Here is a 144,179-nt window from a genome sequence, read left to right on the forward strand (position 1 = left end):
TTTTATAAGTGTCAGCCTGTCAGCATTTTCAGTTGACAGGCGGATGCGCTTATCAGTTATAATTCCACCACCGGCAATAAAAACCCACTCTGATAAAACACTGGCGGCAGGGCAGGCCAGGACCTCCAAGGCATAGATAGCCAGTTCATTCCACGTATCCAGCTTGGATACCCAATAATTCTAAGGCACAGAGGAATCACGGAGGATGTTGGTGCGGTCGGCAAGGTACTCCCTCAGCATCTTCCCAAACTTTGCACTTCTTGTGAGAGTACCCCGCGCCTCAGGGCCTGTGCGATGGTAGGGGCTGAGAAAACTCTCCCAGAACTTTGACAGTGTTCCCCTACCTTTGCTGGATTGAAGTTGTGTCTCTCTCGCCTGTACTCATTGGTTGTCCAACGAAGTGTGCCCTCTGCCGCCAGCATTTTCAGATGGAAATTTATTTTACTAGTTCCGCAACAAGGTCCTTCTGGTGCAGCCCCATTTTTGTAGACCTGTCCGCCTCAGGAATAAGAGATATAAAGTTCTCCTTGTAGCATGGGTATAGAAGTGTCACCAACCAGTAATGACTGTCACCCAAAATTTTGAGAACGCGAGGGTCATGGGAAAGGCAGCGTAACATAAACTCAGCAATGCGTGCCAGACTACTAACAGACAAGACTTCTGTGTCCTCACCAAGAGGATGACTGACCATGCTCTCCTCCTCCTCCTCCTACTCCTCTCTGTCCTCTGGCCATCCACACTGAACAGACGGTATGACAGCTGTGCAGGTAGTACCGTCTATAGTGTATGAAACTAGCTCCTGTCCTTCCCCCTCCTACTCTTCCTCATTGTCACCCAATATACTTTGGGATGAGATGAGGCTTGGCTGTGTGTAATCACTCTGTATGGTTCCTTGCTCCATCTCATCGTGCTCCGCCTGCAATGCATTCTCTTTCATTGTGAGCAGAGAGCGTTTCAGAAGACAGAGAAGCGGGATGTTGATGCTAAATATGGCGTCATCACCGCTCACCATCTTGGTGGAGTCCTCAAAGTTTTGGAGGATGATACATATGTTTGACATCCATGTCCACTCCTGAGGTCTTATGTGTGGAGTCTGAACTGAATACCGACGGCCTTGTTGATGCTGGTAGTCAAAAAATGCCCTCTTCTGCTCACAAATCCTTCCCAACATCTGCAGTGTAGAGTTCCAACGTGTGGGGACATCACACACCAGTCTGTGAGCCGGAAGCTGCAAACGCTGCTGAAACACGGCGGAAGCTGTAGCTAACTTTCTAAAATGGGCACACAGGCGGCGCACTTTAACAAGCAGATCTGGCAGCTCCGGGTAGGATTTGAGAAACCACTGAACCATGAGGTTAAGCACATGGGCCAGGCATGGTACGTGTGTGAGCTCGCCTCGCCTTAGAGCCACCACCAGGTTCCGGCCATTATCACACACGACCATGCCTGGCTGTAAGTTCAGCAGTGTGAGCCACAGATAGGCCTGCTCTTTCAGAGCTGTCCACAACTCTTCAGCATTGTGCGGTTTGTCACTTAAGCATATTAGCTTCAGCACAGCCTGTTGCCGTTTGGCCGAGGCAGTGCTGCAGTACTTCCAGCTTCTGACTGATGTGGTCGTTTCGGAGATGGAGGCTGAAGAGGAGGAGGAGGCTGAGGAGGCTGAGGTGCAGGAGCTGTAGACCGTGGGGGCAACCCTGATTGACCTACTGCCCGCAATCCTTGGCATCGGGAAGACGTGTTCCATCCCAAGGTCAGACTGGGTCCCGGCTTCCACTATGTTAACCCAGTGTGTTGTCAGCAAGATGTACTGTCCCTGCCCACAAGCACTTGTCCACGTGTCCGTGGTTAGGTGGACTTTCCCGGTAACTGAGTTGTTGAGGGCACAGCTAATGTTTTGGGAGACGTGCTTGTGTAATGCGGGGACGGCACACCAGGAGAAATAGTGGCGGCTGGGGACCAAGTACCGAGGGACGGCCGGCGCCATCAGGTTGCGGAATGCTTCCGTCTCCACGAGCCTAAAAGGCAACATTTCGAGCGCAAGCAGTAGTGAAATGTGAGAATTTAGTAGTGTGCCTATGGGGGGTTGGCTGCATATTTGCGCTTGCGTTCCAAGGACTGGGGCATGGACAATTGAATGCTGCGCTGTGACAAGGACATGGATGTGCTTCCTGATGCTGCTACTTGAGAGTGCGCAACGACAGGTTCAGGGCAGGAGGCATCTTCGCATGCACCATGGACAGGGGATTGGCTTGCATGCACAACAGCGGAAGAAACAATGGTGCCACCTGTAGTTACTGTTCCTGGTCGTTTTGCCCCCCCCTGCTGATGCCAGCCTGGCAGGTGGTGCAAATGGCCTTTTTGGGGTTATCGGCAGAGTCTTTAAAAAACAACCAGACTCGGGAAGATGTAACAGTTGTACTGGCAACTTCCTTCATGCTGGTGTTACGGGGAACGATTGCCTGCCTTCTGTCTGCGGCCACAACACTGCTTCTTCCCGCCTGTTGGGGTGCTCTGCCTCCCTCCCCCTGTGTGCTGCTCTCCTCGCTCTGCGTGTCCTCCTGCCAGGTTGGGTCAGTTACTATATCATCCACCACCTCGTCTTCCACTTCCACACCCTGGTCCTCCTCCTGACTTTCTGGCAATTGTGTCTCATCATCGTCAACCTCTTGTGACACTATTCCACCGTTGCCTTCGTGTGACCGTGGCTGCTCAAGTATTTGGGCATTACTACACGTGATCTCCTCTTGCCCCGCTTCAAGTGGACCTGAATCAATAAATGGAAAAGTGAACAGCTCTTCAGAGTGTCCAAGTGTGGGATCAGTTGTCTCAGTGCACTCGGCATGGTGGGAGGAAGGAGGATCAGGGTGAGGAATATGCGGTCCAGACTCACGGCTACTGAGACTTGACCATGTGGAAGACAGGGTGGTGGTGGTGGCTAAGTGACTGGAAGCATTATCCGCTATCCAAGCAACAACCTTTTGACACTGCTCTGGGTTCAATAGTGGTGTGCTGTGGTCCCCTAGGAATTGAGACAGGAAGGTCAGGCGAGAAGATGTGGGTGTTTGTTGTGGCACAATTTCAGCTTGCCCACGGCCTTGTCCTCGGCCTCTGCATGAACCATCACCATCACATCCAGTTCCCCATCCCTTGCCACTTGCCTTGCCCATTTTAAATGGAGGACAGTATCTTCCACGCTCACTACAAATGACTGAGTTTGGAGCGAACTTATATGTAGTGTTGAGCGAGCATGCTCATCACTGCTCGGTACTCGCCCGAGCATCACGCTACTTGGGATGTTCGGCGAGCACCGAGCATTTCCAGGTTAATCGGGCGGGAGCTCGGGTCTCCGCCCTGCATATTTGGCGGTCTTTACAGAGCCAATGAACATGCAGCGATTGCCAGCCAGTCACTGTAATGCCGCAGCCATGTTGTTTGTGGGCATTACAGTGATTGGCTGGCCGCACAGCGTCACTTCGAGTATTTAAAACCGGGCGCCGCCATTTTGGACACAGTCACTCCGGATCAGACAGTGTAGGGACAGCGCTGCTGATTTAGGGAGAGATATATCCTGCGAAATAGTTAGTGTAGGGTCTGTGAAGGCTGCCAGATCAAACAAACAGTCCTTCTCAGGACTAATGTCCATCCCAGATATCAGGCAGGCAGGCTGTATAGGAGACGCAGTGGTTATACCAGCAAACGCTGCATTACAGTCCTGTGTGCTCCTGTTGCTGAAATTGCTGGACTTAGCTCCAGGTCTCGGGGGCCAGGAAAAATCCTTTTTTTTCATCTAAATCCTCTTTTTTTTTTCCTCCTCCACACTGTACAAATACCCGTCTTATTAACCTTTTGGTGTCCCTTCCCCCCACCCCAAAAAAAAAGTGTGTCTCTGATTTTTCAGACACAAATATATCTGTTGAAAATAGTCGGGTGTAGGCCAGAGAAATAGAAGTGTGGTTTTGCAGTTCCATGGGCCATTTGTATCTAAAAAAAACAGTTTGAGTGTGTCGCTCACTGTTCAGCCGCAAATATATATAATTAGAAAAGTCTGGTATACACCAGTAAATTAAAACTGTGGTTTTGCTGTTCCACGGTAAAAAATCTCTATTATCCTGTTTTTGGCATTTTTTGCCGTAAAAAAAAATAATAGTGTCTCCCGGATTTTTCAGACAGAAATATATCTGTTGAAAGTAGTCTGGTGTAGGCCAGACAGACAGAGGTGTGCTTTTGCTGTTCTACGGTAAAAAAATCTCTATTATCCTGCTCTTGGCATTTTTTGCCAAAAAAAAAAAATTATAGTGTCTCCCTGATTGTTCAGACACAAATATATCTGTTGAAAATAGTCTGGTGTAGGCCAGAGAAATAGAAGTGTGGTTTTGCAGTTTCATGGGCCATTTGTATCTAAAAAAAACCAGTTTGAGTGTGTCGCTCACTGTTCAGCCGCAAATATATTTATTTAAAATAGTCTGGTATACACCAGTAAATTATAACTGTGGTTTTGCTGTTCCACTGTAAAAAATCTCTATTATCCTGTTTTTGGCATTTTTTGCTGTAAAAAAAATAATAGTGTCTCCCTGATTTTTCAGACACAAATATATCTGTTGAAAATAGTCTGGTGTAGGCCAGAGACACAAAAGTGTTATTTTGCTGTTCCACGGTAAAAAATCTCTATTATCCTGCTCTTGGCATTTTTTGACGTAAAAAAATAAATAATAGTGTCTCCCTGATTTTTCAGACACAAATATATCTGTTGAAAATAGTCTGGTGTAGACCCGAGAAATACAAGTGTGGTTTTGCAGTTCCACGGGTCAAATCTCTGTATATTCTTGTTTTTTTGCATTTTTTGCCGTAAAGAAAAGCAGTAGTGTCTCCTGATTGTTCAGACACAAATAAATCTGTTGAAAATAGTCTGGTGTAGGCCCGAGAAATACAAGTGTGGTTTTGCAGTTCCACGGTTCAAACCTCTGTATTATCCACTTTTGGGCCATTTGTATCTAAAAAAAACAGTTTGAGTGTGTCGCTCACTGTTCAGTCGCAAATATATATATATATTTAAAAAAGTCTGGTATACACCAGTAAATTATAACTATGGTTTTGCTGTTCCACGGTAAAAAATCTCTATTATCCTGCTTTTGGCATTTTTGCCGTAAAAAATAAATAGTGTCTCCTGATTGTTCAGACACAAATATATCTGTTGAAAATAATCTGGTGTAGGCCAGAGAAATACAAGTGTGGTTTTGCAGTTCCACGGGTCAAATCTCTGTATTATTCTGCTTTTCGCAATTTTTGGTCGTAAAAAATAAATAATAGTGTCTCCTGATTGTTCAGACACAAATATATCTGTTGAAAATAGTCTGGTGTAGGCCCGAGAAATACAAGTGTGGTTTTGCAGTTCCACAGTTCAAACCTCTGTATTATCCACTTTTGGGCCATTTGTATCTAAAAAAAAACAGTTTGAGTGTGTCGCTCACTGTTCAGCTGCAAATATGTATTTTGTATGCATACACCAGTAAATTATAACTGTGGTTTTGCTGTTTCACGGAGAGAAATCTCTATTATTCAGCTTTTGGTATTTTTTCCGTAAAGAAAAACAGTAATATTTTCTCCCTGATTGTTCAGATTGTTTAAAAGAGTCGGGTGTAGGCCAGAGAAATAGAACTGTGGTTTTCCTCTTCCACGATTCTAATCTACTTTCTATTACCCTTTTTCCATTGATAGTGCGAGTGTAAGCTATTTAACTTACTTTACAATGGGCAAGGCGCGTGGCAAGGGACGTGGAAGTGGACGTTCTGGTGATGGTGCGTGCAGAGGACGGGGCCATGGCCAAGGTGAAAATGTGCCACAACCAACAGCCACATCTTCTCGCTCCCACTTCTTGACCGAATTACTAGGGAAGCACAGAACAACACCAGTATTGCGAACTGATCAGTGTGAACAAGTTATTAATTGGATAGCAGATAATACTTCCAGTTACCTGGGCACCACCACCTCCGGCCTGTCTTCCACACGGTCGACTCTTAGTAGCCGTGAGTCTCGACCGCATACTCCTCCTCACCCTGATGCTCCTTCCTCCCACCATGCCGAGTGTCGTCAGACAGCAACTGATCCCACACTTGGACACTCTGAAGAGCTGTTCACTGGTCCAATTCCAGATTTGTGCCCCTCGCCTGCTCCGCTTGAAGTGGTGGAAGAGGAGATCCCATGTAGCGATGCCCAAATATTTGAACAGCCACGGCCACAGGAAGTCGACGCTGGCAATTTGTCACAAGAGGTGGACGATGACGAGACATAATAGCCAGGAAGTGAGGAGGAGGATCGTGGTGCGCAAGTGGAAGAGGAGGAGGTGGTGGATGATCTAGTAACTGACCCAACGTGGCAGGAGGACATGCAGAGTGAGGCCAGCAGCACACAGGGGGAGGGAGGCAGAGTACCCCAACAGGCAGGAAGAAGCAGTGTGGTGGCCGCAGACAGAAGGCTTTCCCCGTAACACCAACACGAGGGACGTTGGCAGTACAACCGGTAGGTCTTCCAGAGTCTGGAATTTTTTTAAAGGCTCTGCTGATAACCCCAAAAAGGACATTTGTACCACCTGCCATGCCAGCATCAGCAGGGGTGACAAAACTACCAGCCTGACCACCACCAGCATGATCAGGCACATGGCAGCAAAGCACCCGACTTTGTAGGCCGAAACCCAGGGTCCACGACCAGTGTCAGCGGGTGTCACCACTGCTTCTTCCACTGCTGTGCATGCAATAGAACCCCCTGTTGTGTGTGCAAGGAAATCCCCTGTCCATACTGCATTCAAAGATGCCCCCTCCTCTCAGCCTTCACTTGCTATGGCATTTTCTCAAGAAACAGCATCAACGTCCACATCCCACCGCAGCGTTCAATTGTCCATATCCCAGACCTTTGAATGAAAGCGGAAATTCGCAGCTAACGCCCCACAGGCCACAGTCCTAAATTCACACATTTCACGACTGCTTGCGTTGGAAATGCTGCCTTTTAGGCTGGTGGAGACGGAATCCTTCCGCAACCTTATGGCAATGGCCGTCCCTCGGTACTCGGTCCCCAGCCGACACTATTTTGCCCGGTGTGCCATCCCCGCACTACACAAGCACGTGTCCCAAAACATCTGCCGTGCCCTCAACAACGCAGTTACTGGGAGAGTCCACCTGACAACGGACACGTGGACAAGTGCTTGTAGCCAGGGACGGTACATCTCCCTAACGGCACACTGGGTAAACATAGTGGAAGCCAGGACCCAGTCGGACCTTGGGACGGAACACATCCTCCCCACACCGAGGATTGCGGGCCCTATGTCAGTCAGAGTTTCCCCCACAGTGTACAGCTCCTGCGCATCATCCTCCTCCTCCTCCTCATGTTCAGCCTCCATCTCAGATATCACCACATCAGTTATAAGCTGGAAGCACTGCAGTACTGCCTCCGCCAAGCGGCAACAGGCTGTGCTGAAACTCCTAAGCTTAGGTGAGAAACCTCACACTGCTTGTGAGTTGTGGACAGCTGTGAAAGAGCAGGCAGATCTGTGGCTGAGACCGCTGAACCTACATCCAGGCATGGTGGTGTGTGACAATGGCCGTAACCTGGTGGCGGCTCTGAGGCGAGGCGAGATCACACACGTACCATGCCTGCCTCATGTGCTTAACCTCGTGGTTCAGTGGTTTCTTAAATCGTACTCCAAGTTGCCAGATCTGCTCATCAAAGTACGCCGCCTGTCAGCTCATTTTCGCAAGTCGGCTACAGCTTCCGCCGCCCTTGCTGTGTTGCAGCAGCGTTTGCAGCTTCCGTCACACCGACTGGTGACTCGCCCCCTGGGCCGCGTGGGGCACCCGGAACCGGGCCTCTTGTGGGATGCTGGGGGTTGTAGTCTCCGTGGCGGCGACCCGGTTCGTGGCTCAGGGTGGTCAAACCAGTGGCAGTCTTAGTGTAATAACAAATGTCCGACTACACCACCCGTGGATTGCGGTCAGTGGGGACCGCTGCTGCGTGCAGACCGCTGAGGCTGATGTTGTATGCGCAGCCAAGAATGGGATAACTCCCCACGGGAGAAGTATTGCCTCAGGGCAGCTAGTGTGGATGATGGGAGTGATGGTGTGAGCGTCCCAGTACTAATGGTGCTGGTGCGGCGATGAAACACAGAGACGTGTGGTTGCAGTTTCCAATGCTTAACTCACAGTTGTTTACTGGTCCTAGTCACCTCGGTACCGGCGGTGTCTGCCCAAGCCGTGCTGCGTCCACCAGGCAAGGGACTCGACCAACTCCCAGGCAATTCCAGAGTGTGGCACAGGGCTCCCTTCTCTTCCCTTCTCTGGCCGTCCCCACCAGTGACCCACCTTTGTCCAGCTTCCTCGGGCCTTCTCTTGGCGAAACCTATCTCTGGTTTCCCTGACCCTATGTGGTATGCTTTCCTGGTGGATGTAGTGAGGGGTCGCACCAAGATGTGGTCACAACCTCCAGTCTTTGGCTGAGGAATTTGTTGCCTCCACCAATTTGGGTTCCGGTACCCTGCTCTGCCAACCCGTCACCCGCAATCTCCTGGGCCTACGGGGTTCCTTTTTCTCTCGTGTCTCTGGGCCTCTCTTAATGTGCTGTTCCTTGTTTCCTTTCTGTTCCAGTTCCTTGCTGTTTCTGTTCCTCTCCTCTGGCTCTGGCCTCCTCTCCAGGCCTGCCTCGTGGAGCTGGGCCCAGACTGAGCCACAACTCCCTGTAAACCCTCTCTGGCTGAACTCCTTCTCTCAACTCACTCCCCGGACTGAAATGAACACTGTTCTAAGATGGTGCCCACCTTATATACCTCCCTCTATGTGTGAGCCCAGGTGACTAGCAACCAATGGGCTCCTACCTATGCCCAGAGACCCATCCCTATCTGCTCCTACACCACTGGGTTTTCCTCCCCCTCCCCACTCCAGCCAGGGACAGATGCTGTCGTGCCTGCACTTCTGTGGGAGCACCGTTAAGCTGTCCCTTGGAAATGGGGTGTGTGTGGTGCATGCAGATAAACGAGCCCTAGTCCACACTCCATCCTTACCCGGAAGTGGAATATCACACCTCTGGTTTGAGGTGCAGTACCCCTGTAGCAGCCGATCCCTCGGGTTGCTACACTGGTGTGTGATGTCCCCACACGTTAGAACTCTACCCTCCACATGTTGCAAAGGATTTGTGAGCAGAAGAGAGCAGTTGTGGAGTACCAGCTGCAACAAAGCCGTCAATATTCAGGTCAGACTCCACACATAAGACCTCAGGAGTGGACCTGGATGTCTGACATCTGTACCATCTTGACAAACTTTGAGGAGTCCACCCAGATGGTGAATGGTGATGACGCCATCATTAGTGTCAGCATTCCACTTATCTGTCTTTTGCAACGCTCTCTGCAGAGAATTAAAGAGGAGGCATTGCAGCCAGAGTATGATGAGATGGATCAAGAAGCCGTAGCGGTCGATTACACACAGCCCAGCCTCATCTCATCCCAACGTGCATTGGGGGACAATGAGGGAGAGGAGGAGGAGGAGGAGGAAGAACAGGAGCTTGTATCATGCGCTGTAAACGGTAGTACCTGTACAACTGTCATACCGTCGGTTCAGCGTGGGTGGCCTGAGGACAGGGGGGAGGAGGAGGAGAGCATGGTCAGTCGTCATTAGTGTTGAGCCACCCCCGTAGTGTTCGAGTTCGGTTCGGTTCGTCGAACACCCGTGTGTTCGCCGAACTGTTCGTCGAACTGTTCGTCGAACACCTTCGAACACCGTTAAAACCAATGGCAGGCAAACAAAAACACATAGAAACACATAGAAAACACCTTCAAAGGTGTCCAAAAGCTGACAAACTGCTCAGAAGACACAACTAACACATGGAAAAGTGACAAGTACATATAGTCATGCGAAAAGAAAAGAGGTGGAGGAGTAAAAGGAGGGGGAGACACAGATATAGGCATGTCATGCCCTTCTAAAATCCAAAAAGTGAGAAGCCGACACGTTCAGTCCGCTCCTGCCCGTGCCACCTCCACGTCGCCGGGTTTGTGCCAGAGCCGCGGTGAACCCTGACGGCCAGCCCCCCTCTCCCAATACTGGTGCCTGTCCGCTGGTGGGTCGAGCGAGCCCCCCCTGTGGTGGAGGCAGCTCTAAGCTTTTTAATTTAAATTGTCTCTCTAATTTGAATGAATACACTTTAAATCCATTTACAAGGATCTATTGGAGGGCAAGTCTCATGCCAGCAGCCGCGTAATTCCAGCTCCAGTAGCGTCCACTAAAGCTGCTGCAGTTAAAAAGCTTTTATAAGGATCGAGCTCGGCTGTCCACCGCAAGGCATCCTAGTGCCAGTCCCAGCCCCTATGCCTTGGGGTGCCTCCTGATGCTCTTCACTAAGTATCCCGTGGTCCCGAAGCATTTCCTTTGAAAAAATTAAGTGTCCAAACTACAGGTGGTGTAGCTTGCTTAACAGCCGGGATAATCCGCTGACTAGCAGACACTGCTACTAGGCACAAAGTATTTCCTGGGCTAGATGCAGTTAAAAATTTGTAATTAGATACTCTCGTTGGATGCTGAGAAAGCATTCCATAGATTCTCCTGGCATGCCATATATGATTCTCTTAAAAAGCTTGGGGTAGGGGTCTAGGGGACCCTTTTATAGCCAAAATCACGGCCCTGTATCGCAATACGTCACCTAGGCTGAAGATAAATGGAACTGTAGCACCCTGAGGGCTCGGTTGCTACAGAGGTATTGCACCTCACCCAGAGGTGTGATATCTCACTCTCAGGTAAGGATGTAGTGTGGATCAGGACCCGACACCTGCATGCATTACACCACATTGCCGTGGGGCAGGGCAACCAATATGCCCCTGAGATGGGCACGACAGTCCCTGTCCCTGGCTGGAGTGGGGGGAGGGAACACTGAGGAAGGGGAACCCTGTAGTGCAGGAGCAGGGAGGAAGCAGTTCCTGGGTGCATTGAGAAGGGAGTATAAAAGGTGGGCACCATCTTAGTTCATTGCAGAGAAGTCTGAGCAGAAGTGGCAGGGAGCAGGGGCTCTGCATGAGCTCTGCTCCGGAGGCGGGCCTAGTAACAGAGGCCCAGGCCTGGAAGAGGGAGAAGGAAGGAAGAGGTGCGGAGAAGGCTCCAGGAACGAGGAACAAAGGGATCCCAGGGGTGCGGACGGGCGAGTCGCCACCGCACGCCCGAATCCACCTGCGTGGAGGGGTCAGGCCAAAGGGGGAGACCGGTCCCCGAAACTAGTGGAGGCAGGAAACGACCCTCAGCTAGAAACAGGAGGCTGTGACATTTTATGTGGCGCAGCCCCTCGCTACACCCGCTAGGAAGGCACCACATAGGGTCAGGGAAACTGGCGCCAAGTTTACCAAGAGGAGGCCCGAGGCAGCCGGACAGAAGGGTTGGTAAGAAAGGCCAGACAAAGGACACACAAAGGGGGTCCTGTGAAGCGCTCCAAAGTTATCTGGGAGTTGTCTGAGCCCCTCACCTGGTGAGCACAGTACGACGTGGGCAGCCGTTACCTGCAGACGTGGTCTGGATAATAAGAACTGTGAGTAAAGGCCCTGGACTGCATCACTGACTCCGTGTCGTTACTGCTGCTGCCCTGCACCATCACCCCCATCCTCCGCATACACTGCCTTGAGGCTATACTCCTCCCGTGGGGAGTTATGCTACGCTCTGCTGCACCCACAACACCAGCCTCAGCGGTCTGCCCTGGAGCGGCGGTTCACTCTGACCGCAATCCACGGGTGGCGTAGTCGGACATTTAAACATCAAAACCACATAAATAGTTCCGCCACTGGTTTGACCGCCCTGAGCCACGGAACCGGGTCGCCGCCACGGAGACTACAACCACCAGCATCCACCAAAAAGGGTCCGGCTCCGGGTTTCCCAAGGCCCAGGGGGCGCATCAGAACATTTTCATCACCTTTCACAATCACCAATGGGACAAGGCAGGGATGTTCTCTGTCCCCTCTCTTATACATCCTAGTGACGGAGCACCTGCTCTCATCAATTCGCCATAACCCCAATATTAGGTGGATTGAGGTGGGAGGCACCGAGTACAAGTGCTCTCTATTTGCTGATGATGTCCTAGTATATATCACTCAATCACATATATCCATCCATGCTGTTATGGCTGAAATAGATCACTTTGTTTGGTCAAATTTTAAAATCAATGCAGCGAAGTCTGAGGCCCTCGATGTCTCCCTCCCCAAATCCATATAGGATTCCATCCAGTCCAACTTTCACTTTGCCTGGCCCTCACAGGGTATCAAATACTTAGGAATTCCTATTCATAGAGACCTCTCCCATCTATGTTATCTTAATTTTGGGCCCTTTATTGAACAACTCCATACAGACCACGGTTGGCAAGTTAGAACTGTAAGATTCACTACGTGAACCACTGGTGTTTTGTGGAAAAGCACATGTACACTGTGTTCCAAATTGTAGCGCCGGCGTCCCTGCCCTCTGCCAGGCAGGGACGCTGTTCCCCTCACCTCCCTGCTCCGTGCCCGGCGTCCTCCTCCCGCTCTGCTGGCAGCGCGCGCTCCTTCCCGGCCACTGTGCTTAGGGCGCGCGCGCTCTCCCTCCCTCTTAAAGGGGCCGCGCGCGCCGTCCTAAGGAGTCCCCGGCCAATGGCCGGAGGACTTCACCATATATAAGGCACCTCCTCCAAAATGGAGGTGCCCGAGCAATGTTGTTGCACTGTTCTACTCTGCTTCAGCCCTCAGGTCCCGTTGCCAGTTACCTGCCAGTTACCTGCCAGATTCCTGCCTGATTATCTGCTACCTGCCTGCTAGTCTGAGGTCCGACGGTCTGCCTTACTACTCCTGTCAGTCTGTCTAAGGACCAGCCCGCCCGCTCACCTGGGAGCGCACATCAGCCACCTGCCTGCTTGCCTGAGGTCCGACGGTCTGCCTTCCAACTCCTGTCAGTCTGTCTATGGACCAGCTTGCCCGCTCACCTGGGAGCACACACCAGCTACCTGCCTGCTAGTCTACCTGGAGTCTCCGCCGTCACGTGCTGTGACCACCTGCCTGTCCAGTGACTCTTGCTCGCTCACCTGGGAGCGCTCATCTGCTGCCTGTCTGCTAGCCTACCTGGAGGCTCTGCCGTCACGTGCTGTGACCACCCGCCTGTCCAGAGACTTCTGCCCGCTCACCTGGGAGCGCTCATCTGCCGCCTGTCTGTTGGTCTTCCTGGAGGCTCCGCCGTCACATGCTGTGACCAACCGTTCATCCAGAGACTCTCGCCTGCTCACCTGGGAGCTCACGTCTATCATCAGCCGCCACAGGTCGTACCAACCCTTTACCTAGAGACTGCCCCGGTCACTTGCCGTGACCATCTGCCCGTTCATCCAGAGACTGCCCCGGTCACTTGCCGTGACCATCTGCCCGCTCATCCAGAGACTGCCCCGGTCACTTGCCGTGACCATCTGCCCGTTTATCCAGAGACTGCCCCGGTCACTTGCCGTGACCATCTGCCCGTTCATTCAGAGACTGCCCCGGTCACTTGCCGTGACCATCAGCCCGTTCATCCAGAGACTGCCCCGGTCACTTGCCTTGACCTCCAGCCCGTTCACTCAGAGACTGTCCCGGTCACCTGCTGTGACCTCCTGCCCGTCTTCCCTGGTCGCCACCCGCTCCCTTACAAGGACTGCCCCCTTGTATAGTAGCTCAGAGGTTCCACCTCCCAGACCCGTTACACAAATTATTATGCAAAAAGTGTTTAGGAGTGATAAGGGAAGAATTTGTTTGTTTGTCAGTTAAACTCATTGATGGTGATGTGTGTCAGGGCTCTTTATATCACTGTAAGCAATTGCAGACACCTGTGCTAATTAGTTTGGCAGGTGTGTCCAATGAAAGGCAAGACTACTTAAGAAGGCTGTCTCACATTATTAAGCAGCCTACATTTTCTGCCAAAATGGGAAAGAAAAAGGATGTGTCGGCTGCTGAGAAGCAACAAATTGTGGAGTGTTTAGGTCAAGGCATGACTACAATCAACATTGTGCGATGATCAGGATGAAGTGTCTTGGCAATCAAGAAGTATGTAGCTGATTCACAGTACACACGTGTGCGTGCTGATAAGGGCAAATTGAGGACTCTTTCCTACAGGCAATTACGTCAGGTTGAAAGAGCAGCGGCAAAAAAGCCTTGTCATAGCAGCAGACAAGTTTTTGAAGCTGCTGGTGCCTCCAACGTCCCCCGAACAACAAGATGCAGGGTCCTTCAGAGGTTTGCAGCTGTGCATACGCCATCCTGTCGACCTCCTCTATCCACTTCACACAAGCAGAAACGGCTCCAGTGGGCCAAACATTACATGAAGACTGATTTCAAAACTGTTTTGTTCACGGATGAGTGCCGTGCAGCGCTCGATGGTCCAGATGGATGGAGTGGAGGATGGCTGGTTGATGGACACCCCACGCAAACACGGCTACAGCGCCAACAAGGAGGAGGTGGAGTAATGTTTTGGGCTGGAATCATGGGGAGAGAGATTGTCGGCCCCTTTATTATCCCTGAAGGCGCTAAAGATGAACTCCATAATGTATGTGGATTTTCTCAAACAGCACTTCCTGCCATGGTTCAAGAAGAAGAACCGTGTATTTCACAGCAAGATCTTTTTTTTGCATGATAATGCACCATCTCATGCTGCACATAAAACATCTGCATCTCTGGCTGATATGGGCATAAAAGGGAACAAACTTATGGTGTGACCCCCATGCTCCCCTGACCTCTACCCCATTCAGAACCTTTGGAGCATCATTAAAAGGAGTGTCTATGATGGCGGGAGGCAGTTCACATCTAAGCAACAGCTCTGGGAGGGTATTCTGTCCTCATGCAAAACAATTGAAGCAGAAACCATCCAAAATCTGACAAATTCAATGGACGAGAGAGTTCAGAAGCTCCTTTCGAACAAGGGGTCCTATGTGAAAATGTAACATCACCTAGAATAAAGTTTTGAGTTGAAAACTGTTTGATTTCAGTTTCTAATAACCTGCTAATGCTTATAATTTCAAAAATGACCATTTTTTTGGTCTTTATTAAAATGAAAAGGTTGATCGAAAAGTTTGGGGGATCTAAGAGTGTGGCAACCCAGTAGTCATGATTACTTCGAATTCTGACAATATGAGGATCATGCTGCAGGTAGTGCAGCAAGAAGGCACTTATGTGTCTTGCGCATCTCGGAGCCCCAAAATTATTTTCCGAGCTAGATGCAGCTAAAAAATATTATTAATTTTAAATCTGGTTAAGCTTTAGTATAGATGGCCTAATAGGATCAGTGCTGCACATTGCTACAAAGCCCAAATTATTTTCCAGTCAAGATACAGATAAACATGATTAGTAATTTTAAATCTGGTGGAGCTTATTATAGATGGCCTAATAGAATCAGTGCTGCACACTGCTACAAAGCCCAAATTATTTTCCAGCCAAGATACAGATAAACATGATTAGTAATTTGAAAGCTTAAAACGGTTGGTAGGGTGATTTTAACCAATCATCAACTTTTACTCTCCCCAGGATGACACAGGGGTAGAAAAGTCGTTTCGGATCCATGATTTGTTCATCTTTATGAACGTGAGTCTGTCTACATTATCAGTGGAGAGCCGCGTGCGCATATCTGTCAGCACACCACCAGCAGCGCTGAACACACGTTCAGACAGAACGCTGGCTGCCGGGCATGACAAGATCTCCAAGGCGTAAGTGGCTAGCTCCGGCCATTTATCCAGATTGGAAGCCCAAAAAGAGCAAGGGTCCAGTGACACAGTCATGGCTTCATTGTTTACTTGGAGATACTCCTGTACCATCGTCTCTAGGCGTTGACTATGTGTCAGACTTCTTGTCTCCTGTGGCCTTGCAAAGGATGGGCTAAAAAAGTGGTGAAATGATTCCGCAAAATTGATGTTACCAGCAGATACTGTGGTTCTGTTACGGTTTGAGTGCTGAACACTTGACGGTCCCACGGTTGGCAAGTTGGAACTGTGAGATTCACTACGTGCACCACTGGTATTTTGTGGAAAAGCACATGTAAGATTCTGCAACAGTCTCTGCTGATACTCCTGCATGCGTGCATCCCTTTCTATGGCAGGAATAATTTCTGCAAATTTACTTTTGTACCGGGGATCTAACAGTGTGGCAACCCAGTAGTCAGGATTATTTCTAATTCTCACAATTCGAGGGTCATGTTGCAGGTAGTGCAGCAAGAAGGCACTCATGTGTGTTGCGCATCCAGGAGCACCAAGTCCCTGTTGTGTTGGTGGCGAGGTAACAATCATGCTTCCTTCCTCTGTCCTCTCCCCCCAACCTCGCACAACAGAAATGTGATCAAGGTCTCCCTCATCTGATGAGTCTTCCATCAGTTCGTCCTCCACTTCTTCCTGGGCTCCTGCACCTTCCTCACTAGTTTGGCTGCTACCATGCGCCCTGGTAAAACCATCTCCCCCACCCTCACATGCCTGCCGCCTTGGTGCTGCCGACCGTCTGGACCTTGCAGATGTTAGGCCTTCCGCATACAACTCCTCCTCCTCTACTTCCTCCACCTCCTCTTGTGCCACCACCTGACTCCGAATTCTGTTTAACATGTGCTCCAGCATGTAAATCACCGGAATAGTCATGCTGATAATGGCATCGTCAGCACTAAACATCTTCGTCGCCATTTCAAAACTGTGCAGAAGGGTGCATAGGTCCCTGATCTGAGACCACTCCTCCAGCGTGATTTGCCCCACCTCTGGATCTCGTTGGCCCAGGCTATACGTCAGAACGTATTGCACCAGGGCTTGTCGGTGCTGCCACAGTCGCTGCAACATGTGCAGAGTTGAATTCCACCGGGTAGGCACATCGCATTTTAGCCGGTGAAGTGGCAGGCCCCACGACTTCTGTAGAGATGTAAGTCGCTGCGCTGCAGGATGCGAACGGCGGAAGTGAGCACACAGCGACCGTGCCCTCTGCAGAAGGCCATCTAGTCTGGGATAGTGGGCTAAAAATTGCTGGACAACCAGGTTCAACACGTGAGCCATACAAGGCACGTGTGTGACATTGCCCCGGCGAAGGGCCGCACCCAGGTTTGCAGCATTGTCGCACACGGCCTTCCCTGGTTTCAGGTCCAGTGGAGACAACCATTCATGAAATTGGTTCTCCAGAGCTGACCACAACTCCTCAGCTGTGTGACTCACATTTCCCAGACATTTCAATGTAAAAACCGCCTGATGACATTGAGCCCTACTGCCAGCATAGTAAGGAGGTGTGCAGGATCCCTTCTGCACAGTTAGAAAGCTTGTGGCATGACCAGACAGACTTTGAGTGCAGGTGGAAGACCGAGAGGAGGTTGAGGAGGCAGAAGCAGTGGAGGAACTTTGACATAAAGAGGATTGACGCACAACTCGTGGGGACGGCAAGACTTGGACAGCAGCCCCTTGTCCTGCTGTCACCATAGTTACCCAGTGCCCAGTCAGCGACATGTAACGCCCCTGTCCATGCCTACTCGTCCAAGTGTCTGTGGTGAAATGCACCCTGTCACACACAGAGTTTCTCAAAGAAGCGGTGATGTTGTGTGCGACATGCTGGTGGAGCGCAGGCACACCTTTCTTTGAGAAGTAGTGCCGACTGGGCATCTGGTACTGGGGCACTGCGACGGACATAAGGTCTCGAAAATCCTCTGTGTCCACCAGGCGGAAAGGCAGCATTTCTGTAGCCAAGAGCTTGCAGATGGTGAAATTCAACCTCTTAGCTTTCTCATGGCTAGGAGGAAATGGTCTTTTACTTGTCCACATCTGAGGGACCGAGTCCTGGCTATTGTGCTTAGACGGGGTTGATAAGGGTGTCCCCGGCAAACTGCCGGTCTGTGAGGAAGATGCAGGCGGACATGTTAGGTTGCCTTGATCCAAAGGTGGTGCTATCGATGTCGGACAGCGCTCAACACCAGCTGGTGTTACCACCTCCAAAGAAAATGATGACCTGCCAATCACGCTGGCTGTTGCGGGTAAAGAGGTGGCAGGTCTGCGCCCCAAAACAGGTGTGACTGCTGTCCCCCCAGTCACAGAGGATGAAGAGGCCGCGGATGCACAAGATATGGCAGACGGTGGTTGGCCCGGCCGGCTAGGCCGCATTGTAGCACACTGAGCTTCCCACTGCAACTTATGCTTCATATCCATGTGCTGGTTCATGCATGAAGTACTCAAACTATGTATTTTTTGGCCTCTACTTAGCTTTTGCTGACAAATGTTACAGATAACACGAGTTGGGTCATCTTTATCGATCTGAAAAATGCCCAGGCTATCCAAGGCTTAGCACCCATGCGACCTGAAGAGCCACCACGACTTGTGGTGAGAGGCAGAGTTGTGTTTGAGGATGCAGTTGTTGACGTGCTTCCAGTACTACGTCTCTGTCCAGGAAGGCGCAACCTGACCTCGTCGTCACTAGCATCTTCCTCCACCTCCTCTGCTGACCTCATCTCTTGGCTGACTGTGGGTTGACAGTAAGTGGGATCTCCAACCTCATCATCATCAACCTGTGCGTTATCACACCCGTCGTCCTCAGAGCCAACCTGTTCCTGCCCTGACAAAAAACTAAAGTTGTCGCTCCAATCAGGTATTTGAGTCTTATCATCGTCTTCCTCATTGTCTCCACCAACAGGAGTTACAGTTTGGGAATGAGGGTCTACATTATGGTCAGAACCTTCTGCGTCTGGTCCTGGATCCGACTCATAAAGATTCTGGGCATCAGTGCAGATCATTTCCTCGTCTGGATTCACAGAAGCGCTGGAGTCGACCTCTGATTCCCAGGCTATAGTATGAGTAAACAGCTCTGCAGACTCAACCATCTGTTCTACCTCATACTCAGACGGGCAGCTGGAGATTTGGGAGCTGTGAGGAAGCAAGTGCGATTGGGGTGACACCTTTGAGGACTGGAGTATTTGTGATGTTGAAGTTGATGTGGAGGAGAGCCCACTTAAAGGAGCACTTGATATCCGTTGAAGCACCTGCTGTTTTTGTGCCTCATCTGGAATTTGTAGCGATTGGCGTGGCCGTAAGAAAGGGATCTTATCACATTGTCCGCTAAAAGAAGTAGACATTTTAGTTTGGCTGGAGGATGGTCTTTCTTCTGCAGATGTTACTGTTGCTTTAACACCTACCCCACGGACACAACCTTTTTTCCCCTTCCCAACACGCCTATTCCCCTTTCCACCAGCAGCAGGCCTTTTTCCACTCATTTTGGTGGTTAACTAATTCACAACTCTGGAGTTGTTTGCACAAAAAAACAATGGATGGGAACCGAGCAGAGCTGAGTGGCCAAACTGTGGTATTAGGCCAAAACTATTGGCTGGGTTAGATGCAGAAAAAAATTATATTCAATTTGCAACCTGATGGAGGTCAGTATAGATGGACTAATAGAACAAGTCCCACACACAGCTAGAAGCCCAAATACTTTTTCAGAGGTAGATGCAGAAAAAATTTTTATTCAGTTTGCAACCTGATGGAGGTCTGTATAGATGGATTAATAGAACAAGTCCCACACACAGCTACAAGCCCAATATTTTTTCAGAGGTAGATGCAGAAAAAAAATATATTCAGTTTGCAAGCTGATGGAGGTCAGTATAGGTGGACTAATAGAACAAGTCCCACACACTGCTAGAAGGCCAAATATTTTTTCAGAGCTAGATGCAGAAAAAAATTATTTTTAATTTGCAACCTGATGGAGGTCAGTATAGATGGACTAATAGAGAAAGTCCCACACACTGCTAGAAGGCCAAATATTTTTTCAGAGCTAGATGCAGATAAAAATTATTTTTAATTTGCAACCTGATGGAGGTCAGTATAGATGGACTAATAGAGAAAGTCCCACACACTGCTAGAAGGCCAAATATTTTTTCAGAGCTAGATGCAGATAAAAATTATATTCAATTTTCAACCTGATGGAGGTCATTATAGATGGACTAAAAGAACAAGTCCCACACACAGCTAGAAGCCCAAATATTTTTTCAGAGGTACTGTAGATGCAGATAAAAATTATTTTTAATTTGCAACCTGATGGAGGTCAGTATAGATGGACTAATACAACAAGTCCCACACACAGCTAGAAGCCCAATATTTTTTCAGAGGTAGATGCAGAAAAAAATATATTCAGTTTGCAACCTGATGGAGGTCAGTATAGATGGAGTAATAGAACAAGTCCCACACACAGCTAGAAGCCCAAATATTTTTTCAGAGGTAGATGCAGATAAAAATTATTTTTAATTTGCAACCTGATGGAGGTCAGTATAGATGGACTAATAGAGAATGTCCCACACACTGCTAGAAGGCCAAATATTTTTTCAGAGCTAGATGCAGATAAAAATTATATTCAATTTGCAACCTGATGGAGGTCAGTATAGATGGACTAATAGAGAAAGTCCCACACACTGCTAGAAGGCCAAATATTTTTTCAGAGCTAGATGCAGATAAAAATTATATTCAATTTGCAACCTGATGGAGGTCAGTATAGATGGACTAATAGAACAAGTCCCACACACAGCTAGAAGCCCAAATATTTTTTCAGAGGTACTGTAGATGCAGATAAAAATTATTTTTAATTTGCATCCTGATGGAGGTCAGTATAGATGAACTAATAGAGAAAGTCCCACACACTGCTAGAAGGCCAAATATTTTTTCAGAGCTAGATGCAGAAAAAAATTATATTCAGTTTGCAACCTGATGGAGGTCAGTATAGATGGACTAATAGAGAAAGTCCCACACACTGCTAGAAGGCCACATATTTTTTCAGAGGTAGATGCAGAAAAAAATATATTTAGTTTGCAACCTGATGGAGGTCTGTATAGATGGATTAATAGAACAAGTCCCACACACAGCTAGAAGCCCAATATTTTTTCAGAGGTAGATGCAGAAAAAAATATATTCAGTTTGCAACCTGATGGAGGTCAGTATAGATGGACTAATACAACAAGTCCCACACACAGCTAGAAGCCCAATATTTTTTCAGAGGTAGATGTAGAAAAAAATATATTCAGTTTGCAACCTGATGGAGGTCTGTATAGATGGATTAATAGAACAAGTCCCACACACAGCTAGAAGCCCAATATTTTTTCAGAGGTAGATGCAGAAAAAAATATATTCAGTTTGCAACCTGATGGAGGTCAGTATAGATGGACTAATACAACAAGTCCCACACACAGCTAGAAGCCCAATATTTTTTCAGAGGTAGATGCAGAAAAAAATATATTCAGTTTGCAACCTGATGGAGGTCTGTATAGATGGATTAATAGAACAAGTCCCACACACAGCTAGAAGCGCAATATTTTTTCAGAGGTAGATGCAGAAAAAAATATATTCAGTTTGCAACCTGATGGAGGTCAGTATAGATGGACTAATACAACAAGTCCCACACACAGCTAGAAACCCAATATTTTTTCAGAGGTAGATGCAGAAAAAAATATATTCAGTTTGCAACCTGATGGAGGTCTGTATAGATGGATTAATAGAACAAGTCCCACACACAGCTAGAAGCGCAATATTTTTTCAGAGGTAGATGCAGAAAAAAATATATTCAGTTTGCAACCTGATGGAGGTCAGTATAGATGGACTAATACAACAAGTCCCACACACAGCTAGAAGCCCAATATTTTTTCAGAGCTAGATGCAGAAAAAAATTATATTCAATTTGCAACCTGATGGAGGTCAGTATAGATGGACTAATAGAATGATGCTATGCCCAAAAGATTTTACTTCACTAGGTGCAGTAAAAAAATTGGTATTCTATACACAGGTGGTATATCTTGCAACACAGATAGGCTACTCCACTGACTAACACACTCTGCAATAGGCCAAAAAGGATTAGCTTTGCTAGATTCAGCCAAATGCTGTGAAAAAAACTTTCACAGCACTGGCACAGACCTGCCTGGCAAAAACTGATAGGAACTGATGTAACCTAGTCCTGAAAAGGACTCCAATTACAATTAGTCTTTACTCCCACAATCTATCTATTTAAGAGCACAGACCTGCCTGATAAAAGTCGTAGGAAATGCTGTAACCTAGTCCTTAAAAGGACTGCAATCACAACTATTCCCTACTCCCAAGCTATCTGTAGATTTGTGCGAAAATTGGCTTGAAATTAACAAGGTATAGCGCACACAGCAACAGCGGTGCCGTCTAACATGCAGCTGCAGCAGTGAGAAAATGGTGGCGATGGGGAAAATGGCTTGGTCTTATAGGGCAAGGACATGTGACATACACTGCCAATGACACATGCCCTTGCTTGTGTGAAAAAAAGCACTTCGCTCCGTGTGTGCGCTGCTGATAGGCTGACAGATTGCACCTCCCCACTGTAAATGCGGGAAAGAGAAAAAAAAATGGAGATCTTCATTGTTCCTGCAGAGATCCATCCCCTGCCCCTCCCCCCACCCCGCTGTACACTCAAACTGCGTATTAACATTAATTTTCATCATTACTGAGAAAAAATCCAGTTATGATTTTGGTGCACGAACAGTTATCGAACATAACCTCGAACAGCCGAATTTTTCTCAAATTGTTCGTGTTCTCCGAACGGCTCGAACACCGCCCAAAACAGCTCGAATTTGAGATTGGCGAACAGTTCGAGTAGAACAACGCTCATCTCTAGTCGTCATCTTGGTGAGGACACGGAAGTCTTGCCCGTCTGGCACGCATGGCTGACTTTATGTTACGCTGCCTTAACCGTGATCCTCGCGTTGTCAAAATGTTGGGTGACAGTCATTACTGGTTGGTGACACTTTTAGACCCCCGCTACAAGGAGAACTTTCACCCTCTTATTCCTGAGGTGGAGAGGTCTACAAAAATGGGGCAGTACCAGAAGGCCCTTGCTGCAGAACTGTTAAAAAAATTCTCATCTGAACATGCCAGCGGCAGAGGTCACAGTTCGTTGACCAACCAAGGCGTACAAGGGAGAGAGAGGCAACTCCAATCCAGCAGAGGCAGGGGAACACTGTCAACATTCTGGGACAGTTTTCTGAGACCCGCCCAGCTTACAGGCCCTGAGGTGCGGGGTACTCTCACAAGGAGTGGAAAGTTTCAAAAGATGGTGAGGGAGTACCTTGCCGACCGTACCAGCATCCTCAGTGATTCCTCTGTGCCTTTTAATTATTGGGTATCGAAGCTGGACACTTGGAATGAACTCGCTCTGAACGCCTTGGAGGTCCTGGCCTGCCCTGCCGCTAGCGTGTTATAGGAGCATGTTTTTAGTGCCGCTGGAGGAATTATAACTGATAAGCGCACTCGCCTGTCAACTGACAATGCTGACAAGCTGACCCTTATCTAAATGAACAAGGGTTGGATTGGGCCAGACTTCTCATCACCACCAAATGACAGCAAAGTAACATAAAGTCAAATCCACTGTGTTTTTTCGGGAGGTGTATTCACATGCACCACTTCACACCCACACATGGGTATACTCTTCCTCATTTCGGCTGTTTTATGGTCTTCTCCTTATCCTCAGCCTCCACCACCACTGAACCACCAGGGTGACCGTGGTCTGTGTTGCCATTATTGAAAGTTCCTCCATCCTAATTTTTGGCAGCTTTTGCTTGGAAGGCATCAGCAAATACTATGGGAGACCCACTCCCCAATAATGGGAATAATGTTTTTAAGATGCTGTACTGCATGGCTCTTGTAAGGGGCATTGCAAGTTCCTCCATCCTAATTTTTGGCAGCTTCTGCTTGGAAAGCATGAGGAAAGACTATGGGAGACACACTCCCCAATAATGGGAATAATGTTTTTAAGATGCTGTACTGTATGGCTCTTGTAAGGGGCATTAAAACCGTCTTGTTAAGCTACTGTGACCTCCACCACTTTTCCAAGGGGCATTAAAACCGTCTTGTTAAGCTACTGCGACCTGCACGTCTCTTCTGAGGGGCATTAAAACCGTCTTGTTAAGCTACTGCAACCTCCACGACTTTTTCAAGGGGCATTAAAACCGTCTTCTTAAGCTACTGCAACCTCCACCTCTCTTCCGAGGGGCATTAAAAGCGTCTTGTTAAACCACTCTGAACTCCACAGCTCTTCCAAGGGGCATTGAAATGTTGTTTTTAATTAACTTTAACCTCCACGACTCTTCGAATGGGCATTGCATTTCCTCCTAATTTTTGGCAGCTTTTGCTTGGAAGGCACAAGCAAATACTATGGGAGACCCACTCCCCAATAATGGGAATAATGATTATATTATGCTGTACTGCATGGCTCTTGTAAGGGGCATTGAAAGTTCCTCCATCCTAATTTTTGGCAGATTTTGCCTGGAAGGCATAAGCAAAGACTGTGGGAGACCCACTCCCCAATAATGGGAATAATGTTTGTAATATGCTGTACTGCATGGCTCTTGTAAGGGTCATTGCAAGTTCCTCCGTCCTAATTTTTGGTAGATTTTGCTTGGAAGGCATAAGCACAGACTATGGGAGACCCACTCCCCAATAATGGGAATAAAGTTTGTAATATGCTGTACTGCATGGCTCTTGTAAGGGGCATTACAAGTTCCTCCGTCCTAATTTTTGGCAGATTTTGCTTGGAAGGCATAAGCAAATACTATGGGAGACCCACTCTCCAATAATGGGAATAATGTTTGCAATATGCTGTACTGCATGGCTCTTGTAAGGGGCATTGCAAGTTCCTCCGTCCTAATTTTTGGCAGCTATTGCTTGGAAGGCATAAGCAAAGACTATGGGAGACCCACTCCCCAATAATGGAAATAATGTTTGTAATATGCTGTACTGCGTGGCTCTTGTAAGGGGCATTGCATGTTCCTCCGTCCTAATTTTTGGCAGGTTTTGCTTGGGAGGCATAAGCAAAGACTATGGGAGACCCACTCCCCAATAGTGGGAATAAAGTTTGTAATCTGCTGTACTGCATGGCTCTTGTAAGGGGCATTGCAAGTTCCTCCATCCTAATTTTTGGCAGATTTTGCTTGGAAGGCATAAGCAAAGACTATGGGAGACCCACTCCCCAATAATGGGAATAATTTTTGTAATATGCTGTACTGCATGACTCTTGTAAGGGGCATTGCATGTTCCTCCGTCCTAATTTTTGGCAGATTTTGCTTGGAAGGCATAAGCAAAGACTATGGGAGACCCACTCCCCAATAATGGGAATAATGTTTTTAAGATGCTGTACTGTATGGCTCTTGTAAGTTGCATTAAAACCATCTTGTTTAGCTACTGCGACCTCCACCACTTTCCAAGGGGCATTCAAACCGTCTTGTTAAGCTACTGTGACCTCCACGTCTCTTCAAAGCGGCATTAAAAGAGTCTTTTTAAACCACTCTGAACTCCACAGCTCTTCCAAGGGGCATTGAAATGTTGTTTTTAATTACCTCTAACCTCCATGACTCTTCCAACGGGCATTGCATTTCCTCCTAATTTTAGTCAGCTTTTGCTTTCCAATGCAAAGGCGAAAACTAAGGGAGACCCACTCCCCAATAATGGGTAGAAGGTTTTTGGTACACTGTAATCCATGTCTGTTTCAAGGGGCATTGCAGTTCCTCATAATTTTTGGAAAGCCTTCCATTCACTGCTTAGGCCAACAGTGTACAGGAGACCCAGTTGCTATAAATGGAAAAAACAGTTTAGTTAAGGCCCTCTGACCTCCATGTCACTTCCAAGGGGCATTGGAGAGCCTAGAAATTTTTTGCTAGGCATTGCACTCACTGTATGCCCTATAACTGCCCTTGAGAAAGCAGCCTGGGATGGCGCGAAACGCGCATTGGGCCTTCACCTTTTTCACCCCCCCACTTAGGCTGTGCTTCCTTGCCAGGTAATTATCCCATTGGATTAATACATTTTCAGCATTTAGTTTTGGGCACAGAGTTTCCCATGATACAACACTGGTTCTTCCCCCACCCCTGTCTATTTAACAGTTAGTGGGATTATACAGTATAGGTTGATCCTGTGTTCCTGACTCCAGTTCTCCTATTTAAATCTAATATTTACAATTTTTATTATTATTATGGGCAAATGTGCAATTATGCTAATCCATGGGTTTATTATGATCATACTATTACAAGTGTATCTGACCTGGAAGCACTTTACCATCTGGTTACCTCATTGTCTAAGTCTTTATCTATCTTTTTATATTAATAAATAAATATTTTCTTGCAATATATACTGAGCCGTTCTCCTCTTTGCCCATGCCCTATAACTGTGTAGCCGAACTGCTCCTTTTTTTACAGAATCATATCCTACAAGACGTGTGGTTGACTGTCCTGATATTGATGTGAATGGTCCCTGTTCCTCCTGCTCTTTCTCCTTTGCCACCACCTCTTCCATCATTTATCACCTGAAGCTTTGTTTTAACGGGAGTCATAGAACTGGGATAGTAGCAGGAAAACATCCAGCAATCCTCGGAGAAGGTAGGATATGCGCCAAAACGCTGACCACCTAAGGCTTAGCCGCTACTACATACATGTGCTTGCATTCCAAGAAAACAAAGCAGATGCTAACTTCTATTATCATCATCATGCTCCTCACCTTGGCACTCTCAACTCCCCTGATGGAGAAGCCAGGGCCCACTGGAGGAGTCTGGTTCTCTGGTGGGCTCGTCCAATGCTGCCCTAAAGCAGGCCAGGCAAAGAAAAGTGTGTGGGAAGGTGACAGGAGAAATAGGGGCGGCTGGGGACCGTTTATAGACACCCGGCCGCCCCCTGGTGGCTGGGGACCGAGCATGGACACCCGGCCGCCGGGCGGCTGGGGACTGAGTATGGATACCAGGCCACCAAAGCAGCCATGAGGTAGTGGCCAGCTTCGGCCTCCTCCAAACTGAAAGGCCCCATTTCAAGTGCAAGCAAGCAGTATGGCATTGCAGCCTGGGGGTGGGTGGGTGGCAGGCTGCACATTTACGCTTACATTAAAAGAAAACAAAGCAGATGCTAACTCCTATCATCATCATCATGCTCCTCACCTTGGCACTCCCAACTCCCCTGATGGAGAAGCCAGGGCCCACCGGAGGAGTCTGGTTCTCTGGTGGGCTCGTCAAATGCTGCCCTAAAGCAGGCCAGGTTAAGAAAAGTGTGGAGGAAGGTGACAGGAGAAATAGGGGCAGCTGGGGACCGAGTATGGACACCCGGCCACCCCCTGGCGGCAGGGGACGGAGCGTGGACACCTGGACGCCCCCTGGCGGCTGGGGACCGAGCGTGGACACCCGGCCGCCGGGAACTGAGTATGGATACCTTGCTGCCGAAGCAGCCATGAGGTAGTGGCCAGCTTCAGCCTCCACCAAATTAAAAGGCCCCATTTCAAGTTACAGCTGACAGTATGGTATTGCAGCCTGCGGGTGGGTGGGTGGTTGGCTGCATATTTGCGCTTGCATTGCAAGGAATGGGGGAGGTACAATTGAACACTGCCCTGGGTCAAGGACTTGCACAGGGATAGTTGCAAGTCTGCATCTTCTGGGAGTCAGAGATGCTTCCAGGGGTCTTCCCCATGCTGTTCCCATGTCTTTTCAGCACTGTATGCATGTGTCACACAGCACATGGCCAGATAAGGTTGTAAAATGTTAAAATTACATTTCCCGGTGAATGCATTTGTCACGGTTGAAAGCAATACATAAGTGCAAAAACGCATCAAAAATGCTACTTGTGAACATAGCCCAAGGTGTGGAGGAGTATTTTTGGTTATTTATTTTACCTTATACACAAGTCTTTACCCTGGAAAGAATGTTCCTTAACATATTTCACAGGAAAACCGTTTCAGTTTCGTTTTTGAACGTTTTATTGTGAGCCCGTAAAAGTGGCTTAATACCTCTGACCACGTTGTTTACTGCAGTGACTTGGGGGTCAGAAATGCTTCCTGGGGCGATCCCCATGCTGCCCCCATGTCTTTTAAGCACTGTCACTATCGTTTTGGGCACTTTTTAGGCTTTCTACAGACTGCCGGGGGTGACACCGCAAAAATGCTCGGGTCTCCCATAGACTAACATTGGGCTTGTTGCTCGAGTCGAGCACCCGAGTATCACGGTGAGCTCGGCCCGAGCTTCGAGTACCTGAGCATATTAGTGCTCGCTCAACACTAGTCACATCTAATATATATTCTTGCATTACATCAGGATACGGACTGTACTTTTCCAAATGGAATCTCAATGCTTCCATAGCTATATAACATGGTATAGAAGTATATAAAGAATTAACATCACAGCCTATCCAGGTGTAATCTGATGACCATCTTTTGTTTGACAACTGATCTAAAATATCCTTGGTGTGTTTGATATATCCAGGCACGCGCTGTACCAAAGGTTGTAAGATCGAATCTAACCACTCACTGAGACGTTCACTACATGATCCAATTCCATTGATTATTGGTCGCATTGGGGGTGGAAGGATGTCTTTACGTATCTTTGGCAGAGCATGCATTGTAGGTGTTACAGGATTCAATGATATTAAATATTCACTGATTTTTTTTGTTAATATGCCCAATTTTACACCCTCCGCTATTAAGATGTTCATTAAGATTAATTAAGATTAAGATTTGCTCACTACATTTTTTGTTGGATTAAATTTTAAGCGGGAATATGCATTTTCATCAGATAAAAGCTTCAAAATCTGCGTCCTATAAGTTTCAGTGTCTAAAACAACTGTAAATAAAGATATGATACCGAGGGGTCAGAGACTTAAAAAGATACCAACTAAAGCTTACAATGTGGATTTCATGAATGACTGGAACAGTATTTTGAATATTTGCTCTTTGAATCTCATGAAATGAATTATAAAATGTGAGAACATACAACTCCAGGTACAGCGCGTGCCTGGATATATCAAAGACACCTAATTATTTTGTTTTTGACAGAATTTTTTATTTACAGATCCAAGGTGTCTCAATGGGTGCTCGTTTCTCACCTTCTTTGGCAAATCTGACTATGTCATATTGGGAACATTGTTTTTTGTATTCAGACAGTAATCCTTATATACCTAATTTGTCCTGGTATGGTAGATTTATTGATGATATGACATTCATCTGGCAAGGAGATGAATCTGCCATTCCAGGATTTCTTACATTTTTGAATGACAATTCATTTAATTTGCGGTTTACTGTTTCTTATAGTTCAAAAGTTTTGGTGTTCTTAGATTTGATTGTTACGGGCATTCCAGGTGAAATTGTATCCACTGCTATTCATCGCAAACCATCTGCAGGTAATTCCATCATGCATTTTTCTAGTAGTCAACCACAGCATGTAGCTAAAGCCATACCAGTAGGTGAGTTCACAAGAATTGTCAGAAATCGCTCTCATCCCATAGTTGCTGAAAATGAAGTAATAATAACCTCAAAAAGATTAAAACAACGGGGTTATCCCCAATGGGTATTGGACAGGGGTAAAAAAATAATTTCTGACAAAAAACGGACTGATCTATTGTGTCCTAAAACAAAAGTAAAAAATTAGTTTTTGAAAAGTAAACCTGTCATCTCGCTGCAATATAGTGCACAATTTTCAGAAATAAAAAAATAGTTTACTAAACATTTATCAATACTTTTTGAAGATGAAATATTAGCATGCATTTTGATAAAAGGCTGTAATGTTGTGGCAGAAAAGGCATCTTCATTAGGTGACTCACTATCTCCAACATTTTTTCTGATCCACACATAAAAAAGCACTTGGTTACAGCTAAAAGGGCAGTTTAAATGTGGATCAGTGAAATGTCGCATGTGTTCATACACACTGTGCAGTTCTGTTTGTCATGATTCTGATCATTCAAATGAATATAAAATCAAACAGTATATTAATTGTGATTCAGAGAACGTGGTATACAAAATGAATTGTACTGTATGCGATACATTTTATATAGGTTGTACTACACGTAAATTAAAAACTAGGTTTAATGAACATTATAATGACATACTTAATTCAAATAACACCAGTAGAAATGTCTCTGCTATCGCAAAGCATTTTATTATTGAGCACAATCGTGACATGTCTTCTTTGCAAGTTTTAGGTGTTGAAAAACTTTTTCCGCATGCGAGAGGTGGAGATATAAAGCGAAAACTATTGACAAAAGAAGCGTATTGGATATTTAATCTGGATTCAAGAAGCCCAAAGGGTTTAATCTGAAGAGAGAAACCATGTATCGCTATTGACTGTTTTCATGCACCTGCTGCTTAATGTGGTAATTATGTCATGTGATTTGTTCCAACTGTTTTCATTGGCACATTTTTAGTATTTTAGAAAATCCTTTTCATTGTGTAGCTATGCAGTGATAAAGGACACAAGTGAGCGTTCGAAACGCGTCTTGCTCCCCTACCCTGTCTATGCAACCTTTGTAATTATTTGCAATTTTTTAATGTACAAAAATTAAAGAAAGAATTATTTTACCAGACGCTGGAACAACTATTGCATTTTTTTTTTACTTGACAGATGTCCAGAAGACAGTCATTGGCACACTCCACAAGGTCCCAGAGTTCCCATTTTCATCTGGAAATCAAGGTCCCAGAGTCTGGAGGAAGAGTGGAGGCCACAATCCAAGCTGCTTGAGGTCTAGTGTGAAGCTTCCACAATCAGTGATGGTTTGGGGAGCCATGTCATCTGCTGGTGTAGGTCCACTGTGTTTTATCAAGACCAAAGTCAGCGCAGCCGTCTACCAGGAAATTTTAGAGCACTTCATGCTTCCCTCTGCCGACAAGCTTTTTGGAGATGGAAATTTCATTCTCCAGCAGGACTTGGCACCTGTCCACACTGACAAAAGTACCAGTACCTGGTTTAGAAACAACAGTATCACTGAGCTTGATTGGCCAGCAAACTCGCCTGACCTTACCCTCATAGAAAATCTATGGGGTATTGTCAAGAGGAAGATGAGAGACACCAGACCGACAGTGCAGACGAGCTGAAGGCTGCTATCAAAGCAACCTGGGCTTCCATAACACCTCAGCAGTGCCACAGGCCGATCGCCTCCATGCCACACCACATTGATGCAGTAATTGATTCCAAAGGAGCCCCGACCAAGTATTGAGTGCATTTACTGAACATACATTTCAGTAGGCCAACATTTCAGATTTTAACCCCTTTCTGACGTATGTGGTAATAGTTTTTCCTTGTGCCATGGGCCTATTGGGCCAAGGACGTACTTGTAGCGCCCCGAGGGTTCGGACGCTACAGTGGTATTGCACCTCAACCAGAGGTGTGATATTCCACTCCCAGGTAAGAATGGAGTGTGGACCAGGGCTTAGTTAGCTGCATACACCACACACACCCCATTTCCGGGGGACAGCTCTACAGTGCTCCCATTTATATATATATGCAGGCACATCTGACTATGTCCCTGGCTGGAGTGGGGAGGGGGGAGGAAAACCCAGTGGTGTAGGAGCAGATAGGGGTTGGGTTCTGAGCATAGGTAGGAGCTCATTGGGTGCTGGTCACCTGAGCTCACACACAGAAGAGGAGGTATAAAAGGTGGGCACCATCTTAGTTCTGAGAGTAGTACAGTGGAGAGGTGACAGGGAGCAGAGGCTCTGTAGGAGCTCTGCTCAGAAGGCAGGCCTAGAGAAGAGGCCAGTGCCAGAGTGGAGGAGCGATGAAGGAACAGGAAAGAAGGAGAAGAGACAGAGAAGTAGAAAGGCTCCGAAACAAGAAGGCAGAAGGGACCCTAAGAACCCACGAGATAACGGGTGAAGGGTCAGGCAGAATAAGGGTACCGGATTCCCAAGTTGGTGGAGGTAAATTATCCCTCAGCCAAAGACCGGAGGTCGTGATCATTTATTGGTGCGACCCCCCGCCAAACCTGCTAGGAAGGCACCATATAGGATAGCGGGAAAAGGGGCCCACGTTTGCCCGCATAGATCCGCGGCAGCTGGACAGAAGTTTGGTCACTGGTGGGGCATGAGCCAGAGAAAGGACAGAAGGGAGTCCTGTGCCATACTCCTGAATTGCCTGAGGGTTGACCGACCCCCTCACCTGGTGGACGCAGCACGGCTTGGGCAGTCATTACCGGCGGAAGTGACTTGGATATCAACTGTGAGTAAAAGACCCTGGACTGCAACACGTTGTCTCTGTGTTTCTTACCGCGCCAGCACTAATGGCACTGGGACGCCCTGCACCACAACCCCCACCATCTATGCTCACTGCCCTGAGGCTACACTCCTCCCGTGGGGAGTTATACTATTCTCTGCTGCACCCACAACACCAGCCTCAGCGGTCTGCCCTGCAGCGGCGGTTCACTCTGACCGCAATCCACGGGTGGCGTAGTCGGGCATTCATAACTATACTAATAGACTGCCACAGCATTTGGTCTGACCACCCTGAGCCACGGGACCGGGTTGCCACTACTACCCCCATCAGCACCATACACTAGAAGGCCTGGTTCTGAGTACCCCACGGCCCAGGGGGCGAGTCATATTATTACTTCATACTGTGATCGCGCCCACACACAAGCGGTACCGCGGCGATTGGCACCGGGTGACAGCTGATTGTCACAGCTGACACCCAGTGCTATGTGCAAGGAGTGGTTCCACACCGCTACCTAAACATTAAGCCCCGAAATGCTGAGATCGAAATCAATCACAGCATCCCGGTGGCAAGGGGAGGTAAGCCAATACTGAGCCAGGTGCTGGTGGTTGTCATGGTGACTTGGATGTCGTCATGACAACATCCGAGTCACCAGACACGTCACTGACAGTGTGGGAGAATTCTCTCACGCTCACCGCATGCGCAGGAGCATTCTCCCAAGCTGTCACTGACGTGCATGAGGTGAGCTGAGTTCATTGGACATGAACTCGGCTCATCTGGATGCCGTCACAGCGAGACACTGAGGAGCGCAAGCATGCCTGCGCTTCTCAGTGTCTGCGGCATGGCAAGCTGGATGGCAGCTTTCTGCTGCGATCCAGCCTGTCATGTCAATGTAGCAGAGCTGAAGCCATCCTGGGAACCATGGAAAAGTAAGGATGAGGTTGGTTTATTATTTTACTTTTATTGCAGAAGATATTGGCTTCCGCTGGAATGGGAATGACGGTAAGTATGGTTTAATTTAGAACATTAAAGGAATGTGTCTTTATTTCAATTAAAGGACTTTATTCTGGGTGTTTGTGTTCTTTTTAACTTTGACTATGGGGTTAGTAATGGGGTGTCTTTTAGACGCCTCTCCATTACTAACCTGGGCTTGATGTCAGCTGGCATTATAAGCTGACATCATCCCTAGCCCTATTACCCCACTGCCACAGCTACACGGCAGTGGGAAGAGCGAGGCTAAGTGCCAGAATTGGCGCATCCTATGGATGCGCCATTTCTGGGGCGCCTGACGGCTGGTGTTTCTAGCCTGGGAGGGGGCCAATATTCATGGCACCCTTCCTGGGCTACTAATATCAGCCCCCTGGCTGTCTGCCTAGCCTTTGCTAGCTATTAAAATAGGGGGAACCCCACGTCATTTTTTTGGGGGTCCCCCATTTTAATAGCTAGTAAAGGCTAGGTATTCAGCTGGGGGCTGATATTAGTAGCCTGGGAAGCTCTGTGGGTATCACCCCCTTCCCCGGCTTCAAACATCTGCCCCAGCCATCTGCTTAACATCCGCCAGAGACTAAAATTACGGGGAACCCCACGCCAATTTTTTTTTAATAAATCCTTTATTTTAACACTAAATGACAAGTACAGTAATCAACACTATCACTGTACTTCTTATATATGTGACTGACATGTTTCTATCTATCTATGATGCTCTATTCTTTCTGTTCTAAATTGTCGGGTACCGATGCTGAATTGCCGGACGGCTTTTTTAAAGAGAGTGTCTTCTGAGCAGTTTGTCAGCTTTTGGACACCTTTGAATGTGTTTTCTATGTGTTTTTGTTTGCCTGCCATTGGTTTTAACGGTGTTCGACGGTGTTCGACGAACAGTTCCACGAACATCCCGGTGTTCGATGAACCGACCCGAACCTGAACACTACAGGGGTGGCTCAACAAAAAAGTAAAAAAAGTAAAAATTCCAAAAGTGTCAGAAAGTGGAAAAAAATAACAAACTGTAAAACTATTTTAAAAAAAATGAAAAAAATAATCCACAAAAATAAAAATATACTGTACCCATAAATAAACATTCTTATGAAAAAAATAAATAAATAAAAGTACACATATGTGGTATCACTGCGTCCATAACGACCTGACCTATAAAACTGTCCCGCTAGTTAACCCCTTTAGTGAACACAGTAAAAAAAATACACAAAGCAAAAAATGTTGCTTTATCATCATACCGCCAAACAAAAAATGTAATAAAACGCGATCAAAAAGATGAAAGCAAATAAAAATGGTACCGCTGAAAATAACATCTTGTCCCGCAAAAAACAAGCCGCCATACAGCTCCATCAGCCGAAAAATAAAAAAGTTATAGAGACAGAATTGTTTTTTTCTATAAAATTGTTTTTATTGTGTAAAAGCGCCAAAACATAAAAAAAATATAAATGTAGGATCGCTGTAAACATACTGACCCAAAGAATAAAGCTACCTTATCAATTTTACCACACGCGGAACGGCATAAAAAAAAACACAAAAAAAAACAATTCCGGAATTGTTGTTTTTTATTTATTCTGCCTTCCAAAAATTGGAATAGAAAGCGATAAGAAAATGTCACGTGCCCGAAACTGGTATCACTAAAAACGTCAACTGGTCCCTCAAAAAACAAGCCATCACATGACTCTGTCGGCCAAAATATGGAAAAATTATATCTCTCAAAATATGGCGTCTTTTAGTATGTGACAGCTGTCAATCATAAAAAAACTATATGAATATGGTATCGCTGTAATCGCACTGAAGAATAAAGTTGTCTAATCAATTATACCGCACGATGAACGGTGTAAAATAAAAACTTTAGGGTTGTGATAGGGTTAGGGTTAGGGTTGAGCTAGGGTTAGGGTTGGGCTGGGATTAGGGTGGGGCTAGGGTTAGGGTTGCGCTATGGTTAGATTTGGGCTAGGGATAAGGTTATGGTTGGGTTATGGTTAGGGTTTGGCTAGGGTTAGGGTTAGGCTAGGGTTAGGGTTGGGCTACGGTTATGGTGGGCTACTGTTAGGGTTGGTCTAGGGTTATGGTTGGAGTAGGGTTAGGTTGGGTTTGTGCTAGGGTTGGAGTTGTATTAGAGTTAAAGTTAGGGTTGTGTTGGGGTTGGGATTTTTTTCAAAAGTAAAAAAAAAACAACAACGATATGGCGACTAGTGTTGAGTGTAAGTGCTCGCTACTTGAGTTTGCATCGGGTATAAACTAAGTATCGCGTGTGCTCGAGTCTCCGCCCCATATGTTTTGCAGCTGTTAGACAGCCAAAAAAGCCTTGCGGGTATTGCCTGCCATGCACGACGTTGTTCGAGACTCCGCGGCCGCATGTTTCACGGCTGTTAGGCAGCTGCGACACATGCAGGGATTGCCTATTTGTTATGCAATCCCTGCATGTGTCGCAACTGTCTAGTGGCCGTGACTCATGCAGCGGCGGCTCGAACACAGTTGTTCAGCATGCAGAATATACTCGGGCAGCACTCGAGCGTGCTCAGTGAAAGGGTTAACTGAGCACGCTCACTCAACACTACTCTGCTCTCTTTCCCAGGTCACACAAAATTCTCTGCCAATACCTACTGTGATTACAAGTGCCCGGAGGAGGACAAGAGCTGTAAGTCATTACATACACCACTTTGCAGTATTCGCTGATGCAGAATGGTGAATGTAATGTCATACTGCTATGCTTTACTCCCCTTGCACTCGTAATCACAGGTTGTGATGACGGTGAGATCCATGTGACCTGGTTAGACTCATCAATTTTACCAGATCTAATAGAGAAAGCTTGGTCTAACCTTCTCTGGGACATCTTATCTTTTCCCTGTACAACGCTGCTTGCTTATGACTGGGCAGCATGATACAGGGGAAAAAGAGAAACGCCCTCAGAGAAGAATCTATGATACTCCCGTTTCTTAGTTGTAACGTTAATTAGTATATAAACTTTACAAGCTAACAGCTGTGCAAAGGAGATGAGGAATAAAGAAATATGTTTTATTCCGATTTTCAGCCACTTTATCATGATATAGCCAGTTCATCATCTAAAAAATGGTGAAACGTCTTCTTTAAATCAGAACTTGGGCTTTCATTTGTTGGAAAAAAAGAAAGTTACACTTGGCAACAAGATTGGTATTGTTAGCTTTCATAAATAAGTTATAAAAATGAAATTTTTATAACAATTGTTTCACAAGTCTAATGAAAAATAACCCTTTAGTTTTTCTTGCCAAATCAATATTTTTTAACTTTCTGCTTTTTATATGTTTTTGACAACAATAAAAAGAGTGCATTGAATAACATGCTTTTCAAGTGCAGCCTCAACAGTAATGCCCACAAGAAGCAAAGAAACTGGAATGCAATCAATCAGTAATGTTTTGTTTTTTAATTAGATAATTTTGTATCAAAAACAAAAGGGCAGTTAAGTATTCTTAACATACTTGAATGTAGTTGGAATTACAGAATATTCATTAGTGAAATTACTATAAAGAATTACAATGAATATCTTATAAGTTACAACATTTTCATTTTTACTTATTCTTTTTTTTATTATAACCTCACATCCAGCCTCACAACACACCAGAGAGAGAAATAACCATGATGAACCCTTTTACACATAAAATAAATAATATTTATTTTTAGATACATATAATCCTGCTAAAGTGAATGGGTCACAGAGAATCAGGCTATAAACATCCATAGCTCAGGATAAGGGATGAGCGGACCTGTTGAAATTTGGATCTTGGTACCCGACCCAAACTGTATTCTAAACTTCGGTTCGGGTACCAGAACTGTACCCAAACTTGAACCAGGACCCGAACCCCAATGAAAAACAATGGAGACCCGAACTTTGGGTCTGAGTAAGAAAAAAAACTCTCTCTACAGCGGACTTCCCCCGTGACTCCGAACATTGCAACAGACTTCTAGAGAAAGTCCATGTTCGGCGTTTAGCATTGGACTAACTGTCCGGTATAAATGCCGAACTTTTAAGTTCAGGTACACTCATCTCTACTCAAGATTACTTGATTTAATTTTAGTACACAGAATCTAGAGCAATCAAATAAAACTAAAAAGGACAAGTAACTGAAGCATTCTGTCTCTCAACAAGACTCCGGTGGGTAATCCTAGAACATCCAACAATGGTTGCCGAATGCTTTCAAATTTCTTAATTGCATTTCTCTTTCTATAGACTCCTATTTACAACCACATATTGTCCATTTTATTCCCCAATTGTTGGTGGTTGGACATCTAACCAATGTTTTTGTGCCTGATATAAAATATGTGATATACCTATAGCAATCGGAGATTCCAAGTCAACCCAATCCCTTAGATACCCCCCGATACACATATCCTGAGATGCGCCTAAAATCGGATTCCAAATATGCTTTTGTTTTAGGGACAGAGCATCTTTCCAAAATGGGCCTGAGTGTATTCCCAGAACATATTCATCAATTGTGCATTCTCCACTCCACACCTCATTCTTCACTCATTCTCATTCTGCACTTGAGTGAACCCCAATTTTATGGAGGAAGCTGGGTGTTCTATAAATCCTATGAATAAAAAAGATCTGTGAAAGCCTCTGTAATTTACATGGGGACAACCTGGGAATGAGCTCCAACAACTCCATCTACGGTTCTTCAGAAATTGGACCAATATCTGCTTCCCACTTAGATTTAAATCGGTATTCCTATCTCCAAGATCCTCTCCCAATATATAGTAGGTATAATAATAATATTAGCAAATACCTCCAATTAGAAATGTAGTATAGTTCTTCTGATTTGCTATGTCACCTACCCCATGGCAGGGAATTGCAGCAGCTTAGATATCCATGGTTATGGCTTATCATAAAGTGACAATTAGTAAGTTTTTTAGTTTTTGTAACCATGGTGTCACGGGTGTGTCAGAAGTGACAGACAGTCACCCTGCAGTTGGTTGCAGGATATCTCTACGTTTGCCTTTACAGACATTTTCTTAGACGCTGTCTCTAGGACCCAGCGGCTACCTTCCTCTGGCTATTTAACACCCTGCCTGGGTGTATAAATACCGGCTATGTATTCATTACTACTTGTGAAGGCTTAGCATGAGCAGTACTTCATGCTCTCTGGAGCTTGAGAACGGGTGCGCATTTGTCTGGAGTTCGTCTAAAGCTAAGCAATTTCCCCCAGTTTGTCTACCTATGTTGTCTATAGTGTTTAATTGAGATCAACTAGTGCTCATTTCCTCCCTTCCCTAGCCTTAGCCATATGCCAGGGAAAGACAGGACAATGCACATGTGCAGCGACTGGTGAAGAGCCAATACAAGGGAAGACAGGGTGATGCTAGATCAACCTAAGAGGTCTCCACTTCCCCCCTTTCGCTAGAGTTTGGGCTTCCTTTCCCTCTTCCCTTTGTGATGCACTATTGTAGCACCCTGGGGGTTCAGTTGCTACATAGGTATTGCATCTCTCCCAGACGTGCGATGTCTCACTTTCAGGTAAGGATGGAGTGTGGACCAGGACCCCGACACCTGCATGCATTACACCACATGTCCGGGGGGCAGGGCGACCGATATGCTCCAAGTAGAGCACGACAGTCCCTGTCCCTGGCTGGAGTGGGGGGAGGGAATACCTAGTAAAAGGGGAACCCGGTAGTGCAGGAGTAGGGAGGAAGCAGTTCCTGGGTGCACCTAGAGGGAGGTATAAAAGGTGGGCACCATCTTAGTTCAAAGAGAAGTCGGTTCAGTCAGAGGGAAGATGTGACAGAGCAGGTCTCTGTTGAGCTCTGCTCCAGACGCGGGTCTAGCCTGTGAGGCCCAGTCAGCACTGAAGAGAGAGAGAGAGAGTTGGGGAGAAGAATGAAGAAGAGCGGAGGAGGTTCCAGGAACACAAAGGAGAGAAGGGACCCCAGGGGTGTGGACCGGCTGATAGCCACCATACGCCCGCATCTACCTGAGCAGTGGGGTCAGGCCAAGGGGGAGACGGGTCCCCGAAACTAGCGGAGGCGGGGAACTACCCTCAACTTGAAACCGGAGGCTGTGACATTTTATATGGTGCAACCCCTCGCTACACCCGCTAGGAAGGCACCACATAGGGTCAGGGAAACTGGCGCCGAAGTTTACCCAGAGAAGGCCTGAGGCAGCCGGACAGAAGCGTGGTCACTGGTGGGGTATGACAGGCCAGAGGAAGGACACGAGAAGGGGGTACTGCGAAGCGCTCCAAAATTATCTGAGAGTTGGCCGAGCCCCCTCACCTGGTGAACATGGTGCGACGCGGGAAGTTACAGCTGGCCGGAGTAACGTGGAGTAACGAACTGTGAGTAAAGATCCTGGACTGCATTACAGAGACTCTGAGTTATTATTCCCGCGCACCATCACCCCCATCATTCACCTACACTGCCCTGGGGCTACACTCTTCCCGTGGGGAGTTATACCATCCCTGTTATGTTCTGCTACCAGAGCAAAGGAAAGAGAGGAGATCTGTCCCTACGATAGAACTCAGCTGAATCCCTACGATGTAACAGGGAACCTGATCCTGCGATCAGACCTGCTAAAGTCCTAAGCTAGTCTGTACGGAGACCTATAGATGTGGGGAAGGAATCCCTACAAGTACTAAGGACTGGGAGGAAAATGGGACACCTCCTAACAGAAATAGTAGCAGACAGACGAACAAACAAAATATATAGAACATAGAGGTCCGAAGACCAAGCAAACTAACAGAGTTAGATACAGAGCACAGGCTAGCTAGAAAGTAGTTATACAATGAAGTCCAGCAAAGCCAGAAGGGCGGAGCAGGATTAAATAGGCCAACAAGGTCATGTGACCAGCAAAGGAAAAAACCTAAGAGCAAGGTTCTAACAGTACCCCCCCTTCTAAGAGGATCCTCCGGATCCCCTAGGACCAGGCTTATCAGGAAATCTCCTGTGAAACGCTCTGATAAGTCTGGACGCGGAAACATCATCTGACCTCACCCAAGAGTTATCCTCGGGTCCGAAACCTTTCCAGGCCACAAGATACTGCAAACTACCTCTATACCGTCTAGAGTTAAGGATGCGAGAAATTTCATATTCCCCGTCCTCCACCACCGGAGGAACAGAGGCAGAGGCGTCACCATCTGACACAACAGCTTTTTTTAACAGAGAGACATGAAATACCGGATTAATTCTCCAGGAGGTAGGAACCTCCAACCTAACAGCAGATTGGTTGACAACCTGAAGCACCTTAAAGGGCCCTACAAACTTGGGACCCAATTTCTTAGAAGGAATCCTCAACCGCAGATTCCTAGAGGACAACCAAACCATGTCACCAACAGCGAACAAAACCTCCTGTCGTTTCTTATCAAAGTAGTCTTTAGATTTTCTGTTGGCCTCCTGAAGATTACCACGCACATCCGTCCAAACTCTCTCCAAATCACCGGAAAAAATCTCCTCCTCAGGCACGGCAGATCCCAACTTGGAGAACGACCCAAACGACGGATGTCTCCCAGAACAACAAAAAAAAGGCGAACAACCAGCAGAAGAAGATGTATGATTGTTCAGAGCAAATTCAGCAAGGGGCAGAAACTCAGACCACCCCTCTTGATTGTCTGCCACAAAACAACGCAAGAACTGCTCAACATCCTGGTTTTTCCTTTCTGTCTGGCCATTAGATTCAGGATGATATCCGGACGAGAACGACAAATGAACTCCCAACCTGTCACAAAAGGCACGCCAAAAATGAGCCACGAACTGAGGACCCCTATCAGAAACAATGTCAGTAGGAACGCCATGAAGTCTGACAATTTCCTTGACAAAGGCCTTAGCGAGAGTTTTAGCGCAGGGCAGTTTGACGAAGGGAACCAAGTGACACATCTTGCTAAATCGGTCCACGACCACCCAGATGACAGTAAAACCCTCAGAGGGGGGAAGGTCAGTTATAAAGTCCATAGCCAAATGTGTCCAAGGAGCACTGGGAACCTCCAAAGGACAAAGCAACCCCGCAGCAGGAGTATGTGAGGACTTAGATCTAGCACATATAGTACATTGACGCACCCACTTAATGACTTCCTTCTGCCATCCAGGCCACCAAAAACTGCGACCCACCAGTCTCTTGGTCTCAGAGATTCCGGGATGACCTGCCAACCGAGATTCGTGACACTCAACAAACAAATCTCTCCTAAAGATCCCAGGCACAAACAACCTCCCATGAGGAGTGTTAGATGGGGCATTCTCCTGTGCTTTAAGAATCTCATCTTCCAAAACGGAGTCCAAAGCAGCTATCACAACACCTTCTTGTAAAATGTTCTCCTCTTTCTCAGCACCGACTATGGGAGAAAAACTGCGAGACAAGGCATCCGCCTTAACATTCTTATTACCAGGGATGTAAGTAAGGGAGAAATTAAACCGCGAGAAAAACAGTGCCCACCTAGCCTGACGGGCATTCAGGCGCTTGGCAGCATCAAGATATATCAGATTTTTATGATCCGTAAGAACCTGAACGGGAAATTCCGCACCTTCCAAGAAGTGGCGCCAGTGTTCAAATGCGAGTTTAATAGCCAATAATTCCCGATTACCAATATCGTAATTCAGTTCAGTCTCCGAAAATTTTTTTGAAAAAAAGGCACAGGGATGTAATCCATCCCCGTTATCCTGAGACAATACTGCGCCAACCCCCACAGAGGAAGCATCAACCTCAACCAAAAACGGCTTAGTCACATCAGGCTGCATAAGGATGGGAGCAGAGGTGAACCTCTCCTTGAGATACACAAAAGCTTCAATGGCCTCAGAAGACCACTGAACCGCATCAGCACCTTTCCTGGTGAGATCGGTCAGAGGTTTGACAATACTAGAAAATTTTTTATGAATTTTCTGTAATAATTGGTGAAACCTAAAAACCTCTGTATCGATTTCAAACCAATAGGCCTAGGCCATTCCTGTACAGCTTGAACTTTAACCGGGTCCATCTCAAAACCTTCGCTGGAGATAATGTAACCCAAAAAACTAATTCTCTGTACAGCGAACTCACATTTCTCCAGCTTAGCAAAAAGCGAATTGTCCATTAATAACTGTAATACCTCACGTACGCTCCGCCAATGAGACTCCAGATCCGGCGAATAAATCAAAATGTCATCCAAATACACAACCACATTTTTGCCGATCAAAGGTCTAAGGATGTCATTAATAAGATTCTGAAAAAATGCAGGAGCATTAGTAAGACCAAAAGGCATAACCAGATTCTCAAAATGACCCACAGGAGTGTTAAAAGCAGTCTTCCATTCGTCACCCTCCTTCATGCGCAACAGATTGTATGCCCCCTTAAGGTCAATTTTAGAGAACCACTTGGCCCCCATTAACTGGTTAAACAGATCAGGAATCAATGGCAGTGGGTAAGGATTGCGTACAGTAATTTTGTTAATCTCACGAAAATCCAGACAAGGACGTAAACCGCCGTCCTTTTTTTTTACAAAAAAAAATCCAACCGCCACAGGAGACTTAGAGGGCCTAATGTGACCGGCGGCCAAACTTGTCTGTATGTATTCCTCCAAAGCCTTCCTCTCAGGAATAGTAAGGTTAAATAAACGACTTTTAGGAAGAGTCGCTCCAGGGACATATTCAATAGAACAATCATAGTCTCTATGGGGAGGCAAAACCTGCGATTCCTTCTCAGAAAAAACTCTCCAAAAATCCTGAATAGGAACAGGCAATTCTCCCCTATCCAAAGCTGCAATACGCCCGTTACAACACTTGTCATAACATTTATGGCTCCAGGATTTAATTTCACTGGTAGACCAATCCAGTACAGGATTGTGAAATTTTAACCAGGGCAATCCCAATATTACTGGAGAAGGCAAGTTATTCAAAACTACCAAATCCAATTTCTCGTGGTGAACACCATTAATAGTGAGAGGAAATTCACAGACCTTGAGAGTAATATTCTTCAAAGGGGAACCATCCACCGAAACCACAGCAATAGGGGATGATAAAGGTTCGGGTTTTAAATTGAGTCTTTCCAAGAATCCCCCATCAATAACATTCAGAGTAGATCCACAATCAACAAACACCCGAAATTCCATTAATTTTTCCTGAGCAATCGTGGAAGCAGCTAAAAATACACCCTTGGAATTTAAACAGGCAATACGGGCATGACTGACCATTTTTTTTTCTTTCTTCATACGAAGCTCACAGCCTTTAATCAAATGACCAGATTTTCCGCAATAGAAACACAAGCCTTCAGAAAATCTACGGTCTTTTTCTTGAGAGCGAGGTGCCACCGATCCAATCTCCATCGGTTCACCACTGTTAGTACACACATTCTCATAACCAGAAACTGACATAGCAGAGGATTTGCTCTCATTAACCCTTGCACGCAGTCTCCTATCCACCCGTATAGCTAATTGCATAGCCTGTTGCAAATCTTCAGGTGTAGGATAAGCAATTAGCAGGTCTTTAACCCTTTCATTAAGCCCAGCAAGAAATAGACTTTTCAGAGCAGAATCGTTCCACCCTGTTTGAGTAGACCAACGACGGAAATGAGTACAATATTTTTCCACATTACCTGATCCCTGTTTCAAACGTCTCAACTCAGTCTCAGCTGATGCGACACGGTCAGGATCATCATATAATAGTCCCAAAGCAGAAAAAAAACTCTCCACTGATCTGAAGCATGTATCACTAGGTTGCAAAGAAAAGGCCCACTCCTGAGGCTCTTTGCGCAAAAGTGACATTATGAACCCTATGCGCTGGGATTCATCCCCAGAGGACTTGGGTCTCAAACGAAAATACAATAAGCAAGCATTTTTAAATGAAAAAAATTCTCGGTGTTCACCAAAAAATAAATCCGGCAAACATACCTTAGGCTCCAAGAAATGTGCTCCAGGACAGTTACTCACGTGCTGACGGAGCTCGGCCACCTCCAGAGAGAGTCCCTGCAGGCGATGAGCCAAATCCTGCACCGACACCATGATGGAACAGAAAAATCTTTCCTTAGAGAATTTGCAGGCTGGACTTACTGTTATGTTCTGCTACCAGAGCTAAGGAAAGAGAGGAGATCTGTCCCTACGATAGAACTCAGCTGAATCCCTACGATGTAACAGGGAACCTGATCCTGCGATCAGACCTGCTAAAGTCCTAAGCTAGTCTGTACGGAGACCTATAGATGTGGGGAAGGAATCCCTACAAGTACTAAGGACTGGGAGGAAAATGGGACACCTCCTAACAGAAATAGTAGCAGACAGACGAACAAACAAAATATATAGAACATAGAGGTCCGAAGACCAAGCAAACTAACAGAGTTAGATACAGAGCACAGGCTAGCTAGAAAGTAGTTATACAATGAAGTCCAGCAAAGCCAGAAGGGCGGAGCAGGATTAAATAGGCCAACAAGGTCATGTGACCAGCAAAGGAAAAAACCTAAGAGCAAGGTTCTAACAATCCCTGTGCTGCTCACAAACATCAGGCCCAGCGGTCTGCCCTGCAGCGGCGGTTCATCCTGACCGCAAACCACGGGTGGCGTAGTCGGACATTTGAAAATAATGAAAACCATATCAATAGACTGCCACTGGTTTGACCACCCTGAGCCACGGGACCGGGTCATCGCCACGGTGACTACAACCCCCAGCATCCCACCAAAGGCCCGGTTCCGGGTTCCCCACGCGGCCCAGGGGGTGAATCACTATGTCTTTCCCACATCTTGCGTGACACATGGATACCTAAGATGTTCCCATGATCTGTACATGGGGTAAGCAACATAGTGAATCAGAAGAACTATACTACATTTAGAATTGGAGGAATTCGCTAATATTATTATTACAACTAATACATATTGAGGTAGGATCTTGGAGATGAGAATAAACCTTTAACTGTCAGAGGGTTCTCATCTATGCAAGGTCACAGAAGTTATTAATATTTAGTAGAAATTAAACCATGTGTGTGGTTCACAGGTAGGATCATATCTGGGATAAAGTGATTGTGTATTAGCATCCTTGTCATAGTTGACTGGGTCTAATATGTGTGCCTAAGTTGTAGGTATTTGTCAAAAGATGATAAGGCAAGTTAATCTCCTTCTGGAGTTTCTACACCCCATCTTCAAGCAGATAATCTATTATCTGGATTACTAAGGTTACTGTATTAATGGTTAGTGGCCACATTAGAAAAGTAAGTACATGCCAACAATGATTTTGCTACTGAGAGAAAAACATTTGATTTATTGTGATTTACACTAAATTGAACGCGCTGATTCCAAACATGAACTCCGAATTTTCCTGACACATTTAGATTTTAAGTTATACATGCAAAGGATATTCACTTATAATGTTAATGCATTATATATTGGAAATATTCCAACGTACATGCCCAGACCTCTCCGAACACGCTCATACAGGTCTATCGGCTGATGTCAGCAGGGAGTATATAAGGCAAACTGGACAGAGCTCAATAAAGTGATCGGTTACAGGGCTATCAGTTTGGAAACTTAAGGCTGGAGTCATACTAGCGTATAAAAAATTGGTCCGATGCTGAAAAATTAGGACGAGTGTATGGTGGTATGTTATACATACTGCTGAATAAAAAGGGTTCAATAAAATATTATGCACCCCAAAAAAATGTTTTGTGTGTAAAAGCAGGAAAACATTAAAAATCTTACATTAATCTGGTATCGCTGTAATCGTACTGACCTACAGAATAAAGCCATCGTATCACTTATACCCAGGGCCGGCGCCAGCACCCGGAGCACGCGGGCAAGTGCCGGGGCCCTGAGCAGGCTCACTCACCCGCTGCGCTATGGGACCCGTGAGCGGAGGAGGGTGGTGTCAGCTCCCGCTCCCCCCCGCTTGCTCAGGGCCCCGTCAGCCGGCGGCACAATACTTACCTCTCCCTGTGCTTCCGCAGCAGGTCCGATGTCTTCCGCAGCTGCAGCACTGTGACGTCTCAGGTCAGAGGGTGCGGTGACGTATTTCCACCGCGCTCTCTCCTGAGCCGTCACAGCGCAGGGTGGGAAGACGCCGGCGATGCTGGAGTCCAGAGCATCGGCAGCAGGTGAGTAGTTAGGTGAGTATTTTATTTTATTTTTTTTAATGTATGGAGGCATGGGGAATTATAAGGGAGGGGGGAGAGAGGTGACATCCTGCATGGGGCGTTATATGGGGGGAAAGTGACATCCTGCATGGGGCATTATAAGGGGTGGTGACATTATGCATGGGGCATTATAAGCGTGCGTGACATCCTGCATGGGACATTATAAGGGGGTGACATAATGCATGGGGCATTATAAGGGGGGTGACATTCTGCATGGGGCATTATAAGGGGGAGTGACATAATGCATGGGGCATTATAAGGGGGGGTGACATCGTGCATGGGGCATTATATGGGGGGATCAGCCTGCATAAGGCATTATGTGGGGGAAACAGCCTGCATGGAGCATTATGTTGGGGCACAGCCTGCATGGAGCGTTATATGGGGGCCAGTATTCTGTATGGAGCGTTATATGGGGCCAGTATCCTATATGGAGCGTTATAATGGGGCCAGTATCCTTTATGGAGCGTTATATGGGGGCCAGTATCCTGTATGGAGCATTTTTTGGGGGCCAGTATTCTGTATGGATCAATTCGCCGGTTTCTGAGCTATTTTAGAAATTACAATAGATATCGGTTATGTAATGCAAGAAGTGAAATCTTCTGCATTGTATTATATATATATATTTTTCTGTGGCATCTGTGTGTCATGAATCGTGGTATGTGTAAAAGGGGCGCACTGAGACTCTTTCGCCCAGTGCCCACGAAAACCTGGAGCCAGCCCTGCTTATACCGCACGGCGAATGTCATGAAAGAAATAAAAAGAAATTCTTGAACTTTTGTTCATATTTATCCTGTGAATGCTGGGAGTTGTTGTTTCACAAAAACTGGAATGTCCATAGTTCCTGCACTTACAAAATGTGTGAAAATATGTAACAATGGGAATGGTTTCTCTCATAGACAGTGATTCCTGCTCTTACCTGTCATTTGTCCATTGCTAGATGTATCACCAGCAAACAAAACACTCAATGTTCTTGATTTCAGGCCTTAAATACACTAAAGCTGGAATTGGACTGGTTGCTATGGGCTATAGGTCTTTGTTCCTATGGTAACAGTGTAGTGTTGTCATAGAGCCTAGAATTTAATTACATTTGAAGCAATATAAAGTCATTTACTTTTTTCAGTCGCAGTAAATGCATTTTACTTTTTGGGAACTTTTCCTTATTCGTCCTGCTCCTCCAGCCTTGATGCTAACCAATGTGATCTGCCATATTATTACTACTTGTTATTAATATTAATTAATACCTGTGGAGATATCACTCATGGTCATATGTGACATCATCAAATCCAGGAGGCCATTGTTACCTCACAGCATGATGTCACAATGACTGTGGGTCTATATAAACGGGTGTTCAGGGGGCAAATGATCATTTCAAGAGATGAAGACAAGGAGAGCAGAGGATCCAGGATCGAGGACACAGATTCTCATTTCAGGAGATGAGACGAGGAGATTGGAAGTTCCTGGATTGAGGATACAGGTAAATGAGAAACTTTACAGGGATTTAAGTTAGTGAACTTAGCGCCAACATGGACATCGATCCTCCAAGTCTACGGATTGTGGCTGTAAGGTTCTAGCTTTTTCCATTCCTTGCTGGCAGAATCTCTAGACTTGGGTGATGAAGGTTCTTTGTGAGGTCACACAGCGGAATGTTGGACACTGAGAGTTCTATGCAGAAAACATGGGGACATCCCTGGGGCTATCACAGAGGTCAGCAACAAGATGGGACCTTGGATGGAGACCCTGCATGTGCTACTTCGGTCATTGACAGTTCCAGTGGTATAGGTGGCTGCCACAGATTGCTGGTGGTGGTTCTGTCATTTTAATTTCGGATTTTTGAGGCAAAAAAAAATCTACCCTTAGTCCCCCACATGGGAGAGAGGTTGGTGTAGATACATTGGGGGACACATATTAATTTATTTTACTGTATTTTACATATATATATATATATATATATATATATATATATATATATACACTGTATATATGTGTATATATATATATATATATATATATATATATATATATATATATATATATAGTTTCCACGATTTTTTATAAATTACATTTATTACACCATTTTTAAGTATCTACATCAAAATTTAAAAATGCAAAGAAAAGGGGGCATAAAGTACAATATATATATATGACTGATTTTCTATGGGTCTTTGCCTGATCCGTCTTGTATTATTTTTTTCTTACCAGGAAGAATATCTGGATCCTGGAAGGAAGACTGAAGAATCTAACAAGAGCCACGGGATTATTTAGTGTTAATCATTTAATATGTCTGTAGATAATATTTGTTGTCTTATGAGGTCATTATGTACTGATTATATAGATCTAATTCTGGAATCAGTGCATCATGACATCATATTACATAGGTGTCTGCTGTCTAACCTAATTGTATAAGGGACCTGATATGATATAACTGCCCTATGTCTGTATCCGAAGGGCTAGTGTTTGTGGGGTGTAGTGTTTGTGGGGGGTAGTGTTCTGTATTTTTACAGGGGAGATCAACGTAGACAAGCTATAAGCTCAGAGTCCGATCTGATAAGGAGAGGTGAGGCGTGTTACCAGGACAAAGAAGATCTGCTCTCCGGAAACGAGTCATTGCTCTATATATCAGTTAGTTAGTTGTAGTATGGCCTTGGTCCAGGGTTCTCGAACTGATCGCCTTTTCTCGGGGTCAAGAAGGAATTTTTTCCCTGTGACACACATTGGCTGAACGTGTCCAGGTTTTTTGCCTTCTTCTGGATCATTGGCTTTAGGTAGGGGTAAACATTTTATTTAATAAAATGTTTAAAATTAATGCTCTGTCTCCTTGTGTCTTTATTTTATAGCACTCAGGTAGTTGTATATGTCAGTTCTCATTTTTATGATCCACGGCTGCCACAATATGAAGGCAAACTGAAATACAAGGGCGGTAATTATGTGTCTACTAATGTAATGACTGTATCTATGATGCATAAAATATAGTCAAAAAAGCAAGGGGCAGATGCCCAAACAGATTTAAGTCAAGAAAAGCTGCAATTGGACTAATTAAAAATATATTTTTATTAGAATTGATTAAAAAACCTCAATAAAAATCACCTAAAAACGCCAATAACAAATATCAACAGAGATGAGGTAGGTCACCTCAGTGACCAGTAGGTGCTTAGAATAGTACCAGTATTCCAAAACCAATTGTCACTGGACATGCAGCCAAACACACAGCAGGTACAAATAACAATTTAGTGACCAGCTAGTGGTGGCCACAAACTGTACAATAAATGCTCATATCCTTATATACAAACGTGGTCAAAATTGTTGGTACCCCTCGTTTAATGAAAGAAAAACCCACAATGGTCACAGAAATAACTTGAATCTGACAAAAGTAATAATAAATTAAAAATCTATGAAAATGAACAAATGAAAGTCAGTCATTGCTTTTCAACCCTGCTTCCACAGAATTAAAAAAAAAAATAAACTCATGAATTAGGCCTGGACAGAAATGATAGTGCCCCTGAAAATAATGTGACAAAAGGGACATGTTAAATGAAGTTGTGTCCACTAATTAGCATCACAGGTGTCTACAATCTTATGATCAGCCAGTGGGCCTGTATATAGGGTTACAGATACTCACTGTGCTGTTTGGTGACATGGTGTGTAGCACACTCAACATGGACCAGAGGAAGCAAAGGAAAGAGTTGTCTCAGGAGATTAGAAAGAAATTTATAGACAAGCATGTTAAAGGTAAAGATTATGAGACCATCTCCAAGCAGCTTGATATGCCTGTGACTACAGTTGCAAATATTATTCAGAAATTTAAGATCCATGGGACTGTAGCCAACCTCCCTGGACGTAGCCGCAGGAGGAAAATTGATGATAAATCAAAGAGACGGATAATACTAATGGTAACAAAAGAGCCTAGGATAACTTCTAAAGAGATTAAAGGTGAACTTCAAGCTTAAGGAACATCAGTGTCAGATCGCACCATTCGTCGTTGTTTGATCCAAAGTGGACTTCATGGGAGACGACCAAGGAGAACATCATTGTTGAAAAAAAAGTCATAAAAAAGCCAGACTGGAATTTGCCAAACTACATGTTGACAAGCCACAAAGCTACTGGGAGAATGTCCCATGGACAGATGTCTGTGTTCACAGACAGAAAAATTAAAGGGGTTGTCTACTACTATTGAAAATAGTCCAATGTATTATTATGATAAATAGAAGCTTCTTTGTATATACCTTCCTCTGCTGTTTCTGCCTGTGAGCGGCACTATCACTTGCCGCTCACAGGAATCACGTCACCCCCAGCTGCAGTCGGCGCTGACAAGTTCAGGCTGCAGCCGAGGGTCCCTCTTCTGCGTTCCATGGTGGCTGCTGGGTCGTGGGCGGGGTTACCCCGCGCATCACACCCGGCATCCACCGCGTGCTCTCCCTCTCCCCATTCAGTGGGAAAGCAAATGGTGGATGCAGAGTGTGACGCGGGGGTAACCCTGCCCACAACCCAGCAGCCACCGCGGGGATCCCAGCGCTGAGTCACGCCTCACTTGACATGACCTCAGCGGGGGTCACGTGCTGCCTGTGAGTGGCCAGTGATAGCATTGCTCACAGGCAGAAACAGCAGAGGAAGGTAATTACAAAGAAGCTTCTGTTCATCATAAAAATACATTGGGCTATTTTCCATAGTAGTGAACAACCCCTTGAAGCATAACAATAAAAGAACACTGTCCCTACTGTTAAACATGGAGGAGGCTCTGTTATGTTTGGGGCTACTTTGCTGTGTCTGGCACAGGATGTCTTGAATCAGTGCAGGGTACAATGAAATCTCAAGTCGACCAAGGGATTCTAGAGAGAAATGTGCTGCCCACTGTCAGAAAGCTTGGTCTCAGTCGCAGGACATGATTCGTGCAACAGGATAATGACCCAAAACACACAGCTAAAAACACCCAAGAATGGCTAAGAGGAAAACATTGGACTATCCTGAAAAGGCCTTCTATGAGCTCTGACCTAAATCCTATTGAGCATCTTTAGAAAGAGCTGAAACATGCCGACTGGAAAAGGCAACCTTCAAACACGAGACTACTGGAGCAGTTTGCTCATGAGGAGTGGGCCAAAACACCTGTCGAGAGGTGCAGAAGTCTCATTGACAGTTACAGGAATCGTTTGATATCAGTGATTGCCTTAAAAGTTTGTTCAACAAAATATTAAGTTAAGAGTACCATCATTTCTGATCAGGCCTACTTCATGAGCTTAATATTTTTAAAAATTCTGTGGAAGCAGGGTTGAAAAGCAATGACTGACTTTCATTTGTTCATTTTAATCATTTTTAATTTATTATTACTTTTGTCAGATTCAAGTTATTTCTGTGACCATTGTGGGTTTTTCTTTCATTAAACGAGGGGAACCAATAATTTTGACCACGTGTGTACTATTGAACAGTTTTTATATGTACCTTAGTGCAGAAATGGCAATGCTCATTCAAACTAGCTGAGCATTCAAGTGGTTACTCGTGGAACCCCGGTCCCTTTCTTCAACTGTGGAGCATATTATGCCTTTTCTCAGGTATTTATGTAGGATGACAATAATTAGCATATATCAGTCAGACATCCTCTATAAACCTGTCCACTTTGGGCAAAGGGGATAACACTCTTATAGGTGCAGCTACATACATGCAGCGACATAGGGCTATGATCTCAACATACCACTGTCACCCTGTATGCACAATAATGCGGTATTGGTGTAACTGTGTGCACACATGTGATTATTCACCAACCGTAGGAAAATAAAGGGAATAATCTCACCCAAGTTGAGGATATACCATGCCGGTTCCCTAGTTCATTCATTTCCTCCATTCTCCCGACGCGTTTCTTCAAACACATTGATTCATCAGGGGAGGTACTTATTCCTGCCGTGTAGACGGTAATATCATTACAGACACGTTTGTGGGATAACGTGCTCAATGTTGCAGTAGAGGCACTCACCTCACTGTCTCCATTTTAAACCAACACTGCGCTGTTGTGGCTCCATCTACAGTGTGTGACGCATTTCCAGTCCGAAAATCTCACTTCCGGTCTGTGAAACGCAGGACATGGCCGCTGGAACTCACTGGTTCCGGAAGCGACGCCTAAGGCGCCGCCCCATGGTAACAGTGTCCAGGGCTCACAATACTTGTCCTTGCCCCCCAGACTCGAGATACAAGGTAGAAGGGTTGTAACCTCTTACAGTGAGTACAGAAAGTATTCAGGGCCCTTTAAATTTTTCACGCATTGTTTCATTGCAGCCATTTGGTAAATTCTAAAAAGTTATATTTTTTTCTCATTATAGTACACTCTGCACCTCATCTTGACTGAAAAAAAACAGAAATGTAGAAATTTTTGAAATTTATTAAAAAAGAAAAACTGAAATATCACATGGTCATAAGTATTCAGACCCTTTGCTCAGTATTAAGTAGAAGCACCCTTTTGAGCTAGTACAGCCATGAGTCTTCTTGGGAATGATGCAACAAGTTTTTCACACCTGGATTGGGGGATCCTCTGCCATTCTTCCTTGCAGATCCTCTCCAGTTCCGTCAGGTTGGATGGTGAACGTTGGTGGACAGCCATTTTCAGGTCTCTCCAGAGATGCTCAATTGGGTTTAGGTCAGGGCTCTGGCTGTGCCAGTCAATAATGGTCACAGAGTTGTTCTGAAGCCACTTCTTTGTTATTTTAGCTGTATGTGACGCGCCCCCTGGGCCTGTGTTGTGCAGGGGATATGTAGCACCCTGAGGATTCGGCTGCTACAGGGGTATTGCACCTCAACCCAGAGGTGTGATATTCCACTCCCGGGTAAGGAAGGAGTGTGAAACTGAGCTCGGTAGGCTGCATGCACTACACACATCCCATTTCCGAGGAGCAGACCGACGGTACTCCCACTTAGAAATGTGCAGGTACGACCGAGTCTGTTCCTGGCTGGAGTGGGAGGGGGGTGGTACATCCCAAGTAGTGTAGGGGCAGATAGGGGGAGCAGCCTGGGTAAAGATAGGAGCTCATTGGGTGCTGGTCACCTGAGCTCACACATAGAGGGTGTATATAAGGTGGGCACCAACTAAGAACAGGGTCAGTTGCAGAGAGAAAGTCAGCGAGCAGAGGAGAAGAGAGACCCAGAGTGAGAGAGGAGAAGAGAGAGAGACCCAGAGGGGGAAACAGAAGAAAAGGACTCCAAGAACCCAACTTAAATCCCCGGGTGAAGAGTCGGCACAGGGTACCGGAACCCAAGCTGGTGGGGGCAAAAACACTCCCCAGCCAGAGACCGGAGACCGTGGGCAGCGTTTGTCACGGTCACCCACCACATCCACCACGAAGGCATACCACGAGGAGGGTCAGGGAACCCAAGGCCAAGGGTCTCCCAACAGAAGGCCCGAGGGAGCTGGACCTGGGTGGATCAATAGTGGGGACGGCCAGAGAAAGGACAGAAGGAGAGCTCAGGGTCACGCTCCGGACTTATTTGGGAGTTGGCTGGATCCAGAACCTGGTGGACGCAGCACGGCTCGGGAGGTCACTCGAAGCTGGAGTGACCAGAACATCAGCAGTGAGTAAACATCCTAAACTGCATAACCCGACTCTGTCTCTGATTGCCGTCTACACTGCATCACCACAACTCCCATCCTCTGCACCTGATCCCCCTGAGGCTATACCCCACCCGTTGGGGGTTATATCACCAAAGCTGCACCTACACCACCAGCCTCAGCGGACCCTGCTGCAGCGGCGGCCACAGTGACCACAATACAACGGGTGGCGTAGTCGACATTAAGAACTTAGTAACATCTGTAGGACTGCCACATACAACTCAGTTTGACACCCTGGGCACGGACCGGGTCACAGCCACTCGGAAGACTACAACCCCCATCTGATCCGGCTCCGGATATTCCCCCTAAAGAATATGGCCCAGGGGGCGCGTCAACTTTGGCGTAGTCGGCAGGATTACGTGCCCGCAACACCCGGGTACTGCGTGCCTGAAGGAAAGTGCAAGTTTACCTCAAGAAGAAGTCTCCTGCCGGTTCCGGAGGGTCCCCGCCATCGGACCCCATCACCAGTCGATTCCAGCCGGTTGTCCGCCATTAACAGCGTTTTCCTGCCATCTGCAGAGTTTCCCGCCACTGGGAAGCGATTCCCGCCATTTCCAAAGGTTTCCCGCCTTGCCAGAGCGGACGCCATTATGGGCGTGCCAGAGGGTGGCGAGAGGCCACCTCCCATCGTGGGCCAGGACCGAAAATGGCGCCAAAAGTGGAAACCGCCCCCACCAACAGAGACTGTGATGCTAGAGGTGTCTGTCAGCGTGAAAGAACCGCCCCTGGAGCTGACAGTCACCCAGTGGCCCCGGGACCGCCCTCGAAGGGGGAGGAGACGAAAGAAAAGAACAAAGATGGGTGCCGCCTGGAGCAGTCTGGAGCGAGCGCACCCGGAGGCAGGAAGCCTGGAGAAGAGTAGCAGAGAAGCTCACCCGGAGATGGCGAGAGAGCAGAGCAGCACCGGCCCGCTGGCCAGGAGCCTGCTGGAAGAAGAACAGAGCAGCACCGACCCGTTGGTCAGGAGCCTGCTGGAAACCACGACCCCACTAGGCCTAGTGGAGGTCCTTGCACAGCTCCCCCGAGACAGGGAGTGTGCACAGACTGCCCTGGAGGGCCTCGCACGGAGGATGGCCCGGGTACAGCGAGAGACATTGGCGGAGTGGAGCCGAGAGATGGCCCAGCAAACCAAGACCCGGAGCACGCCAGCCAAGATGAGGAGACAGACCGCCTCTGAGGATGGCGCGGGAGGACCCAAGGCCGGAGACGGCGCCGAGAAGGGAGCCGAACGCATGGAGGCAGGTAAAGGGGACGTCTATACCCCAAACCGGGACACCGCTTACCTGCCCCAGCTCCCCGTCGCAGAGCCCGAAAGTCCCCCTGCTGTGCCTGAAAACGCCATGTCACCGACGCAGACTAGGCCCCAACCGGAAGCCGCCGCCGCGACCCCTGTGACGCCATGCGCACCGACCCCGAGCGTGGCAAAACAGGAAGTAACACCAGCCTGGTCGCAGGGCCTAGAATTTCCGGGCGTCGCATCACCAACAGCGCCCCCTACCTCCGCGGAGCCTCCGGCCTGGCCGCAAGGCCAGGTAGCCCAGGGCGCCGCCGTCCTAACGGTGCCCTTCACCTTCCAGGTGCCCCAGGCCTGGCCGCAAGGCCTGGGCAACCCGGGCGCCACCACCACCGCGCCCGCACCCGTAAAACCAAGGGTGCCGCGTCTGGGAGAGGACTTGTTTGCCCAGCACACGTGGCCGGACGGGCAGCCTTTCATCTGGCCCCAGAAATATTATGAACTGGAGCACCAGAGGAGAGTTGGGGCCATGTGTGCACCCCTGATTCCGGCTCCGAAGCCCGTGATAAGGATCTCGCCCCCGCTTGAAGAGACCCAATTTGAGTGGGACCCCACCGGAGAAGACCTAATGGGGTTCACTCAAGAAACCAGGGCAGCTGCAGCGGAGCGTGCTGAGTGTTGCCGACAGCAGCTCGAGGAGTTTGCGAGGGAGCGGAGAGAGAGGCGGGTCCGGGAACAACAGGCCCAAATAAGGAGCGCCGAGCAGAAGAGCCGAACCAGGAGGGACCCCCGTGCAGCGCACAGTCCCCGCACCACCGGGACTGTAATTAAGTTCAACATGCAGCATGGGTGGGGCTTCATCAGAGACCACAACACCCCCGGCGACGTCTTTGTCACGCGCAGAGATGTGGAGTCCCATCTGCCGGAGGGGCACAGAGGTCGTGACCTTTATATCGGGGACGAGGTCACCTTTACCCGGCACAAGTGTGCCAAAGGACCTTACGCCCTCCATGTGCATCGCCTGACAGAGGAGGAGCTGCGATGTGAGGAGGAAGAGCAAGAGGATCCGGACGGGTCTGAAGCTGAGATCCCCAAAGAAGGAGCAGGAGGAAGACGTTGTTGAGTACAGCGGAGTAGGTGCTGTAAATAGTTACCCGATCGGGGTATAAAGAAACTGTTATTGCTAATATAGTCCCCGTTGGGACCAGCTGAGTGAACTGTTACCCGTATTACCTTAATCCCACAGGCTGAGGACTGTGAGCAGCCATTCCCTTTCCCTCCTTAACTGGCCGAGGACTGAGAGCGGCCATATCCCTGTATATAGTTGCGCGTCCTAAAGCGCCCCCTACCGGTTTTATAGGAAAACCATTTTTCTAGAAAAACTGTCGCACTTTGCCCGGTCAACAGTTGCCCAGTGACCGGAGGAGGAACAAGAGGCGACGAGAAAGTTTTATATAAAGAGTGTTATGATGCTGCTAATTTATATAATGTTTTATATGTTTTATATGTTTATGAAAAATTTTGTATGTTTTGTGATGTTTTTGTCTTACAGCCCGAGGACGTGCTGTGATTTACCAGGGGGGAATGTAGCACCCTGAGGATTCGGCTGCTACAGGGGTATTGCACCTCAACCCAGAGGTGTGATATTCCACTCCCGGGTAAGGAAGGAGTGTGAAACTGAGCTCGGTAGGCTGCATGCACTACACACATCCCATTTCCGAGGAGCAGACCGACGGTACTCCCACTTAGAAATGTGCAGGTACGACCGAGTCTGTTCCTGGCTGGAGTGGGAGGGGGGTGGTACATCCCAAGTAGTGTAGGGGCAGATAGGGGGAGCAGCCTGGGTAAAGATAGGAGCTCATTGGGTGCTGGTCACCTGAGCTCACACATAGAGGGTGTATATAAGGTGGGCACCAACTAAGAACAGGGTCAGTTGCAGAGAGAAAGTCAGCGAGCAGAGGAGAAGAGAGACCCAGAGTGAGAGAGGAGAATAGAGAGAGACCCAGAGGGGGAAACAGAAGAAAAGGACTCCAAGAACCCAACTTAAATCCCCGGGTGAAGAGTCGGCACAGGGTACCGGAACCCAAGCTGGTGGGGGCAAAAACACTCCCCAGCCAGAGACCGGAGACCGTGGGCAGCGTTTGTCACGGTCACCCACCACATCCACCACAAAGGCATACCACGAGGAGGGTCAGGGAACCCAAGGCCAAGGGTCTCCCAACAGAAGGCCCGAGGGAGCTGGACCTGGGTGGATCAATAGTGGGGACGGCCAGAGAAAGGACAGAAGGAGAGCTCAGGGTCACGCTCCGGACTTATTTGGGAGTTGGCTGGATCCAGAACCTGGTGGACGCAGCACGGCTCGGGAGGTCACTCGAAGCTGGAGTGACCAGAACATCAGCAGTGAGTAAACATCCTAAACTGCATAACCCGACTCTGTCTCTGATTGCCGTCTACACTGCATCACCACAACTCCCATCCTCTGCACCTGATCCCCCTGAGGCTATACCCCACCCGTTGGGGGTTATATCACCAAAGCTGCACCTACACCACCAGCCTCAGCGGACCCTGCTGCAGCGGCGGCCACAGTGACCGCAATACAACGGGTGGCGTAGTCGACATTAAGAACTTAGTAACATCTGTAGGACTGCCACATACAACTCAGTTTGACACCCTGGGCACAGACCGGGTCACAGCCACTCGGAAGACTACAACCCCCATCTGATCCGGCTCCGGATATTCCCCCTAAAGAATATGGCCCAGGGGGCGCGTCAGATACCCGGAGCCGGATCGCTGGGGGTTGTAGTCTCCGTGGCGCTGACCCGGTCCGTGCCCAGGGCGGTCAAACCAGTGACAGTCTTAATGTATAGCAAATGTCCGACTACGCCACCCGTGGATTGCGGTCAGTGGGGACCGCCGCTGCGCTGCCGACCGCTGAGGCTGATGTTGTTTGCGCAGCCGAGTATGGGATAACTCCCCACGGGAGAAGTATTACCTCAGGGCAGCTAGTGTAAATGATGATGGGAGTGATGGTGTGAGGGTCCCAATGCTAATGGTGCTGGTGCGGCGAGGAATCACAGAGACGTGCAGTTGCAGTTTTCAATGCTTTACTCACAGTTCTTTACTGGTCCTAGTCACCTCGGTACCGGCGGTGACTGCCCAAGCCGTGCTGCGTCCACCAGGCAAGGGACTCGACCAACTCCCAGGCAATTCCAGAGCGTGGCACAGGGCTCCCTTCCTTTCCTTTCTCTGGCCGTCCCCACCAGTGACCCACCTTTGTCCAGCTCCCTCGGGCCTTCTGTTGGCGAAACCTTTCTCCAGTTTCCCTGACCCTATACGGTATGCCTTTCTGGTGGATGTAGTGAGGGGTCGCACCAAGATGTGGTAACAACCTCCGGTCTTTGGCTGAGGAATCTGTTGCCTCCACCAATTTGGGTTCCGGTACCCTGTTCTGCCAACCCTTCACCCTGTATCTCCTCTGGGCATATGGGGTTCCTTCTGTCCTCGTGTCTCTGGGCCTTTCTCTGTGTTCCTTGCTTCCTTTCTCCTCTGTTCCAGTTCCTTTCTTACTTTCCTTTCCGTTCCTTCTCCTCTCTCTTTCTGCTGTTCCTGGCCTCCACTCCAGGCCTGCCTCTGGAGCTGGGCCCAGACTGAGCCACAGCTCCCTGTCAGCCCTCTCTGGCTGAACTCCTCTCTGAACTGACCACTGTCCTAAGATGGTGCCCACCTAATTTACCTCCTTCTGACACCCGAGCTCAGGTGACTAGCAACCAATGGGCTCCTGCCTATGCCCAGAGACCCACCCCTATCTGCTCCTACACCACTGGGTGTACTTTCTCCTCCCCCACTCCAGCCAGGGACAGATGCTGTTGTGCCTGCACTTCTATCTTGTGGGAGCACCGTTGAGCTGTCCCTCGGAAATGGGGTGTGTGTGGTGCATGCAGCCTACCGAGTCCTGGTCCACACTCCATCCTTACCCGGGAGTGGAATATCACACCTCTGGTTTGAGGTGCAATACCCCTGTAGCAGCCGAGCCCTCGGGGTGCTACATATGCTTAGGGTCATTGTCTTGTTGGATGGTGAACCTTCGGCCAAGTCTGAGGTCCAGAGCACTCTGGAAGAGGTTTTCATCCAGGATATCTCTGTACTTGGCCGCATTCATGTTTCCTTCAATTGCAACCAGTCGTTCTGTCCCTGCAGCTGAAAAACACCCCCATAGCATGATGCTGCCACCACCATGTTTCTCTGTTGGGATTGTATTGGGCAGGTGATGAGCAGTGCCTTGTTTTCTCCATACATATCATTTAGAATTATCACCAAAAAGTTCTATCTTTGTCTCATCAGACCAGAGAATCTTATTTCTCATAGTCTGGGAGTCCTTCATGTGTTTCTGAGCAAACTCTATGCGGGCTTTCATATGTCTTGCACCGAGCAGAGGCTTCCGTCGGGCTACTCTGTCATAAAGGCCCGACTGGTTGAGGGCTGCAGTGATAATTGACTTTGAACTTTCTCCCACCACACTACTGCATCTCTGGAGCTCAGCCACAGTGATCTTGGAGTTCTTCTTTACCTCTCTCACCAAGGCTCTTCTCCCACGATTGCTCAATTTGGCTGGACGGCCAGGTCTAGGAAGACTTCTGGTGGTCCCAAACTTCTTCCATTTAAGGATTATGGAGGCCACTGTGCTTTTAGAAACCTTGAGTAATGCAGAAATTCTCTTGTAACTTTGACCAGATCTGTGCCTTGTCATAATTCTGTCTCTGAGCTCCTTGGGCAGTTCCTTTGAGCTCATGATTCTCATTTAGTCTGACATGCTGTTAAGCTCACGCCCGGACTGTTTGGCGTGAGCGTGGTTAGTGGTTCCACTGGGCCACGAACCGAGGAGTGCCTGGAGGGGCGTGACTATGTGCCTTGCCAGATCCGACAACGGACACACGGCGGCTTAATCGACTCCGTGGTCTGAGGAGGGATGAGGGAGGTGGCCCAGGTGCTACTCCAAGTCAGACCTCTGTCACACAGCTGTTGACCCACACCAGGGAATGCAGGAAAGGACAGGTTTGGCTGGTATGCAGACGGGCGGGTACTGGCAGGCATGGCTGGTATACACAGGCAGGTACTGACAGGTAGGTAAACAGGCTGGATAGGGACCAGTACAGACTGGGATACAGGAGCAGAGCCGCAAGAGCGGAGGACAAGCGGAGCAGAGCAGTGCCGCAGGTGCGGAGGACAAGCGGAGCAGAGCCGCAGATGCAGAGGACAAGCGGAGCAGAGCAGAGCCGCAGGTGCGGAGGACAAGCAGAGCGGAGCAGAGCCGCAGGTGCGGGCAGACAGGACAGGGCTCTGATCCCATGGAACAGACTGGGAAACACAGGAAGATAGCTGGAACACAGGCGGTAGATACAAAAGCAGGGAAGCTGGACAAGCAGAACCAGATACACACAAGGTACTTGCAATGAAGTAGCGAGTGGACACAAAACTCACAAACAGAAGTACAGAGACAATGAGTAGGAGTTAGGTACTGGTTCAGACACTGCAGGAAAAGGGAAGGATCGGACATAGAGACAAACAGGTAACGGGCTACGACACAGTTCAGACAGGAACTGACACTGGAAAGAGATACAGGAACAAGCCTGTGCATACAGCCCCCATAGTGGTGGAAAAAACTAGAAGTCACAGATGCAGTTAACGGGCCTGGGTTCTCAGCCCCCGGGGTGGCGGAAACAGACTAGAAGTCACACATACAGGACAGGACCTGCCTACTCAGTTGCACAGAACACATTAAAAGAAAGTGTTGCTCAGGCACCTCCCACTGGGTGGAGGAGGTTTAAGTATCCAGTGACTCACAGCAATAGGCTGGGGACGCATTAGGACTGTGCACACTGTAACTTTAACACTCAACTGGTGAGGTGGGGTTTGCCACAACCCAGGGAATTTTTGTTCGGCTTCCATTCATTGAAAAATGCTGGTATGAGGATCCGTGTCTCATTAGCTTCCATCCATTTGTGGGTGTCAAAAATTTGTTATACTCATGTGTAATCAATCGCCAATAAGAAAATGATTAAAACAAACGTGATCTTTGAATTTTCTGTAAAAATAAGAGATCTCTAAACACTGGGTTATAGGAAACCCCACATCACCAGTTGCGTGACAAAAACCCCACCTCACCAGTTGAGGGTTAAGAATCAGGAAGTGCCAGCGCCGCCGCCCTAAGCCAGCAGACAAGAGACATGCGTACAGCAGGGAGAGGAGCATAGTGTGCAGCCTGGACTGGTAGGTAAGTTGGCGGTCTTGCATGGTAGGAGATGGTAAGCCATGTCAGCACGCCGCCAGGGATGTTACACATGCGCTGTGAGCTGTGAGGTCTTATATAGAGATGTGTGTGCCTTTCCAAATTAAGTCCTATCAGTTTAATTAAACACAGCTGGACTCGAATGAAGGATGTAATGCAGCGGCTTGCTGCATTGCCAAAATGTCTGAGGGGGTGTGTTCTGGCTCACCACGTACGTCCCCTTCAGGTGACTGATCACATGACTGTGACATCATCATAGGTCCTATGTGCACAGAGTGATATATATTTGGGGGGGTTTTGAAACGCAGTGAGTCAAGAGACCTGATCACTGTGCCTGGGACCCCATTAGACCTGGAAGGCATGATGCCTGTAGGCCACATCTGGTGAGCCTTAAACCACAGCTTTGGCAGAACAGAGATGATGGAAGCAGCTAGACCTAGCAAAGGTAAAAGACCGTGCTTGATATGGACATTGATGTTGTTACTTTGCTTAGGACTGTTTCTGAAGCCAAACGGGCATAGCTACGACTGAAAAGGCTCTAGGATATTTCGTGTGTAACATTCCTGCGAGCCACTGAGATGGACTATGTTATAAGCAGTTTATGATGTGTAATAAACTGCTGGACTTTAGATTACAGGAAAACATTGCATGTGTGCTTTAATTGACCCGGTGAAGTGAGTGCCCCTCAACATGATCAATAGCGCTACCTCACAATTGGTTAGAGAATGCGGGCAACTGCAGTCTGGTTGCAAGGGGTAACGGCACAGGACGACGAATGTGGATGCAAGCATCTGACTGTGGCTTGACGGGGCCACGAAGATTTAAGCATCTGGCTGTAACTCGGCAGGGTTATGAAAATTGTCGTCGCACTCAAACCTGGTTTGCTGTGGCTTGGTGGGGCCACGAAATTTTTTCTGGTGAGAGCGGTGTGAAGTGTCTGGTGTGAACAACGCACTGCGATGGCTATAAATGGAGCAGTATCCCCAGACAGAATGGAGAAAGGGTTAGATGACCGGCTGCAAACGCTCTTCAGCAAAATAGAGTGTGCTAAAGAAATGCAGGAGCTGATAAAGATGGCTGTGAATGGAGCAGAAAATGAGACTGAAGCTATTGAGCGATTTAAGTGCCTGTTAAAATTGCAGCAGGTATTTGGGAAACGGCAACAGGACATGGTGCTGGAACGGCAGGACGTTGTTTTTTTTTAAAGCACCCCCTACAGGTGTAGTTGTCCAAAAGGGATGGAGTCTCAAAAGGGGGTGGGGCATAGAAAACCAGAATTGGTTACTGGTCGTGTGTTGGTACCGCCTAAAAATGACAATTCAACCGTTGATAACTGGGTAGCTCCAGTAGAAGGGGTTGACACCATGGGGAGTGACACTATGAAAGTAGAAAGAGAGTTCAGTCAGGAGGAGTTAAATGAGGTGAGAAAGTCCCACTTTCGTCTTCGAAGGTACAAGGGCCACAAAGAAGTTGCTCCTGTAGTCTTTGCTGAAAGGGTAAATAAAGAAAATGCAATGCTGTGTGCCTTTATTTCGAGTGTGGATTCTCCTTTAGAAGCAGAGGAGATCAGGATAGAAGAGGAGCTGACGCTGCCAGTAGCAACCTCTGGTACAGTATCCAACAATAAAGAAGACCAGGAGGAGGAGTTGGATGCAGTTCTGTAGATTCAGTACAAGCATGATGATCTACTGAGACAGAAGGTTCAGGAACTGACAGCCCTGAAGGGAGCGCTGAAAGAGGAGGTGGCCAATCATGACCAAGAGCTGGAGCCTTTCAGGCAGCAGTATCAGAGTGATGTACAGCAACTAAGGAAAAACATGGAGAATGTGTCCCAGGACCAGCTGAGCCTGGAGTCTGAGCGGCAGAAAATAAACCAGATTTTGAGGAACTTGCAGTGAGAACTGGAGGAAAGCAGAGAGGAACTCAACCAATGGAAGGAAATGTTCCAGAAAAATAAAGAGGACCTCCGCAAAACCAAGGAGGAGGTTTTGCAGTTGAAGCTTGAGAAAGAGGAGTCTGAAGATGAGCTGAATGAAATGAAAAATCATTTCTCCCTGGTGCAGTCAGAGCTGAACCAAGTGAAGAAAGGCTCTGGGGATGCGGAGGAAGCAGAGGTCACAAGAAAGGAAGTGCAGAGATTTCAAGAGCAGGTGAAGCAGCTGATGCAGGAGATGCAAAGGCTGGACGAGGGTCTACACCAGCGGGATAGGGAGCTATCTGCCTTAAAAGGGGCGCTGAAGGACGAAGTTTCTGGACGCGATCAAGACCTAGAACACCTGCGAGAACAGTTCATCCAGGAGCTGCGTGAATCCAAGAAGGAGTATGATGAACACAATAGGGACCTGCTATAAACCAAGAGGGACTATGAGGATCTCCTCAAGGTTAAGAAAAAACTAGAGGATGATAAGGCTGATGCAGAGCACATGCTACAAATGATTGAGACCACTCAGCAGGACACCCATGATGAGAATGATGATCTCCGTAGAAAGATCCTAGGACTGGAAGCTCAGGTGAAGGAGCTGAAGACATTCTGTGATGATCTGCAGAGGGCAGAGACGTGCCTTCAGGATAGAATCAGCAGGATGGAAGCTGAGTGGAAAAAGATGGAGGAGTCTATCGGAGAAGCCACAGATGAGGGTCAGGAGTTTGCCACTGAAGAAGGGAGGTATGAAGCAAATACCTCCTCGAATAATGTGAGCTTGGATGATTCGGTGGATGTAAGAGCCGAGATCAAGGAGCTCAAGGAGACGCTACAAGCCCATTTGAAGCAAGAGAAGCTTGAGAGACTGGCTGTCGAGTGCGGAGTAGGCTCATTGGAGACAGAGAGGGCTGAGAGAATTCTGCTGATAAAGGAGCAGTTGAAGCAGGAAGAACTTCAGAGATGGGCTGCTGAGAGGCGAGTAGCTAAGCTAGAGGAAGAAGTTTTCGAGCTCAAAGGTCGCCTGGCAAAGTACCAATCAGTGAACGAGGCCGCCTTCGAGAAGGAAAAGGGCAAACAAGTTGCGCTTAATCGTTTATACTATGAGAAGGTGGAACTGAGGAGAGCTGAGGAAGTGTTAAAAGAAGATCAGTATGGGATGGAAAATGTCAAGAGGAGAATTCTTGAGTTCATAGCTGTGAGTCAGCTCAGGGGAAGCATACAGTGTGAAGAATCTGAAACTCAGTTGTCCCTGAAACCTGAGCCAGATGATCGTTTGGAGACCACTGATTAGACAGAAACTTCACGGTACAAGTGCCTCATAGATGTACCCGAAGATTTGAGAGAAGAATGCACCAGAGAGTCAGTGCATGAAGAGTTTAAGAAAGCCGTGGGAGCCTGTAAGGTGTACTCGACCTCAGAAGCTAAACAGCTGGTGGTCCTGTCCACAACTGAAGTCACAGGGAAGAGGGTGGCTGTCCTAAGTGACATGCACTGGCGATGTGTTTGCATGAAGAGGATTGTCCGGTTGAAGACTGAACAAGCCATTAGACAACTGGAGCTTATGAGAAAAGCTCAAAGTCTGCGAGAAGAAGTCATCTGGGTGCCTCATGCTGTGGTAAGAAAGCTCATTGGGAGAAATGGCCAAGCCATGCAAATGATGGTAAAGAAGTCTGGTGTGATGAAAGTAAGCAGTCCACGTGATCATCAGGACTGGATACCGGATGAAGACAGCATGGTGTCATTCTCCACTGTAGGAACAGAAGAAAATCTTGCATATGTAAGAATGCTGATGGAGTACCGAGTGACCTACCTGCGAGAGGTAGAACAGTTGAATCCCGCCAGACTGTGAATGGAAAGACAGCGTCGACTGAGCAGCAGAAGATGGCAGCCGTTTATAAATTGTGAGACCAGACAGAGAAAGGGCCTTCCAAATAATAGAACGGCTACAGCAGAAGTTAGAGACCTTTCAAGATGTTCTGAGGATAGTGGGTGTGGGTTTAGAGGTCGTGAGTCCTCCATTAGCTCAAGTCTGAGAGGCCCATACAAATGACCCAATACAGTACGAGACAGTACGGAGTCGGACCTGACCTTAGATACAAGGGCAAGTGAGTCGCACTGCTGTATTGACCGCTGGGAGCGAGGGGGGTCTGACAAGGTTACGACTCGGAAATGTGAGTTGACGAAGTTAGTGACAAAGACTAATCACATGACTGTGACATCATCACAGGTCCTGTGCGCACAGAGGGATATATATTCGGGGGGGTTTTGAAACGCAGTGAGTCAAGAGACCTGATCTCTGTGCCTGAGACACCATTAGACCTGGAAGGCACAAGGCCTGTAGGCCACATCTGGTGAGCCTTAAACCACAGCTTTGGCAGAACAGAGTTAATGGAAGCAGCTATACCTGACAAAGGTAAAAGACGGTGCTTGATATGGACCTTGATGTTGTTACCTTGCTGAGGACTGTTTCTGAAGCCAAGCCGGCAGAGCTGCCACTGAAAAGGCTCTAGGATATTACATGTGTAATATTCCTGCGAGCCGCTGAGATGGACTATGTTATAAGCAGTTTATGATGTGTAATAAACTGCTGGACTTTAGATTACTGGAAAACGTTGCATGTGTGCTTTAATTAACCCGGTGAAGTGAGTGCCCCTCAACATGATCAATAGCGCTACCGCACAAGGAGTAGAACCCTCTCATGGAGGATCACAAGGAAATGGACACCATGTGACTTAAATATGAGTGTCTGAGCAAAGGGTCTGAATACTTATGACGATGTGATATTTCAGCTTTTGCTTTTTTTAATAAATTTGTAAAAATTTCTACATTTCTGTTTTTTTTTCAGTCAAGATGGGGTACAGAGTGTACTTTAATGAGAAAAAAAATGAACTTTTTAAACTTATAAAATGGCTGCAATGAAACAAAGTGAAATATTTAAAGGGGTCTGAATACTTTCCCTACCGACTGTATATTCTGCTCCTCAGACATGTTGTGATGCGGCATAAACAGGTGTACTTCAGACGCATGCCCTGCTATAGGGTTTGCAGCTGGAAAATGGAGATCCACGTGAAGGGACACATATTTTTTATTGCGCCTTCAAACCCCCAAGAAGACACATGGTCATGGATCACTCTAAACAAATGGAATATACCCTGATATTTTTATAAACACACATTGGTACTCTAAAGAGGCCGATGGTCTCAGAGGTACATCACAGTTATATATATTAATGGGGTATAGAACAAGAAAATGATTGGGCAAAGATATTTTACCATTATTTACTAGTTATGTCAGGGGGGTCTAGATCAAGAATGAGATTAGGCACTTAGCTTCCCATTAGGGTCAAGAAATGATACAGATACACATGCATGGATACCCTACATGTGCTAAGCTAGTAGGGTGATACCACCAACCTGCATTATTTGGAAAAAACTGGGAAGGAAAGTGTCTATTATTCCCTACTCTCTCCCTATTCTATATTGTCCCCTACCTCACATGGTGGTTGGCACCCTAAAAATGAAGCTCTTAAGTAGCAAATAGAGGTAACTAAGAAATTCTCATCAGAACTGGACTTCACAAAAAAAGAAACATAGTTACAGAACAAGGTAGAATGGTACCAATACCACCTAAAAGAGTGTAAACACAAGCTTTTTATTACCTAGAAGAATTCAGGGAAAACAAGGCATATTAGGTGCCGATTACCAGACAGAATTATATTCCTTAGATAGACTTATGCTCCTCTGAAACAGAGGTCTCACATACTGATACAAAATCCAAAACCCAAAAGGGGAAATTAAAAGGAAGGGGTGGATTTCGGAGGAGAGGAAATAACAGGAGAACCCCGCAGAGAGGGAGTTTTTAGAGCTGAACTACCTGCTCAGGAGCCGATCCAATCAGCGGAATCCCGTTTAACAACACAGGTCATCAATCTATCATCAATGCCCCTCACTACTGATGAAATATGCGTACTGAGTAAACGTTTAAGTTTTATCCATACCACTGATTTTGATGAATCTGAAATAATAATAGACCTGCATCTATTCATCAGACGTTTGAAATTAAAAAAGCTCTTCCTTAGGGAGGATAGAAAGGAGTGTGACAACTTGGGAATACCCAATAACCTTCTACAAGGCGTGAGGTTGCTATACCATCTTGATGAGGTGAACCTGAATACATTGATCCCTTCACGGACATTAAAAATAAAATTTCTAGAATGCCACCTCCTACCGGAGACTTAAGTTCCATAGATTTCTTCCTTAATTTGGTTACGGAAGACATCATACAACTGACAAAAACTAAGCATAGGGAACAACATAACCTTTCAAGAGGTGAAATGGATTCACTATGCAGACTTGAAAAGGATCAAACCATAACCATATAGCCGTCCGACAAAGGCGGCAATGTGGTTGTGATGGATACCACTACCGACTCTCTCATCTCTCGGCATCACAGACTTGGCCCTATCTTGTATCTCCTCATAGACAGACAAAACATCAGTCTCTCCCACTCACACACCACCTCCTCATCTCACCCGACTTTGCTGCCCGACTAATCCACTTGTCTCCCCTCTATTCCTTTGCGTCTCCTCTCTGTCAATCCCTTCAGTGGCTCCCCGTTGCCCAGAGACTCCAGTTCAAAACCCTAACCATGGCACATAAAGCCATCCACAACCTGTCTCCTCCATGTATCTGTGACCTAATCTCCCGGTACATACCTGCACGCAACCTCCAATCCTCACAAGATCTCCTGCTCTACTCACTTCTTATCTTCTCTTCCCACAATCGCACACAAACTTTATCCCATTCATCCCTGCTACTCTGGAACTCTCTATCCAATAATAATAATAATAATAATAATAATAGTTTATTTTTATAGCGCCAACATATTCCGCAGCACTTTACAAATTTTTAGGGGGGACATATACAGACAATACAGAATAAGCATATCTCATATCGAAAGGAGTGAGGACCCTGCTCGCGAGCTTACAGTCTATGAGGTAGTGGGGGAGACACAAAAGGTAAAAAGTACATATATTGTATAATGCAGCCTTGATATACTGAATAGGATAAATAATAATACATGGACTGGTCGCCAGCCAGTATGTGTGCAGTCCTGACAGAGGCTATTATGTGCATGGTTGGTTTGAACTCGAAGTTGAAGAAGATTTTAATATGGGGGAAAACTGGGATGGACACAGTGTGTTTAGGTGATACGCCAGTCTAAAGAAATGTGTTTTTAGGGTTCGCTTGAAACTGTGGGTATTGGGAATTAATCGAACTGTCCTGGGTAGTGCATTCCAGAGAATTGGCGCAGCACGCGAGAAATCTTGGAGACAGGAGTGGGAAGTTCGGATTATGGAGGATTTTAGTTTTAAGTCATTTGCAGAACGGAGGGCACGTGCAGGGTGGTAGACTGAGACAAGGGAGGAGATGTAGGGGGGTACTGAAGCATGGAGCGCTTTGTGGGTAAGCGTGATAAGTTTAAAATGAACTCTATATTGGATGGGCAACCAATGCAATGACTGGCACAGGGAAAAGGCATCGGAGTAGCGGTTGGCGAGGAATATGATCCTGGCTGCTGCGTTCAGGACGGATTGGAGAGGGGAGAGTTTAGTAAGAGGGAGACCGATTAGTAGAGCGTTGCAATAGTCAAGACGAGAATGAATAAGAGCGACAGTAAGAGTTTTTGCTGAGTCAAAGGTGAGAAAAGTCCTGATTCTTGAGATGTTTTTGAGGTGTAGATGACATGAACGAGCGAGTGATTTGATGTGAGGAGTGAAAGAAAGATCTGAATCAATAATGACCCCAAGACAGTGGGCTTGTTGCTGGGCAGTAATGGTTGAGCCACAAACGGAAATGGCAATATCGGGCACAGGTAGGTTAGTGTAGGGAGGAAATACGAGTAGTTCAGTTTTTGACAGATTCAGTTTTAGGTAGAGGGAGGACATAATGTTAGATACGGCAGAAAGACAATCACTGGTCTTTTGTAGTAATGCAGGGGTGATGTCCGGAGCAGAGGTGTATAATTGGGTGTCATCAGCATAGAGATGGTACTGAAAACCGAATCTACTGATTGTTTGTCCAATAGGAGCGGTGTATAAGGAGAAAAGAAGGGGGCCTAGGACTGATCCTTGAGAAACCCCGACAGTAAGAGGAAGTAGGGAGGAGGAGGAGCCGGCAAAAGACACAGAGAAGGAGCGGTCAGAGAGATAAGAGGAGAACCAGGAGAGAACCGTGTCCTTGAGGCCAATAGTGCGGAGCATAGTGAGGAGGAGCTGGTGATCCACAGTGTCGAATGCTGCAGAGAGATCCAGGAGAATCAGCAGGGAGTAGTGACCATTAGATTTAGCTGTTAGTAGATCATTAGAGACTTTAGTGAGGGCAGTTTCAGTAGAATGTAAAGAGCGGAAACCAGATTGTAAAGGGTCAAGAAGAGAGTTGTCTGAGAGATAGCGGATTTGACGGGAATGGACAAGGCGTTCCAGGAGTTTAGAGATAAAGGGAAGATTGGAAACAGGTCTGTAGTTGGCCGTGCAGTTCTGGTCAAGGGATGGTTTTTTAAGTAATGGTTGTATGCTGGCGTGTTTAAAAGAAGAGGGAAAGATACCAGATGAGAGGGAAAGGTTGAAAATTTTAGTTAGGTGAGTGGTGACAGCTGGAGCAAGGACTGAAGGAGATGTGAGGGAATAGGGTCACTGGTGCAGGTGGTAGGGCGAGAAGATGCAAGGAGCCTGATCACTTCATCTTCCGTGACTGGTTCGAAGTCAGAAAATGAGCAAGATACAATGTGGCGGGGGAGAGCATGCATAACATTTGGGGATTGGGAGAAAATTTCCTGTCGGATATGGTCAATTTTTTCTTTGAAATAAATGGCCAGATCGTCAGCGCTGAGGTCGGTGGTCGGGGCCTGTGTTGTTTGATTGAGGAGAGAATGAAACATGTCAAAGAGTCGTTTAGGATTATTGTAAAGTGAGATTATGAGGTTGTTAAAGTAGGTTTGTTTGGAGAGGTGAAGGGCAGAGTTATATGTTTTCAGCATAAATTTATAGTGGAGGAAATCTTCGGACAGATTTGATTTTCTCCACAGCCGTGCAGCGCACCTGGAGTACCTCTGGAGAAGACGTGTTTGAGGCGTGTGCCAGGGTTGTCGCCGTCTATGCCGAATTTTTCTTTGTGTAGGAGGTGCGGCTTCATCCAGGGCGCATAGTATTATTTTGTTATAATGCTTCAATGCAGAGTCGGGACATGAGAGGGAGGAGATTGGGGCCAATGATAATTGCAACCTTTTTATAAATTTCTGGGTGTTAATGGCACATAAATTTCTATAAGTGTGGACAGTGGGAGTGTCTTGAGTAGAGTCACAGTTCTTGACAGAGAATGAAAGAAGATTATGGTCAGAGAGTGGAAGGGGAGAGTTAGTAAAGTCATGTACTGAGCAAAGCCGGGAGAAGATCAGGTCCAATGTGTTCCCATCCTCATGTGTAGGAGAATTAGCAAGCTGTGAAAGGCCAAAAGAGGAGGTTAGGGATAAAAGATGAGCGGCAGATGGGGAAAGAGGATCGCCAATTGGGATGTTAAAGTCTCCCATGATTATCGTGGGGATGTCGCAGGATAGAAAATTTGGAAGCCAGGCAGCAAAGTGATCCAGGAATTGACGGGGGGGACCTGGAGGGCGATAGACAACCGCCACTCGCAGGGAGAAGGGCCGGTAGAGTCTGACTGTGTGGGCCTCAAAAGACGGGAAGATAAGGGAGGGTACAGGGGGGATAACCTGAAAAGTACATTTTGTTGAAAGAAGCAGACCAACACCTCCAATCATAAAAGACTCTTGCCTACCAAGGAAACCTTCAAAAGGAACCTGAAGTCCCACCTCTTCCGACAAGCCTACAACCTGCAGTAACCTTCTTTGCACCATACCGCTGCATGACCAGCTCTTCCCTCATCTACTGTATGCTCACCTATCCTTTGTAGATTGTGAGCCCTCGCGGGAAGGGTCCGCTCTCTTCCTGTTTGGCTTTACAGACATTTTCTTAGACTCTGTCTCTAGGACCCAGCGGCTACCTACCTCTCGCTAATTAACACCCTGCCTGGTTGTATAAATATCTGCTGTGTATTCATTACAACTTGTGAAGGCTTTAGCAAGAGCAGTACTTCTTGCTGTTTGGAGCTTGAGAACGTGTGCGCATTTGTCTGGAGTTCGTCTAAAGCTAAGTAATTTCCCCCTGTTTGTCTACTTCTGTTGTCTATAGTGTTTAATTGAGATCAACTAGTGCTCATTTCCTCCCTTCCCTAGCCTTAGCCATATGCCAGGGAAATACAGGGCAAGGCACATGTGCGGCGATTGGTGAAGAGCCAATACAAGGACGTTAGGGAAGACAGGGTGATGTAAGATCAACCTAGGAGGTCTCCACTTCCCCCCTTTCCCTAGAATCTGGACTTCCTTTCCTTCTTGCCTTTGTGATGCAGTAAGTTTTTCCCACATCTTGCGTGACACATGGATACCTAAGATGTTGCAATGATCTGTGCATGGGGTAAGCAACATAGTGAATCAGAAGAACTATATTACATTTATAATTTGAGGAATTTGCTAATATTATTATTACACCTAATACACATTGAGTTATGATCTTGGAGATGAGAATAAACCTTTAACTGTCAGAGGGTTCTCATCTATGCAAGGTCACAGAAGTTGTTAACATTTAGTAGAAATTAAACCATGTGTGTGGTTCACAGATATGATCATATCTGTGATAAAGTGATTGTGTATTAATATCCTTTGTCGTGGTTGACTGGGTCCATTATGTGTGCCTAAGTTGTAGGTGTTCGTAAAAAGATAATGAGGCAAGTTGATCTCCTTCTGGAGTTTCTTTAAACTTTTAGGCACCCCATCTTCAAGCAGATAATCTATTATCTGGATTGCTAAGGTTATTGTATTAATGGTTACTGACCACATTAGAAAAGTAAGTGCATGTCGACAATGATTTTGCTACTAAGAGAAAAATATTTTGATTTATTGTGATTTACACTAAATTGAATGCGCTGATTCCAAACATGAACTCCGAATTTACCTGACACGTTTATATTTTAAGTTATACATGCAAAGCCTATTCACTTATAATATTAATGCATTATATATTGGAAATATTCCAACGTACATGCCCAGACCTGTCAGAACATTCTCATACAGGTCAGTTGATGTCAGCAGGAAGCACCGTATTTTTCGGACTATAAGACGCACCGGACCATAAGACGCACCAAGGTTTTAGAGGTGGAAAATAGTGGAGAAAAACCTTTTGAAGCATTCTGCCCATGGATTGCGATAGCTGATGCATGCTGCCCGTGGATCAGGCGGAATGTATCAGACACCGGATGTACGACGTAAGGCTGATATGGTATGTTTCAGTCTTCCGTCTGAAATGCTGCGGCAGAGGAAAACATACCGTCCTTTGGCTTCTCCTCTCCTGCTGTCAATGACTGAGTGGTCTAACTGTACACACACGCAGGAAGAAACGCCAAAAAACAAATGTGGCTGAAGTCATACAGCCAGTATGCTGCTCGATCCACTGGTTGCTTGTATCATGTACTGGCTGTATTCAGCCATGTATGGTATGTCCTCTTTAAGATCCCACAGGTATTGTGGTTGACTTTGAGGGGCACTATAACTTCCAGCAAGTCCTTCAGCTCTTATGGCATGCTGGGAGTTATAGTTCACCACAGGAGTAGTACAATGTTTTATGTCATGTGCTTTTTCACTTTACTTTATATTTTACTTCTACGTCATAATGCTTGCCTCTCATTCTGGACCCACGATAGGCAAGAAGCGGGGTCACACTGGCTGGGGGCTGCGGCAGCAGAGGTGGCTGGGGCTGCGGAGGGAGCTGTGGCAGCTGAGGTGGCTGGGGCTGTGGCAGCGGGCGGAGGCGGTTGGGGCTGCAGAGGGGGCTGGGTCTGTGGCAGCGGAGGTGGCTGGGGCTGCGGAGGGAGCTGTGGCAGCTGAGGTGGCTGGGGCTGTGGCAGCGGGCGGAGGCGGTTGGGGCTGCAGCGAGGGCTGGGTCTGTGGCAGCGGAGGTGGCTGGGGCTGTGGCAGCGAAGGCGGCTGGGGCTGCGGAGGCGGCTGGGGCTGTGACAGCGGAGGCGGAGGGAGCCAGGGCTGCAGAGGGGGCTGTGGCAGTGTAGGCGGCTTTGGCAACGTAGGCGGCTGGGGCTGTGGCAGCGGAGGTGGAGGGAGCTGGGGCTGCAGCGGCGGAGGGGGCTGTGGCTGGGGCAGTGAAGGCAGCTGGGGCTGGGGCAGCGGAGGCGGCTGGGGCTGTGGCAGCAGAGGTGGCTGGGGCAGCGGAGGGGGCTGTGGCGGCGGAGGGGGCTGTGGCAGGAGGGGGCTGGGGCTGTAGCAGCGGAGGCGGCTGGGGCTGAAAGGGGCTGTGGCAGGAGGGGGCTGTGGCAGCAGGGGGCTGGGGCTGTGGCAGCGGAGGGGTCTGTGGCTGTATGAGCGGATGGGGCTGTGGCTGTGGCAGCGGAGGGGGCTGTGGCGGCAGGGGGCTGTGGCAGCAGAGGGGGCTGTGGCGGCAGGGGGCTGTGGCAGCGGAGGGGGCTGTGGCAGCGGAGGGGACTGTGGTGGCGATGGAGCGATTTTACCCAGTAATGAGCGGCGGCAGCAGAATGTTTGTGGGCACAGCCATGAATTCACTATGGCCGTGCTCGAAATCAGGAGGTGGGCGGTCTCTCATCCTGATCAAGCGCTGCAGTGACGTTACGAAGAGGCAGGGTCGGTAATGACTGCGCGCTGTGCTGTTCTGTGTTGCCCCGGCCCTGCCTCTTTGTAACATCATTGCAGCGCGCGATCTGGACCTGAGACCGCCCACCTCCTGATGGCTAGTGTGGACATAGTGAATTCATGGCTGCGCCCACAAACATGCTGCTGCCGCCGCTCCTTACTGGGTAACACCATTCCATCGCCGCCCCAGCTGCTGCAGCCCCCGTCGCTGCCGCAACCCCAGCCGCCTCCACATCACAAAACAGTACATTTGGACCATAAGACGCACCCCCATAAATTGGGGGGAAAAAGTGCGTCTTATGGTCCAAAAAATACGGTATATAAGGCAAACTGGACAGAGCTCAATAAAGTGATCTCTTATAGGACTATCAGTTTGGAAACGGCTGGAGTCATACTAGCGTATAAAAAATTGGTCCAATGTTGATCCAGAATAGTAGGACGAGTGTATGGCGCTATGTTATGCATACTGCTGAATAAAAAGGGTTCAATAAAATATTATGTACCCAAAAATAAATGTTTTAATTGTGTAAAAGCAGGAAAACATTAAAAATCTTATATTAATCTGGTATCGCTGTAATCGAACTGACCTACAGAATAAAGTCATCATATCACTTATACCCTGGGCTGGCGTCAGCACCTGGCGCACACGGGCAAGTGCCGGGGCCCTGAGCAGGCGGGGGGGGACCCACTCGCCGTCTAGCACCGTGCCGCGCTATGGGACCTGTGAGAGGAGGAGAGTGGTGTCAGCACCCGCTCCTCCCCCACTTGCTCTGGGCCTCAGGGCCCCTACAGCCTGCAGCTCATCACTTATCTCTCCCCGTTCCTCCGCAGCCGCTCCAGTCTCTTCGCGGCTGCTGCACTGTGATGTCTCAGGTCAGAGGGTGCGGTGACATCTTTTCACCGCGCTCTTTCCTGAGCCGTCACAGCGCAGAGTGGGAAGATGCCGGCGACGCTGGAGTCCAGAGCAGCGGCAGCAGGTGAGAAGAAGTGAGGTGAGTATTTGATTATTTTTTTTTAATGTATGGAGGCATGGGCCATTACAAGGGAGGGGGGTGTGACATCCTGCATGGGGCATTATAAGGAAGGGGGGGTGACATCCTGCATGGGGCAGTATAAGGGGGGGTGACATCCTGCATGGGGAATTAAAAGGGGGGATGCTGTTACATCCTGCATGGTGCATTATAAGGGGGGTGAGTGACATCCTGCATGGGGCATTATAAGGGAGGGGGGTGTGACATCCTGCATGGGGCATTATAAGAGGGGGGAGAGGTGACATCCTGCATGGGGCATTCAAAGGGGGGGAAGTGACATCCTTCATGGGGCATTATATGGGGGGAGTGACATACTGCATGGGGCATTATATGGGGGAAGTGACATCCTGCATAGGGCATTATATGGGGGTGGTGACATAATGTATGGGGCATTATAAGCGAGGGTGACATCCTGCATGGGGCATTATAAGGGGGGGTGACAATGAATGGGGCATTATAAGCGGGGTGACATCCTGCATGGGACATTATAAGAGGGGTGACATCCTGCATGGGGCATTATGTGGTGGGAACAGCTTGCATGAGGTATTATGTGGTGGGAACAGCTTGCATGAGGTATTATGTGGTTGGAACAGCCTGCATGGAGCATTATGTGGGGGCACAGCCTGCATGGAGCATTATATGGGGGCACATCCTGCATGGAGCGTTATATGGGGGCCAGTATTCTGTATGGAGCGTTATATGGGGACTGTATCCTGTATGGAGCGTTATATGGGAGCCAGTATCCTGTAGGATTGTAATAAGGGGGACAGTATCCTGTATGGAGCGTTATATGGGGGCCAATATCCTGTATGGAGCATTTTATGGGGGCCAGTATTCTGTATGCAGCGATTCGCTGGTTTCTGAGCTATTGTAGAATTTACAATAGATATCGGTCATGTAATGTAAGAAGTGAAATCTTCTGCATTGTATTATATATATATTTTTCTGCGGCATCTGTGTGTCATGAATCGTGGTATGTGTTAAAGGGGCCCACTGAGACTCTTTCGCCCAGGGCTCACGAAAACCTGGAGCCGGCCCTGCTTATACCGCACGGTGAATGTCATGAGAAAAATAAAAAGCAATTCTTGAACTTTTGTTCATATTTATCCTGTGAATGCTGGGAGTTGTTGTTTCACAAAAACTGGAATGTCCATAGTTCCTGCACCTACAAAATGTGTGAAAATGTGTAACAATGGGAATGGTTTCTCTCATAGACAATGATTCCTGCTCTTACCTGTCATTTGTCCATTGCTAGATGTATCACCAGCAAACAAAACACTCAATGTTTTTGATTTCAGGCCTTAAATACACTAAAGCTGGAATTGGACTGGTTGCTATGGGCTATAGGTCTTTGTTCCTATGGTAACAGTGTAGTGTTGTCATAGAGCCTAGAATTTAATTAAATTTGAAGTAATATAAAGTTATTTATTTTTTTCAGTCACAGTAAATGCATTTTACTTTTGGGAACTTTTCCTTATTCGTCCTGCTCCTCCAGCCTTGATGCTAACCAATGTGATCTGCCATATTATTACTACTTGTTATAAATATTAATTAATACCTATGGAGATATCACTCATGGTCATATATGACATCATCAAATCCAGGAGGCCATTGTTACCTCACAACATGATGTCACAATGACTGTGGGTCTATATAAACGGGTGTTCAGGGGGCAAATAATCATTTCAAGAGATGAAGACAAGGAGAGCAGAGGATCCAGGATCGAGGACACAGATTCTCATTTCAGGAGATGAGACGAGGAGATTGGAAGTTCCTGGATTGAGGATACAGGTAAATGAGAAACTTTACAGGGATTTGTTAATGAACTTAGCGCCAACATGGACATCGATCCTCCAAGTCTACGGATTGTGGCTGTAAGGTTCTAGCTTTCTCCAGTCTTTGCTGGCAGAATCTCTAGACTTGGGTGATGAAGGTTCTTTGTGAGGTCACACAGCGGAATGTTGGACACTGAGAGTTCTATGCAGCAAACATGGGGACATCCCTGGGGCTATCACACAGGTCAGTAACAAGATGGCACCTCGGATGGAGACACTACAGAAGCTACTTTGGTCAGTGACAGTTCCAGTGGTATCTGTGGCTGGCACAGATTGCTGGTGGTGGTTCTGTCACTTTAATTTCAGATTTTTGGAGCAAAAAAAATCTACCCTTATTCCCCCACATGGGAGAGAGGTTGGTGTACATACATTGGGGGACATACTGTATATTTATTTATTTTACTCTTTATTTTACATATATATATATGTGCATTTTACACAATTTTTTTTTTATTAAATTTATTACACCATTTTTAAGTATCTACATCAAAATGTAAAAATGCAAAGAAAAGAGGGCATAAAGTACAATATATATATATGACTGATTTTCTATGGGTCTTTGCCTGATCTGTCTCATATTATTTTTTTCTTACCAGGAAGAAAATCTGGATCCAGGAAGGAAGACTGAAGAATCTAACAAGAGCCACGGGATTATTTAGTGTTAATCATTTAATATGTCTGTAGATAATATTTGTTGTCTTATGAGGTCATTATATACTGATTATATAGATCTAATTCTGGAATCAGTGCATCATGACATCATATTACATAGGTGTCTGCTGTCTAACCTAATTGTATAAGGGACCTGATATGATATAACTGCCCTATGTCTGTATCCGAAGGGCTAGTGTTTGTGGGGTGTAGTGTTTGTGGGGTGTAGTGTTTGTGGGGTGTAGTGTTTGTGGGTTGTAGTGTTTGTGGGGGGTAGTGTTCTGTATTTTTACAGGGGAGATCAACGTAGACAAGCTATAAGCTCAGAGTCCGATCTGATAAGGAGAGGTGAGGCGTGTTACCAGGACAAAGAAGATCTGCTCTCCGGAAACGAGTCATTGCTCTATATATCAGTTAGTTAGTTGTAGTATGGCCTTGGTCCAGGGTTCTTGAACTGATCGCCTTTTCTCGGGGTCAAGAAGGAATTTTTTCCCTGTGACACACATTGGCTGAACGTGTCCAGGTTTTTTGCCTTCTTCTGGATCATTGGCTTTAGGTAGGGGTGAACATTTTATTTAATAAAATGTTTAAAATTAATGCTCTGTCTCCTTGTGTCTTTATTTTATAGCACTCAGGTAGTTGTATATGTCAGTTATCATTTTTATGATCCACGGCTGCCACAATATGAAGCAAACTGAAATACAAGGGCGGTAATTATGTGTCTACTAATGTAATGACTGTATCTATGATGCATAAAATATAGTCAAAAAAGCAAGGGGTAGATGCCCAAACAGATTTAAGTCAAGAAAAGCTGCAATTGGACTAATTAAAAATACCTTTTTATTAGAATTGATTAAAAAAACTCAATAAAAATCATCCAAAAACGCCAATAACAAATATCAACAGAGATGAGGTAGGTCACCTCAGTGACCAGTAGGTGATTAGAATAGTGCCAGTATTCCAAAACCAATTGTCACTGGACATGCAGCCAAACACACAGCAGGTACAAATAACAATTTAGTGACCAGCTAGTGGTGGCCACAAACTGTACAATAAATGCTCATATCCTCATATACTATTGAACAGTTTTTATATGTACCTTAGTGCAGAAATGGCAATGCTCATTCAAACTAGGTGAGCATTCAAGTGGTTACTAGTGGAACCCCCAGTCCTTTTCTTCAACTGTGGAGCATATTATGCCTTTTCTCAGGTATTTAGGTAGGATGACAATAATTAGCATATATCAGTCAGACATCATCTATAAACCTGTCCACTTTGGGAAAGGGGGGATAACACTCTTATAGATGCAGGTACATACTGTACATGCAGTGACATAGGGCTATGATCTCAACATACCACTGTCACCCTGTATGCACAATAATGCGGTATTGGTGTAAGTGTGTGCACACCTGTAATTATTCACCAACCGTAGGAAAAAAAGGGAAAAATCTCACCCAAGTTGAGGATATACTATGCCGGTTCCCTAGTTCATTCATAGGTGTTGATCCCTTTTTCCTCTATTCTCCCTACGCGTTTCCTCAAACACATTGATTCATCAGAGGAGGAACTTATTCCGATCGTGTACCACAGTAATATCGTTACAGACACGTTTGTGGGATAACTTGCTCAATGCTGCAGTATAGGCACTCACCTCACTGTTTCCATTTTAAAGCAACACTTCGCTGCGGTGGCTTCGTCCACAGCGTGTGACGCATTTCCGGTCCGAAGACCTCACTTCCGGTCTGTGGAACGCAGGACATGGCTGCTGGAACTCACTGGTTCCGGAAGCGACGCCTAAGGCGCCGCCCCATGGTAACAGTGTCCAGTTGTCACACTCCTCGTCCTTGCCTCCCAGTCTCGAAGATACCATGTAAGAGGGTTGTAACCTCCTGTATGCTGCTCATCAGGCATGTTGCCATGTGGCATAAACAGGTATACTTCAGACGCATGCCCTGCTATATGGGTTGCAGCTGGAAAATGGAGATCCACATTAAGGGACACATATTTTTTATTGCTCCTTCAATCCCCCAAGAAGACACATGGTCACGGATCACTGTAAACAAATGGGATATACTCTGATATTTTTATAAACACACAGTGGTACTCTAAAGAGGCAGATGATCTCAGAGGTTGCGGTATAGAACAAGAAAATGATTGGGCAAAGATATTTTACCGTTATGTACAGTGTGTATTACTTACGTAAGGATGGTGTAGATCAAGAACGAGATTGGAACCTCAGCTTACCATTATGGTCAAAAAATGATACAGATACACATGCATGGATACCCTACATGTGCTAGCCTAGTAGGGTGATACCACCAGCCTTCACTATTTGGGAAAAACGAGGAAGGAAGTGTCAATTATTCCCTACTGGCACCGTAAAAAGGAAGCCCTTAAGGAGCAAATAGAGGTAACTAAAAAATTCTCGTCAGAACTGGACTTCGCAAAAAAAGAAACACAGTTACAGAACAAGTTAGAAAGGTACCAATACCACCTAAAAGAGTGTAAACACAAGTTCTTTATTACCTTGAAGAATTCAGGGAAAACAAGGAATATTCAGTGGCGCTTACCAGACAGAATTATATTCCTGAGATAGACTTATCCTACTCTGAAACAGAGGTCTCACATACTGATACAAAATCGAAAACCCAAAAGGGAAAATTAAAAGGAAGGTGTAGATATCAGGGGAGAGGAAATAACAGGAGAACCCCGCAGAGAGGGAGTTTTTAGATCTGAACTACCTGCTCAGGAGCCGATCCAACCAGCGGAATCCCGTTTAACAACACAGGTCATCAATCTATCATCAATGCCCCTCACTACTGATGAAATGTGCGTACTGAGTATAGTTTTAAGTTTTATCCACACCACTGATATTGACAAATTTGAAATAATAAAAGTCCTGCATCTATGAAATGAAAAGAGCACTTCCTTAGGGAGGATAGAAAGGAGTGTGACAACTTGGGAATGCCCAATAACCTTTTACAAGGCGTGAGGTTGCTATATCATCTTGATGAGGTGAACCCGAATACATTGGTCCCTTCACGGACCTTAAAAATAAAATTTCTAGACTGCCACCTCCTACTGGAGACTTAAGTTCCATAGATGTCTTCCTTCATTTGGTTACGGAGGACATCATACAACTGACAAAAACTAATCATTGGGAATAACATAACTTTGCAAGAGGTGAAATGGATTCACTACGCAGACTTGAAAAGGATCAAATCATAACCATAAAGCCGTCCGACAAAGGTGGCAATGTGGTTGTGATGGATACCACTACAGACTCTCTCATCTCTCGGCATCACAGACTTGGCCCTATTTTGGATCTCTTCATAGACAGACAGGACATTAGTGTCTCCCACTCACACACCACCTCCTCATCCCGCCTCCTATCTGTCGGTGTCCCCTAAGGAACATTTCTGGGACCCTTGCTCTTCTCCATCTACACCTTCGGCATTGGACAGCTCATAGAGTCTCATGGCTTTCAGTATGACCTCTATGCCGATGTCACACAGATCTACCTCACCGAACCTGATATCTAGTGATAAGCGAGCACTAAAATGCTCGGGTACTCATTGCTCGGGACGAGCAAATTGGAATACTCGGGTGCTCGACCCGAGAAACGTGCTCAATGAAAGTCTATGGGAAACTTGAGCATTTTTCAGGCGGTTCCCCCAGGCGGTCTGCAGAGGGCCTAAAAATTGCCCAAATCGATGGGAACAGTGCTCAAATGACATGGGAACAGCATGGGGAAGGCCTCTGGAAGCATTTCTGACTCCCAGGTCACTGATGTCAACAACGTTGTCAGAGTATTACGCCACTTTTAAGGACTCACAATAAAACATACAAAAACAAAACCAAAATGGATTTTCCTGGGAAATATGTTAAGGAACATCCTTTCTAGGGTAATGACTTGTATACAGTGGTGGCCAAAAGTATTGGCACCCCTGCAATTCTGTCAGATAATGCTCAGTTTCTTCCTGAAAATGATTGCAATCACAAATTCTTTGGTATTATTATCTTCATTTAATTTGTCTTCAATGAAAAAAACACAAAAAGGATTGTCCTAAAGCCAAATTGGATATAATTCCACACCAAACCTAAAAAAGGGGGTGGACAAAAGTATTGGCACTGTTTGAAAAATCATGTGATGCTTCTCTAATTCATATAATTAACAGCACCTGTAACTTACCTGTGTCACCTAACAGGTGTTGTCAATAACTAAATCACACTTGCAGCCAGTTAACATGGATTAAAGTTGACTCAACCTCTGTCCTGTGTCCTTGTGTGTACCACATTGAGCATGGAGAAAATAAAGAAGACCAAAGAACTGTCTGAGGACTTGAGAAACCAAATTGTGAGGAAGCATGAGCAATCTCAAGGCTACAAGTCCATCTCCAAAGACCTGAATGTTCCTGTGTCTTCCGTGCACAGTGTCATCAAGAAGTTTAAAGCCCATGGCACTGTGGCTAACCTCCCTAGATGTGGACGGAAAAGAAAAATTGACGAGAGATTTCAACGCAAGATTGTGCGGATGGTGGATAAAGAACCTCGACTAACATCCAAACAAGTTCAAGCTGCCCTGCAGTCCGAGGGTACAACAGTGTCAACCCGTACTATCCGTCGGCGTCTGAATGAAAAGGGACTGTATGGTAGGATACCCAGGAAGACCCCACTTCTTACCCCGAGACATAAAAACACCAGGCTAGAGTTTGCCAAAACTTACCTGAGAAAGCCTAAAACGTTTTGGAAGAATGTTCTCTGGTCAGATGAGACAAAAGTAGAGCTTTTTGGGAAAAAGCATCAACATAGAGTGTACAGGGAAAAAAAAGAGGCATTCAAAGAAAAGAACACGGTCTCTACAGTCAAACATGGCGGAGGTTCCCTGATGTTTTGGAGTTGCTTTGCTGCCTCTGGCACTGGACTGCTTGACAGTGTGCATGGCATTATGAAGTCTGAAGACTACCAACAAATTTTGCAGCATAATGTAGGGCCCAGTGTGAGAAAGCTTGGTCTCCCTCAGAGGTCATGGGTCTTCCAGCAGGACAATGACCCAAAACACACTTCCAAAAGCACTATAAAATGGTTTGAGAGAAAGCACTGGAGACTTCTAAGGTGGCCAGCAATGAGTCCAGACCTGAATCTCATAGAACACCTGTGGAGAGATCTCAAAATGGCAGTTTGGAGAAGGCACCCTTCAAATATCAGGGACCTGGAGCAGTTTGCCAAAGAAGAATGGTCTACAATTCCAGCAGAGCATTGTAAGAAACTCATTGATGGTTACCGGAAGCGGTTGTTCGCAGTTATTTTGGCTAAAGGTCGAGCAACCAAGTATTAGGCTGAGGGTGCCAATACTTTTGTCTGGCCCATTTTTGGAGTTCTGTGTGAAATGATCAATGATTTGATTTTTGCTTCATTCTCTTTTGTGTTTTTTCCTTGCAAGCAAATGAAATGAAGATAATAATGCCAAAGAATTTGTGATTGCAATCATTTTCAGGTAGAAACTGAGTATTATCTGACAGAATTGCTGGGGTGCCAATACTTTTGGCCACCACTGTAAGAAGCATGATCTGTGCTGAACAGTATGGATGGTAATCCAAAGCCTCCATAACCAAGCTTGGCATGGAAGGCACTCGGGAAATAGGAGTGTGAGTTGGGGGTCTCCCAGTGGTAATACAGTTGGAATCACTGCCTTATTAATACAACGGGGAACTGTTTTTATTTCAATTAACAATTTAAAGGGGTTGTCTGAAACCAACACTGATTTAATTCTAAATCTCTATTTAATTTAATAATCTAATTGCTTTTCTAATATACTTTAATTAAAAGTTAATCTGAATTTATCTAACTGGGGTGTGTTTGTATGTGTGTGTATATATTTGTTTTTTTTACTAACATCCTGTTTGATAAGATTTAGTTTGAAAATCCCCAGTGCATCCTGGGATATGAAGACGGACGCGATCAGGGAGCAGAGGCTGCGGTCACTGCTGCTGCCTCTTTCTGCACCCTGAATGAAGCGTCATCAGTGATGCCTGTTTCAGGGGCTGGGCTAGTCCTTGCTACTCTGCGCATGTGTCGGTTGTCAATTCCAACTCTCAGTTGCTCAGCAGGATCTTGTCACTGTGCAATATTCTTTTTAATGCGCAGTGTCAGGGATTCCTCAGACGACACCGGGGCGATCATGCAATATCTCACCCTGCCATCACTGTGTCACGGATTTCGTCCTGAATCGCGAGCACACGATCCAGATTACTCGACAGTTCAGCACTTTTTGGGGATTATGAATCTCAAGACTGCTACCTACCGGAAGCTAAAATGCAATAAATGAGGGGCCAGGTGAAGAAAGCCATAGCAAATTCTGTCAGGTCCCTTTGAGGTGCATTGTATCTGTTGGGTACCCTGACATCGTGCTTCCCAGGGGTTCTGTGAGCACAATACCATTCCAGGGTTCTACAGTGGGATCTGCTAATTAATGAAGTTTCTCTTAAGGGGCACTTGGAAGGGAAGATGTCCTTATCACCCCGGTCAGTAAAATCTTTATAGTGGTGGCAGGATGAGCCTAACCTATCTCGAGGGGTTCCTTGTGTACTTATGGTCACTAGAATAATTACCGCAGATGCGAGTCCCAGAGGGTGGGGAGCCCATCTGGGAGACATGGTAGCCCAGGGGACCTGGTCAGATATCGAAAAGGGTCTCTCCTTCAATGCAAAAGAACTTCTGGCGGTAGACAAGGCGGTGAATAATTTCTTACCTTTCCTTCAGGGCCAGAATGTAAAGATCCTCTTGGATAACCTAGTTGCGGTAGCATATGTGAACCACCAGGGGGGTACATGGTCAAGATAGCTGATGAGAGGGACAGATCATCTCTTCCAGATTACAGAAAGTCACCTCCTTTCCCTGATGGCCCTCCATATAAGGGGAAAAGAAAACACCAGAGCAGATTTCCTAAGCTGCTATCCTCTGATGCAAGGGGAATGGGAACTAAATCAATGAATTTTTACCCAAATAGCCTCCTGTCAGGTAGATCTGTTTGCCACAAAACTAAATCGGAAGACAAAGATCTTGTGTTCCCTAAATCTCCTAGCTGTGGACGCTCTCATGATACATTGGGATTTCAGCCTGGCGTATGCCTCCCCCACCCCGGTTGGCTCTTCTTCTCATGGTCATAAGAAAGATCAGGGAGGACAAGGCCAGGGTTCTGCTGATCGCACCCTTTTGGCCCAGGAGGCCCTGGTTCTCATGCCTAAGGAGCATGTCCATCTCCGATCCTTGGGTTCTTCCAGAGATTCCGTATCTCTTTCTCCAGGGTCCGATATTCCATCCTCAAGCAACTGGCCTCCACTTGACGGGGTGGAACTTGAAAGGACACTGCTAAATCGGAAAGGTTTTTCCCAAGGTCTAGAAATCATCCTGATGCACAGCAGAAAACCTGTTGCAACCCAAATTTATGCCAGAACTTGGAGAAAGTTTTTGTCTTTCTCTGGTTCTGTGGTTGATGGGGGGCGCCAATAGGAAACATCTTGGAGTTTTGACAAAAAGGTCATGAACTAAGGTTATCCACCAGCACCCTTAAAGTTCAGGTTTCTGCCTTGGGTGCCCTATATAGCTGTGATCTAGCGGGTAACTACTGGGTTTGTCGGTTCATTAAGGCAGCTTTTAGAACTAGATCTATTAAAAGCAGCTTGGTTCCCTGGGATTTAAATTTGGTTCTAAAGGCCTTGACTAGCTCGCCCTTTGAGCCAATAGTCAGCAACCCTTAAATCCCTCTCCCTTAAGACCACTTTGTTAATAGCTTTAACCTCGGCCAGGAGCATTAGTGACATCCAGGCCCTGTCTCTGGCCTCGCCGTTTACTAAAATTCTGGATGATAGGCAGGATCTGGTCTCAAAATCATTCTCTCTCCCTAAGGTAGCCACTCGTTTCCACAGACTTCATGAAGTCCTCCTACCCTCCTTTTGTCCAAATCCTAGTAACCAGAAAGAGGTGGAGCTACATACGTTAGAAGTGAGGAGATGTGTGGTTAGGTACCTTTCAGTTACAAAAAGCTTTAGAAAAGATAACTCGTTGTTTATATCCTACCAAGGGGCTAGGAAACGGTCTTAAGTCACGAAGTCCACCATAGCTAGATGGAATAGGGAGGCCATTTCTCTAGCATATACATCTAGCGGCGAGGAAGTACCAGAAGGGCTGAAGGCTCATTTCACCCGGGCTGTGGCGACCTCCTGGGCTGAGAAGACAGGTGTCTTGACAGAAGACATATGTAGGGCTGCTACCTGGTCCTGTCCCTCTCCATTCCATAGACACTATATAGGTTAGATATGGGTATATCGGCTGACCTCACCTTTAGGAGAAGAGTGTTCCAGGCTGTGGTCCTTCAAAAGATTACTTCATCTCTGTAATTCTCTCGTGGTGCTGTCATGGTCAACCGATAAAATCGTAAGTTACTTACCGGTAATGGGATTTTTCGGAGACCATGACACCACCCTTACATTCCCTCCCTTCACGTTTGTGGGAGCACTCCCCTTTTATTAATTATAATCTCACACTCAATAGGTGTCGTGTGGTATGGCAATTTTGTGATTGTTTGCTGTGTTCATTAACCCGGCGGTCCTCTCAATGCTCTGTAATCCAAACTGAGGCGGGAGAGAGGTGGCGCCCTTTTAAGCCTGTAGGTTTCCTCTCCTTGGTGGGCGGATCCCCTCTCTCTTGCTGCTGTCATGGTCTCTGAAAAATCCCGTTACCGGTAAGTAACGACTATTCATTTGATGGAGCAATCAAAAAGTTGTTCCCCAAAATGGTAAGTATTAACCCCTTAAGCCCCGCGGGTGGTTTGCACGTTAATGACCAGGCCAATTTTTACAATTCTGACCACTGTCACTTTATGAGGTAATTACTCTGGAACGCTTCAACGGATCCCCCTGATTCTGAGATTATTTTTTCATGACATATTGTACTTCATGATTGTCGAAAAAATTCTTCAATATCACTTGCGTTTATTTGTGAAAAAAACGGAAATTTGGCGAAAATTTTGAAAATTTTGCAATTTTCAAAATTTGAATTTTTAAGCCCTGAAATCAGAGCGATATGTCACACAAAAGAGTTAATAAATAACATTTCCCACATGTCTACTTTACATCAGCACAATTTTGGAGCCAAAATTTTTTTTTGTTAGGGAGCTATAAGGGTTAAAAGTTGACCAGCGATTTCTCATTTTTCCAACAAAATTTACAAAACCATTTTTTTAGGGACCACATCATATTTGAAGTGACTTGGAGAGGTGTTTTTGACAGAAAATACCCAAAAGTGACACCATTCTAAAAACTGCACCCCTCAAGGTGCTCAAAACCACATTCAAGAACTTTATTAACCCTTCAGGTGCTTCACAGGAATTTTTTGAATGTGGAAGAAAAAAATGAACATTTAACTTTTTTCACAAAAATGTTACTTTAGACCCAATTTTTTTTATTTTCACAGGGGTAACAAGAAAAAATGGACCCCAAAATTTGTTCTGCAATTTCCCCTGGGCACGCAGATACCCAATATTTGGGGAAAAAACACTGTTTGGGCGCACGGCAGGGCTTGGAAGGGAAGGAGCGCCATTTGACTTTTTGATTGTAAAATTTGCTTGAATAATTAGCGGACGCCATGTTGTGTTTGGAGAGCCCCTGTGTGCCCAAACTTTGGAGCTCCCCCACAAGTGACCCCATTTTGGAAACTAGACCCCCCAAGGCACCTTTATAGATGCATAGTGAGCACTTGGAACCCCCAGGTGCTTCACAAATTGATTCGTAAAAATGAAAAAGTGAAAACAATTAATACAAAAGAGGATAGTGAAGACCTTCAGAGGGATTTGGATAAGCTGGGTAGGTGGAGCATTAAATGGCAAATGAGGTTTAACGAGGAGAAATGTAAGGTCATACATATGGGAAGGAAAAATGGAAGTCACCAGTACTCACTGAATGGGAAATCATTGGGGAATTCAGAGATGGAGAAGGACTTGGGCATCTTGATTGATAGCAAACTAAATTGGAGTGCCCAAAGTCAGGCGCTGCTGTAAGGGCAAACAGGGTAATGGGATGTATCAGAAGAGGTATAGCTGCAAAGGATGAGAACATTGTTCTTCCACTGTACAAAGCACTGGTCAGACCACACTTGGAATACTGTGCTCAGTTATGGGCCCCAATATATAGAAAGGATATAAATGAGCTTGAAAAGGTACAAAGGAGGGCAACAAAATTAATAAAGGGAATGGAGGGACTGCAATACCCAGAGAGGTTGGCAAAACTAGGACTATTCAGCCTGGAAAAGAGAAGGTTGAGGGGGGACATAATAAATGTGTACAAATATGTTAGGGGACAGTATAGAGACCTTGCCCGGGATTTGTTCAAAAGGAGGGATATTACGGTAACAAGAGGGCACTCACTAAGACTGGAAGAGAAAAGGTTTCAGCACCAGCATAGGAAGGGGTTCTTTACGGTAAGAGCAGTGAGAATATGGAATTCAATGAGTGAGGAGACGGTAATGTCGGATTCACTACACCAGTTCAAGCGGGGACTGGATGCTTTTCTAGATACCAGGCAGATTTCTGCATATACTTAAAAATAGAATAAAATAGTAGGTTGATACAGGGATTTATTCTGACTGCTGGTTTCAGAGTCGGGAGGGAATTTTTCCTCAGGTGAAGATTGGCTAAATCATTTGGGGTTTTTGCCCTCCTCTGGATCAACTTTCGCAACTACAGAACTTACAGGTCGAACTTGATGGACGCAAGTCTTTATTCGGCTTTACAAACTATGTATCACTATGTAAAAAAAAAACAACACTTTTTCATTTTTACGAATCAATTTGTGAAGCACCTAGGGGTTCCAAGTGCTCACTATGCATCTAGATAGGTGCCTTGGGGGGGTCTAGTTTCCAAAATGGGGTCACTTGTGGGGGAGCTCCAATGTTTGGGCACACAGGGACTCTCTAAATGCAACATGGTATCCGCTAACAAATTGAATGGAAAATCGGCTCAAATTGTTAGCGGACACCACATTGCGTTTGGAGAGCCCCTCTGTGCCCAAACTTTGGAGCTCCCCCACAAGTGACCCCATTTTGGAAACTAGACCCCCCAAGGCACCTTTCTAGATGCATAGTGAGCACTTGGAACCCCCAGGTGCTTCACAAATTGATTCGTAAAAATGAAAAAGTGAAAAAAAAAACACTTTTTCATTTTTACGAATCAATTTGTGAAGCACCTAGGGGTTCCAAGTGCTCACTATGCATCTAGATAGGTGCCTTGGGGGGTCTAGTTTCCAAAATGGGGTCACTTGTGGGGGAGCTCCAATGTTTGGGCACACAGGGACTCTCTAAATGCAACATGGTATCCGCTAACAAATTGAATGGAAAATCGGCTCAAATTGTTAGCGGACACCACATTGCGTTTGGAGAGCCCCTCTGTGCCCAAACTTTGGAGCTCCCCCACAAGTGACCCCATTTTGGAAACTAAACCCCCCAAGGCACCTTTCTAGATGCATAGTGAGCACTTGGAACCCCCAGGTGCTTCACAAATTGATTCGTAAAAATGAAAAAGTGAAAAAAAAAACACTTTTTCATTTTTACGAATCAATTTGTGAAGCACCTAGGGGTTCCAAGTGCTCACTATGCATCTAGATAGGTGCCTTGGGGGGTCTAGTTTCCAAAATGGGGTCACTTGTGGGGGAGCTCCAATGTTTGGGCACACAGGGACTCTCTAAATGCAACATGGTATCCGCTAACAAATTGAATGGAAAATCGGCTCAAATTGTTAGCGGACACCACATTGCGTTTGGAGAGCCCCTCTGTGCCCAAACTTTGGAGCTCCCCCACAAGTGACCCCATTTTGGAAACTAGACCCCCCAAGGCACCTTTCTAGATGCATAGTGAGCACTTGGAACCCCCAGGTGCTTCACAAATTGATTAGTAAAAATGAAAAAGTGAAAAAAAAAACACTTTTTCATTTTTGTGAATCAATTTGTGAAACACCTGGAGTTCCAAGTGCTCACTATGCATCTAGATAGGTGCCTTGGGGGGTCTAGTTTCCAAAATGGGGTCACTTGTGGGGGAGCTCCAATGTTTGGGCACACAGGGACTCTCCAAATGCAACATGATATCCGCTAACAAATTGAGCCGACAATTTGTTAGCGGATATCATGTTGCATTTGGAGAGTCCCTGTGTGCCCAAACATTGGAGCTCCCCCACAAGTGACCCCATTTTGGAAACTAGACCCCCCAAGGCACCTATCTAGATTCATAGTGAGCACTTGGAACCCCAGGTGCTTCACAAATTGATTCATAAAAATGAAAAAGTGTTTTTTTTTTCACTTTTTCATTTTTACGAATCAATTTGTGAAGCACCTGGGGGTTCCAAGTGCTCACTATGCATCTAGATAGGTGCCTTGGGGGGTCTAGTTTCCAAAATGGGGTCACTTGTGGGGGAGCTCCAATGTTTGGGCACACAGGGGCTCTCCAAACGCAACATGGCGTCCGCTAACAAATTGTCGGCTCAATTTGTTAGCGGATATCATGTTGCATTTGGAGAGTCCCTGTGTGCCCAAACATTGGAGCTCCCCCACAAGTGACCCCATTTTGGAAACTAGACCCCCCAAGGCACCTATCTAGATTCATAGTGAGCACTTGGAACCCCAGGTGCTTCACAAATTGATTCATAAAAATGAAAAAGTGTTTTTTTTTTCACTTTTTCATTTTTACGAATCAATTTGTGAAGCACCTGGGGGTTCCAAGTGCTCACTATGCATCTAGATAGGTGCCTTGGGGGGTCTAGTTTCCAAAATGGGGTCACTTGTGGGGGAGCTCCAATGTTTGGGCACACAGGGGCTCTCCAAACGCAACATGGCGTCCGCTAACAATTTGAGCCGATTTTCCATTCAATTTGTTAGCGGACACCATGTCGCGTTTGGAGAGCCCGTGATGTGCCTAAACAGTGGAGCTCCCCCACAAGTGTCCCCATTTTGGAAACTATACCCCTCAAGGATTTTATTAAGGTGTATAGTGAACATTTTGAACCCAGAGGTACTGCACAGAATTTGTTTACATTAGGTCATCATATTGAATAAGTTGTCATTATTCTTGAGCGCAAGTGCTCGCTACTTGAGTTTGCATCGGGTACTCAGGTATGCACCATGTACAGCGTGTGCTCGAGTGACATGCTCGAGTCCCTGCTCCGCATGTTTCACGGTTATTAGACACCCAAAAAAAAACATGCGGGGATCGCTCGTGCATGGCAGGCAATCCCCGTAAAGTTTTTTGGCCGCGAAGCATATGGGGCAGAGACTCGAGCATGTCACTCAAATACCCACGATACTCAATGCATACCAGAGCACCCGATGCAAACTCAAGTAGCGAGCACTTGCTCTCAACACTAGTCGCCATATCGTCATCTTTTTTTCTTACTTTTGAAAAAAATCCCAACCCCAGCCCTAACCCTAGCACAACCCTAGCCCTAGCACAACCCTAGCCCTAGCACAACCCTAGCCCCAGCACAACCCTAGCCCCAGCACAACCCTAGCCCCAGCACAACCCTAACCCCAAACTCAGCCCTAACCCTAGCCCAATCCTAACCCAAGAGTTTATTTTTGACGCCGTTCCTTGTGCGGTATAAGTGATTAGACGACTTTATTCTTCGGGTCGGTGTGATTACAGCAATGCCAGAATCATATGGGGTTTTTATGACTGACAGCTGTCACACACTAAAAGACGCATTTTTTGTAAAATCTAGTTTTTGCATCGCCATATTTTGAGAGCTATAATTTTTCCAGATTTTGGCAGACAGTCATGTGATGGTTCGTTTTTTGCGGGATGACTTGACGTTGTTATTGATGCCATTTTCAGGCACGTGACATTTTTTGATCGCTTTCTATTCCGATTTTTGGGAGGCAGAATAAACAAAAACCAACAATTCAGGAATTGTTTTTTTGTTTTTTTTTATTCTGTTCCGCGTGTGGTAAAATTGATGAGGTAGCTTTATTCTTCGGGTCAGTACATTTACAGCGGTACCACATTTGTATCATTTTTCTATGTTTTGGCGCTTATACACAATAAAAGCTATTTTATAGAAAAAAATATTTTTTAGCATCGCTTTATTCTGAGAGCTATAACTTTTATATTTTTCGGCTGATGGAGCTGTATGGCGGCTTGTTTGTTGCGGGACGAGATGACGCTTTCAGCGGTATCATTTTTATTTATATGCGTCTTTTTGATCGCGTGTTATTCCACTTTTTGTTTGGCGGTATGGTGATAAAGCATTGTTTTTTGCTTCGTTTTTTTTTTTTTTTTTACCGTGTTCACTGAAGGGGTTAACTAGTGGGACAGTTTTATAGGTCAGGTTGTTCCGGACGCGGCGATACCAAATATGTGTACTTTTATTGTTGTTTTTTTTTTTTTTTTTTATAATAATATTTATTGATGGGTACATTATATTTTTATTTTTGGTGTATTATTTTTTTTATTTTTTTATAATATTTTTGCACATTTTTTTTTTTTTTCCACTTTCACACAGTTTATACACTTTATTACTTTGTCCCACTCTGGGACTTTCACTTTTTTTTTTCTGATCACCTGCATGGCACAGGAATGAAGCACCATCCCTATGCCATGAAGGCTGTCAGAAGTGCAAAGTGTGAAGATTGCTTGGAGATGCACTGCGCATGCCCAAGCAATCTTCCTGCTCTCTGGTGACCCGGATGTTGTCATGACGACATCCGGTCATCATGGCAACACCCGGGAAGCCTTTGCAGACTGCGCTGGAAGCCGGAAGAGGAGGTGAGTATCGCCGATCACCTCCCCTTGCCCCCGCAATGCCGCAATCGACTTCGATCGCAGCATCGCGGGGGTTAATGTGCTGGGAGCGGTGCAGGACCGCTCCTTGCACATAGTACCGGGTGTCAGCTGTGACAATCAGCTGACACCCGGCGGCGATCGCGCCCGCACAGCCTGTGTGCGCGCGCGATCGCCATGACGTACTAATACGGGTCTGGCTCTTAAGTCCCAGGGCACAGACGCGTATTAGTACGTCAGATGTTATTAAGGGGTTAAAAACGGGTCTTAGAAAATTGAAACACAAGCCAAACAATTTGTTTGCAAAGTTTAGAGTTTTTTGAAAGCAGTAAAATGTTTGTTTTTTTCTTCTGCACCATTTCACTTTATTTAGAATTCATTGCCCTTGTTTTCTATATCTTGCACAGTAAAGTGAATGGTGTCTTTCAAAAATGCTGTAATTTTGTCCCACAAAATACCTCTCAACCCTGCTGTATTGAATAGTGTCTGTGTTATTCAGCAAGTAAGAAAAAGATCTTCAGCTCACCTGGCCCAGCCTGCCAGTCCTCCTTTCCATGATCTCGGTGCTCGGAATTAGTCCATCCCCATCTGGGAGAAAAATCCTCAGTGAAAGTAAAAAATAGTTTTCCAGCACACGATGTAGAAAAATTAGAAAAAGCCTTTATTTAATCAATCGTTAAAAAATACAATTCCAACAGAGATAAAAGCATGTGTAAGCTTCCGCGTTTCGGATCATATTTGACCCTTAGTCATAGCATAAAGTACTGAATAAATGTTGCACTTTTCAAGGAAAACAGTCAAGGGAAGCTGCCAAGGGTAACACCCACCAAAATCAGCTGTGATATTAGCTCACTAATTCAAGGCTAGCAGTGATCTAAACACTAGTATAACCCTATACTACATCCATCCTCTACAAACATATTACAATGTGAACTGTCACTTAGTAATGCACTAATTATTTGATCACTTTTTACCCAAGTTTTTTATATATATGAATTCATTGAATAAACAATTGATGCATTATTTAAATATATATGTAACAATAAGAGCTTCTAATGATATCATTACCTATTTTCTAAAAATTATTGTTCTAACATTTGATTTCAAGGGCATACTTTTCCCCCAAAAAAATAAAATAATATCTCTATTTTAAAACCATATGAGAATGGCTGGAAATTATTACAAAACGTAATTAGCATGCTTTGTTTTGTATACTATTGATTATAGAGTCCCCTAGATTGATCACAAAAAATAAAAAAAATAAAAAATGTATTTAATAAATTCCTCAATTTGTTCCAACTTTTTTAATATAGATACATCAATTCATGTCTTAGATTTAGTCCTGCTGGGTATCTGGTATTTAGTTTTAGAATCCATCGAGCTTCAGTCATCTGGAGTAATTTAAACCTATCTCCACCTCGCCGTGGAGCAGAAACAAATTCCAAAGCACTTACTCGCAGGCTACTTAAATCCCCCTTGTGTTCATTCAAAAAATGTTTGGAAGCCCCCGAAAGACTGCGGGTAGTGACATTGTTAATGTCATAAATGTGCTCCGACAGTCTTTTTCTTACACTGCGGCTTGTAGATCCCACATATTGTTTTCCGCATATCGTGCAAAAAATGATATAAACCCAGTGGTCAGTAGCACAGTTCATGAAAGTCTTAAGATTAAATACTTGACCCTCATTACTTATGACAGACTTGTTATTATTTATCATGAATTTGCATAAACCACATGACTTCTACCCGCATCTAAATGAGCCCTTAGTGGACTCATTTAAAAAATGGTTGTAAATTTGTTCCAAAAAAATCCCTGACAATAGGAAATGTAATCTCCCTGAGTGAACCCAGAGAAAATACAGGCAAAATAGGTCATACATGGTTGTCCACTCAGTATCAGCAGATTCTTGACAATAATGTTCAAGAATCAGTGACAAAGTTGAAGTTACGCAGGGGATGGATCTTTCAGCAAGACAATGATCCAAAACACCGCTCCAAATCTACTCAGGCATTCATGCAGAGGAACAATTACAATGTTCTGGAATGGCCATCCCTGTCCCCAGACCTGAATATCATTGAACATCTGTGGGATCATTTGAAGAGGGCTGTCCATGCTTGGCGACCATCAAACTTAACTGAACTGGAATTGTTTTGTAAAGAGGAATGGTCAAAAATACCTTCATCCAGGATCCAGGAAATCATTAGAAGCTACAGGAAGCGACTAGAGGCTGTTATTTTTGCAAAAGGAGGATCTACTAAATATTAATGTCACTTTTCTGGTGAGGTGCCCATACTTATGCACCTGTCAAATTTTGTTTGAATGCAGATTGCACATTTTCTGTTAGTACAATAAACCTCATTTCAAGGCAGAAACATTACTGTGTCCAACAGTTATTACATATATCAAACTTAAATAGCTGTTGCAAAAACACCAATTTTTATAAAACATTAATAGGGGTGCCCAAACTTTTTCATATAACTGTATATATGTTCATTCTAATATCAAAAAATATACCATTCTAGTACACAGAATGGTGTTAGAATGTAATGTTGAACAACTACCCACTCTCCTAACTTAATTGGGGTGCGGTGTCAATCCTAATCAATTCAACCAAGTCAAGGAAAGGGAAAAAAAAAAAAACCACGACATCTTAAGAGTAACCAGTCTATAAAGATTGTCTTTCCTTAAAGTCCTTACAAGTGCATATTATACCTGATGAAGGCCGTTGCTGGCAGAAACGCGTTGTTTGTTCTTAATATAGTGTCCGAATAAATCTGATTTTGAGAAAAATAATTCATCTGTAACGATCCTTATCCTCTGGAAGCGCTGAAAAAGGGAAATCTTCTCTCCACTACAATATCCAACATGCAAGCCTTATACCAGGGCTGACATACTTCCCGCATTTGTGCTGCAGACCAGAGGATTGCAAAGAGCTGATCCACTATACGGATCATTTGAGTGAAAATACAAGACATCTAAAGGGTGAGTGCAAAAAACAAATATTGTTGTGGCAAATGCACATATTCATCTACACTTAGACTCTGCACCCCTTGTCTCCCCTTTTATTCTTTTTTTATATCAATGGAATTTATGGAAGACCTCCTCTTGGCAGTAAGAAGAACGATGGAAGTGGAAGAAGAGAAGCCCTCTAGATCAGTCCAGGAAGAGATGTTCGGTGGTCTCCGCTCAAAGAAAAAGATGGTGTTCCCGATACATATAAACATTCAGGATCTAATCCTGGACGAATGGGAAAATCCTGAAAGACGACTGAATACACCAGCGGAATTGAAAGACAGGTTTCCCGTAGATGAAGAAACCTCAAAAGGTTGGACCGAGATACCTAAGGTCGATATTCAGGTGACAAGAGTCGCTAAAAAGACAGTATTGCCATTCGAAGACTCATCGCAACTAAAGGATCCTCTGGACCGCAAGATGGACAGCCTTCTCAGAAAATCCTGGGAAACATCAGCAGTCCTTCTGGACACAAACAGTCTCCACGTGTGTTGCACGGTCCATGTCAAGATGGCTCAACCAGCACATCCAGAGAGGAGATACAAGCTTCCCTACCTTTACTGCAGAAAGCCACTGACTTCCTGGCGGATGCTTCAGCGGAATCTGTGAGGGTTACGCCAGGGCAGCAGTCCTATCGAACTCCACAAGGCGAGCACTATGGCTGAAATCGTGGAGCGGTGACGTGGCTTCTAAAACAAAACTTTGTTCCATTCCCTTCAGGGGAGAATATATGTTTGGCCAGGCCCTTGACCCTCTCCTGGAGAAGGCGACTGATAAAAAGAAATCCCTGCCTGAACCCAGACACTACAAGAAGACCCCCTTTCGCCCCCCTCGGGAACAGAATCCCCAGTACAGGGGGAACGGCAAGTCTGGTCGGTGGAGCTACCCCAAAGGGGGGAAAGATAGGAATATTTTTTTCCCAAAAGGACAGCGACAACAGAAGCGGTGACGCCAGAGCAGTGGGGGGACAAATCATGAAATACCTTCCCCAGTGGCAAAAGATCTGCTCCAATCAATGGGTCTTGAAGGTAATTCAAGAAGGGGTAAAGATCGAATTCTCCTCATATCCTCCAAGAAAAGTAAGGATAACTCGTCTAACCTCCCCGAGATTAAGAACCGCAATGATGTCAGGCCTAAAAGACATACTATCCTTGGGGGCTATTTCACCAGTCCCAAAAACAGAAAGACACACAGGCCACTATTCACGCCTGTTTATGATAAAGAAACCAAACGGCACCTACAGAATAATAATAAATCTGAAACCCTTAAACCAATACATCATCTACCGAAGATTCAAAATGGAGTCCATCAGATCAGCAGTTCCTTTGATAGGACAAGGATATGTGATGGCAACCATCGACTTACAGGACGCATACTATCACGGTTTGCAGTGGTTCAAGAGGATCAAACGCTGCATTTTCAATTCAATGTATTGCCGTTCGGGATATCCTCAGCACCAAGAATATTCACCAAAATTATGTCAGAGGTAGTGGCTTCAATCAGAAAAGAAAAAATCTGCATCATTCCCTACCTTGACGACTTCTTACTAGTATATCCCTCGGTGGAATCACTCCAGGAAGATCTGCAGAGAAGAATCCTAATCCTGACCACCCTAGGGTGGTTGATAAATCATCAAAAGTCAGACCTGGTCCCTGCCACAGAAAAAACATTTCTGGGTGTTCTACTAGACTCCGCCAGACAAACCTCCTTCCTAACGAAAGACAAACAGATACTTTTGAGATCCAAGATATCGAATCTGAAGGCCCTGAACAGAGTGTCGCTAAGGTCTGCCATGTCAACCCTCAGCTCCATGACAGCCTACATCCAATCCGTAGCCTGGGCTCAGGCTCACACCAGGGTGTTGCAAACCCATATTCTTGCACAGTGGGACGGATCCCCAGACTCCCTAAACAGGATGATCATGATCCCTCATTATGTGAAGACATCCCTATCATGGTGGCTCAGCCCAAAAAACCTAGGAACAGGGGTTCCATGATCTCAGTTCCCTCTGATAACAGTCACGGTAGACGCCAGTGACCAGCCCAGGGGATGGAATGTGACGCCCAGCTGCACTTGGTATCACAGATCCTGGAAGAGTGCATTGATGGATTCCTCCACAAGAGGCCCCCATAAACATTCACACATCTCCACCTTTCACCTCAGACCACCAGAGGGAGCCTGTTAGGGATATAAATAGGGAAGGTGGAGCCAGGCAGTTCAGTCTGGAGTGCACAGAGAGTGATTCAGCAGTTCCTCTGGAGAGTTCAGCAAGTACAGGTCTGAATACAGAGTCGAGCTCAGGTCAGTTGTAGCTCAGAATAGTGAGCTTTAGGTGTGCCGGCGTCATAAGATGGGTGAAGCGCGGCAAGCTGCCGTTAGTGTGTATAGCCTAGTGAGGGCCCGAGTTGGCCGAAGGCGAGGGGAGAGTTAGTACCAAGGGGGCAGAGGAGCTTAACTAGCTCACCCCGAAGAAGTTACCGGACACCGGGTCCAAGCTTACCGGGATCTCTATGACCCAGTAAGGCATAACCGGAATCCCTGGAGAACTACAGGTCCCAGGATCGCTGAAGTACTGATACGTAACAGAGCCAGGAGACACATAGGCCCCGTAAGGCTTTCTTACCCGTAGAGATGGCAGAACTCCTTGAACAACTCAGCCTCAAAGGCCGGGCCTTGGTCTGTCAGCACCTGCTTAGGATAACCATGGGGTCTGCAGAAATACGCTTGGAACGTCTTTGCTGCTGTCTCTGCCGTCAGGTCTTTGACGGGGGCGACCACCAGGAAACGCGAGTAGTGATCCACCATGGTCAGAGCATAAAAGTACCCTGACCTGCAGGGAGACAGCTTGACATGGTCCAGGGCCACGATCTCCAGGGGTCGAGTCGTCTTGATGGGTTGCAGGGGTGCCTTCTGGCTGCTGTAGTCTTTTCTTCTAAGGCCACAGGGTGCACAGTCCCGGCACCACCTCTCAATTGAGCTGCGCATTCCTACCCAGTAGAATCGACACTTCAGCAGGGTCTCTAACTTTTTCCAGCCAAAGTGCCCTGCGTGATCGTGGTAGGCCTCCAACACTATTTGGATGTCTGTCTTGGGGACCATTATCTGCCATACCATCTCATGGGTTTTTGGATTGACGTACCTCCGGCACAGCTTCTCACGGTAGATAAACAGCCGGCTTCTCTCGTTCCACAGCTGCTTTGCTTGCAGAGATGTGTCTTTTTCCAGGGAAGAACCTTCTTGGGTTATCAGTTCCTTGATGTGTCTGACAACCGTGTCACTGTCCTGGGTCTCTTTCCAGCTGTGGTGAGGCAGAGGGTTTAACGTCTTTCCACGCTGCCTTCTAGAAGCTCGTTGCTCGTGGATCATCCCATTCCGGTGAAAGGCAGGTAGCTCAATCTCTTCCAGGTCATCCACTTCTTCTTCTGTGTCTGACTGGCGAGGCATCCTGGACAGGGCATCGGCGTTGGCGTTCTTGCGGCCCGCCCGGTATTTAATTGTAAATTTATAATTTGACATCCGAGCCATCCATCGTTGTTCCAGTGCTCCTAGCTTAGCTGTTTCAAGATGGGTCAAGGGGTTGTTATCAGTGAAGGCAGTGAACTTACTGGAGGCTATATAGTGCTTGAACCTTTCAGTGATGGTCCAGACCGGGGTCAGGAACTCCACCTTAAAGCTGCTATAGTTCTCTGGGTTCCTCTCGGTCGGGCGGAGCTTCCTGCTTGTGTATGCGATCACTTTCTCTTGGCAAATCTGCTTCTGACTTAAGACAGCTCCCAGTCCTTCGTTGCTGGCATCTGTATACAGCAGGAACAGTTGGCTGTAGTCAGGGTAGGCTAGGATCTCATCGCCTGTCAGTATCTCCTCAATTTCCTGAAATGACTCTGCTTGCTCCTTACCCCAGTGGAATGGGGGATTTCTGCCTTTGGGGGACTGCCATACCAGGAGGTCTTGCAGAGGAGCTGTTTCTTGATGTAGTCTTTTACAAACCTCCGGTAGTATCCTACTAGTCTCAAGAACTGACGCACCTCTTTGAGATTCTTCGGCTCCGGCCACTTCTGGATGGCAGTGACCTTCTCCGGGTCTGGTGCTACCTCTTCCGGACTAACGATGTGCCCCAGGTACTGTACCTTTCTCTTGAGCAGGTGGCACTTTGAGGGCTTCAACTTCATCCCGTACCAGGACAGCGACTCAAATACCTCTGCCAGGTGTTTCAAGTAGTCTTCGTGTGTTCTGGAGTACACTATCACGTCATCCAGGTATAGTAACACAGTCTCAAAGTTGCGGTGCCCCAGGCAGCACTCCATCAATCTCTGGAACGTTCCGGGGGAATTAAGAGTCCAAACGGCATACTGTTGAACTCGCAGAGTCCCATCGGGGTTGTAAAGGCCATCTTCTCCCGATCCTCCTCAGCCACAGCTAATTGCCAGTACCAACTAGTGAGGTCAAGGGTGGAAAACTAATTTGCAGACTTTAAGGCAGCTAGAGACTCCTCTATGCGTGGTAAAGGGTATGCATCTTTATGTGTAATGAGATTTACTTGTCGGTAATCTACACACATTCTCATGCTCCCGTCCTTTTTCCTAACTAGAACTAGGGGAGCTACCCAGGGGCACCCTCCCATTGCGTACATCTACCACTCCCCTGGCGGTTAAGAGCGTGGGTCTGTGCTCGGAGCAAAGGGGTTCTACTACTGCCTGATAGCTCTGTCCTCTAAGACCTATAGCAGCTCTACACCAGATAAGCATTTCATTCATTGGGGGGATGACAATGGGTATGGGATCCGTCACCCACACATTACCGATTTCACCGTCTGTGAACCTTACTTGCTGTTGTTACATCAGGACTCGGATCTCCTTCTGCAGCGCCCTCCTCTGTCTTGGTCTGGCAGTGTCAGCTATCTGTTGGAGCAAGAACACAACTTCTCCCAAACAGTTACCAACATTGTTAGTGCCAAGTACCATATACGGATTGGTGTCATCAGGATTAGTCTCCAACTACAATTAGCCCCTGGTCCTTCAGCTCCACTCTCCCCACCTTTACAGTCACATTCTTAACCCCGATTAGGTTAAGGGGGAGTCCATTTGAGGCATAAACAGAAAGATTTGGAGCTGGCGGACGTAGATCGTCCATGGACCAGAACCTCTTGTAGAGGACATCAGGCATGATGGTTACCTGAGATCCTGTGTCCGACAAACCTGTTGTACCAGTCTGCTGGGCCTGGGGAATTTACTCCTGGGTGTCGGCCCTCGGACCCAGGGTTTTCTCATTTAAAGGACAATTCTGGGCGGTGTGTCCGGTCTTGCGGTAGCAGGTAGGGTCCTTTTGTGAACAGCGCTGGTCACTGGTCCTCGTAGAGGGTGGTGTTGGTCACCTCCTTCGCATCCAGGGGACATCCTCAGGGCTATCGGCTAACAGGATTTTCCCTCCTTCCTCGGGCTCCGTCCGCAGCTGCAGAGCACTCAGCACAGTGGTCAGGGTTTTGCTCAGCTGGCGCACCTCAGAGCGCAGACTGTCCAGCTCTCTAGGGGACGTTGCTGGAACCTTAGCTTCAGCAGCCACTGGGGAAAAGGTGGGTGTAGCAGGCACTGGGGTAGCCCCACCCTGGTAACATTGGATGGCATTTGTCTCCAGGGGCTGCAGTCCTTTTATAGCCATGCCCTTGAGATTGTCAAAGGTGGCATCTGGATGATCCAGGGACCACCAACGCACAGTCTCCTCTGGAGACCACAGTCCCCGGCCAAACTGGTCCTTTAGCATTTTGTTTTCATTTTCGATGCTGGTCGGACTAACCTGTTTCAGGGCCCGCAGGGCCCCTTGTAAACGCCAGGCGTAGTCCCGAACATTGTCCTCCGACTGTTGGGAACAATTGTAGAACCTCATCCGGAGGTCCGCCTCAGTAAGATCCTCAAAAACAGTCTGTAGCTTTTTAAAGATTGTGGACACTGACTCCTGGTCTGCGGCCGACCATGTTTCCACTTCCCGTTCCGCAGCACCAGTCAGTTGTCCTAATACAACAGCGGCCCTCTGCTTGCCTGTCATAGAGTACATGTTCAAAATGCCGCATATCTTCCATTTGAATCCAGACAGGGTATCTGGTTTGCCGTTGTACTGGGGGAGCCACTTTGCTCCAGGAATGTACGGTAGAGTTATGGGAATGACAGGACTTACAGGCGCTGCTGGTGAAGCGGCCGCCTCGGCCTGCTCAGCATCGGGCGCGGGTTGAACATCAGGGCCGTTGACCGGTATTCCGGCGTTGTGCTGTTCGTCAGACATTCTGGCGCCCCCCTAGCTAACCGTGGTCTACCTTCTAGTTTTTCTTCCGGTAGGCCGCAGCTCCGCAGGTGACGGTCGTCTTCTGGACCTTGCGTTGCTTGCGTCCTACGTCAGAGCGTTCAGAGACGCTCCTTACAGGACCTGGCGCTTCTTGGTTTGACGTCGAGGCGTGGGGCGTGTCCGGGGCTTCGCGCTCTTTTGCAGGTACGCCCCTCAGTTTCCCGCGGTTACGCCCTTCTTCTCGCTCGGCGACCCAACAATGGCGGCAATCTTCACCACAGTCAAATATGCAGTTCACTTCAACAAAGGCGCTCAGTACCCGGTGGCAACGGGCATAACACTCCGTCGTTGCAGCGTGCACGCGATCCTGTTCGTGACGCCAGAAGAGATGACCAGCCCAGGGAATGGGGATGACTCGGTACCCGGGCCTTTGCCTTGGGGATGTCGCGGTGGTCGGCTCCCGGGCCCGTACCCTGGGGTCACTCTTTGAAAGGGTGGATATTTATTAATTTTATAAGAGTTCATGATGCCACCTGTGGTTTCTGGTGAGAATCACCAGTGCTGCGCAGTCCACTGAGGCCGGTGATAAGGCAGCTTGATGGTATAGCTCCCCACAGGTGGAGCTAGGCCTCAGGGCAGCGTACAGAAAGGAGAAGCGGGACAGGCGAGACCCAGCCGGGTCAGAGCAAGAACAGGGACAGACACGATAGTCACTTCAGTACCTTTTACTGATGGAAATTCAGGCACATCCCGGAGCACTGTAGGGTGAAGGGTGAATATCAGGATCCTCCCCAATGAGCAAGTGTAGGGCCTCCTGTCTCTTGCCTCTGCATACTAAGTTTCTGACCTGTCTGGAGCTAGGCCTAACTTTGTCTCTGTCCTGCGCTGGCTGACGTAGTGGTTGGGCCTTCTCTTGGAGTGCACGCTCCCGGCTTACGGGGCCTATGTGTCTCCTGGCTCTGTTACGAATCAGCACTTTTGCGATCCTGGGACCTGTAGTTCTCCAGGGATTCCGGTTATGCCTAACTGGGTCGTAGAGATCCCGGTAAGCTCGGACCCGGTGTCCGGTAACAGCTTCGGGGGAGCTAGTTAAGCTCCTCTGCCCCCTATGTACTAACTCTCCACTCACCTTTGGCCAACTCGGGCCCTCACTAGGCTATACACATTAATGGCAGCTTGCCGCGCTTCACCGATCTTATGGCGCCGGCACACCTAAAGCTCACTATTCTGATCTACATCTGACCTGAGCTCGACTCTGTATTCAGACCTGTACTTGCTGAACTCTCCAGAGGAACTGCTGAATCACTCTCTGTGCACTCCAGACTGAACTGCCTGGCTCCACCTTCCCTATTTATATCCGTAACGGGCTCCCTCTGGTGGTCTGAGGTGGAAGGTGCAGATGTGTGAATGTTTATGGGGGCCTCTTGTGGAGGAATCAATCAATGCACTCTTCCAGGATCTGTGATACCAAGTGCAGCTGGGCGTCACACCAGCAAGACAGGATGGGGAGCCGTCGTGGCTCAAACCCCCTTCCAAGGGGTCTGGACAGAAGAGACCAGCAGGAGATCCTCCAACTTCCACGAGTTAAAGGCGGTGGAGGAGGCACTCAAAATGTCGGCTCCGATCATTACGGGCAAACACGTAAAAGTCTATTCAGACAACATGACTACCGTAGCTCACCTGTCCCATCAAGGGAGTACAAGGTACGAGAATCTAAAAAGTATCTCAGCAAGAATATTCTTCTGGGCAGAAGGACATCTTCGTTCCTGATCAGGTCTGCACATAAAAGGCTCAGACAACATCCAGGCCGATTTTCTGAGCAGAAGGAATATCCATCCGGGGGGATGGGAGCTGGACTCAGACATTTTTCACATGCTGACCAGACAATGGGGTCGTCCGGAGGTGGACCTCTTTGCAAGACGCAAGAACACCAAAAATACTTCTCCCTAGATCCAGACGACGTATGCCTGGGGATAGATGCATTCTCTCACCCGTGGCGTTTCCATCTGGCTTACGCTTTTCCCCCAATTCCATTGCTAGCCAAGACCTTACAGAAAGTAAGGACCGAGGAGGTCAAGATAATTTTGACAGCCCCGCTTTGGCCCAAAAGGAGCTGGTTCTGTGCACTAAACAGTTTAAGCATAGAGGGACCCCTCATTCTGCCAGCAATCAAGAACCCCTGTCCATCAGGGTCCAATACTCCATCCAGATCCAGAGAACCTCCATCTAGCGGCCTGGCTTCTGAGTTCACAATCCTGAAGGCCAAAGGACTCTCAGAAAGAGTAATTCACACCCTACAAAAAAGTAGGAAACAAATCACAAACTCCATATACAGCAAGATATGGAAGACCTTCCTAACATGGTATAAACCAAATATACCAGATCTTCGGCATCCTGACATGACCTAGATCTTGGATTTTCTACAAGAAGGGCTGGAGAAGGACCTTAGACCTAGCATCCTCAAGGTTCAGATCGCAGCACTGAGTATTTATTTCGACAAGAGCCTAGCCGAACCCCGATGGGTAAAAAGGTTCATGACAGCAGCTAATCGCCTGCGCCCCAGAATAATTAACCACGTTCCCTCCTGGGATCTTAATATCGTCCTTAAAGGTCTGACACTACCACCGTTTGAACCTTTGGCCTCAATAGAGCTGGATAAATTAGCCTGGAAAACAATATTTCTAGTAGCGATTACCACTGCCAGGAGAGTGGGAGAAATCCAAGCCTTCTCAGTGAATGACCCATATCTGAGAATCCTGGATGATAGGATTATTCTACAACTGGACACATCTTTCTTGCCAAAGGTAGTCTCAGACTTTCATAGGTCTCAAGAGATAATTCTTCCTTCCTTCTGTCAAGACCCAAAAAATAAAAGGGAAGAAGAATACCATACTTTGGACGTAAGGAGGGTTGTTCTTCACTACCTCCAAAAAACAGAGGCCTCGAGGAAGGATCAGAACCTCTTTATTCAGCCATTTGGTCAGAACAGAGGGAAGAAGGTCTCAAAGGTTACCATCGCCACTTGGATCAAGAAAGCAATTATAGAATCATATCAGATCCAAGATCTCTCACCACCAGAGAAGCTGAAAGCACACTCTACTAGAGCCATGTCTGTCTCCTGGACAGAGAAGGCTAGCGCTTCCCTCGAGCAGATATGTAGAGCAGCTACATGGTCCTCGGTTCATACCTTCACCAAGCATTACAAACTTAATTTAATGTCCATTAAAGACTTGGCCTTTCGGCGAAAAGTGCTTCAGGCCATTGTCCCTCCCTAAACATGAGTCTTTGGTACTTCTCCTATGGTGCTGTCGTGGGAGGTTATTGGAGAAAATAGAATTAGACTTACTGGTAATTTGGTTTCTAATAACCCACCACGACAGCACTGGTAATTCCCTCCCAGGCTTGGTTAGCCAATCATTTAATTTGAATAAATATAATTTGAAGCATCCATACTTGTGTGGTCCTTTATAAAAACAATGGAGGGAGGATGAGGGAGGGGCTATTTCACCTCTTTGTGTTTCCTGTCCCTATTAGGGAGGGGTGACATCCTCCTTTGGTGCTGTCGTGGTGGGTTATTAGAAACCGAATTACCGGTAAGTCTAATTCTATTTTTTTCACAAATACACGCAAGTTATATCGAAGAAATTTTACCACTATCATGAAGTACAATATGTCATGAAAAAACAATCTCAGCATCAGGGGGATCCGTTGAAGCGTTCCAGAGTAATTACCTCATAAAGTGACAGTGGTCAGAATTGTAAAAATTGGCCTGGTCATTAACGTGCAAACCACCCTCGGCGGTAAAGGGGTTAAAGTGTATCCATCGTTTTAATTTTTATTTCATAAATGAATAGTTTACATGAAAATAAGAAACTTTGTAATATATCTTATCAAAGAAATTTGCTTCTTTATTTGCTAAAATTGATCAGTCATCATCAAGTCTCAATTCTGAGGTTTTAAATTTGTATTCAGTGAACACAGACTTTCCCATTACTGAGATAGGAGATGGCAGCTGCTACTGATAAGGGGGAAAAGCTGTCTCAAGCTCCTCCCTCTTCCTGCCCACATAGAATTGTATCAGTAGCAGCTGCCATCTCCTATCTCAGTAATGGGAAAGTGTCTTCACTGAATACAGATTTTACCTCAGAATTTCATAATGAATGATACATTTTGGCAGAGAATGAAGAAAATTATAAAGTTGTTTAATTTCATGTGTACTATTGATTCATGAAATAACAATTAAAATGAGGGTTACTCTTTAAGATAATCGGGAGCCTTAAAGGTCATATGCTGGAGATGTCGGCTTCACTGCTGATGCCAGTACCTTAGACACATGAATGATGTACGGAAAGTCTGCAGGAAGTAAGCGGAGACCAGTGCGGACTACTGGAGCAATAGTGATGGAGCCAAGGGTGGAACAAAGAGGAGAGAATAGGGATTTTGAATTGAACACCTTTCCTGCTGTTTCCTGAGTTTTTGGAAAACCATTTTAAGCTATGTGCACACGGCATCTCTTAGATTTCGGCACCGCCACCGAGATTTTCCAGACAAAGCCGCTTCAGGAAGACCTCGACGGTTGTTTTCCTGAGGTGTCCTTTCCAGCGGCTTTGCAGCTTTTTCACTTTATACTGGTAACTATAGAGAGCAGGCGGCTTCCTAGCGAAAACGCTCAAAGAATGAACCTGTTCCTTATTTTAACCACTTCAGTTTCCGAATCCTAAAGTGGTTAAAAGACATAAGACAGAAGATGTGCACAGCCATGTTGCTTTGACATTGCTGTGCATTATGTTCATATTATGGGGTGCTTTATCTGGCAGATTCCAGGCTTGGGGTAAGTTCACACACAGTATTTTGATGTGGATTTTTTTATGTGCATTTATTGAGTGGCCATACCCACTCCCAGTTGAGTTCTGACCACCGTTCAAAAACTTGGCAAAGTGGTCCTAGATGGGAGAAAAAACCCACAAAATTTTAAGCAATTTTACACTAGAAAACGAACGTAAACTGCTGGATGAATCGGCCCCTTCGTTTTCTGAAGCAGTCAAAAAACTCAGTGTGAACATCCCCTAAATGTGGTTTTTGGAGCAGAATCCACTTCAGAATATTGTGGGAACATACCCTAATGGTTTCTTTTAACTTTCTGTTCCAGGAATGTTTCCAGTTGACCAATCCGAATACAGCAATTTGAAGAGTGCGCTGGAAAAGCTGACCTTGGACTATTCAAGTGTGTCTGTTAGTTGGGACAGTGTAGCGTCGGCGTCCCTGCCTCCTGCTAGGCAGGGACGCTGTTCCCCTCACCTCTCCGCTCCGTGCCCGGCGTCTTCCTCCCTCTCTGCTGGCAGCGCGCGGTGCTTCCCGGCCACGGTGCTTACAGCGCGCGCTCCCCCTCTCTTAAAGGGGCCGCGCGCGCCGTCCTAAAGAGTCCCCGGCCAATGGCCGGAGGACTTCACCATATATAAGGCACCTCCTCCAAAATGGAGGTGCCCGAGCAATGTTGTAGCACAGTTCATCACTCTGCTTCAGCCCCCAGGTCCCGTTTCCAGTTACCTGCCAGTTACCTGCCAGTTACCTGCCAGTTTCCTGTCTGATACCTGCCTGACTCTTGTCTACCTGCTGCTATTCCTGCGGTCCGACAGTTTGCCTACCAGCCCTGCCAGTCTGTCTATGGATCCGTCTGCCCGCTCACCTGGGAGCGCACATCTGCTACCTGCCTGCTAGCCTACCTGGAGGCTCCGCCGTCACGTGCTGTGACCACCTGCCTGTCCAGAGACTCTTTCCCGCTCACCTGGGAGCGCTCACCTGCTACCTGCCTGCTAGCCTACCTGGAGGCTCCGCCGTCACGTGCTGTGACCACCTGCCTGTCCAGAGACTCTTGCTCGCTCACCTGGGAGCGTCCACCTGCTACCAGCCTGCTAGCCTACCTGGAGGCTCTGCCGTCACTTGCCGTGACCACCCGCCTGTCAAGAGACTGTCCCGGTCACTTGCTGTGATCCCTGCCCGTTAACCCAGAGACTGTCCCGGTCACTTGCCGTGACCACCTGCCCGTTTACCCAGAGACTGTCCCGGTCACTTGCCGTGACCACCTGCCCGTTTACCCAGAGACTGTCCCTGTCACTTGCTGTGACTACCTGCCCGTCTTCCCCGGGCGCTACCCGCTTCCTTACAAGGACCGCCCCCTTGTATAGTTGCTCAGAGGTTCCGCCTCCCAGACCCGTTACAGTTTGCTCAGGCCATGGAACCCGGTAGCACCCAAGCTCCCTCGCTCTCGGACCTATGTCATGAACTGTCCCGTCAGAGGTCCCAACAGGAGTCCATCCTGGGTCACCTGCGGAATGTCAACTCTCGCCTGGACACTCTGACTGCTCCACCAGCAACCACCGCTAGTGTCATGACTCGCAACCCGGCAGCACCGCTGCCTACCAATACCATGGTATCCTGCCCCAGACCCCGGCTTTCTGCACCTCCTCGCTTCGGAGGCGACCCCGCTCAAGCTCGGGGCTTCATAAACCAGTGCACCCTGCACTTTGAACTCCTGTCCCACCAGTTTATCTCCGACCGGGCCAAAGTTGCCTTCATCATGTCCCATCTCACGGGGGAGGCACTGGCTTGGCTAAATCCTCTATGGGAGAGAGGAGACCCCCAGGTGTCCGACCTGCCAGCCTTTCTCACGGCTTTCCAGAAAGTCTTCGACGAACCCGGACGGAAGACCTCATCCGCATCGCCTCTGCTACGCCTCCGCCAAGGAAATCTCACCATGGGCCAATATGCCATACGGTTCCGTACCCTTGCTTCAGAGCTGGCCTGGGATAACGACGCTCTGGTGTCTGTCTTCTGGGAGGGTCTGTCCGGCCGTATTAAAGATTAACTCGCCGGTCGGGACATTCCTACCACTCTCGACGACTTAATACCACTTGCCACCCGGATTGACATCAGGTTCCAGGAGCGCGCCAAAGAGGTCACCCGTTAGAGGAGGTTTCCACATCTAGCCCCCACCTTCCAGAAACCCGTCATTCCCTCCGTTACTCCCCCGGCACACTCACCTGAGCCTATGCAGGTCGACCTGACCAAGATGGTCAAAACCCGTCAAGACTCTCGCCGTGCCGAGGGGAGCTGCTTCTACTGTGGCAGTAAGGAGCACCGGATCCGTTCCTGCCCTGAGAGGTCGGGAAACGCCTGTGTCTAGGGTCGCTCAGGGAGGTCGCCCTAGACAAAAGTAAACCCTCTCCATCCCTGATGCTGTCAGTCTCTATCACCTGCGGAGAGAACCGCTATTTCGAACTGGCTTAACTTGACTCAGGAGCTGCTGGTAATCTCATCTCTTAATCCCTGGTAGAGAAGTACCGCATTCCCACCAAACCTCTGGCTGTACCTTTATCTGTCGCCGCCGTGGATGGGGGCCTTTTACCACATCCCATCCAACTCATCACCGAATCCATAACTCTGCAGGTGGGAATGCTGCATTCTGAGAGCATCTCCTTTCATGTTCTGCCTGGACTCTCTCACGCACTCTTGCTGGGCCTACCTTGGCTCCAGAAACATGCACCCGTGCTTGACTGGCAGACCGGAGAAGTCCTTCGCTGGGGACAGGACTGCCATAAGACTTGTCTAGTTCCCGTTCATCCTGCTCGTCCTTCTCCTACCCCAGTCAATCTACCCGGTCTACCGGTTCCCTATTGGTCTTATGCGGATGTCTTCAATAAAAAAGAAGCAGAGACATTACCCCCTCATAGACCATACGACTGTCCAATCGACCTGATACCCGGCTCTACTCCTCCCCGTGGGCGTATCTACCCTTTGTCCGCAGCAGAGACCCGGTCCATGTCTGAATATATTGAGGAGAATCTTGCCCGGGGATTTATCCGGAAATCTACCTCCCCGGCGGGAGCAGGCTTCTTCTTCGTCAAAAAGAAGGACGGCTCACTCCGTCCATGTATAGATTATAGAGGCCTTAAACAGATTACAGTGAAGAATAAATACCCCCTCCCGCTCATTCCTGAATTATTTGACCGCCTGAGGGGGGCTAGAATCTTCACCAAACTGGATCTCCGTGGGGCGTATAACCTGGTCCGTATCCGTCAGGGGGATGAGTGGAAGACGGCATTCAACACCCGGGATGGCCACTATGAGTACCTTGTAATACCCTTCGGTCTCTGTAACGCTCCTGCCGTCTTTCAAGAGTTGGTCAATGACTCCTGCTAGGCAGGGACGCTGTTCCCCTCACCTCTCCGCTCCGTGCCCGGCGTCTTCCTCCCGCTCTGCTGGCAGCGCTCGCTGCTTCCCGGCCACGGTGCTTAGGGCGCGCGCTCCCCCTCTCTTAAAGGGGCCGCGCGCGCCGTCCTAAAGAGTCCCCGGCCAATGGCCGGAGGACTTCACCATATATAAGGCACCTCCTCCAAAATGGAGGTGCCCGAGCAATGTTGTAGCACAGTTCATCACTCTGCTTCAGCCCTCAGGTCCTGTTTCCAGTTACCTGCCAGTTACCTGCCAGTTACCTGCCAGTTTCCTGTCTGATACCTGCCTGACTCTTGTCTACCTGCTGCTATTCCTGCAGTCCGACAGTCTGCCTACCAGCCCTGCCAGTCTGTCTATGGATCCGTCTGCCCGCTCACCTGGGAGCGCACATCTGCTACCTGCCTGCTAGCCTACCTGGAGGCTCCGCCGTCACGTGCTGTGACCACCTGCCTGTCCAGAGACTCTTTCCCGCTCACCTGGGAGCGCTCACCTGCTACCTGCCTGCTAGCCTACCTGGAGGCTCCGCCGTCACGTGCTGTGACCACCTGCCTGTCCAGAGACTCTTGCTCGCTCACCTGGGAGCGTCCACCTGCTACCAGCCTGCTAGCCTACCTGGAGGCTCTGCCGTCACTTGCCGTGACCACCCGCCTGTCAAGAGACTGTCCCGGTCACTTGCTGTGATCCCTGCCCGTTAACCCAGAGACTGTCCCGGTCACTTGCCGTGACCACCTGCCCGTTTACCCAGAGACTGTCCCGGTCACTTGCCGTGACCACCTGCCCGTTTACCCAGAGACTGTCCCTGTCACTTGCTGTGACTACCTGCCCGTCTTCCCTGGGCGCCACCCGCTTCCTTACAAGGACCGCCCCCTTGTATAGTTGCTCAGAGGTTCCGCCTCCCAGACCCGTTACAGACAGCAGTGCAGCTCTGGGTGCTGGCTGGAGGTGCGTCTTCTACTGCCATTATCTGACTTATTTTATATCACTATATATTTTATTTCAGTCATTTCCTATACTTATGATGAAAATATACCATGCAGGCATTAATGTGTCCTACAGTGATCATAAGGGCACAGTTATCACCTACTGGCCGATTAATTGAGCATTAGATAGACATTTCAATAACTTTAATTTCTGAAAAGGGGTCATTTGTGAAAGTTTAATTATTGATTTAGTGTGTAAGGCTGTAAAAAAACATCTTCAGCTCAGAAAATTCTTCTGTAACAATAATCAGGAGGAAAGCAAAAAAACGTTACAAGGTAAAGGCCAATTTTTGGCAGAACAAACCACTGGCTCAACAGTTCATCTTGGTAATGTGTTAACCACTTGTATATTACACTCACGAATGGTATCTAGTCCCCTAGTGAATTCAGCATTGTATCACGCAGAGAGTTGCACAGTCTCACACTCTTACAGTAAAGAATCCTGGTCTTGGCCCTTTTGTTATAGATACGGTACTGAATATACTACACTAGGTCACTCCTTAGCATTTCTTTTTAACTAATAATTTAATAATAATTAATAATTTTAACTCATAATTAATTGTATTACTCTTTCCTTGTATTGCAGTCCACCTATTCCATCTTTACTTTAATTTCCCACCTTGTACGTGCTAGACCTCGGCTTTGTCTTTTTTGCACACTGGTGGCTAAATCTGTGCACCATGTTCCATATGGAGTCTGACTAGAGAAAATGTATTTTTCATTGTTAAATCACATCTGTCACTTCTCGGCCCAAACCTCCAGCTTATCCAGATATGTTTGTGACATATTATCCTGCAATTCCATAGCCAGGATTGTTATCGGTACAGTATTGTGTAGATCTGAATCCTCATATCCTCATCAATACACATGTACATGTACACATGAGCCTTCTGGACTTCCCATAGAGAAGTCAGAAATGGTTTATTACCACCTCTGCCTTCCTGATTGTTTCCTAAACAAGTGCTGTGCGTATAGTTTAGGAAGCAATGACGATGATCATGTGAGTACCGGTTGCTGGCAGCATGCATTGCTAGGTTAGCCCCAGATTGACTCAACAGTTTGCAGGAAGTTGAATTTTGTCATGTTTTATTACTGAATTCCCCTGTAACTTGGCCTGGCATATAAGCCCCAGTTACAGGGGAATTCAGTAATGACAAAATGAAGGCAAACGTTATTTGGATGACTGAACCAGAGACATTTTTAAAGATCTTAAAATCCCATGTACGAAAAAGAAAAAATATGCCTGGTGATGATCAGAAATAATCTGGTCTTGAACTGGTTTATAGTTCATTCTACTACCTGCCTTGTGTATAGTAGGCAGTGCAAATAGCGTGGTGTTTCTCTGTTATGATGGACACCGCGTTACTGGTATTTTCCAGACCAATTTCTATTAGAGTGGTGGATCCCTATCGAGCACTAAGTAGTTTCCCATTTTATTAACACTTTCGGTATATTTGCCTCTCTATATAAATTATAACTAATGTTCATGTCCTGCACAGGTTGGGCTTCCTGTTGCTTTAACACATGGAGGTGTTTAACCAGAGACCTGAGCAGGAATACAATGTATCTGTCATAATGACGTCCCCTACAGTCCCATACAAGGCTGTGCTGTCCTCTCCAAAGCTGATTAAGGTACTTTCTGTCTATGGCTTCCATGATGCAGTAATGCCTTATACATGGATCTGGTGGATCATAGGCTGCGAAACGTAACCACTCTGCGCTGTATTGTCGGCCACTCTGATTTGTTGTGCCATACGCCAAAACTAACTATCAGGGTGTTTCATTACTTCTGGGGGAAACAAAATCAGTAAAATTGGACTTGGATGTTGAGATGATGACATTTTTTGTTCAGTATTTGCAGTTAAAGTGGTTTTCTGCTACTGTAACATTAATGACCTAATCCCCGCACTGGTTATCAATGTCAGATCGATGGAAGTCCCAACAACTGGCATCACCAACTATCTGCTGTATGCAGCGGTGGCCAGATGGTGTTCGGAGCGGATCCACACCGCTCCAGCACGCTGGTCACTAGTCACTGTCGGGTTCTGCAGATCAGCTCCAATTGTATGATCCCATCTAATTTTTCGCATTATTCCTTTAGGAATATGGAGAACGGAGATTACTATTGTAAATCAATCTGAAATTCCTGACAAATCTGTAGTAAAGGAATATCTTGAACCTATGATTTTGGGTACAATTATTTCACCAGATGACTATCTTGAAAAGATCACGTCACTGTGTCAGGTCAGTGACCATTGGATCACAAAGATTTGAGGTGATATTATTGGGAAATTATATCATAAACATTAATTTTGCAAACACATTATATGTGTTATCTTAAGCTCTCCATATGTTAAAGGGGTTGTCCAAGACTTAGATATTGATGACTTATCCTTTGGATGGGTGGAGGTCCGCAGCAGCTCCCCCGGCAGCTGGGTGTACACAGTATACGGAGGTGGAACACCTAAGCTCTGTACATTGTGTAAAGACCGTTATCAGGTTCTGCAGCTCTGCTCTTATTTACTTCAATGGGAGCTGAGCTGTAGTACCTGAGAATGGCCACTACGTGGTGTCCTGACTCCATACACTGTTCACTTTTGGGTGCCATGTGAGCTGCAAACAATGGATCAGTGGGGTGCCGAGTGTAAGAAGCCCCCTGATATATCAAAGTCCTAGATAACCCCGTATTATACAAGGACGGCAGATTATAGGAAATATCACCCTATTTTGGGGTAGATGTAGCAAAACTAATGTAGGAGCCAAGTGGAGCAGAGACACGTAGCAGGCAATTTGGTTTCTGCCACCCTCCATTACATCAGGTTTCCACTCCCTTTTAATGTAGTGGTCAGTGGCGTACCGCCAATGGCGGCAGACCATGCGACTGCTATGGGGCCCGTGAGCCGGGGGGGGCCCCATAGCAGTCCAGGGGTGAACATACCGCTGCCGGTGAAGCTGTGCCGGGTCCCCACCATGCAGCTGCACCAAGGGGCCCACAAGGTGCAGCTGCTCCCTGCACGTGGCGGTCAGTGAGGAGAATAGCAGCGGAGCTGGAGGGTTCGTCCTCTGCTTGCTCCCTGACCCAGGCGCACGCAGCTTGATGATGTCATCATGCCTTGGTCAGGAAGAAAGCTGCCGGCAACCAGGAGGATGCTGAAGGGGAGCGAGCTGAGGTAATTTGTTGTTTTTTTTTTGTTTTTTTACTGAAATGGTGGGGAGGGGAGGTGGAGGGAGAGCAATGGTGGGATGGTGGGGCTGGTGAGAGCAATAATGGGGCTGATGGGGCTGGGGAGAGGAATGATGGTGCAGGGAAGAGCAATAATGAGGCTGATGGGGCTGGGGAGAGAAATATTGGGGCTGGGGAGAGGGCTGCTGGGGAGAGGAATAAATGGGGATGATGGGGCTGGGGAGAGCAATAATGGGGCTGATGGGGCTGGGGAGAGGAATGATGGGGCTGGGGAGAGGAATAATGAGACTGATGGGGCTGGGAAGAGCAATAATGGGGCTGGGAGAGGAATGATGGGACTGGGGAGAGGAATAATGGGGTTGATGGGGCTGGAGAGAGGAATAATGGGATGGTGGGGCTAGGTAGAGCAATGAAGGGGGCTGGGGAGAGGAATGATAGGGCTGGGGAGAGCAATGATAGGGATGGTAGGGCTGGGGAGAGCAATGATGGGATGGTGGGGCTGGGTTGAGCAATAATGGGGCTGATGGGGCTGGGGAGAGGAATAATGGAGTTGATGGGGCTGGGGAGAGGAATGATGGGATGATGAGGCTGGGGAGAGCAATAATGGGGCTGGAGAGAGCAATAATGGGGCTGGGGAGAGCAATAATGGGGCTGGGGAGAGGAATGATGGGGCTGGGAAGAGCAATAATGGGGCTGATGGGGCCAGGGAGAGAAATGATGGGGCGGATGGGGCCAGGGAGAGCAATAATGGGGCTGGGAAGAGCAATAATGGGGCTGATGGGGCTGGGGAGAGCAATTATGGGGCTGATGGGGCTTGGGAGAACAATGATGGGGCTGGGGAGAGGAATTATAGGGCTGATGGGTCTGGGAAGAGCAATAATGGGGCTGATGGGACTGGGGAGAGCAATGATGGGGCTTGGGGAGAGGAATGATGGGGCTGGGAAGAGCAATAAGTGCTCATCACACACCTAGATAAGTTCATTGAGGGGTCTAGTTTCCAAAATGGGGTCACTTGTCGGGGGTTTCCACTGTTTAGGCACATCAGGGGCTCTCCAAACGCAACATGGCGTTCGCTGATTATTCCAGCAAATTTGAAATTCAAAAAGTCAAATGGCGCTCCTTCACTTCAAAACTCTGCCGTGTGGCCAAACAGTGGTTTTCTGACACATATTTGGTATCAGCATGCTCAGAAGAAATTGCACAATACATTTTGTGGTCCATTTTTATATGTTTCTCTTGTGAAAATAAAAAAAATTTCGTCTAAATTTAATATTTTGTGAAAAAAAGTTAAATGTTATTTTTTTTCTTCTTCATTGCTTCAGATACTGTGAAGCACCTGAAGGGTTAATACACTTCTTGAATGTGGTTGTGAGTTCCTTGAGGGGTGCAGATTTTAGAGTGGTGTCACTTTGGGGTATTTTCTGTCATATAGACACCTCAAAGTCACTTCAAATGTGATGTGGTCCCTAAAAAAAATGGTTTGGTATATTTTGTTGGAAAAATGCGAAACTGCTGGTCAGCTTTTAACCCTTGTAGCTCCCTAACAAAAAAAAAATTGTTCCAAATTTGTGCTGATGTAAAGTAGACATGTGGGAAATGTTATTTATTGACTATGTTGTGTACAATATATCTCTGATTTCAGGGCAGAACAATTCAAATATTGAAAATTGCAAAACTTTCAAAATTTTCGCCAAATTTCCATTTTTTTTCACAAATAAACACGAGAGTTATCGAAGACATTGTACCACTATCATGAAGTACAATATGTCACGAAAAAACTTTCTCAGAATCAGGGGGATCCGTTGAAGCGTTACAGAGTAATTACCTCATAAAATGACAGTGGTCAGAATTGAAAACATTGGCATAGTCATTAACCTACAAAGTGGCTCGTTCCTTAAGGGGTTAATGGTGCTATAAATAATAATAATAATAATACTGAGAATTACTTATTACTGTGCCAATCATTCCTAAGTGAGGGGATGGGTTACAAAAAGCTATCTAGTAACCCATTAGAGGGGTTCATGAGTGAGCTAAAAGGTCTTATTAATGAGGGCTACAGCCAGGGGGCGCTAGACAAGAGCAAGAGGGAGTTTTTGATACCTCAACAGCTGCATCTATAAGAGTGTTATCCCCTTTGCCCAAAGTAGACAGGTTTATAGTGGATGTCTGACTGATATTATTGTCATCCTACATACAGGTGCGTCTCACTAAATTAGAATATCATCAAAAAGTTAATTTATTTTAGTTCTCCAATAGAAAAAGTGAAACTCATATTATATAGTCATTACAAACAGAGTGATCTATTTCAAGTGTTTATTTCTGTTAAATTTGATGATTATGGCTTACAGCCAATGAAAACATGAAAGTCATTATCTCAGTAAATTAGAATAATTAACAAAAACACCTGCAAATACTTCCTAAGGCTGCGTGCCCACGATGCGTTTTTCATGCGTTTTCGCAGCGGAAACGCATCAAAAACGCTTGGTAATCCGCACCCCATGGTCCCCAATGGCATTCCGCAATGTCAATGCACATGCTGAGGATTTTTCTGCAGCGTTTCTGCAGCGCTCATAAATGCGCAGCATGTTCATTAATTTTGCGGAAGCGCAGCGGAATTGCCGCCATTGACTTGCATTGAGACGCATATAATCCGTGTCTGTACATTTGTACACACGGATAATATGCGTTTCAATGTGCGTATGGTACCCAGTTCTGGAGGAGAGAAGACTCTCATCCAGACCTGGGTACCATTGTACCTGTGAAAAAAAGAATAAAATAACAAATAAAGTTTATATTCACCTTTCCGACGGCTCTCTCTGCATGCCGGCAGCGCTGAAGGACCTTCGGTGACGTCACAGTCATGTGACCGCAGGCCCTTCACCGCTGTGTCTCCCGATATGCCGGCAGTCAGGAACCAGACAGGAACGAGCGCTGCAGCACACGCCGGGGCATCGGGGGAGAGTATAGCTTTATTTTAAGCATTGTTTTACGGTCACACTATATAAATCCATGCTGTTTGCATGGATTTATATAGTGTGACTTAGTTGACAAGCACTTTCCAAATGATGCTAATCGCCTGGAAAGCGCTTGTCAATCTGCATGCGGAAACGCATGTGAATCCGCATGTATTCCGCATGTATTCTGCAGGAAAAACGCATGCACAATCTGCATGCGTTTTTTCTGCCAGGGAGATGCAGAAATGCTGCAGAAATTTTCTGCTTCATTTCTGCATCGTGGGCACATACTTCCTAAGAGTTTAAAAAGGTCCCTTAGACTGTTTCAGTAGGCTCCACAATCATGAGGAAGACTGTTGACTTGACAGATGTCCAGAAGACAGTCATTGACACATTAAGTAATGCAAAGTGCATTTTGCATTTCATTTGGAAATCAAGGTCCCAGAGTCTGCAGGAAGAGTGGAGGGCACACAATCCAAGCTGCTTGACGTCTAGTGTGAAGTGTTTTATCAAGACCAAAGTCAGTGCAGCCGTCTACCAGGAAATTTTAGAGCACTTCATGCTTCCTTCTGCCAACAAGCTTTTTGGAGATGGAAATGTCATTCTCCAGCAGGACTTGGCACCTGTCCACGCTGCCAAAAGTACCAGTACCTGGTTTAAAAACAACAGTATCACTGTACTTGATTGGCCAGCAAACTCACCTGACCTTAACCCCACAGAGAATCTATGGGGTATTGTCAAGAGGAAGATGAGAGACACCAGACCGACAATGCAGACGAGCTGAAGGCTGCTATCAAAGCAACCTGGGCTTTCATAACACCTCACCAGTGCCACAGGCTGATCGCCTCCATGCCACAACACATTGATACAGTAATTGATGCAAAAGGAGCCCCGACCAAGTATTGAGTGCATTTACTGAACATACATTTCAGTAGGCCAACATTTCAGATTTTAACCCCTTTCTGACGTATGTGGTAATAGTACGTCCTTGTGCCATGGGCTTATTGGGCCAGGGACGTACTATTACTTCATACTGTGATCGCGCCCACACACAAGCGGTGCCGCGGCGATTGGCACCGGGTGTAAAAAACGGCGCAAAAAAAAACCTCTAGGGTTAAGGTTGAGCTGGGGTTACGGTCGAGCTAGGGTTAGGGTTAGGGTTGCGCTAGGGTTAGGGTTGGGCTAGGGTTAAGGTTATGGTTGGGCTATGGTTAGGGTTGGGCTAGGGTTAGGGTTAGGCTAGGGTTAGGGTTGGGCTACGGTTAGGCTAGGGTTAGGGTTAGGCTCGGGTTAGGGTTGGGCTACGGTTATGTTGGGCTACTGTTAGGGTTGGTCTAGGGTTATGGTTGGAGTAGGGTTAGGTTGGGTTTGTGCTAGGGTTGGAGTTGTATTAGGGTTAAAGTTAGGGTTGTGTTGGGGATGGGATTTTTTCCAAAGTAAAAAAAAAAGACGACGATATGGCGACTAGTGTTGAGTGTAAGTGCTCGCTACTTGAGTTTGCATCGGGTGCTCGGGTATATACTGAGTATCGCGTGTGCTCGAGTCTCCGCTCCATATGTTTTGCAGCTGTTATACAGCCAAAAAAAACTCACAGGTATTGCCTGCCATGCACGATGTTGTTCGAGACTCCGCGGCTGCATGTGTCATGGCTGTTAGGCAGCTGCGACACATGCAGGGATTGCCTGTTTGTTATGTGATCCCTGCATGTGTCGCAGCTGTCTAGTGGCCGTGACACATGCAGCGGCAGCTCGAACACAGTTGTTGAGCATGCCGAAAATACTCGGGCAGCACTCGAGCGTGTTCAGTGAAGGGTTAACCGAGCACACTCACTCAACACTACTCGGCTCTCTTCCCCAGGTCACACAAAATTCTCTGCCAATACCTACTGTGATTACAAGTGCCCAGAGGAGGACAAGAGCCGTATGTAAGTCATTACATACACCACTTTGCAGTATTCGCTGATGCAGAATGGTGAATGTAATGTCATACTGCTATGCTTTACTCCCCTTGCACTCATAATCACAGGTAGTGATGACGGTGAGATCCATGTGACCCAGTTAGACTCATCAATTTTACCAGATCTAATAGAGAAAGCTTGGTCTAACCTTCACTGGGACATCTTATTTTTTCCCTGTGCAACGCTGCTTGTTTATTACTGGGCAACATGATACAGGGGAAAAAGAGAAACGCCCTCAGAGAAGAATCTGTGATCCTGCCGTTTCTTAGTTGTAACGTTAATTAGTATATAAACTTTACAAGCTAACAGCTGTGCAAAGGAGATGAGGAATAAAAAATTATGTTTTATTCCGATTTTCAGCCACTTTATCATGATATAGCCAGTTTAGCATCTAAAAAATGGTGAAACATCTTCTTTAAATCAGAACTTGGGCTTTCATTTGATGGAAAAAAAGAAAGTTACACTTGGCAACTTGTTAGCTTTCATAAATAAGTTGTAAAAATGAAAATTTTATAACAATTGTTTCACAAGTCTAATGAAAAATAACCCTTTAGTTTTTCTTGCCAAAACAGTTTTTTTTTAACTTTCTGCTTTTTATATTTTGTTGACAACAATAAAAAGAGTGCATTGAATAACATGCTTTTCAAGTGCAGCCTCAACAGTAATGCCCACAAGAAGCAAAGAAACTGGAATGCAATCAATCAGTAATGTTTTGTTTTTTAATTAGATAATTTTGTATCAAAAACAAAAGGGCAGTTAAGTATTCTTAACACACTTGTATGTAGTTGGAATTACAGAATATTCATTAGCGAAATTACTATAAATAATTACAATGAATATCTTATAAGTTACAAAATATAATTTTTTACTTATCCTTTTTTTTATTATAACCTCACATCCAGCCTCACAACACACCAGAGAGAGAAATAACCATGATGAACCCTTTTACATATAAAATAAATAATATTTATTTTTAGATACATATAATCCTGCTAAAGTGAAAGGGTCACAAAGAATCAGGCTGTAAACATCCATAGCTCAGGATAAGGGATGAGCGGACCTGTTGAAATTTGGAACTTGGTACCCGACCCAAACTGTATTCCAAACTTCGGTTCGGGTACCAGAACTGTACCCAAACTTGAACCAGGACCCGAACCTCATTGAAAAACAATGGAGATCCGAACTTTGGGTCTGAGTAAGAAAAATAAACTCTCTACAACGGACTTCCCCCGTGACTCCGAACATTGCAACAGACTTCTAGAGAAAGTCCATGTTCGGCGTTTAGCATTGGACTAACTATCCGGTATGAATGCCGAACTTTTAAGTTCATGGAAAACAAAAGCAGTTGGAGCGCCAATGGTGAAGAGCCTGAGGTTTGGGGGGGGGGATGAAGGGGGAGATGTTGTGACCACTCACCTGGTCCTTGTGCAAAGGAGCCCCTCACAGCAAGGGAAAACACTTCCAGGTGGGAGTCTGTAAGATGACTGCAGCTTAGCAGGAACTGCTGTAGGGAGTTTCTGTCTGCTTCAGCGGTCACATGACCATGACCGCGTGACCGAAGTGGGCGTTCCACAGTGACAACACGGCAGGTCCTGTAGTAGGCTAGTTGTAAACAGAGCAGCTTCCACCGCTCTCCACAGGGGAGATTAGCAATCAAGAAAGAAGGAATTGTGCGGTGTTAGTGAAGCGCTAGAACAACTAGACAGGGGATTAGGTTATAGCACACAAACCTTTTATTGTTTAGTACGCTCTCTAACGCCACCACGCGCTTCAATAGCAGACGCTATCTTCCTCAGGTAGATTAGAGAGCAAATGAAAGAGCAACCATTATATAGGGTAGGTGCATCAATCAAAGGACACTAACAATTATGACAACGCAGGAAATACAAAACAGGAAGTAAAAAAAAAAAAAATAAGTAAAAGAAATGAATATCATATAAATATGAATATAAATACTACATTAGATCAAAAGGTTGAAAAAGAAAGGATAAAAGATGCCACAGTATACCCAATAAGTGTCATGATGTACTAAAAGCAGGGATTATAAATAAAATATAAAATTAATAAAAAAAATAAAAAGTGAATAAAAACTAGTAATGTGTGAATAAGAACCAAGAGAGAAATAGGGTTAATGAATCGCATTCTCAATTGTTAAATTAAGGCCCTCAGGGGACAGAGTGCCCAATCTAAAAATCCAATAACTCTCACGATTAATTAAACGACCCAAGCGGTCAGTCGTGGTTTCAGCAATCTGATCAATAATTTTAAGCCTTAAGTCAGTAGGATCCTTATTATGCGCCACAGAAAAATGTTTAGAAATGCTATGTAGAAGGAAACCACTACGAATGTTAGACCTATGCTTATTCATCCGTGCATGCATGGCCTGTATCGTACGGCCCACGTATTGTAGGCCGCACGTATATTCAAGAAGATATACCATGAACATGGAGTGACAGTTTAAAAATTGTCTAATGGTATATATTTTACCAGTGGTATTAGAGGAGAAAGTCTTTGAACCACTCAAGATGCTCTGGCAAAACATGCCTTTTGGGGACCCACAAGAGAAACAACCACTGATCAAATTGCCCTTTTTTTTGCAAAAGTTTGTTCTTAAGTTAGAGTCCTATCTGAAGGACTCATCCCAATTGATCAGTCACCTTAGAGATGTTCCTTCAGTGCCAGGTTGTTTGCTGATGACTTTAGACGTCACAGCTCTTTATTCCAATATTCCTCACGAGCTAGGCATATCTGCGGTAGATCATTTTCTGTCCTTGGATGATACTATCTTGGAGGACCAGAAGGAATTTCTTAAGATGGGGATCCTATTCATTTTGAACAACAATATTTTTACTTTTGGGACATCTGTTTACAGGCAGTTAAGGGGCTGTGTGATGGGGACGAGATTCGCCCCCAGTTACGCTAACCTGTTTATGGGGGTGTTTGAGTCTGTCTTCATCGCGCAGTCCCCCTCTGCAGCTGGATATGTTCTCCTCTACAAGCGTTTCATTGATGATCTCTTCTTCTTGTGGTCAGGGACTAAAGAGGAGGCATCTATGTTTGTGGAAGAATTAAATTTGAATACATGGGGTCTTACCTTTACAGCAACTGTGTCAGAAACAACCCTCCATTATTTGGACCTTTTGGTGTGGGTGGACCAGTCGGGGAGGTTGTCCACGTCTACCCATTTTAAACAGGTTGATGTTAACAGCTACCTTTGCTTTGACAGTGGACACCTCCCTAGATGGGTCAGAAACGTACTGTGTCACCCTACCTGGATGCCACAAGTGTAATTAAAGCTGTGTCTGAGAGCAAGGGGGAGGTTCTCTGGTCAGGGGAACATTAGCATACAATGCCTCCTGTCTCAGGCCAGTAGGGGGAGCAGGCTGCCCCTATAAAAGCTGGTACTGGGGACAGGGTTAGAGAGAACTGGATTGCCTGTCTCAGCTTTGAGACGTGTCCCAGAGTGGAGCAGGGACAGAAAGTTGATTGCACCTAAGAGGAAGTGTGGCAGTAGGAGAGAGCCAACTGCCATAGACAAGAGGCGAAGAGAGCCTGTCTTGGCAGAGAAAAGACTTAATTTTACCAGACTTTGGTGTCTGAGGCTGGAAGGATTCCACATCCCCCAGCAGAGAACCAGCCCGCAAGGGACTGTACATTCCTTGGCCTAAGAAGCCTGGAGGCCCTGCCACAACAGAAGGGACCAGTAAAGCCGTACAAGGCTGGGAGCAGAAAGGAACCCACGTCGCAGGCCATACAGGCAAGAAAGCACGGAAGCTCGGAAACGTGGGCTGTTATCCTATCAGGAGGAGATAGTCAGAAGGAGCGCAGAAAGCACGGTAGGCCTACACCCTCACCCTGACCAGGGCCAATTTCCCCGTTGCTCTCAGACATCCAGGTCCCCTCCTAGCTGGGACTGTTTGTGGGTCAGTTTACCTGTTCAAGTAAAGACCCTGGACTGCAACCTGTTGTCTGTGTGCTCCTTGCTCCTCCAGCACTATCATCACTGGGACTCTCACTACCATCACTCCCACCATCCACTATACTGCCCTGGGGCCGCACTCTTCCCGTGGGGAGTCACACTACCATAGCTGCACATCTCATCAGCCCCAGCGGTCTGCATGCAGCGGCGGTTCCTAATAACCGCAAATCCACGGGTGGCGTAGTCGGACATAATCAATATAACGGACTACCACTGGCCTGACCACCCTGAGCCACGGAACCGGGTTGCCACTACTACTCCCATCGTTCCCTATTGCCCGGATCCGAGTGCCCCACGGCCCAGGGGGCGAGTCATACTATGTGGCCAATACTGGAGGATCAGAAAAAGCTGCACTAATAATTCTGATTCTGCCCTGGAGGCCAAAATCCTCAACAAACGGTTCAGGCAAAAAGGATATTCACGGAAATTACTGAGTGATGCCTTTCAGAAATGTAGAGCATTATTTCAAGAGTCCTGTATCAAAAAACTCCAGCTTCGTTCCCAAGACAGTATTGTTAAGAGTATGACTTCGGCCAGTGATAAAAACCATGATGACGCTACTGAGTTGAGTAACTGGAGCCTGGTGACTACTTATAACCAGTCTCACAGGAACATGCAGAAGTTACTAGACAAATTCTGGTTTATCCTTTAGAGCGATCCAGTCCTCTCTAGGCACCTTCCTGATAAACCAAGGGTGGTGTTCAGAAGGGGTAAGAACCTCCGCAATATGGTGGCTCCTAGCAATATTCTATGTGAATCCTCGCCAACCCAACCTATAGGCATGAGCAATTTGATCAGTGGTTGTTTCTCTTGTGGGTCCCCAAAATGCATGTGTTGCCAGAGCATCTTGAGTGGTTCAAAGACTTTCTCCTCGAATACCACTGGTAAAACATATACCATTAGACAATTTTTAAACTGTCACTCCATGTTCATGGTATATCTTCTTGAATATACGTGCGGCCTACAATACGTGGGCCGTACGATACAGGCCATGCATGCACGGATGAATAAGCATAGGTCTAACATTCGTAGTGGTTTCCTTCTACATAGCATTTCTATCATTTTTCTGTGGCGCATAATAAGGATCCTACTGACTTAAGGCTTAAAATTATTGATCAGATTGCTGAAACCACGACTGATCGCTTGGGTCGTTTAATTAATCGTGAGAGTTATTGGATTTTTAGATTGGGCACTCTGTCCCCTGAGGGCCTTAATTTAACAATTGAGAATGCGATTCATTAACCCTATTTCTCTCTTGGTTCTTATTCACGCATTACTAGTTTTTATTCACTTTTTATTTTTTTTATTAATTTTATATTTTATTTATAATCCCTGCTTTTAGTACATCATGACACTTAGGCTGGGTGCCCACGTAGCGTTTTTCAAGCGTTTATGCTGCGGAATTTCCGCAGCATAAACGCTTGTGAAACGCTAGGTAATCCGCACCCCATGGTCCCCAAGGGGATTCCGCATGTTCTATGCCCATGCTGCGGATTTTTCCGCAGCGTTTATGCTGCGTACAAAAATCCGCAGCATGTCATTTAATTTTGCGGAAGCGCAGCGGAACTCCCGCCATTGACTTGCATTGAGACGCATAGAAACCGCGACTATACATTTTTACAAGCGGCTTCTGTGCGTCTCTATGTGCGGATGGTACCCAGTTCTGGAGGAGAGGAGACTCTCATCCAGACCTGGGTACCATTGTACCTGTAAAAAAAGAATAAAATAACAAATAAAGTTTATACTCACCTTTCCGAAGGTTTCTCTCTGAATGCCGGCATCGCTTGAGGACCTACGGTGACGTCACAGTCATGTGACTGCAGGCCCTTCACCGCTCTGTCTCGCGATATGCCGGCAGCCGGGAACCAGCCAGGAAGCAGCCCTGCAGCCACCCGGGCATCGGGGGAGAGTATAGCTTTATTTGTTTTAATTTTTACGGTTCACACTGTATAAATCCATGCTGTTTGCATGGATTTATACAGTGTGACCTAGTTGTCAAGCACTTTCCAAGTGATGCTATCGCCTGGAAAGCGCTTGTCAATCTGCATGCGGAAAAGCATGTGAATCCGCATGTGAATCCGCATGTATTCTGCAGGAAAAACGCATGCACAATTTGCATGCGTTTTTTCTGCCAGGGAGATGCAGAAATGCTGCAGAAATTTTCTGCATCATGGGCACATAGCCTTATTGGGTATACTGTGGCATCTTTTATCCTCTCTTTTTTAACCTTTTGATCTAATGTAGTATTTATATTCATATTTATATGATATTCATTTCTTTTACTTACAAAACAGGACGTAAAAAAAAAAAAGTATTTCCTGTGTTGTCATAATTGTTAGTGTCCTTTGATTGGTGCACCTACCGTATATAATGGTTGCTCTTTCATTTGCTCTCTAATCTACCTGAGGAAGATAGCGTCTGCTATTGAAACGCGTGGTAGCGTTAGAGAACGTACTAAACAATAAAAGGTTTGTGTGTTATAACCTAATCCCCTGTCTAGTTGTTCTAGCGCTTCACTAACACCGCACAATTCCTTCTTTCTTGAACTTTTAAGTTCAGGTACACTCATCTCTACTCAAGATTACTTGATTTAATTTTAGTACACAGAATCTAGAGCAATCAAATAAAACTAAAAAGGACAAGTAACGGAAGCATTCTGTCTCTCAAAAAGACTCCGGTGGGTAATCCTAGTACATCCAACAATGGTTGCCGAATGTTTTCAAATTTCTTAATTGCATTTCTCTTTCTATAGACTCCTATTTACAACCACATATTGTCCATTTTATTCCCCAATTGTTGGTGGTTGGACATCTAACCAATGTTTTTGTGCCTGATATATAAAATATGTGATATACCTATAGCAATCAGAGATTCCAAGTCAACCGAATCCTTCAGAAACCCCCGATACACAAATCCTGAGATGCGCCTAAAATCGGATTTCAAATATGCTTTCTTTTAGGGACAGAACATCTTTCCAAAATGGGCCTGAGTGTATTCCCAGAACATATTCATCAATTGTGCATTCTGCACTCCACACCTCATTCTGCACTCATTCTCATTCTGCACTTGAGTAAACCCCAATTTTATGAAGGAAACTGGGTTTTCTATAAACCCTATGAATAAAAAAGATCTGTGAAAGCCTCTGTGATTCACAAGGGGATAACCTGGGAATGAGCTCCAACAACTCCCTCTACGGTTCTTCAGAAATTGGACCAATATCTGCTTCCCACTTAGATTTAAATCGGTATTCCTATCTCCAAGATCCTATCCCAATATATAGTAGGTATAATAATAATATTAGCAAATACCTCCAATTAGAAATGTAGTATAGTTCTTCTGATTTGCTTTGTCACCTACCCCATGGCAGGGCATTGCAGCAGCTTAGATATCCATGGTTATGGCTTATCATAAAGTGACAATTAGTAAGTTTTTAATTTTTGTAACCATGGTGTAACGGGTGTGTCACAAGTGACAGACAGTCACCCTGCAGTTGGTTGCAGGAGATCTCTACGTTTGGCTTTACAGACATTTTCTTAGACGCTGTCTCTAGGACCCAGCGGCTACCTTCCTCTGGCTATTTAACACCCTGCCTGGGTGTATAAATACCTGCTATGTATTCATTACTACTTGTGGAGGCTTTAGCAAGAGCAGTACTTCATGCTCTCTGGAGCTTGAGAACGGGTGCGCATTTGTCCTGAGTTCGTCTAAAGCTAAGCAATTTCCCCCTGTTTGTCTACCTCTGTTGTCTATAGTGTTTAAATGAGATCAACTAGTGCTCATTTCCTCCCTTCCCTAGCCTTAGTCATATGCCAGGGAAAGACAGGACAAGGCACATGTGCGGCGATTGGTGAAGAGCCAATACAAGGGAAGATAGGGTGATGCTAGATCAACCTAAGAGGTCTCCACTTCCCCCCTTTCCTTAGAGTCTGGGCTTCCTTTCCCTCTTCCCTTTGTGATGCACTATGTCTTTCCTACATCTTGCGTGACACATGGATGCCTAAGATGTTGCAATGATCTGTGCATGGGGTAAGCAGCATAGTGAATCAGAAGAACTATACTACATTTATAATTGGAGTAATTCGCTAATATTATTATTACAACTGATATATATTGAAGTAGGATCTTGGAGATGAGAATAAACCTTTAACTGTCAGAGGGTTCTCATCTATGCAAGGTCACAGAAGTTGTTAATATTTAGTAGAAATTAAACCATGTGTGTGGTTCACAGGTAGGATCATATCTGGGATAAAGTGATTGTGTATTAGCATCCTTGTCATAGTTGACTGGGTCTAATATGTGTGCCTAAATTGTAGGTATTTTTAAAAAGATGATAAGGCAAGTTAATCTCCTTCTGGAGTTTCTACACCCCATCTTCAAGCAGATAATCTATTATCTGGATTACTAAGGTTACTGTATTAATGGTTAGTGGCCACATTAGAAAAGTAAGTACATGCCAAAAATGATTTTGCTACTGAGAGAAAAACATTTGATTTATTGTGATTTACACTAAATTGAATGCGCTGATTCCAAACATGAACTCCGAATTTTCCTGACACATTTAGATTTTAAGTTATACATGCAAAACCTATTCATTTATAATGTTAATGCATTATATATTGGAAATATTCCAACGTACATGCCCAGACCTCTCCGAACATTCTCATACAGGTCTATCGGCTGATGTCAGCACGGAGTTTATAAGGCAAACTGGACAGAGCTCAATAAAGTGATCTGTTATAGAGCTATCAGTTTGGAAACTTAAGGCTGGAGTCATACTAGCGTATAAAAAATTGGTCCGATGTTGATCCAGAAAATTAGGACGAGTGTATGGCGCTATTTTATGCATACTGCTGAATAAAAAGGATTCATTAAATATTATGCACCCAAAAAAAAATGTTTTTAGTGTGAAAAAGCAGGAAAACATTAAAAATCTTATATTAATCTGGTATCGCTGTAATCGTACTGACCTACAGAATAAAGCCATAGTATCACTTATACCCAGGCCCGGCGTCAGCACGCGGGCAAGTGTCGGGGCCCTGAGCTGGCGGGGGGGCTCACTCACCCGCCGCACTATGGGACCCGTGAGCAGAGGAGGGCGGTGTCAGCTCCCGCTCCCCCCGCTTGCTCAGGGCCCCACCCCGTCAGCCGTCGGCACAATACTTACCTCTCCCTGTGCTTCCGCAGCAGGTCCGATGTCTTCCGCAGCTGCAGCACTGTGACGTCTCAGGTCAGCGGGTGTGGTGACGTCTTTCCACCGCGCTCTCTCCTGAGCCATCACAGCGCAGAGTGGGAAGACGCCGGCGATGCTGGAGTCCAGAGCAGCGGCAGCAGGTGAGAAGAAGTGAGGTGAGTATTTGATTATTTTTTTTTAATGTATGGAGGCATGGGGCATTATAAGGGAGGGGGGTGTGACATCCTGCATGGGGCATTATAAGGAAGGGGAGGGGTGACATCCTGCATGGGGCATTATATGGGGGGAAGTAGCATCCTGCATGGGGCATTATAAGGGGTGGTGACATTATGTATTGGGCATTATAAGCGTGGGTGACATCCTGCATGGGACATTATAAGGGGGGTGACATAATGCATGGGGCATTAAAAGGGGTGGTGTTACATCCTGCATGGGGCATTATAATAAGGGGGAAGTGACATCCTGCATGGGGCATTATAAGGGAGGGGAAGTGTGACATCCTGCAAGCGGGAAATTAAAAGCGGGGTGGTGTGACATCCTGCATGGGGCATTATAAGGAAGGGGGGTTGTGACATTCTGCATGGGGCATTATAAGGGAAGGGGGAGAGAGGTGACATCCTGCATGGGGCATTAAACAAGGGGGAAGTGGCATCCTGTATGGGGCATTATATGGGGGGGGAAGTGGCATCCTGCATGGGGCATTATATAGGGGGGAGTGACATCCTGCATGGGGCATTATAAGGAAGGGGTGTTGTGACATCCTGCATGGGGCATGATAAGGGAAGGGGGAGAGAGGTGACATCCTGCATGGGGCATTAAACAAGGGGGAAGTGGCATCCTGCATGGGGCATTATAAGAGGGTGTGACATCCTGCATGGGGCATTATATGGGGGAAACAGCCTCCATGAGGCATTATGTGGGGGAAACAGCCTGGATGGAGCATTATATGGGGGCCAATATTCTGTATGGAGTGTTATATGTGGGGCAGTATCCTTTATGGAGCATTATATGGGGGCCAGTATCCTGTATGGAGCATTTTATGGGGGCCAGTATTCTGTATGCAGCGATTCGCTGGTTTCTGAGCTATTGTGGAATTTCCAATAGATATTGGTCATGTAATGTAAGAAGTGAAATCTTCTGCATTGTATTATATATATATTTTTCTGCGGCATCTGTGCGTCATGAATCGTGGTATGTGATAAAGGGGCCCACTGAGACTCTTTCGCCCAGGGCCCACGAAAACCTGGAGCCGACCCTGCTAATACCGCACGGCGAATGTCATGAAAGAAATAAAAAGCAATTCTTGAACTTTTGTTCATATTTATCCTGTGAATGCTGGGAGTTGTTGTTTCACAAAAACTGGAATGTCCATAGTTCCTGCACCTACAAAATGTGTGAAAATGTGTAACAATGGGAATGGTTTCTCTCATAGACAATGATTCCTGCTCTTACCTGTCATTTGTCCATTGCTAGATGTATCACCAGCAAACAAAACACTCAATGTTCTTGATTTCAGGCCTTAAATACACTAAAGCTGGAATTGGACTGGTTGCTATGGGCTATATGTCTTTGTTCCTATGGTAACAGTGTAGTGTTGTCATAGAGCCTAGAATTTAATTAAATTTGAAGTAATATAAAGTTATTTATTTTTTTCAGTCGCAGTAAATGCAGTTTACTTTTGGGAACTTTTCCTTATTCGTCCTGCTCCTCCAGCCTTGATGCTAACCAATGTGATCTGCCATATTATTACTACTTGTTATAAATATAAATTAATACCTATGGAGATATCACTCATGGTCATATGTGACATCATCAAATCCAGGAGGCCATTGTTACCTCACAGCATGATGTCACAATGACTGTGGGTCTATATAAACGGGTGTTCAGGGGGCAAATGCTCATTTCAAGAGATGAAGACGAGGAGAGCAGAGGATCCAGGATCGAGGACACAGATTCTCATTTCAGGAGATGAGACGAGGAGATTGGAAGTTCCTGGATTGAGGATACAGGTAAATGAGAAACTTTACAGGGATTTGTTAGTGAACTTAGCGTCAACATGGACATCGATCCTCCAAGTCTACAGATTGTGGCTGTAAGGTTCTAGCTTTCTCCAGTCTTTGCTGGCAGAATCTCTAGACTTGGGTGATGAAGGTTCTTTGTGAGGTCACACAGCGGAATGTTGGACACTGAGAGTTCTATGCAGCAAACATGGGGACATCCCTGGGGCTATCACAGAGGTCAGTAACAAGATGGGACCTTGGATGGAGACACTGTATAGGCTACTTCGGTCAGTGACAGTTCCAGATTGCTGGTGATGGTTTTGTCATTTTAATTTCAGATTTTTGAGGCAAAAAAAATCTACCCTTAGTCCCCCACATGGGAGAGAGGTTGGTGTACATACATTGGGGGACATATATTTATTTATTTCACTCTTTATTTTACATATATAAAAAATTGTGGAAAATGTGCATATATATATATATATATATATGTACACATTTTCCTCATTTTTTTTTTAATTAAATCTTATTGCACCATTTTTAAGTATCTACATCAAAATTTAAAAATGCAAACAAAAGGGGGCATAAAGTACAATATATATATATGACTGATTTTCTATGGGTCTTTGCCTGATCCGTCTTGTATTATTTTTTTTTTCTTACCAGGAAGAATATCTGGATCCTGGAAAGAAGACAGAAGAATTTAACAAGAGCCACGGGATTATTTAGTGTTAATCATTTAATATGTCTGTAGATAATATTTGTTGTCTTATGAGGTCATTATATACTGATTATATAGATCTAATTCTGGAATCAGTGCATCATGACATCATATTACATAGGTGTCTGCTGTCTAACCTAATTGTATAAGGGACCTGATATGATATAACTGCCCTATGTCTGTATCCGAAGGGCTAGTGTTTGTGGGGTGTAGTGTTTGTGGGGTGTAGTGTTTGTGGGGTGTAGTGTTTGTCGGGGGGTAGTGTTTGTGGGGGTTAGTGTTTGTGGGGGGTAGTGTTCTGTATTTTTACAGGGGAGATCAACGTAGACAAGCTATAAGCTCAGAGTCCGATCTGATAAGGAGAGGTGAGGCGTGTTACCAGGACAAAGAAGATCTGCTCTCCGGAAACGAGTCATTGCTCTATATATCAGTTAGTTAGTTGTAGTATGGCCTTGGTCCAGGGTTCTCGAACTGATCGCCTTTTCTCGGGGTCAAGAAGGAATTTTTTCCCTGTGACACACATTGGCTGAACGTGTCCAGGTTTTTTGCCTTCTTCTGGATCATTGGCTTTAGGTAGGGGTAAACATTTTATTTAATAAAATGTTTCAAATTAATGCTCTGTCTCCTTGTGTCTTTATTTTATAGCACTCAGGTAGTTGTATATGTCAGTTCTCATTTTTATGATCCACGGCTGCCACAATATGAAGGCAAACTGAAATACAAGGGCGGTAATTATATGTCTACTAATGTAATGACTGTATCTATGATGCATAAAATATAGTCAAAAAAGCAAGGGGTAGATGCCCAAACAGATTTAAGTCAAGAAAAGCAGTAATTGGACTAATTAAAAATATATTTTTATTAGAATTGATTAAAAAACCTCAATAAAAATCACCTAAAAACGCCAATAACAAATATCAACAGAGATGAGATAGGTCTGTGACGCCCTGCTGTGCATGGAGTCACAGACCAAAGGGGGGTGCATTTCAGGTTTTCTCCACAAGAGGCCCTCAGAGCATACACACACCTCCACCCTACCTCAGAAATCACCAGAGGGAGCCCTTTAGTGAATATATAAAGGAGGGTGGAGGCAGGAAGAGAGGGAGTTCAGTCAGTTGTCTAAGGAGTGAGTCCAGTCAGGAGTCTCTGCTGAGACACAGAAGGTTAGTGACTCAGCAGGTTTCTGCTGAGAGGAGTTGTTTGGAGTCTGCTGCAAGCAGCTCAGAGAGAGACAGCTAGGAGCGTTGCCGACGCTCTAAAGAGCGGCAGAAGAGGCAGCCAGCTTACTGCCAGTGTGTATAGCCTAGTGAGGGCCCAGAGTAGGCCGAAGGCTAGTGGAACAGTAGCATCGGGGACCGAGGAGATTCATAAGCTCACCCCAGAAATATACCGGACACCGGCTCCGAGTCTGCAGAGCAGTATACCCTCTGTGGAAAACAACTGGATCTTTCCTGGAAGACTTCAGGTCTCAGGATAGCCCAGGAGCTGACACGTAACAGGACCAGGAGGCACGGAGGCTCCGCCATACCAGGAGCGTGCTCTTCAGCAAAAGGCCCTAACACCAGGTCAGCCGGCGCAACACAAGGACTAAGTTAGGCCTAGTTTCAGACAGGCCATAAACTACACAAGCGGCAAGGATACAGGAGGCCCTATACCTGCTCACTGGGGAGAGACCTGCAGTGCACCCCTCACCCTACAGTGCTCCGGGTGGTACCGCAACTCCACCAGTAAAAAGGTACTGAAGCCAAACGTGAGTGTGTCTCCCATTTTTTCCTTGGACCCGGCTGGGTCACCACCATATAGTGCACCTTACCGAACACCGCTGCCCTGAGGCCTAGCTCCACCTGTGGGGAGCTACCCCATCATAGCTGCCGTAACACCGGCCTCAGTGGACTGCCGCAGCGCTGGTGGTCGTCACCAGACACCACAGGTGGCGTCACGAACTTTCATTTTCCATTTAACCCCTTTTTTTTTTAAGAGAGACCCCAGGGTACGGGCCCGGGAGCCGACCACTGCGACATCCCCCAAGGCCAGGCATTAAGGCCCGGGCGCCGAGTAGTCCCCATCCCCTGGGTGCCACATCTCTCTAACTGGCGTCACGAACAAGATTGCGTGCCCGCGGCAACAGAAAGAGTTGTGCCCGTTGCCACCGGGTACTGTGCGCCTTAAGAAACTGTAAAAAACTCACAGTGGTGAAGCTTTTCCCGCCATTTTCTGGAGTTTCCCGCCATTGGCCGCCATCTTTCCGGTCGCCATGCGAGAAGAAGGGCGTAACCGTGGGAAAACTAGAGGGCGTAACCCCTGAAAGCGAGCGAAGTCGAGGACACGCCCCACGCACTGACACAGCGTCAGGTCCTGGTAGGAAGCCCAAGCGAACGCTCTGACGTGGAACGTAAGCGACGCAAGGTCCTATCAGAAGACCTCCTCCTGCGGAGCTGCGGCCTACAGAAGGAAGGTAGGCCACGGTTCACTAGGGTGGCGCCAAGATGTTGCAGCAACAGCCCGACGTCGCTGACCAGGCTGACAGCCCCGATGATGCGCCCGCAGCTGCCGCCGCGCAAGACGGAGCAGCCGCCCCATTACCGGCGCCTGTAGCCCCTATTGTACCATTGACTTTACCGTACATGCCTGGAGCAAAGTGGCTCCCCCAGTACAACGGCAAGCCGGACACCCTGTCCGGATTCAAGCGCAAAATATGCAGCATCCTGGACATGTATTCTATGACCGGCAAACAAAGAGCTGCAGTAGTTGTGGGACAATTGACTGGTGCTGCGGAGAGAGAAGTAGAGACTTGGTCAGCCGCAGACCAGGAATCAGTGTCCACAATTTTCAAAAAGTTACAGACTGCCTTTGAGGACCGCACTGAGGCAGACCTCCGGATGAAGTTCTACCAATGCTCTCAGAAGCCAGAGGACAGCGTTCGGGATTATTACTGCCGTTTACAGGTGGCCCTGCGAGCTCTAAAACAGGTTAGTCCAATTAGCATAACCAATGAGAGTAAAATGCTAAAAGAACAATTTGTCCGGGGGCTGAGGTCCCAAGCGGAGAGCAGGACTGTGCGTTGGTGGTCCTTGGACCATCCAGATGCTACCTTCGACACCCTTAAGGACATGGCTATCAAGGGACTGCAACCCCTGGAGACAGCAGATACGTCTATCCAGCGTTACCAGGGTGGGGCCACTAGAAACGCCAGCAGCACCCACCTTTTCCCCGCTGGCTGCTGAAGCCAAAGTGCACACAGCGCCCCCTACTGAGCTGGACTGTCTGCGCTCAGAAGTGCGCCAGCTGACCAAAAACCTGGCCACTGTGATGAGTGCCCTGCAACTACGGACTGAGCCAGAGACGGAAGGAAAGATCCTGCTAGCCGACTGCCCTGAGGATGTCCCCTGGATGAACCGGAGGAGAAGGAGGACGTCGCCACCCCGGAGGAGGACAACGCCACCCCCAGGAAGGACCAACAACCAGCGCCATCCTCACCAAGAGTTCGTCTGCCACCGCTACCAGAAGGCAGGTCACACAGTGCACCAGTGTCCTTTAAACGAGTAAACCCTGGGTCCGAGGACCAGCACCCAGGAATAGACTCAGCAGGCCCCTCAGACTGGCACCGCAGGTTCGTGGGAGGAAGACCTTTCCTATCCATCATACTTGACGGCATTGCGATACCTGCCCTGCTGGACACCGGATCCCAGGTAACAATCATACCTGATGTCCTCTATAGCAAATACTGGTCCATGGACAGTCTCCAACCCCCAAACCCAGACTTTTCAGTATATGCCTCTAACGGCCTCCCTCTTGACCTACTCGGGGTTAAGAATGTAGCAGTAAAAGTGGGGAGAGTGGAGTTAAAGGACCATGGACTTATTGTAGTGAAGACTGTCAATGAGGAAAATGGACTGAATATGGTACTAGGCACTAACATTGTTGGTAACTGTTTGGAGGAGGTTGTGTTTTTACTCCAACAGCTCGCTGACGTTGCCAGACCAGGGCAGAGGAGAGCAATCCAGAAGGAGATCCGAGCCCTGACGTACCAGCAGCAAGCGAAGCTGACCGGCGGTGAGATTGGTAACGTGCGGGTAACTGACCCGATACCCATTGTAATTCCCCCAATGAGTGAAATGCTTATCTGGTGTAGAGCAGCAATAGGTCTTAAAGGACAGAGCTACCAGGCGGTAGTAGAACCTCTTAGCTCAGAGCACAGACCTACACTCTTAACCGCCAGGGGGGTAGTAGATGTACGCAATGGGAGGGTGCCCGTCCGTCTTCTTAACTATCGGGAAGACGAGGTTAAATTACCACGTTATGCCACTATTGCCAAACTCTATACTGTAAATAATAACTCTATTCACACGGCGGAGTCCTTAAGCTCCCCAGACCAAGTGGGGGATAATGACCCTACAACACAGGAGGGGGATTGGTGTCAACAGCTCCACGTTGGGACAGACACCACTCCTGCCCACCAGAAACAGGGAGTACACCGGGTGGTTCAGGAATACGAGCAGGTATTCAGCAAACACCCGCTTGACTTTGGGAGGATTAAGGGGGTACAACATCACATCCCCACAGGCAACCATCCCCCCATCAAGGAACGGTACAGGCCTATACCTCCAGCACACTACCAGAAAGCCAAGGAGATGTTGCATGACATGAAGAAGGCAGGGGTAGTAAGGGATAGTTGTAGTCCCTGGGCAGCTCCCCTAGTTCTAGTCAGGAAGAAGGATGGAAGCATGAGAATGTGCGTAGATTACCGTCAAGTAAATCGCATTACACATAAAGATGCATACCCTTTACCACGTATTGAGGAATCCCTGGCTGCCTTGAAGTCTGCAAATTACTTTTCCACCCTTGACCTCGCTAGTGGGTACTGGCAAGTAGCTGTGGCTGAGGAGGATCGGGAGAAGACGGCCTTCACCACCCCGATGGGACTCTGCGAGTTCAACAGTATGCCGTTTGGATTCTGCAATGTCCCCGGAACGTTCCAGAGATTGATGGGGTGTTGCCTGGGACACTGCAACTTCGAGACTGTGTTATTATACCTGGATGACGTGATTGTGTACTCCAAGACGTATGAGGACCACTTGAAGCACCTGGCGGAGGTATTTGAGTCACTGTCCCAGTATGGGATGAAGTTGAAGCCCTCCAAGTGCCACCTGCTCAAGAAGAAGGTACAGTACCTGGGACACATTGTCAGTCCAGAAGGGGTAGCACCAGACCCGGAGAAGGTCACTGCCATCCAGAAATGGCCGGAGCCGAAGAACCTCAAGGAGGTGCGTCAGTTCCTGGGACTGATAGGATACTACCGGAGGTTTGTAAAAGATTACACCAAGAGAGCAGCACCTCTGCAAGACCTCCTGGTAGGACAGTCCCCCAAGGGCAGAAATCCCCCGTTCCACTGGGGTAAAGAACAGGCTGAATCATTTCAAGAAATGAAGGAGATCCTGACAGGTGATGAGATCCTAGCCTACCCTGACTACAGCCAACCGTTCCTGCTGTATACTGAGGCCAGCAATGAAGGATTGGGAGCTGTCCTAAGTCAGAAGCAGAATGGCCAGGAGAAAGTCATCGCGTATGCAAGCAGGAAGCTCCGGCCGACCGAGAGGAACCCAGAGAACTATAGCAGCTTCAAGTTGGAGTTTCTGGCCTTGGTCTGGGCCATTACAGAAAGGTTCAAGCACTACCTAGCCTCCAGCAAGTTCACTGCCTACACTGACAATAACCCCTTAACTCATCTTGAAACAGCCAAGCTGGGAGCCATGGAACAACGATGGATGGCTCGGCTGTCAAACTACCAATTCACCATAAAGTACCGGGCGGGCCGCAAGAACGCCAACGCCGATGCTCAGTCTAGGATGCCTCACTAGTCAGACACAGAAGAAGAAGTGGATGACCTGGAAGAGATAGAGATACCTGCCTTTCACCGGAGTGGGATGATCCATGAGCAACGAGCCTCCAGGAAGCCGCGTGAAAAGACGTTAAACCCCCTTCCTCACCACAGCTGGAAAGAGACCCAGGACAGTGACCCGGTTGTCAGCCACATCAAACAGCTGATAACCCAAGAAGGTGCTTCCCTGGAGAAAGATGCGTCTCTGCAAACAAAGCAGCTGTGGAACGAGAGAAGCCGGCTGTTTATCTACCGTGAGAAGCTGTGCCGGAGGTACGTTAATCCAAGAACCCATGAGATGGTATGGCAGATAGTAGTCCCGAAGACAGACATCCAGATGGTATTAGAAGCTTACCACAATCAGGCGGGGCACTTTGGCTGGAAAAGGCTAGAGACCCTGCTGAAGTGTCGATTCTACTGGGTAGGAATGCGCAGCTCCATTGAAAGGTGGTGCCGGGACTGTGGAACCTGCGGCCTAAGAAGGAAAGACTTCAGCAGCCAGAAGGCACCCCTGCAACCCATCAAGCCAACTCGGCCCCTGGAGATCGTGGCCCTGGACCATGTCAAGCTCTCCCCCAGCCAGTCAGGATACTCCTACGCCCTGACCATGGTGTATCACTACTCCAGGTTCCTGGTTGTCGCCCCTGTCAAAGACCTGACAGCAGAGACAGCAGCCAAGACGTTTCAAGCGTACTTCTGCAGACCCCATGGATACCCTGAGCAGGTACTGACTGACCAAGGCCCGGCCTTTGAGGCTGAATTGTTCAAAGAGTTCTGCCATCTGTACGGGTGTAAAAAGATCAGGACTACACCGTACCACCCCCAAACTAACGGTCTCTGTGAAAAGATGAACAACATCATCATCGATCTACTGAAGACCATACCACTAGAAGAGAGAAACCAGTGGCCAGACTTACTATCTGACTTAGTGGATCTGTATAATCACATACCAGTAAGCTCCACCAATTGCACTCCGGCATATCTAATGCGGGCAAGACCTGGGAAGTTGCCCATGGACCTGGAGCTTGGTATGGTAGAACCTGAAGCTGATGCAACCACTGAGGACTGGGACACAGCCAGACAGGAGCAGTACAGAAGAGTACAAGCCTGTGTCGAAGACAGTCTCACTCGGGTGAGGGATAAACAAGAGGCGCAATACAACAGAAGGTCACCAGCAGAACCCTTCACACCAGGAGAAGTGGTATTGAAAAGGAAGCGGAGGAACCACAAGCTTGATGACCAGTGGGAGAGAGAACCCTACACTGTGTTGAATTCAAGGTTTGACAACAGGAAGACGTGTTTGATCAGCAAAGATGGAGGGAGAACCACTGCAACAGTATCTCGGGACCATCTAAACTTGTGTCCGGATCTGCTAAAACCCCAAGAAGAAGTGCCCCTCATCATCCAGGAGGAACCTGAAGAAGCAGTAATCCATACTGACTTAGGTGACTTCCCGGCAGATTGGCCTCAAATAGGAGGAGCGGTGATTGTCCCAGTACTCCACTTCTTCCAGCAACCAGAAAACTCTCTACAGCAAGTTGGACCTGTAAGTGCTGCTGAAGAGCCAGCTCAAGAAGGATCTCCGGCTGGAGCAGAGCAAGAAGGCCCAGCCAATGGTACACTTGCCAGTCCCATAGAGAGGTTAAGGCAATTTTACAACTTACCCACACGAAGGGCAGACAGGGTAACTGATGATACAGACATTGATACCCCACAGACCACTGCATTACGCAGATCAGTACGCAGCACGAGAGGTAAACCCCCTGCTAGGTACATTGAATAAAATAGTACAATTTCTGAGAATGTAGATAGTTACCCCTGAGGTATTATGTATTATACTACGTATTGTATTAATGTGTGTAACTTATATTTCTTCCCTTTGAATGGACAATTCAAGTGATATGGACACTTTAACCGTAACCTGTTTATTCCTTATATATGAACTCTGAGGATGAGGACTTTGTGCAGCCCAAAGATTTTCTTTGTAAATATTTGCGCTCCCTGGAGTGCCCCTTTGAGCAACTTCTCCGGAAGAGACTTGGACTTTCTGGTTGCTCACTGCCTACTGCTTTTGCAATGTATATATATATTTTTATTCATGTTTTGCTATGCAACGTTCAAGTGTTCTAACCTCCCATAAAGGGAAGCTTGTTATTTCTATTGTTTACAAAATGTGCTTCAGCCCGGGAGTGCTGACTTTAACTAGGGGGGAATGTGACGCCCTGCTGTGCATGGAGTCACAGACCAAAGGGGGGTGCATTTCAGGTTTTCTCCACAAGAGGCCCTCAGAGCATACACACACCTCCACCCTACCTCAGAACCACCAGAGGGAGCCCTTTAGTGAATATATAAAGGAGGGTGGAGGCAGGAAGAGAGGGAGTTCAGTCAGTTGTCTAAGGAGTGAGTCCAGTCAGGAGTCTCTGCTGAGACACAGAAGGTTAGTGACTCAGCAGGTTTCTGCTGAGAGGAGTTGTTTGGAGTCTGCTGCAAGCAGCTCAGAGAGAGACAGCTAGGAGCGTTGCCGACGCTCTAAAGAGCGGCAGAAGAGGCAGCCAGCTTACTGCCAGTGTGTATAGCCTAGTGAGGGCCCAGAGTAGGCCGAAGGCTAGTGGAACAGTAGCATCGGGGACCGAGGAGCTTCATAAGCAAACCCCAGAAATATACCGGACACCGGCTCCGAGTCTGCAGAGCAGTATACCCTCTGTAGAAAACAACCGGATCTTTCCTGGAAGACTTCAGGTCTCAGGATAGCCCAGGAGCTGACACGTAACAGGACCAGGAGGCACGGCGGCTCCGCCATACCAGGAGCGTGCTCTTCAGCAAAAGGCCCTAACACCAGGTCAGCCGGCGCAACACAAGGACTAAGTTAGGCCTAGTTTCAGAGAGGCCATAAACTACACAAGCAGCAAGGATACAGGAGGCCCTATACCTGCTCACTGGGGAGAGACCTGCAGTGCACCCCTCACTCTACAGTGCTCCGGGCGGTACCGCAACTCCACCAGTAAAAAGGTACTGAAGCCAAACGTGAGTGTGTCTCCCATTTTTTCCTTGGACCCGGCTGGGTCACCGCCATATAGTGCACCGAACACCGCTGCCCTGAGGCCTAGCTCCACCTGTGGGGAGCTACCCCATCATAGCTGCCGTAACACCGGCCTCAGTGGACTGCCGCAGTGCTGGTGGTCCTCACCAGACACCACAGGTGGCGTCACGTACTTTCATTTTCCATTTAACCCCTTTTTTTTTTTAAGAGAGACCCCAGGGTACGGGCCCGGGAGCCGACCACCGCGACATCCCCCAAGGCCAGGCATTAAGGCCCGGGCGCCGAGTAGTCCCCATCCCCTGGGTGCCACATCTCACCTCAGTGACCAGTAGGTGATTAGAATAGTGCCAGTATTCCAAAACCAATTGTCACTGGACATGCAGCCAAACACACAGCAGGTACAAATAACAATTTAGTGACCAGCTAGGGGTGGCCACAAACTGTACAATAAATGTTCATATCCTTATATACACACGTGGTCAAAATTGTTGGTACCCCTCGTTTAATGAAAGAAAAACCCACAATGGTCTCAAAAATAACTTGAATCTGACAAAGGTAATAATAAATTAAAAATCTATGAAAATGAACAAATGAAAGTCAGTCATTGCTTTTCAACTCTGCTTCCACAGAATTTAAAAAAAAAATAAACACTTCAAATAGGCCTGGACAGAAATGATGGTACCCCTGAAAATAATGTGACAAAAGGGACATGTTAAATGAAGTTGTGTCCACTAATTAGCATCACAGGTGTCTACAATCTTATGATCAGCCAGTGGGCCTGTATATAGGGTTACATATACTCACTGTGCTGTTTGGTGACATGGTGTGTAGCACACTCAACATGGACCAGAGGAAGCAAAGATAAGAGTTGTCTCAGGAGATTAGAAAGAAAATTATAGACAAGCATGTTAAAGGTAAAGGTTATAAGACCATCTCCAAGCAGCTTGATATGCCTGTGACTACAGTTGCACATATTATTAAGAAATTTAAGATCCATAGGACTGTAGCCAACCTCCCTGGACGTGGCCGCAGGAGGAAAATTGATGATAAATGAAAGAGACGGATAATACGAATGGTAACAAAAGAGCCTAGGATAACTCCTAAAGAGATTAAAGGTGAACTTCAAGCTTAAGGAACATCAGTGTCAGATCGCACCATTCGTCGTTGTTTGATCCAAAGTGGACTTCATGGGTGACGACCAAGGAGAACATCATTGTTGAAAAAAAGTCATAAAAAAGCCAGACTGGAATTTGCCAAACTACATGTTGACAAGCCACAAAGCTACTGGGAGAATGTCCCATGGACAGATGTCTATGTTCACGGACAGAAAAATTAAAGGGATTGTCCACTACTATTGAAAATAGTCCAATGTATTTTTATGATGACTAGAAGCTTCTTTGTAAATACCTTACTCTGCTGTTTCTGCCTGTGAGCGGCGCTATCACTGGCTGCTCACAGGCATCACGTGACTCCCAGCTGCAGTCGGTGCTGACAAGTTCAGGCTGCAGCCGAGGGTCCCTCTTCTGCTTTCCATGGTGGCTGCTGGGTTGTGGGCGGGGTTACCCCGCGCATCACACCCGGCATCCACCGCGTGCTCTTCCTCTCCCCATTCATTGGGAAAGCAAGTGGTGGATGCAGAGTGTGACGCGGGGGTAACCCTGCCCACAACCCAGCAGCCACCGCGGGGATCCCAGCGTTGAGTCACGCCTCACTTGACATGACCTCAGCGGGGGTCACGTGCTGCCTGTGAGTGGCCAGTGATAGCGTTGCTCACAGGCAGAAACAGCAGAGGAAGGTAATTACAAAGAAGCTTCTGTTCATCATAAAAATACATTGGGCTATTTTCCATAGTAGTGGACAACCCCTTGAATCATATCAATAAAAGAACACTGTCCCTACTGTTAAACATGGAGGAAGCTCTGTTATGTTTGGGGCTGCTTTGCTGCATCTGGCACAGGATGTCTTGAATCTGTGCAGGGTACAATGAAATCTCAAGTCGATCAAGGGATTCTAGAGAGAAATGTGCTGCCCAGTGTCAGAAAGCTTGGTCTCAGTTGCAGGTCATGATTCTTGCAACAGGATAATGACCCAAAACACACAGCTAAAAACACCCAAGAATGGCTAAGAGGAAAACATTGGACTATTCTGAAGTGGCCTTCTATGAGCTCTGACCTAAACCCTATTGAGCATCTTTAGAAAGAGCTGAAACATGCCGTCTGGAAAAGGCAACCTTCAAACACGAGACTACTAGAGCAGTTTGCTCATGAGGAGTGGGCCAAAACACCTGTCGAGAGGTGCAGAAGTCTCATTGACAGTTACAGGAATCGTTTGATATCAGTGATTGCCTTAAAAGTTTGTTCAACAAAATATTAAGTTAAGAGTACCATCATTTCTGCCCAGGCCTACTTCATGAGCTTAATATTTTTTTAAATTCTGTGGAAGCAGGGTTGAAAAGCAATGACTGACTTTCATTTGTTCATTTTAATCATTTTTAATTTATTATTACTTTTGTCAGATTCAAGTTATTTCTGTGACCATTGTGGGTTTTTCTTTCATTAAACGAGGGGAACCAATAATTTTGACCACGTGTGTACTATTGAACAGTTTTTCTATGTACCTTAGTTCAGAAATGGCAATGCTCATTCAAACTAGGTGAGCATTCAAGTGGTTACCGGTCCCTTTCTTCAACTGTGGAGCATATTATGCCTTTTCTCAGGTATTTATGTAGGATGACAATAATTAGCATATATCAGTCAGACATCCTCTATAAACCTGTCCACTTTGGTCAAAGGGGATAACACTCTTATAGGTGCAGCTACATACATTCAGCGACATAGGGCTATGATCTCAACATACCACTGTCACCCTGTATGCACAATAATGCGGTATTGGTGTAACTGTGTGCACACATGTGATTATTCACCAACGTAGGAAAAAAAAGGGAATAATCTCACCCAAGTTGAGGATATACCATGCCGGTTCCCTAGTTCATTCATTTCCTCCATTCTCCTGACGCGTTTCTTCAAACACATTGATTCATCAGGGGAGGTACTTATTCCTGCCGTGTAGACGGTAATATCATTACAGACACGTTTGTGGGATAACGTGCTCAATGTTGCAGTAGAGGCACTCACCTCACTGTCTCCATTTTAAACCAACACTGCGCTGTTGTGGCTCCGTCTACATTGCGTGACGCATTTCCAGTCCGAAGATCTCACTTCCGGTCTGTGAAACGCAGGACATGGCCGCTGGAACTCACTGGTTCCAGAAGCGATGCCTAAGGCGACGCCCCATGGTAACAGTGTCCAGGGCTCACAATCCTTGTCCTTGCCCCCCAGACTCGAGATACAAGGTAGAAGGGTTGTAACCGCCTACAGTGAGTACAGAAAGTATTCAGGCCCCTTTAAATTTTTCACTCTTTGTTTCATTGCAGCCATTTGGTGAATTCTAAAAAGTTATTTTTTTTCTCATTATAGTACACTCTGCACCTCATCTTGACTGAAAAAAAACAGAAATGTAGAAATTCTTACAAATTTATTAAAAAAGAAAAACTGAAATATCACATGGTCATAAGTATTCAGACCCTTTGCTCAGTATTAAGTAGAAGCACCCTTTTGAGCTAGTACAGCCATGAGTCTTCTTGGGAATGATGCAACAAGTTTTTCACACCTGGATTGGGGGATCCTCTGCCATTCTTCCTTGCAGATCCTCTCCAGTTCCATCAGGTTGGATGGTGAACGTTGGTGGACAGCCATTTTCAGGTCTCTCCAGAGATGCTCAATTGGGTTTAGGTCAGGGCTCTGGCTGGGCCAGTTAATAATGGTCACAGAGTTGTTCTGAAGCCACTTATTTGTTATTTTAGCTGTATGCTTAGGGTCATTGTCTTGTTGGATGGTGAACCTTCGGCTAAGTCTGAGGTCCAGAGCACTCTGGAAGAGGTTTTCATCCAGGATATCTCTGTACTTGGCCACATTCATTTTTCCTTCAATTGCAACCAGTCGTTCTGTCCCTGCAGCTGAAAAACACCCCCATAGCATGATGCTGCCACCACCATGTTTCTCTGTTGGGATTGTATTGGGCAGGTGATGAGCAGTGCCTGGTGTTCTCCATACATACCATTTAGAATTATCACCAAAAAGTTCTATATTTGTCTCATCAGACCAGAGAATCTTATTTCTCATAGTCTGGGAGTCCTTCATGTGTTTCTGAGCAAACTCTATGCGGGCTTTCATATGTCTTGTACCGAGCAGAGGCTTCCGTCGGGCCACTCTGTCATAAAGGCCCGACTGGTTGAGGGCTGCAGTGATAATTGACTTTGAACTTTCTCCCACCTCACTACTACATCTCTGGAGCTCAGCCACAGTGATCTTGGAGTTCTTCTTTACCTCTCTCACCAAGGCTCTTCTCCCACGATTGCTCAATTTGGCTGGACGGCCAGGTCTAGGAAGACTTCTGGTGGTCCCAAACTTCTTCCATTTAAGGATTATGGAGGCCACTGTTCTCTTAGGAACCTTGAGTAATGCAGAAATTCTTTTGTAACTTTGACCAGATCTGTGCCTTGTCATAATTCTGTCTCTGAGCTCCTTGGGCAGTTCCTTTGAGCTCATGATTCTCATTTGGTCTGACATGCTGTTACGCTCACGCCCGGACAGTTTGGCGTGAGCGTGGTTAGTGGTTCCACTGGGCCACGAA

The 144,179-nt window shown here is 46.6% G+C and overlaps 1 pseudogene; it reads left to right on the top strand.

Annotated features, from left to right (window-relative positions):
- Positions 1-29,137: 29,137 nt before the first annotated feature.
- Positions 29,138-112,857, top strand: LOC141233750 (uncharacterized; annotated as a pseudogene).
- Positions 112,858-144,179: the final 31,322 nt, after the last annotated feature.

The sequence above is a fragment of the Phyllobates terribilis genome, unplaced genomic scaffold (genome assembly GCF_046119375.1).
Source record: "Phyllobates terribilis strain yellow unplaced genomic scaffold, ASM4611937v1 Scaffold_614__1_contigs__length_971095, whole genome shotgun sequence".
NCBI classification, from domain to species: Eukaryota; Metazoa; Chordata; class Amphibia; order Anura; family Dendrobatidae; genus Phyllobates; species Phyllobates terribilis.